The sequence below is a fragment of the Phalacrocorax aristotelis genome, chromosome 3, assembly GCF_949628215.1.
Source record: "Phalacrocorax aristotelis chromosome 3, bGulAri2.1, whole genome shotgun sequence".
Taxonomy (NCBI): domain Eukaryota; kingdom Metazoa; phylum Chordata; class Aves; order Suliformes; family Phalacrocoracidae; genus Phalacrocorax; species Phalacrocorax aristotelis.
The window spans coordinates 57,362,328-57,487,353 of NC_134278.1; the positions used below are offsets into that span (position 1 = coordinate 57,362,328).

General features: G+C 41.6%; 2 protein-coding genes and 1 pseudogene across 3 annotated transcripts; 1 reads left to right on the top strand and 2 right to left on the bottom strand.

Moving 5' to 3' along the window:
• Positions 1 to 13,335: 13,335 nt before the first annotated feature.
• Positions 13,336 to 36,105, bottom strand: LOC142055609 (large ribosomal subunit protein uL29-like; annotated as a pseudogene).
• Positions 36,106 to 36,180: 75 nt separating this feature from the next.
• HSF2 (heat shock transcription factor 2) lies at positions 36,181 to 81,737 on the top strand. 2 transcript variants are annotated; one of them, XM_075087539.1, is made up of 14 exons: positions 36,181 to 36,279; positions 39,385 to 39,509; positions 69,228 to 69,336; positions 69,554 to 69,681; positions 70,529 to 70,653; positions 72,950 to 73,025; positions 74,199 to 74,260; positions 74,373 to 74,457; positions 75,334 to 75,503; positions 76,176 to 76,445; positions 77,010 to 77,115; positions 79,673 to 79,726; positions 80,317 to 80,401; positions 80,782 to 81,737. In XM_075087539.1, the coding sequence occupies exons 3-14, from the start codon at positions 69,306 to 69,308 to the stop codon at positions 81,069 to 81,071; spliced, it is 1,482 nt and encodes a 493-aa protein (XP_074943640.1). In that variant the 5' UTR covers positions 36,181 to 36,279; positions 39,385 to 39,509; positions 69,228 to 69,305; the 3' UTR covers positions 81,072 to 81,737. The 2 variants fall into 2 exon arrangements, with proteins under 2 accessions (XP_074943640.1, XP_074943639.1); XM_075087538.1 differs by lacking the exons at positions 36,181 to 36,279; positions 39,385 to 39,509 and adding an exon at positions 65,379 to 65,607.
• A 909-nt stretch (positions 81,738 to 82,646) lies between these two features.
• On the bottom strand, positions 82,647 to 101,002 carry SERINC1 (serine incorporator 1). Its single transcript, XM_075087540.1, has 10 exons — positions 100,821 to 101,002; positions 94,850 to 95,011; positions 93,292 to 93,485; positions 89,112 to 89,191; positions 88,784 to 88,921; positions 87,657 to 87,826; positions 87,439 to 87,529; positions 86,173 to 86,314; positions 85,829 to 86,059; positions 82,647 to 84,296 (listed from the first exon to the last, which is right to left on the bottom strand). The coding sequence occupies exons 1-10, from the start codon at positions 100,857 to 100,859 to the stop codon at positions 84,158 to 84,160; spliced, it is 1,386 nt and encodes a 461-aa protein (XP_074943641.1). The 5' UTR covers positions 100,860 to 101,002; the 3' UTR covers positions 82,647 to 84,157.
• Positions 101,003 to 125,026: the final 24,024 nt, after the last annotated feature.

Below are 125,026 nucleotides of genomic sequence, written 5' to 3' on the forward strand. Positions count from 1 at the left end.
CATAATTACACTTAGCAAAATGACTGAATGCAAACTTAGGAGGGATCATTGTTCTGCTTCAGACAGCATATAATAGCTTTCCATTCAGGAATCTCAACATACAAAATCTGATTTAAAATAGTTCCTAGAACATCTTCCATTTCTACTGAGATGTAATCACATTATTCTTGTGTAGCAGAACCTAGGAAGCAAACTCCATCATTTATACCTTCTACTCACTAGCTGGGACAGTAGTGTATATTTTACTTCTAAATATAATTAAGACTGTTAATTAATCCGTTTGTGGGGAAATTTCCAGTGCTACACTGAAGAATATATCCTGCTCATATATACATGCAGAGGCTATTTTTAAACTAGCTAGCTGTAATATTCCTGGTAGTGTAACTGTAGCAGAGCAGGCTCAGTACAGACTCTCCTCCATGGAACTAGGGTCATTTTGGGCAGCTGATCTATGCCAAGACCCAGCTTACTGCCACCTATGCTGCTAACAGTACCTGCTGCTAGCTAGTTGGCAGCTGGCTCGGATGAGGCTGCATAAGCTGCAGTCCCACTAGGAGTTTCATATTCGCAGTGAATGCAGTGCTGATTCTAAATGCAATGATTTGGTTTGCTGCAGACAGGACACCACTCCTCCCAGTCTGCCTGAAGTCCACCAGGCCTACTAATTCTACCCAGACAGTAACTCCTCACCTTCTCCATGCCTTGTCACACTGCCCATCCTCTTTTCTTCCATCTTGAGACTGTGTCTAAGGCTAGATTTATCTCTCACAGGCATGTGCTAGCTAAGCTAGTTGTCTTTTCTACCTATATCTTCTACCATATCAAAAGAGAAAGATCCCTCCCCAGAGAAGGAATGTTACATCCACCTCAGACCCTATCTCAGGGGAGGGAGACCTGCCCATTGAAGAATAGCTTCCACAACACAGAAAGGCTTTGAAGCAAGATTAAAGAGACTTACTTTTGTATCATTTTCATTATTGTTTTCTAAAGTAAGGACAGAATTCCCCTGTCTGTAGACAGCCCACAGATTAGTTGCTTGGACTAGTTCTCTGGAGTTGAATTCAGTTTCCTAAACATTGGCATCTAGTGAGATTTGAGTTGCCGCAGGGTATCTAACACATCCTATGACTTTGGCAGACAGGGCCACAAAAACGATCCGAGGGCTGGAGCACCTCTCCTGTGAAGACAGGCTGAGAGAGTTGGGGTTGTTCAGCCTGGAGAAGAGAAGGCTGTGGGGAGACCTTATTGCAGCCTTTCAGTACTTAAAGAGGGACTATAGGAAAGCTGGGGGCAATCGCTTTGGCAAGGCCTGTTGTGACAGGACAAGGGGCAATGGTTTTAAACTAAAGGAGGTTAGATTTAGACTGGATATAAGAAAAAAAATTTTTTACTATGAGGGGGGTGAAACACTGTCACAGGTTGCCCAGAGAGGTTGTGGATGCCCCATCCCTGGAAACATTCAAGATGAGGTTGGACGGGGCTCTGAGCAACCTGATCTAGTTGAAGATGTCCCTGCTCACTGCAGGGGGTTGGACTAGATGACCTCTAAAGGTCCCTTCCAACCTAAACCATTCTATGAGTCTATGATTATATGACTCTATATATCACAGGTCATATGAGAAGCCTACTCTGTTCTGGTGTGGTAGCCAGCTGCCACACTGTATACCATCACAAACTGCATAGAAGCTTACACTTAAGCAACTGAAGTTAGTCTCTGCTGCTTAAGCATCTACAGTTAGTTATGACTACCCTCATGCTTATTTTTTAGGAACACATCTTCACTATTGAAAGTGTGTGATTTCCATTTTCTGGGTAACTAAAGCCTGTGAATTATCTATCCTACAGCAAAACCACAGTCAGAAGTGGGCACTCCCATTTTAGTGTGGGTAAGCCTGCCAATCACAATTATGTGTCAGGGACCTCACAGTGACCCTAGAATTATTGGGTTTCACTTGTTGTAACCTCTGGATAGGTAACATGCCTTATTTACCCTGAGTAAAAAACATAGAAATGAGCTCTAAATATTAACTGGACAACTTATGAGCCTCTTGTATGTTAGTTCAAGGTCTATTACAGAATGTAATTAATGTGGACATAAAGCCTAAATACTGGAAGCCCTGATAGTATGTAGACCTCTTTAGGAGCTGTTAAACCCTTATTAGAAGTCATTTCTTTAAGTAATTTCATAATTTAAAATACTTCAAGAGCAACCTATTTCCTAAGTTCCTTAAAATTTCCTCGTAAATGTTCTGGGCGCCATCTCAAGCAATTTGCAGTTTTTTAAGTAAGGGAAGTTTAAGCAGTCCATTACTATATTCCATAATACTATCAGCCATGCAGTATCTAGGGGCCTTTTCCATGATGAGGAATTTTCCCATCAGTCTCCTACTTTAATTCACTCTTCCTCTTGAAAGCACTTTGAAATATCTCAGCGTCACCCCTGTCTTTATCCTGAGGTAAAAAACACAAGATCCGTCCTGCCTGAGGAATTATGCACAGGGTAGATGATTGTTCAAATTTGTCTTGTACAGCTGGCTCCTTTTCTCGGACACCTAGTTTTCTCTCAGGAAGAAGTCTCCCATCTTCCACATCTTCCCTGAGTCAAAAACCTTGGTCTAACCTCAAGCACAGCTAGTCACCAGTACCCCTGTATAGGATGAAGGGATCTCCCCAGCACCTGGACATCCTGGTGGCCCATTCCAGCTCCAGGTGTCCAGCAAGTCTGGTGGAATACAATAGCAAACGTGTCCTCCTGCCTGAGGCCACCTCTGACCCTAGGACAACACGGCTTTTCCAGCATGTCAGGCAAGAGAGCTGTGGCTTTTTTAGCTCTTTGTAATTCAAATTCCTTTCTCTCAACAACTCCTTAAGTTGATCTTTCCTGTGCTGTTTATAATTCATTTTTTTCCATTCTGTCTTTTCCTTCTGACTTCTGGAAAAGGATGTAAGAAAACAAGCATTTTTCTTTTACTTCTTCTTTGAGCAATACTGGTTTTTATTAGTATGGGGTTTTTTTTCCATTAGTCAGCCAGTACCCATTAAAATGGCCTAAACTCACTGCTTTCACTTCCTAGTGAAAAAGTGTTGCATGTGGAGTCCAGAGCTAACCTGCCCTGTGGAAAAGCTGTGAAGGGTCTGTCTAGGGCCTGAGGGCAGCCCAGCCCTGTCTGTCCCTGCCTAGGTCCCTGGGGGTCCCCCCAACCCTGCCTATGGTCCAGGACCCCATTTCAGCTCTTCTCTCCCTGCCCCAACAACACCAGAGTAAGGCCAGTCTCCAGCTCCCCACCACCCTGCTCGGCGGTGAGCCCACTGGTCCTTCTTCCTCAGGATGAAGGTGAGAGGTGAGCGTCCTGGAGGAAAAGGTCTGCACAGGACCCCCCTGCAGGTGAGGATACCAGGAAACACCTTCCAGGCGAGAAATGCAAATAAGACTATTTCTTCTCCTTGGGTACTATGTCCCTCTGGTTTTATTCTGTACTTTCCAGCTTCTGACTGACTGATCAGGAAATGAGTAAAATTTCCTTCTCTCTAGTTAACTGCTAGCATTACTGTGTTCTGGACAATTGGACTCTATCATGTAGACTGTTATTTAAGGGGATGTTTGACATGCAGTCAACAGTACCTCAAATAAATGCGGCTATATTGGTCTACCTAGACACAGCCTAGCTCAGTGTAGCTCCATGTCCCTCTAACTGATCAGTGCTGATATCTAGGAAAGGGCTATAAGGAAAAAATATTCAGAGATACTTAAACGTGCAGCTTGTGAAAACATGTACCTTAGGACATCATAAACCAGAAGTTGTACCCACATCTTTGCATTTAAAATCTCTAGGGGGATTTTTTTTACATTAATTCATCCAGATGGTTTCTAAAACCATTCTATTTTTGGCCTCCACATTATTCTGAGTTCCAAGATATGACCATACATTGCAAGAAGTACTTTTGCCTGCCTTTAAGCTAGGTCTAGTGATTCACTGTTGTCCCTGAGTTCATGTAAAGGTAGTAGTTATTGGACAGCACAGCTGGAAACTCATAGCTAGGATGCAAACTACCTCCAGTTCTTTTCAGCTTGTTCTACATCAAGGACTGATGCCATTTATGCCGTGCTTGTGAGATTCAGCAGCTGATATAATATTCCACTTCAGAGGAACTCCGTTCTTTCTAAAGCAAAAAATAATTAATTTTCAGATTAAAACACTAATTTTGCATTATACTGTCTGCCTGTCAGAGGGGTTACTTCAGATCAACTGCCATGGGTGCATGTAGAAACTGGGACAGGATAAGCAAGAGACATGACTTCTATCCTCAAACGTTCATTTCTCCAGCAACATCTCATGTAATCACACACTATATGTACCTTGGAGAAGGGAGTAAAAGTGCCCTAAAATAACATACATGTTGAAAATCTCTTATTCAAATACATAAGCAGATGCAGACCAAAATAAATTCGTAAATACAGACCGAAAACCTGCAGACACAGAAGGCTACAAAGGTGGGTAATATGAAAAAGACTTTTTATGAAAATATTACTAAAACTGATATTTCTACTCTAAATAAATGAATTTAAGTCCTTATTATCCCAAGACATAAGTAACATGTTAATCCAATGATTTAAAAAAAAAAAAACAAACCAAAACCAAGTAATGCTAGGATTGCAGATTAACAACAGTTGCTTCTGGTTTATCTTTGATTTTGGACGTGAACTGATATGAAAATGTGCAATGATGTGGTACTCTAAAGCACCTGTTCATAGTTCACAAATATCATTGCTTCTCTCTGACAGTGCTCACTTGGTAAGGATATTGTGCTCTTATTACCACTAGTTCAGCCCTGTTATCGTTTGGGCTCATTTTCATAATCTTATAACAAGAAGAAATCTGTGTAAGTATCAATACCATGTCAAGTCAAGCTAAAAGTTTTTGCAGAGCATACCAATGTCCCTTGCACAAAGCCAAGAAATCTGCACTTCACTATCAGCTGAAGCAAAACGTATGGTTTCTGCACACTTCTCTCCCTGCCTAAAGTAAAGCAAAGTAAAAAATATGAACCCATGAGTCTTGAGTTTCTCAGTTCAGCATTTCTGCTAATATCTTGAGCAGCCTCAACAAAAAGTGTGCATGAGGGTTCTAGCAAGCTTATTTCATATGTAAAGTGAGGTTCAGAACAATCCATGTACAAAAAAACCCCTTTGCTCCAAGGCCAGTGAGTGATGCAGTTCAGTTCCTGTCATTAGATGTAAAACATTTTCAAGAATACTAACAAATATTCTTGGTCTGTGAGCTATATAAAGAACTCTTCATCTGCCTGACATCCGCAAGACGTATACCACACCCTTTGAAATGGTGAGAAGGAGAAACTCCTGGAATAGTTCACAAATGGGACAGGGTAACGGTTCCAGAGGGTACCACTGTGAGATTAGGTTGGGAGGCTGGGAATGCCATTGCACCCTCCCAGTGCCCATGGAGTGTTTGCTGGATAGCACCTGTTGACTCATTTCCTCCCTTAGTAAAAACAGAGGTGCCTTGGAGGTGCACCTGAACTATGTATGCAACATGCTGCAGTTTGCAAAAAATGCAAGTGGACAATGTCTATTTTAAAGCAAGGGAAGGACTGGGGTTCACGGTCAACTTTTTCAGTGCTTAGAAAATTCTTTTAGAAGTTTAACTATAAATAACTGTCTTTTTTTAGAAAACAACTTTAAAATCCAAAGAATCCCAATTCCCCTTTAATAAAATTATTTTTCTGCAGAATTCTTCTGGAAAAAATATTTTCAGGGACATATACTAGGAGACAAAAGCATGCATTCTAGTCACTTTACAGTCAGATTTTACACAAGGCAATTTTCATGTCTTTACAAGCACAGACTTTTGAAACAGATGCATTGTGATGACTCTGTGAGTGGAATATATTTGTATCAGTTATACACAGTACCCTGCGAAAGGTGCTTTAACCAGAAGATTAGAAGCTCCTGTTACCCATACCAAGTGATCTTATTTTGCCTGCACTTATAAGCAAGATGAATAAGAATGATTTACAAACAGAACTTTTTCTTTTTTCTAGTCCCGTGTGCTCGTATGCTCATGCTTGTGTCACATCCAGCTTGACAAGCCAAACATCATCCTACTCCAAAGTTAGCATCTCAGAGTTTCATAGCAAAAAACTGAACCTCATCATCTGAAACTGAGTTGCTTGGAATAGTGCCTACAGCCTTGGCAGGTGAGAGGTGAGACAGGTTTGTCAGGGAACTCTAGGAAACTGGGCTTGTGATCCTGCTGTTCCTGGCTGAAGAATAACAAATGTTCTGCCAAGCGGCTGCCTTCCCTCACATTCTGACACTGCTGTCTGGCACCAGCAAATCTGATTTTCCCTGTCTCTAACACAGATAAGCTTAGTTATGGAGCCCAGCCATTTTGTCAGGAGCCTGCTGTTAGAGGTGATTGACTGCTTTGCCTCTATCCAGAGCTGCCCCTTGCTCACATAGGAGGTAGCCAAAGAGCTACCACTCCCTGAATGCCAAGCTGTGCCCTCTAAACCTGACCCATTCTTACAGTAAAAGCAAAATGAAACAAAAGCGTTCCCTATCTCTTTACAGGAAGGTTTTTACAGTAAGCAATAATAACAAACCATCAGTTTGTAGATACTGTTTGTTAGCATATACTCTGCCACATTTTACTGCCATACTGTACTTTGGTGCCATATACCAAACCTATTTATTGGCTACTCCTTTTTGGGGGGATCAAAGCACTTTCAGTGTAAGAAAAAAAACCCCAGGCCATTAGTTTGAACATTTATTTATTCTTAAATGTATTTCAGAACCACTCACTCCAAGCTGGCTGTTCTGTCATAACACAGATATTAGAAATGGCATATTCCGTATCAGACAAGGGAGAAGTATCTTCACTCAACTTCTTTATGGAAGACAGGGAAATCAACTGTTCTGATGGTTTAAATCATAGCAGAAAGAAGATACAGTTGAGGGACCTGGAGCAGAGGTGGGTCTCTCTGTGATTTCAGCTTGAGTGAGTTGGTATGAAGTGCACAAGATCTGCCCGGGTGACTTTGAATGAAACACCTAGATAAACTGCCAAAACTTGGAAATATAATTTTCCACTTTGCCTGTAAAAATATTCCAAAAGCCAAGAGATAAGTTGTCAACACCACCACCTTTCTCTGGGCCACTGCTTATGAAGTTCTTGTCAGTGAAAAACACAAAGCAGTTTTTATGCACAGTAGCTACACTGCGAGCATATTCCAGCCTCCTGTCAATAACAGCACCTCCACAGCTACCATGAGCAGAGGTGACATCGAGAATTTGAGTAGATTATAGATTTATAATTAAATGCAATGTGACTAAAACAGTCCTTTGGCTGCATGGCCAGCTGTATCTATTCATGTACCCAAGCATACTGAAATCACAACTCCTGGGAGTTTTCCCAAGTCACAAACATGTTGCTTTGGAAGGAGAAGATTGTAACTGGGTTCTGCCACATATATACTGAAACAAGCAAATGACAGAAGTAACCAAACTGCTAAGTAAAAATGTAACTAATTAAAGTTCTTCAACACTATCTATCACAGAATCACAGAATCACAGGTTGGAAGGGACCTCAGGGATCATCTAGTCCAACCTTTCTAGGAAGAGCAGAGAGATGGCCCAGCACCCTGTCTAGATGACTCTTGAAGGTGTCCAACGTGGCCGAGTCAACCACTTCCCTGGGGAGATTATTCTAATGGGTGACTGTCCTCACTGTGGAAAATTTCCCTCTGGTGTCCAACTGGAATCTCCCAAAAAGCAACTTGTGTCCATTCCCCCCTGTCCTCTCCATGTGACTCCTTGCAAAAAGGGAGTCTCCATCTTCTTTGTAACTTCCCCTTAAGTACTGGTAGACGGTGATAAACTCTTTAACTATGTTATGAACTAAAGAACATAATCTAGGAAACATCTTAAATTTTTCCTTGCAGTTTGCTTTCTGAGAACATAAGCTTTACAAAATTACTCATGGAATTTCAGAGACAAGAACGAATACTAACGTTGTCAGGAACAGTTTTGGGGTTTTTTTCCTGTATAGTCAGATAGTAAGCACAAGTGATTGTATTAATTATAGGCTGATATTATGCTGTTATCTCAGCTGAACAGATCAGAGTTCGGCCCATGAGCATCTATCTACCAACCCAGTAGATATAGTTACTGAAAGTATATTCTAGATCAATGACACTGATCAACGATCCAAAAACTGAGTAATTAAATCATTATCTACCTGAAGCTGCAGTCATACAGCAGCCTGAGAGAGCAATCTCATCACTGTGAGAGGCATCAGCAAGGAAACAGCTACAGATTATAACTCTGGATCCCCTTCTACACCTGGATCAAAACACTCCACTCAGAGACACTGCTTCCACTTGAATTTATCTCACACACTCAGAGCTGGAGTTATACATGCAGCAATTAGAATTAGAGTCCTTCACAGGATGCATGCAGTTCATGATTGCTTTAACAGTCATTTTTTTAGAACAATTAAATGTCTGACTCTCTAAGTGGATTCTCAGTTTTCTTTCCATTTCTTACAACAAATGAATCAAATCACTGACAAGTTAACAGCTCTTTTTACTCCTCATTGTGCTTTGTTTGACTTACTGTGTTTTAATTGCTCTAAGTAAGCAAAAGGACCTTTTGATTTTGTTTCAACCCAGCAAAACTAAAAATTAACCTCCATTGGTTTCTTTTGGTTACACCAGCTTTAACACTGTCGTCAATATGTGCTTTAAAAAGTGAAGTAGGTGGGCCAGATGCCTTCTTCCAAACATTTTTCAGGAGTGCCACACACTCTTTTGTAGGAATGCTGGATGAATGTTCTTTGAAAGCTTTTGCTCTGAATCTGTAACAAGGCACAGCAATGGCTCCTTTCCAGCAACTCCCTAACGTATTCTGTTCTGACAGCCATTTTCCAGCTATATCTACAGCTAGGATCTATAACTTGAACAAGAGGGAAAGAACAAAAAAGATGCTAGAAGATTAATGATCTTTGGAACTGTATCACCACAATCCCAGCTTCAGTCACCATAAACAGAAACACATGAACAAATCTATATATCATGTTGGCCCAGTCACTGAATATGCTTTCTATAAACTTCAGAAGAATAGCATTAGGCTAACTTGGGTCTCTAAGCACCACCCTGAAAATCAACTACAGCATATCCAAGAACCTTCTCAGAAATGCCCCTAATGATGCAGAACTTCCACCGCAATTATCTGTTCCCACAAAGAGTAGTAAATGATCTTCACTTGAGCAAAGAATCTTTGCAAACTCGGTTGTGCTAGTATGACTGCATCAGCCGATATGTCTGAGGGATGCACGCTTGCCCCATTTTCCATACTGTCTGTCCTCACAGAGAAGCTGTAGGTGTGCAGTACCTGATAACGCTGGATACTTGGAGCACCTCTGAGTAGCACACAAACAACTTCCCAGATGTCTACACTGATCTCAGTGCCTGGGCTTTTGAGATGTCAAGTAAGCACCCAACCTAGAATGCAATGTGGGCCAGGAAAGCATGACACAGGGTAACCAGAGCTGCCCTTTCTGCTAAAATTTTAATCTTTTGCATTCTTGGCATTTGACGCTGTAGGTGAGATATCTGTCCCACCTGGCACTTCATCTCTCTCCTCTTCTAGAACCAGGGATTCCAGCAGGAAGGATTCAGCCAGTGTTGCCAAGATTTTTGTTCTGTCCAGACCCAGGCATGTGAGAAGCATGTGTCAGCCTGGGCTGAGGATCTGAGAAGGACCTCAGTTTTCATCCAGATTAGTCAGGAATGAACATGCTCCCCACAGATCTTGGTTTCATAGGTAGCAATGAGCCTATCTAAGGAGACCGCAACCTTGTTCCTCTTCTGGCCTGTCTTCCTCCTCTCCTCCTCTGCTCCTAGCCATGAAGACCCAGTGTCTCCTGCACAGGCTGTGGCATCCGCTGGACCCTGCCATGATCTGATCTAACTCATGAAGGCAGATGGCCATTTTTATCTGCCATATTAGTAAGGGAATTTGTCTCACATGAGACCCAGAGCTAGAACAAGGTAGGCAATGTGAGACTAAAAGAGAAAGCTACAAAGAAGAGAAGTAGGAGGGGAAGGAGACCCTTCCTATTTCAGTGCCAATGAGCTAGTAAATGGGTACACTCTGTACAACTGTAGCCACTGAGTCCGAGTCTGGGTACACACCTGGTGACTCTGAACTTGTAGTTAAAGCAAAGGCTTTTCTCTACATTTCTAGTCTGTTGGGGTAAGAGATATGAATGGTGATGGAATTGAAACCCATTTATTAACATCTAAAACTAAAAGATTTTGCTGGTAAGCCTTCCCTGCACTTGATAACTACCTGTATCTGTGCATCACAGATAAAAGTAAGTTTCATCATGGAACTCTAAAAGAAAAAGCCAGTGGAGAGAGTATAGTGTTTATGTTTCAGAGGCAGTTTAAAATACAGAAATGTATTTCTTGTGGAATACCCAAAGACCACCCCCATCTGGGGGAAAGAAAGTGGGAAATGAGAGGAAGATCTGTCATCCTCCCTGGTATGCACTATCTTTGAAATAGTAATGGCTACATAGTAAATACAGTACCATGCTGTGTAGCGTCTCAAACCCAGGCTAAAGATCCTCTGTTAATAAAAGCGATAAAATTGCACTCCTCAGATTAACTTACTAGGAAATTCCAAAGCATGTTTCAGCAATCAGAGTTGTTTTTTTTTCTCACATCAAAGATCTCAGTCCATAAAAGGCTTCTGGGATACAAGAAAAAGAAAACTTAATTAAATTGTATGGGAAGTCAGAACAATAGGTGCCCTAATTATTCCCAATTAACCCTGCCCAGGAACTCAGACACAAGGTGAACACACACTAACAAATCACTGTTGAGGATAGCTTCTTCTACTCAAAACAGAGGCAAATAACACAATAGAATTAGGTGGCATTCTCATCATGCTATGACTAAAAAATGTGCATGCTGAACATCCTCCAAACTTACTCCTTCTTGTGATTCACCTTCTCTAATAACTTAAACACTGAAACTTAAGACTTCTCCCAAAGCTTGGTGGTTCCTACACCTGTCCTGTTAGGACTTGCTCCATCACTGTGCTCAGTCCTCTTTGCCCTTGGACTGGAGTTAGTTACACAAAACTCCAAAACTGGAGTTACGCAAACACAGCAGTCTGATTTCATTCAGACAAACAAAATTATGGGCCTTTTATATCAGCACATTCTGGGCAGCTGTAACCTTATCAGATGCTAACTCTGCATTGTTCAAGATTAACCAAATTGCAAAGTATTTTTAAATAAAGTTCCTAAGGAGATAGTCCAATCAAGATAAGCAAAATCAATAAGACCACACATTCAGCCTTGCAACAGGCCAGCTTCTGAGCCGCCTCCTCTCTTTCCACATCTCACTGAAAATGGATTAGCGTACACCAGGGATGGGAAGCAGGACTGGATGGTGCTCTACACTGCTTAGTCAGAAGTTCCTTATCTGTCTAGGAAACAGGCATTTCTACCAAGTAAACCTCATGATGACAGAGAAAAGAATCCGCCTAAACGTATACTGACATCCTGCCTAATACATCTCCCCAAAAGATTATAAATTACTCTTGTAATGGCACCTAATCTAATTAAAACATAACTTTTTTATTTCTGAGTAAGATGACAATATCTCACAGAAAAGTGTGACTAGTACAATGAAAGGGTACCAAGCAGGTACACTGACTTGGTCTTTTCAGACTGAAAAAGAGGTGATGGAGGTAGAGATATGACAAGCATCTGAATAGTCCTGAAGCACGGCAGGAAGACAGCGACCCGGGAACAATTTTTCAGTGTTCCTCATACAGCAGGAACTAGCAAACATCAAGCAGCAAGTACAAACAAGTAAAGGGAGAATCTTTCTCTCAAACAGTATAAAACTGTGGAGTTCATTGTCACAAGATATTGAGGGTGGGAAATAAAATCCATCAAGGGCTATGAAAGACTAAGCTATCACCTCCAGCACAGGAAATCTCTGAACCACAGATCACTAGAACCTGAAAACTGGGAAGGAGGGAGACAGTATAATATGACTGTATAGCTGATTTTTCTTCCCTGAGCATCTGCTACAGTCACTGTCAAAAAGCAGATGCTCTTTGATAGGATAGAGAGGTCCTTAATCTGAATGAGTGTAAACCCCTTTATGCCACTGTATACAGTGTAAATGAAAAAAAAAATATTCATTATATCATCATGTATTTCCCCTTTCTGCATACGTATATGCACATATATATATGCACGTGTATATATGTACATATGTATATACATATACACATTCCTGCAAAAGCGATTGATAGCCATGATATTCTTTGGTTCCAGGTACCCTTTTAGCAGCAAGTAACAATATAAACTGCTACCTTGGGAAAGCCTTAGCTTACAGGGACACTGTAAGCTCATATGAACTGTGCCACGGAGACTCCTGTTACAGAGATTCGCATTACAGATTCTGAGCTAGCAGAAACTGCAACTTCAGTAATGTTTTTTGACAGTTTATTTTTGCGTAATGCCCCAGATTAAAAGAAAAGAAAAACAACACACCACAAAAAAAACTGAAAAGAAACCAGCCCAAATTCCAGTGTGCAGCTCTGTAATCAGACCCACATGTGCCTTTTACAGGGCTGGAACCTACAGACATAGCTCTTCCCTTCAGACATCCGCCACTAACCAGCTCCTTCAGGCATAATCTGGAGCATCCTTGCCGTTACTGCTTTGCTTTCCTCAGGTTTCCCGATCCCCATCTCTTCATTCTGGGAGTCTCAGTCTCTCTGGCTCTAAGCCTTGCTCTGTCACCTTGTTCCAAGAAGCGTGCCTTTTCCCAATCCCTCTCCTTTGCTAAATGTCTTCTGGTATGGATGTCACCTTACAGGCTTCAGACTTCCATTTACAGACATCTTTCTCCAAGCTCCCAAACCCAGCCTCTTCTTCCAAAATATGCCTCACCTGAGATCTTACTTACCCTTTCTTCACTGACTTCCAGCCTGTCAGAGTCAGTTTTCTCTCCTCTTCTTGTAATTCAGGCTTTTGTCTAATCCTGTAAATTTTAAGCTTTACCTCTTCCTTCTCTCTTCCCTACACAAGGCTTTCTTCCCATTCTGCATTTAAATCAGGTAATGCTCTTCTGTAGATTTCCTCACGGGCTCTACGAAGCCACAGTTTCCCTCTCCTTGCTGCACAAACCAGATGGGAAAGTCCTTTTCTCCCCAAAGCAAACTTTAGGTTTAATGAGGAAATACTTACCCAACATAATTAATAACATTAGTACACAGCAGTTTTATGCCCCAACAGTGAACTGCTGGGTAGGGTATAGCCTTTCATTCCTTTTCTCGATGGTTTTTGGTCTCAGACTGTCTTTGTGCTTGTTTTGCATGTGTTGCCAACCACATGTCATCTTAGGCCACTGCTCAAGTTTTTGCTTTCTGCCTTTGTAAAGTTTCCTCAAGTTCTCCTTCTGGTACCAACTGATAACAGCCACAGCTCTGGCAATGGATTTGGAGACCACATGTATCTTGGAGAGTTTGAAATCGCTTTCTCCCTGGACCCTTGCCATGTGGTGTTGAGCATGTCCCAGCTTCTGGTCATCCAATTGCATCAGCTGCTCCTCTTCATCCTTCCCTTGTCGATGTCAGGCCTTAACCTTTGCCGTGATGGTGGCAGCAGCATGGCTCCAAGCACAAAAGCGATAAGAGGACCCATTGCAAACCTGGGTTCACCCTCTCAAGCCCAGGCTGTTAGCCTGGGAGACCTGCTCACTGCCCAGCAGGGGAATAGATGCAGTACATTCAGTGACCACATAAACGTAGGGATTTTAGAGTGCTGCGTATCTGAAGAGAAAGTAAGCAAAGACTTTTCACTTCATTAAATGAATTTTCCCCAACCATAATCTCAATAGTAGCTAAAATATTTTGACAGGATTTCTACACATGCACACACAGCACCAGTCTGTCACTGACAGCCAGTCTAGCAAAATTTCCCAAGTGACAGAGTTTTATCCGATGGGCAATTAAGGACTTTACCGGTTGCATCTATAGTAAAATTAGCTGCCAATTTTTTTTTTTGCTTAACTTTTGCAAAAGATGTGCAATCTGTCACACACAACCCACAGTTACACTGAAACAGACACTAATAGACAGCTAAGAGCTCTGCATGCCTAAATAAATATTGAAATATCATCAGCTTAGTCAAAGGTAAAGTGATGATAGCGAAGGCAAAGGTTTTCTGCATTTTTCTGCACTGTTCTGCAGGCAGTACATGCATTAGACCTTCCCTATCATGAGATATTGAGGTTTAATGTTGTAAATATTTGTATTTTCTCACCAGCTGCACACCTAAAAGAGATCATGCTTCCCTGCTTTCTCTGCAGGTCTCCCCATGCATGGAAAGGGATGAAGAAGGCCAAGAGGAGGAAGCAGTGACATGCAAGGAGGTCTAGGACCGCAGCTGGGACCGGGTGAATGCACGTCATCCCTTTTCCTGTTCTGTGGAGCTTCCCAGAACAGAAAGATGCTCTGTGACTCAAGAATGGACTTTTCAGCTAAAAAAGCATCTAAAGTTGGCTCTGCTGAGAGGAGTGACACATACCACAGACTGCCAAAACTCCCACAGAGGACTCTCCCTCCACCGTAGAGACAGTTTGCTGTCCAAACATTTTTCAGCTAAGAAAAAAAGAGGGGCTTTTTTTTTCCCCTTCTTTGGGGGAAGGGGGAAAGGCAGGGTGTTTAATGACTTTTCTTGGTGACCAAATTTGCAGTACTAATCTCTCTCACCACGTTTTTAATCTAATGAAAACTATATCAAGTATTAATCTTTACATTATCTTACAGTTCAGATTTGCTAAAGGTCATGAACTGTTCAAAGCTAAAAAGCTTTGCTGCAAGGGAAACTATCATCACAGATATTTCACAATAAGCTGCAGGATTTTCTTATTCCTTTTTTTGGTTCCTCTTACTCCAGGTTATTAAAAAGTACAAAACTGTTAAAAGGAACGTAGTAACAGCAGCCAGGACATTCTGTTCATTTGCCCTTTAATCTTCCTGCTGTATTGCTAGTGTAATAATTGATACCAATTATTTTCAGAATTCTGTCTGCAATTCTGTATGTATTAAGCAGATTAATCTAGTCCGCAGGAAAAAAAAAAAGTGCTGTATTTTATAAGCTCCACGGTAGAGAGTCTTCTTTATCATCAGCGTTTGTGCAGATTTCTGTCCTTGGCTTGGCAGGCCAAGTTAAAAACACTGTGAAAAAGTAAAGTCCTATCCAGAGAACATAAATTATACATAACAAAACTGAGCAAGTAGAATATATTTATTGAAACAATACAGAAACACTGAATTATCATTTCCAACCTGGAAATATGTAGTTCCAGAGTGGTATGGAGATATATAATTGCAGTATTACAAGAATGCTCTCAGATTCAGTTCCACATCACCTTTTTCAAAGTAAGCCTTTGCTTGCAAAGAAGACCTGTGAAAATTGTTTCCACAACATTTTATCGGTCAACAACCTGCCTAAATAAATTGTCTTTAAAATATTTAACTGATTCCAGTAACTACAGAATATTAAGAGGGCACAACAAAGAATACAAAATACATAAAATCAATGCTGAATGTATGTCTTTAATCTTTTTTACTTGGGCATTGCATTCCTATCTTTAATTGCAAGAGCACACAACAATATATGTGTTGCACTCCCTTGCAATTAGCCACACATGGATAATCTATTTTAGCATGCATATTGCTTTGTATATGACATGCTAGACCACAAAAGCTATTTATATGATATGTAAGTATAAATTGCATTTACACAATATGCTATAAATTAAGGATTACAATGAGAAAAGTAGTAAATATCTGCTAGCATATTAGCCCAACAAAATACTCAGCCAAGAGCTGTCTAGATGGAAAGTTATATGCTTTTATTTAAGGTTTGCCGTTAATTTAGTTAAACGGATACAAAAAGCTGTGCGAAAGCTCATTTCAGTTTACACAGACCTTATCTCTGGTGTATATCATTTAGAAATAAGCTTAAGCCTGAAGAGAGTTTGATCTTAAGCTAGAGAGTTTAGCTCTTACCTTGTTCTCTCCTTCATTTTAGAAAACAAGCTCTTTGTAATGAGCTTTGTAGCCAACCTCCTCATTCTACAAAATAACTTTGTCTTTGCTACATAGAGTGCTATATACATGTACGAGGACAGAAGAAAACGCATGCATTTTATAATTAGTGTCCAGTAAATACAGAGCGAGGAATACAAAAAGGTGCACAAGAAGCACAGATCCTAAAGAATTAATCCGATTTTAAAAATGCAGCACAATTTACAATCCAAATCAGTTTTTGTAACATGGGTACAAGCTAAAAACAATTTCTTTGATTTTTCCTTCCAAAACATGTAGACCTCTAAGAGCACCAGATGATTAAATACTATACACTGTACAATCCACTGCATCATTTTCAGCTACCTTGGATTTTAAAGTTAAGTGTACTGAAACAATAAATTTTGAAATAAAAACTTTTAAAATGTACCCAGCTAACAAGAAAATAGGTAAAAGGGATTAAGCTCATCTAAAATATGAACAGTTCATCACAATTTCCAATATTAACGGCTACTTACATTTTAAAATTAATAAATACATACACACCATATACACATAAAGCATGACAGAAGAATTCAAAAGGATGCTGCATGATCTTCCATCTACATACAAAAAGGGGGACAAATTCTGCGCAAAGTTAAAATCTCCAACTAGTTACCATTTTTTAAATGGAGACTTAAACTTAGTTAATCCTCAGCTTTATAATTTCTTTTGCTCATTAAATAAAATACTGGCATCACATAATTTTATTTGTTAACCTTTCAAAAAGCCCAGCTTCCAGGTGAGAAGAGACTTCGAGAGTGAAAGTAGAAAAAGTATAACAGGATGAGGCTGATTTAGAAACTCTTGTAAATATTCTGATTTATTCCTCTGTTAAGTATGCAAATATGCTGCCTAAAGCCTTCCCCTTCCTGCCCTGGTCCCCCCAGGAAAACGTGTAAAGTCAAATATGTGCAGGCTAGCACAATCAGAAGATGTATTTCCTTAGGGCTATTCTCATCTGCCAAGTACTGTGAAGCATTTTCTTAGAGATAAGCCTCTCTGGAGCAAGTAAAAAGGAAAAAAAAGTATATGTTCCCAGAAGAAATCTATTTGCCTATTAGCACTCCCTATAGCTCAAGATATTCTCTCAGGTGTTATTCCAAGCTTTCTGCCCACCCAACTGGAGAGCTTTGCAGTTCTGGGTTTGTGCCACCTGCCTCAGTAAGAATCAAAGTGAATCTGGTGGCACACAGTTGGAAGTCAAAGCTTTGCTCAAAGTCCACGACAGCAAGACCACTGCCAGTGACCCCTCAGCCTCACCCGAGCTCATAAGGCACACTCCTGTGAGAGTAAAGGAAGTGGTCTAATATTTAACAGGTCTTTCCAGCTTCAGCTCTGTGTTGCCAGACTTGGCCAAGGTCACCGAACTCTCATTCAGATTCAGATCTGAACACAGAAATCCCACAAGTTCGGCATTAATAGCACTGAATGCTCAAGTTTTCCCACTGCTTATTTCTGAGGTACAAAGCGGATATCTAAATAAGGATCTAGATACAAATCTCAGGCTGTATCTACAAAACAGCCAAATAAATGTATTTTAATCGTAATGCAGGTGCAATGAGCTCAATTTTAAAACATGAGAAAATTATACACAAAGAAGTTATACAAACCTGTAGTGGTATTAGCTTAGATTTCTCTCCTGTCAGATCTCAAACCTGAAATGGGATCATCAAAGGAAACATTAGTGAAAACATCAGCAACACTCTTTCCTCACATATTAAATAGAGAAACCAGGAACATGCTTTTCAAGCTAGGGCCTGGTGCTGCCTAGTGGATGAGGTATAGGACTGAACCAATTTTTGTTACTGGTCATAAAAATATCCCACTGCAAAGATGTCAAGTCTAGTGCTCTGGCAAGATTCCAGTTTGGATAATTATGGTATTCTGCTTTCCTAAAACTTTGTTTCCTTCACAGTAGTACTGTGGTTTGCCTACCCTACAATGCTATACAGTGTTGCTCTGTGTCCTTTAACAATTTTTTAGCAGTACCTTCACTTTAATGATGTACAGACTACTGCCAGAAATGGTTATAGATCTTAATGCTATACCATCATGGGTTTTTTTATGAACTCCTGTATCCAGAGTCACCTTCCCACAGCACCAAAGCCTATGACAAAAAATTGCAAAGTTGGATGCTTCCTCTCCTGGGAAGGGCCTGGGGCTGCAGTCGTTCATCTCCTGCGAATCCCTCCCTCAAGCCCTGGCAAATATGCTCCTGAAAATACAACACAAAGTCGATACTGGAATTTTCCAAGTACCTCATGATCCTGCTTGATGATAAGCACTATATACAGGATAATCTGCTCTATGAGATGTGGGGTTTGGGAAGACCAGAAGTTACAGTCTCCATTTCCTTCATTTTTGCCTTTGACATCAATGGCAGGAGTGCAAACACTTTCTGTTGCAGTGTGAACAAACCCTTACAGGTGTTCTTTTAAAATACACTGTCTTTAAAATATTCATGGCACGGGCATCCAGCCTGTGCTGCTGATTTCAGTGTTGTTGCCACCCACAGAGATGCTCTGGCTGTGGCGTTACTCGGAGAGCAGGAATGACTAAGAAGGTTGCACAGCCAAGCTTCTTCTGCCAGACCTAAAGCCAACCACAGACTTTGATAAGCATTCAGTCAGGATTTTAGTGTTTATACTGTGTTTTCCTTCTGCTGCACTGTTGAGGGATAATTGCGTTTGTATTTGTCCTAATGATGTGATTATGCTTTGCATTCACCCTTTTCATGTGATGTCAAAGGAGCTAATGGCATCCCCTCAGGATTAAACAAAGCAGTAAGCAAATCTCAAAGGCAGGTAGCTACTTCTCTGGGAATAAATATATCCAAAAGAGATGGGTAGAAAAATACAGAAGGCCAGGCATCCTATTCCTTCTAGTGGAACTAAATGAATTTTATGCATGTAGGGTCTGGGTGAAGGGGGCTTTTGAGGATGGAGGGATTCCAATTTTACATACATATTTAAAAACTAGCTATATGTTTATTTAGATAATAAAATAATAATGTTTTGAAATACTGGAAGGCTGTAATTTCTAAAATGTAAAACTACTATCACTAGCTATATTGGCAAATTCTGAAAGTTTATTATGGATTTTCACCTGAAAAAGCACTAAACATCAACAGTCTTCCTCAGCTTCGGATTCTTAAAATCAAATCTAAATCTGCATAAAGCTGACTAAATACCATTGACCGGACTCTCCTTTTTCTTTCCCATATCAAGTGAATCGGACTTTGTATTTTTATAATAAAGGGTAACAGGAGTGCCTATTAAAAGGATTTTCATTGCCTTGCCTTCACATTAAGGCAGCACAGCGTAACTGCACAGCTTCACAACTGAGGGTTTGGGGTTTTTTTAAATTAATGGCTATTCCATTTTTTTACTTTTTCAAGTGAACGGAAATTGACCTTCATTGTCTCTTTAGTCAGTCCAGCTCAGAATCAAAGAGCAAGTTAATTATAACCATTTAAAACTTAACAGTTGAAGCCTTTTGATGTAATATCGCATTCATTTCTAATTAACTGTACATATGTCTTGCCGAGTTATCGAATAACTCTTGAGATCTGTCAGCATAAAACCTTAATAAAAGCACGAACACTTCAGGATGAAGATTAGACAATCCTTATATAAGAACGAACAGAAGGTGACGGGGAACAAGACTGAGTATAGGAAGAAATCTCCGCCTAACTGCTTTCCCTAGTGTTCTTTAAAACATGGTTGCTCCAGCTGCTGCTGCACAGCAGCTTGGTGTCCTGAGAGTCTGGGCTGTCAATTTTAGTTTTATAAGTAAAACAAAAATACAAGTAGCTGTATATTTCAGCCTTTTCAATGATCCATCGTGTAAAGTTTTAATCTGATCAAGCACAAACATTTTCCTTTTGTGGCTATTTATGGCCCCTGTCCTAGAACCTGATCATCAAAATCAGTGAAAGCCACCCCAGCAGCCCAGTGGAGCAAGTTGAAGTCAAGATGCTGTCCCTCTTCCGGTGAAGCTCTTCTCTCCAGTGACCAGATTCCCTGGCCATGGAGTTGGCGTTGGGTTGTGAGCTTTGCAACAAGGATCCAACAATGTGTTAGGAGAGTTTGGGATCTTGATTTTGTTTCTCTGTAAACAAAGCTACACTGTTTCTTAGTTCATCAAGTTTATTGTTATCATCATTATTTTTAACACCTTTGCTCCCAAAAATAACTAGTCTTGAAAAAAGACTTCACAACATGGTCCTAAATATGATTTTCATTCCATATGGCTTTAAAATGGCAATTACCTGAATACTAGGGCTCAAAAAAAGAGTCGAAGTCACAGTGTGCCTGCTTTCTTCAGAGCTGCTTCTATCACTCAAGTGGTGTATTTGTTTGGGGTTTTTTCACTTGGTGTGGGAAGGATAGGAGCAGGTTGATTCTCCATCCTGCTTCTTCAGCTTTGAACCCTGTATTGGGTAAGGCGGGCAGAATAAAACTGAACCAAGCACTGTCCTCAGAGCTCTGTTCACCCCACCAGGCACACCTACCCAGGGTTGAAGAGTATAAAATGGAGTGTAATCTCTCTGCTCACAGCATTGAAACTCAGGGGGAAAAAAAAAACTTCTTCATCAACAGTGGTAACCATAAATCAGGGTAAAAGTCATCGTCATGTGGAAGAGCACAGAAACCAGAACCAAATGGCTGGAAACCCTTTGGAAAGAGTGGATGATCTGGGGAAGGATGCTGGAAAGACCGAAACATCAAGATCAGGGGGAGAAGAAGCTGTGTTTATTTTTCTTAGTTATAATTTAAATGTTATTTGGTGGTTACTCTGGGCGAAAAGTTTACAACAGCCCTGAGGAAGGTCCAGGACAACTGAAAAAAAAATTGTGAATCCCCATTATTCTGAGGGATGAAATTTATTACGGGTTATTGTTGCCTCGGGAAGGATGAAGATGAATCTGTACTGGATAATTAGAAGAGTCAGAAAAAGAAGCAAGACTTGGGTGACAGTAGGCACCATTGGAGGAAATCCGTATATTACAACATTATGAAAGTGTGACACACCACAGGCCACACTACTGCACATTCTCCTCTGCTGAACTCCACTAAAATCAGTGAAGGGACAGGAGCAAAGAAATGTCAGTCACACTCAAAGCATGTTTTCCATATTTTTCCCCAGAAAGGGGCTTGCTTCATTTTATTTAGTGATAATCCATTGTACCCAGTAGATGGGCGCAGCATTTTGTCTCCACTTCAGTGGATTTCTTGCCCCACTGAAAATTTGTAACAAGTAAGTCTATTCCTGCCAAGGTCTGGGAAGTATCAGACAGAAGGACTTCTGTTGCATAATTTTGTATCCAGTTAGACCTAAAATAAAAGCATATATGTGACCACAAAAATTAGTTTTGTCCTCATAAAATCTTTCCAAAAAATACTGAAAGGAAATTATGTCACTGAGAATATTTTGTATTCAAATGTTTTTGTTTAGCTTCTCATCACAGCCAGCTAGCTGTCATGAAAGAGCTTTTATATTTACAATGTTTCTCAGCATGAAATATCCCAAAATGTTTTCAGGTTTTTTGTTTTGTTTTGTTTTTGTTTTTTTTTTTAATGGGAAAATATTCACCACTGAAACGCAGCCCCTTTGGCTTAGAAGAAGGCAGGCAGCTAAACAAATGGGATATGAAGAGTCCATGCAACTATAAAATGAATTATGGCCAGTGCTTACAAGCAAAGCTATACACCATAGCAGTGTGACCAGAATTATTTTAATATCCATACACTGTTTCTATTTTGAGGGTCGCCACTGAGTGAGGTCTGCACACTGAAACAAAACTTAATAGAGATTCACCTGGGAAACTGGAAGCTGTTGGTCTAAGGTTCTGGGATATATCAAACCTAATTTATCAGCCATTAAGCTCTCATTGCTCTTGCCCTAACCAGATGTAAGTCGAACTTGGGATAAATTCAAATGTAATTCTCCAACTTGTACAACCTGTAGTGCCAGAAATTATTATAATTTAGCAGGCGCACTGGCCATTTTCTCAGTGTAGCTATACTAGGTATCTGGCAAATGGATAGCATAACTTAACTCTCCTGGGTCTGAGACACTAATGGCTGGATCTGCAGAACTTTTAGGTTCTTCCCACTGTTTCAGCTCTGACAACAGCAACCAAAATGTTAACTCCTCATGTATGACCTACAGCCCTTCAAAGACATATCTAGGTTCACTTTCTTCTTACTTCTAATAGATTTAACTCTCCACTGGAAATTGTCCTCTCACTATGAGTAAAAAGGCAGTCCTATTATTTACAATGTCCAGGTTTAGCCCAGTCTGCCTTAAAGGACTGGCTATAGATACATCAATCGCTTGTGACATGTGATGGCCAGTTTACCAAGCAACTAAAAGTTCCTTCTAGTAAGCACTACCCAAAGTCCCATTCAGGGATTGACTACTGAAACCAAACATGATCAGGTCAGCAGCTGTGCTGTCAGAAACCTTCTGCACAGAAATAAGTTCTATGCAAGAATGCAACAGCTGTTCATTAAGAAAACCTGAAAGATCATGACGACAGGACCATAAATCAAAACAAAAGAAACTTGCATTGGAAAGGAGTTACCTAGACAGTCATTTATATTTAATGAATGTGAAAACATTTTGTGCAAGAAGAGCTGTGGGATGCTCCTTTAACTCCTAGTTTTATAAACCAATAAAAGACAAAGCTGGGAAAGGAAGCCTGGGGTCCAAACATCTGCTCTCACACCCTGCCATATTATTCTTTTCAGAAATGCAATCTGAAGTCATGTGGGTTTTGCTCTGTGTTACTTGTCCTAGCAGGTTATTCCAGAGCATCACGTTCTGACGGTGGGAGGTCGCCTTCTCCATTCCAGGATGAGTCTATCTGTACTCCTCCACAGACTTTGGCACTCATCCTACACATTTTTTCTCCTTCTTAATATTTACTGCCCTGTTGTCTTTATAGGCAACACAAACATCCCCTCTCACCCTTTTTCTCCCTGAGGAAAGTGCTCCTAACTTTTTGTCTATGTAGTTACTTCTGCTCCCAGTTCCACCAGTGCAGGTCACAGGTGTCATCCCTGAAGAGAGGAGAACCACAACACTTCAAAACTGAGAAGAAACCCAACTCTCTGGTCTTCCAAAGACTCCATGTAGGATTTTTCAGAACAACACAAAGAGGTACAATGGCATGAAATGGATGCTGTGATCTCCAAGGAGTCTGTTAACCAGAAAACAGCTTCCATGACAGGACACTGCCCCATTCAGGACAGCATTTATCTCACCGAGCTGTACACACTTGCATCAGGCCCCTCAGTATCTAATACAATGTGTACAATGGCGTACACATGGTGTACACAGCAAGGTGTTGGTAGTGGGGGGCTGCAGGGCAGCCCCTGTGAGGAGTGGCCGGGGCTGCCCCGAGCCGGACACAGCCAGTTCCAGCCGGCTCCAACCCACCCACCGCGGGCACGGCTGAGCCCCGCATCCACGATGGAGGCGCCTCAGCTAAAGCCTGTGTAAGGAAGGGCAGACAGTGCCACAAAGAGAGAGAGGAGGAGGGAACACGAGGGAACCTGCAGATGAGGAGGGGCTCGGGGGAAACAGCAGACAAAGCACTAAGGTCAGGGGAGGAGGAGGTGCTCCATGGCACAGCAGATGCTCCGAAAGGGGCTGCAGCCTGTGGGAGACCCACACCTGAGACTAGCAGAAGAGTGAGGAGGAAGGAGCAGCAGAAAGAACTCTCCATGTCATGACAACTACCTCCTGCACTGCTCGCTGCCTCACTGAAGGGACTGGGTGAGACCTGTAGCGATAACAGGAGTATGGACTGAAGGAGTGAAGCTGAGCCTGGGAACAAGGGAGGACAGGTGTTTTAAATGTCTGTCTTTTTTATGTGTGTCTCCCAATATCCAAAAATCAGTACTCAAATATTTAGACTAATGGGTAAATTATTTCCCTGCCTTTATTTCAACACACAATTTCTCACTCTCTTGTTCTTCCTATTTTCTCCCCCCGTCCTGCTGCTGGGGCAGTGAGTGAGCGGCTTTGTGAGTACTCGCCCATGTGCTGAGGCCAGCCCTACACATATAAAAAAGATGCACTTCTGAGGTAAAAAATATTCTCTGACCATCTTTCAGAAATTCCAGTTGAAGATCTAAACATTTAATCTTTACATTCTTATTCGCATCTGCCTGTAATGAACCTGGAGGACAAGAGTTTCTGCCCTCTACAAAAGTAAATGGAGAGGACCCCAAGCGATCAGGATTCATTAAAGACTCCGTTCTGGGCACTGAACGTTACATACCTAGCAAGGGTGTCTCCTTACCCAGGTAATGGAAAGAAAGGAGAGGTCAGAAAACAGAAAAACCTAAAGGCAGTATTACTTATTCAAAATTCTAAGCAGAAAATGTTAAGGTTAGCAAGACTGCTCCAGAATGACTCCCAATGAAGTGTCCATCAGATCAAAGACACCATAGATCAAAAAGATCTGGTAGGTAAGTCGAGAAAAGGCAAAGCTTACAATCCCCAGAATAAGAAAGAGGAAGAAAAAGGCAGGGGAAATAGCCTTGAAATGGTGTTCATAGAAGTTACATGTTTTGAAATCTGCTTGGCCTTACAGAGTTGCTTCTAAGATGCCAGCAGAGCAGGCTGCAGCAGCATGTCAGCAGTTATTCCTGAGAACTCCTGGAAGAAGGGGTAGGTATAACGTAATAACTGACTATAGCAAAGCCTCTCTTTTCTCCTTGTTCCTACCAAACACATTCTGGATTAAATGTCTGTAGGATAGAAGAGCACTGATAGATAACCATAGCTACAGAGTATTTTCTAGTGTGGCACTAAGAGACTGGAAAGATGTAGTGACTAAAGTTCTTAAGGGATGCAACACATTCAGTATTTAAAATAACCACCTGAACGATACAATACAAAGAACACTTAAAAGCAGCAACACAAAGATGGAAGGGACTGCAACCATGTTAGAGGACAAAATAACAATTAAAAAATTGTCTTGTTCAGGAAAAGTAAAATGTTATTCAGGTATGAAGAACATAAAAAATAATTTATTGGAAACAGAGAATAGGAAGCCGCTGGCTAAATCACAGTTCTGCTGAAACTGACTGAAAGGTTATAAAGAATTACAAGCTAAACATGAGTTACCAACATCGTGCTGTTGCAATAATAAATAAATAAAAAAAAAAAAAAAAGGCAAACAACTAGGATTACAGATTGCAAGATTTATAAAGGGATCCTTTCGTTCTGTCCAACATCAACAGAGCTTTGGTATAAAGTACAGCTCTCGAACATAATTCAAGGAAGATGCAGAACAACCAGACAAGTGTAGAGCAGAGCAACAAGAACAATGAGAGCTAGAAAACACCCTTGGCTAGGGAAGATGGACAAAATTAGAAGAGAGACTGAGGGTAGACATATTAAACCTTTCAAAAGCAGAACAAACTGAAATAAACAGGAAAGGATTAGTTTATTCTCTAATGTCATTTTAGATGCCCTAATGTATCCCACTTGGCCCTAGCTGCCTGTCCAGGAAAGCGTAATGTGGGAATTGTTCCAAACAGGCCAAGCCTCCAGAGATGCCATAGGGCATCTAAAATGTCACTAGGCACCTTTGACAACTACCTCTTCTATGTGAGAGATGACTGGCATATAGATTATACTGCGGGCAACAAACCTCAAGGTTAAGTTAATACCAAGCAGTGTGCCTTCTCCCTACACTCCGTTCACTTTGGGAGTGACTCATTTCATCAAAAAGTCTTATGTCTGAAATAAATTAGAATAAATTACTTGCCTCCATTCTCCACATGGGGAGAGTGACTAAGGCAGGTGTAGATGAGTGTACTGTAAATATCTACAGTTATATGAGATTAATTTCCCCCAATTGTACAAATATTAACTCCCCGATCACCCAGCATTTTCACTCTGTCACAAGTAATGATCTTGATGCAAGAAACACAGACTGAAGTTCTACAACCTACACTATGAAGAAGGTCAGATCGTAAATCCCATTTATTCTTATAACCTATTCTCAATGAGCAACCCCTACCCTTCTATACGGTGTTCCACTAAACTTCCTTAACTCTGGTAAGAATCACCATTACACAATGTCATCAATAATGAAAATAGCATGCCTGCTCTGAAGGTAATATAATCTCTCAAAACAAAAGAAAGGGAAAATTTAGCTGTTATTCATTCAACAGAGAAGTCAACAACTGCACTGTAATATGGTTATGCTTGGTATTTTATCTCTATATTGCTTTTTAAGCCTCATTGTCAAATGCTTTCAAGAAGATCAAATGAAGACCATATTTCAGCCTCAGTAAAAGGCAAAATGTTTCTATCTCTGAAAATGGACAAGTTCATCCACAGTAATTGGCTGTCCACCTAACAAGAAATAATCCAAAGTATTCCCAATTGGTATCTTTTAGTTTCATCTTTGTCTTGCAGGAGGGAAGAGAACACAGAGAAGAAAATGAACCATTGTTTTTCTGCAGAAATTTGTTTTCAGCCTTCCCACCTCAGATGTTTATTCTGTGTCAGAAAATGTATAAATGAAAGAATGTTGAAGCCATCACTGTGACTTTTTTCTCATCTTCTGGCAATTCAGGAAAATAAAACCTGGTACACCTGCCAAACACAAACTGCTACTGGCAACAACTTCTTCAAAGTTCTCAAAGTAGTGTATATAAAAAACGAACTTTCTGTGACCCTGATTTGATTAAGCAGGAATTCAGTAATAAAATAATCACCTTTATTTTCCAGAAACTTCCACTGTCCTTTAGCAGCACAATGCAAAGCATCCCTAGAACAGACTGCACTATAGACTTTCCCCGGGTATATGTCTGTAAGCTATCAGCCGGCTTGGCTATTTGATTCCTTGAGGAGTCTTTGGTAGACTTATTTATGAAGGAAATTCATTATTGTTGAGCTTCCATCTTCAGTTTCTGACAAGTTAAATGGTCAAGTTTACAGTATTTTTTATGATCCTTGCAGCATAAATACAAGCAAAGGATACAAGCAAAGAAATTAAGTGAAGCTGAATGGATTATGCATGCAAACCTCTACCAAACATGCAGTAAGAAGACTCAGGATCTTCTAAACCTTCAGAGTCTAACTTGAATTTTGCACTTCCACTCTCTTCACGTTCCTATAGGCAGTGTGACATTCTGAAAGCAGTGGAAAACAGGAAATGGCCTCAAGTTGCACCAGGGAAGGTTTAGGTTGGATATCAGGAAAAATTCCTTCACCGAAAGGGTCCTCACACACTGGAACAGGCTGCCCAGGGAAGTGATTGAGTCACCATCCCTGGAGATATTTAAAAGACATGTAGTTGTGGTGCTTAGGGACATGGTTTAGTGGTGGACTTGTCAGTGTTAGATTTATGGTTGGACTTGACGATCTTAGAGTTCTTTTCCAACCTAAACAATTTTATGATTCTAAGAGTCTATGAAACATTCACACTAGTGTTTACAAAGGTCACGTAATATGATGGAAAAATCATGTACAAATAACTGTCCTTCATTTATATCTCTTGATGATATCTATGGATTTGAGCACAGCCACAAACTGGGTGGGTTTTTTGCAATATTCTGGTTGCACAAAGCTCAGTGTGAAAGTGTATAATGATCAATGGTAATTGAAACAAAACTGATTTCACTCATATGGATTCTCTCACACCCACACGCTCACATGTGCCCAAGTAGTCTGGCCTGGGTCACTTCAGTGACAAGGAAGACAAGGGACACTGGCTATTCATCACATCATCTGTCTTAGACTGGCTACCATGTGATGGTTTTCTGATGTGCCTTTTGTACCCATTAGGGCTCGACAGGAATGGTGATATTTTGCTTTTTCCACCCTGTAACGCCTCTGAAAGTCATTAGGTAACACTGCTGATTTCCTCATTATTCTTTGGACTCCATTTCCATTTGTAGCTTGTCCTTTATCTTAGCCTGTCCTTCATTTTCCTTGTCCGGATGTCTTGAGGAGGTGGAAGTAAATGTGCTCTGTTCTTTACCTGCTGCTAATCTGGGTGCCATCAACACATTCTTTATCCCTCCTTCTTGTTTTTTTAATTAATTTTTCTGGTACTTTCATATCTCGACACTCTCAGTCATGTCAGTCTCAACATTTCTATCACGAATCACTACATTCTTAATGCTGAAAACCAGTAGGGAAAGGTAAAGATAAGTAATATTATTAGCCCTTTCCCTGTTTATCCATGAAACAGCAGGCCAAAATCCTTTCTTCACCTGAATGCATAATTCAGAGAGCATGCTAAAGCATAAAACCAAATAAACAAAAAAGCTGAATGACAGGATCAAAATGAGAATTAAAATTCAGTTCTGTTCCATATAAGGAAATTCTTTTGACACTAAGAAGAAAGCACAGAGGTGATAATTCTGAATTTTTCATGACTTGAACATCAATTCAAATTCTAGGATAAAAGAAAGCAATTTAAACAATAACGTATCAATGACATTGATCAGCATGTTTTTATAAAAGGCATTCCACTCAATCAGCATGGCTGTAACAAAACTACATTTAATATGATCCCCACTGCTTGCCTGATATACCAAAACAGCATAAGGCAGGCACACACATCCAACAAATTCAGGATACTTTGGCTAATTTTAGTACTTTTGGCACTGCCACAGAAAATGTAATGAGCACAGAGTCTTGAAAGATGTCTTTTCTCCTTGTGTCTGGTAATTCATTGCATCTAATGATTGCCCAAGTGCATTATGACATGAGTGTCCCTACTCCTGTGCATCAGAACAATAGCCGTTTTCAAAGGCAACAGATGAATGATGGACAAATGGTCTAGTATGAACTAGCGAATCTTAAGAGGCTTTGCCCTGTCCTCCATTCACCATTTTTCAAAGGAGCATTTGTGTTGCCTCTGTGGCTTAGTTACCGTGCACCTACGGTTCAGTGTCTAGAAATCTTCAAAGATATTCACAATCTGAAATTTAAGGGAAAGAGCAGTGTTTTTCAAAGTACAGCTATTTTCTAAGCAGTGACATATTTGAGATAATTATGCAATAAACAAGCCTAAAGGTGGGCGTTTCAAAACAGCCCATATTGAAGTTTAGTAGTTTCCAGTCCCCTCAGATTCTCTGGAGAATCCCAGCCTAAATAAATTTTTCTTTCTTTATGTATCAATTTATTTCATGAAAAAGGATAAGGATATCAGAGATTAATTTTTATGGCTTTACTGCTAAGCATGTCCCATTTAATACAACATCTCAAGAGAAACCATTTCATGAAGTAACTTCGTGAGGAGAGGAGAGGATAGGATAGGATTATACTCAACTGCAGCAGTCATCTAGAGAAATGACTTCACGAACAGGATGTCCGTGAGTACAACCATGAGCTTATGGATGTTTGCAGTGTACATAACAAGCAGCAACAGGTTTACATAACAAAGAAGATTTAGATAAGGCATTAAGGAGAAGGAAAAAAATAATGTAATGAAACACTGAAATATGCTGCCAGAGACTGTGAATTTGCTATCACTAAAAGTCCAGCGGGTATGGCATAGCTGTATGCCATGTGTCTTCAGGAAGAATAGTCCTGATGATTAGAGATGGTCCGTATTCTCTCATTCCTTTTCCCGGCTGTCAGTGCTCTTTTTCCTTTCTACTAAAATGGTAGAACAGGCCCCGAGAACATTCTACATATTGTAGCAGTGGAGGGAGAAAAGGTGGTAATTCTGGGAAAGTAAGGGAAAAGGCCTGCTGTGTTAGGCTGCCCTTTATCATAAAAAAGCTATTGGGGAGCCTTGTTGCAAGTGTTTATATCCCAGCAGAGAGGAGAAGGGGGATTGTTAAGGTGGAGATAAATCTACCTCCTCTCCAGGTGAACGAGAAGAATGGCAGTCCCAGCAAGCCCCAGTATGACTGTAAGCTGCTGTGTCCACCAGAATCTGAAGTCCTAAGAAAACAAGCCTCAAAGACCCCAGCACCCAGGAACATGGTGCAGCTTGCAATACTTGGTGCAACTAGATACTTTTCTTGATCATTACTGCAGAAGATTCAGGTATTGTCCATTATTTTTTACACCCATATGTACCAAGAGTGCACTGACACAAGGCACAGAGGTTTCCCCTTGTAGAATATTATGAGGGAAAAAAATGACTGGAGAAAAAACACGCATTAAGAAACTGTCTTATTTTTTAAGAAGAAATGTTGAGGCATAAGACTATAGAATCTTATCTAAAACAGATCTTATCTAAAGCTTAGCTGAATACTAAAACTCAAATCAGGAGCAGGTACATGGTCTTCAAAGGCACGCTCTTTGTACTCCTTTATTCCTCACATTGATGGGTATCTCTGGTTACTTAAAATGACAGCTGGCATTCACGTGGAAGGAAGAAGTTTCTTTTTTCACCATTACCTCATTGTATATACAAAATGTTGTTCTGAGATATGATGTGATTTGACATGAAGTGAGGCAATGGTAAAAAGAATTTTTAAAGGTTTCTTTCAGCTTGGGTGATTCCTGTCAACTTACAAAACCACCACAGAGCAAAATGTTTTGTGAATAATTAGCAGGTTAATTACCCATAAGTAGGGAGTAATTTGTATTACCTATGTGGTTAGCTCACCACACCAAGACCCACGCTGATTGCACATGCCTGTGCTGCCTTACAAATTAAAGGAACAACCCTGCAAGGAACTGTCTGTCCTCAAGTCCTATTGTTGTTCGAATAGTGCACAACACCTAATCCAAAAGGGATTCCTAAGGGATGACAAATGTGTGGTGGATTTCAGATCGGATGCCCTAGAACAAGGTACTTTAGAAAATAAAACAGTCAAGAAAAGCAAAGAAAAAGACACATTTAAGTAACTGAGCCCCACCAGAGCAAAATTAAATATTTGTTGTTCTGATTATAATAATTTTCCTTTATTGTCTGTTCAGTATCCATAAAATGACAGGAGTCATCTGTTGTTGGAGGAGGGAGTACAAACATTACTGCAGCAGTGGCCACTGCTGCTGACCATACCTGCGCCTACATGCCTCCTCTGCACCCACCCCACCTGGGGACTCTTAGACAAATTTCTCTTTTTGCCCAGAGAAACGTTCCCAGAGCTCCCCTCAGCTCTCGTTAGTACGTGACTGTGGTTTTCCATCATACAAAGACTTCCATGTGCAATTTGCAGGTCAGCAGAGTTGGCTGTGCCTTATTAAGTAGACTTTTCTGATTAAATTTGGAGAAATTTGTGGAGTTTTACTAAATTGACCACTGTGAAACCAAGATTTCCCCTGATATCACTGTACTCCCAAGTCCCAGGAGAACGCATGAGGTCATTTGGTGCTCACCCTGGCCAAAACAGATGTAGCACAGCACCAGACCAAGACGCATACCAGGAGAGGAGCAGGTTCACTGCCCGTCCCTGCCTCACTCAACCAGGCAGAGTACAGAGGACGAAGTGCCCCCTGGGGTGCTAGAACATGACGAGTTTCAGGCCCACCCTCACATCTCAGACACCTCCTCTCTCACCAGGCTGTGCAGCCCACCTAACATTTCACAAACAAGCCACTGCTTCAGACAGATTTCCTTTTAACTTAATAAAGAATTGAGGTGAACTACAGGACAACCTGTCTCTAGACGTTGCCTCAACTGGAAATTGCAATGCTGAAAAAGAAAACTATCAGTCAGCAACAATGACTCAGAAGTCAGTTCCCACTTTTTGGTATCCAAAAGCTATAAGCAAGCATCAGAATGCCAAGCAGCCTAGGCTGCCAAGGGAAGTATGTGTGAATGAGGCAGGAGGAAGACAAAGTATCCTGAACTATGTAGAAAGTCTACACTACAGTCCAATGGAAACATGGCTGGATGAATAATCATCTTTTATTTAATATCAAAGACAGATAGTGTTTCACAGTAGGCATGAAATTACACCAGCTCCTTCCATTTTCTGCAAACTGTGCACAAATCTCTTCCAGAACAAAGTTTTGCTCTGGTTTCTCACCAAAATACTTAAAGGGTTGCAAAGGCGTGCTTTCCCAAAGGCCTTGGGAATTGTTGGTAGTCAGAGCTGTGACTGTAGTGCTACAGATCCTATAACATGAGAATTACTATATGCTACACATAGGTAAAATAAAGATTGCAAGCTATAATACGGTATAAACATAAGCTCAGTCATTAGATTAGTGCTTGTGTAAGACGGCGCTCCAAATAGCACACAAACCAATATCCAACGTGCCACAATTCTTTGATTCAACATTTGCTTAAAGGTGGGTTTTTAACTCTGTTTCTCAAATTATTAGCTTCTATGGGTTTGAACAAGACCTTTAAATGTTATTTGAACTTAGGTTTATGGGTGATTCTTTTACCAGAAATTAAGTGTGTGAATTCTTCTTAGTTGCAAATGATCAATATGTGGTCTGTTGAATAGATGTGCCTTCCTCTACTCAAAAGATGTGTGCAAAGTGTTTTCACTGGTATTTGAAATGTTTCTTAAAACTGCGATTTTGAGCACTGGAATAACGTTAGCACCACCTAGAGGCACACGTTAGAACCATGCTTACATTTTACCCAGAAAGATTTTAATTTGAAAACAACTGTATGTCATACCTCTTTAGGTTAAGATGGTTCCCTTTGGCCTGTGGTTTTGAAGGCTATTTCTGATACTGAATTGTATTCCAACGTCTTCATCCAAGATGAGATTTTTAATTGAAAAAAGTATATTTTCTTTGCTTCTGCCTTGAAAGAAAGAAACCTGGAAAGAAAATCAATTTAGATTTATTTTCATGTAATTCAGATGGACAAAATCTCGTCAGCAATTAAAGAACAGACAAAAAGCACAAATGGTTCTGTTTTATTGCCTTTAAACAAATTAAGAAACTCTACTAAAACTGCAATCTTAGTACACCAGATTTTTAACACAGCTGATCAGATCTGTCTTTTAAGCGAGCTCATTCCCTTGAGAACATTCTCACCTATAACCACCTTCAGCATCTCCTTAAGGCTCAGAAACACTTTGCCTGCTTGCCATTGTCTTTTTCTTGGCCCATATCATGTCAGTGACTCCCAGTCACCCTGTCTTTGTCCAGTACATCTAGTACGTCACTCCCTACAAATGAGTTCTAAGTTTATGGGGGAGTTTTGCAGTTGGTCCCTCAATACATAACTTTGCACTTCCTCGTGCCATGAAATGACAGGAATCATCTGTTGTTTGAGAAGCCGGGACAAACATTTCAGCTCATGACCATACCCATGCCTGCATGCCTCCTCTGCACCCACTCCATCCAGGGACTCTTGGAGAAATTTCTCCTTTTGCCCAGAGACATGTTCCCAGAGTTCCCTTCAGCTCACGTTACTATGTGACTTTGGTTTTCGATCATACAAAGACTTTCTATCACTCCGTTTTTTGAAACTACCTGATTTTTCTAGTACAATTTTTTCTAAGTACAATATTCCAGTTCTTCATACTCCTGGAAAAGTTTCTGAACTTTCTTTTTTGTCAGAAATGTCATTAACAGATGACTTACAGGTTTTTATTCTCATCTCTGAATAGTTTCCTTCATTTCTCAAAATGTGCCCTTTTAAAGACAAGGCCTTGAATACTTACTTACTGTATTTTATTTTAACTGAATAAATTCATAGTTTCAGTGTCCTAACTGCTTTTTAAAAGCTTGTTTAATAAAATACACCATTTATCTCAGATCAGAGACTCTGATGAAGTCGTCTGCTAACTTTCACTAGGAACTGTGCTCCACTGTTACTAATACATTTTTGCTCTCCAGCCTATACTGGGAAATGAAATTCAGCCATCATGACTAACTGCTTCATAGAATTTATCTTTCTAATAATATTATGTACCCCTAATGAAATGAGAGTCAAAGTTTTTAGCAGATACCCAACACAACACACAACAGAGCCTCTTTTTTTTTTTTCCTACAAGGAGAGCTTGAACCTACTCGGTTCTTTCCCTCTTCCTTTCAAGTCTGCCACCCCTTCAGTATACAGCAGTATCTCACCAGTATGCAGTATCTTTCTTCCTGACTTCCTTGAACGGCAAAAGATTTTTGTGTGTCATGGTGTTACTTTGCATCATGATTTAAGATTTTACTATTGCTATTCCACCATTTTATTTCTTTAAGATCCAGGTTTATGTCTTACTGCGATTACTTCTAGTCCTTTAATTTAGAATGAAAATACACTTGGTTTTTTTCCTGGTCTCATCCAACATCCCAACACTGCGTTACATATATATTCTTTCATTACATGTATTGTCTGACTGCAATCAGTCTAATTTTCTTTCTCCTTGCTACCCTACTCTTTCTAATAGATGCAAGCAGTTTGAGTCTACCATGTACCCTTTGTGACATGAGTGCTTCACACAGCCACACAAGACAGGTATTCAGCCGGAGCCTCTGTCTCTGCCTTCATGTGCTAGCATTTTCTTGAATTGACTTAAGCAGGAAAACACATATTAGATAGTTAAATATTTCTTCCAGGCCCCAGGAAATATGTATTTTATTTAAAATTATATATTATGTATACATTATGTAGCTCCACTACGTGGCAGGACGCTGAGGGGTGACGCCGCTGGGTCTGCCAGCCCACTGCTGGCTGCAACACAGGCTGGAAGAAGACCAGGTGATTCCCCAACCCCCAAACTCTCTGACACCAAAGCGGCTTGGCTTGCTGGCCCTTGCTGGTCCCCAGCAGGGGCTTGGCCCCAGGGGTGAAGGCAGAGGCTTTCCAGCAGGCTGAGGGCCCTCCTGACTCCCACAGACCACCCACAGCCACGTGTCCCCACTGGGGATAGAGCAGGGTTTGGCCATGGCCTGCCTTGAGCTTCCCTGTGTCAGTCATCCTCCAGGGTTTTCCTGCATTATTCTTTTCCCATCAAGTGATGGCTTATGGCTAGATGCTGAGGTGGTACGGAGCCACCCGAGCCGCACGGATGGGCAGACAGAAATGGGGTAAACTGACCACCAGGCTGGGAGCCACTCGCCACAGGGGGCACATGGGAAGATGACAGTAACAATTAAAATAAATGGCTAGTTGGGACGGTTAAGAGTAGGGGCTTCCTAGAATCATAGAATCATTAAGGTTGGAAAAAACCTCTAGTATCATCAAGTCCAACTGTCAACCCAACACTTCCATGTCTCCTAAACCATGTCCCAAAGTGCTGTGGCTACACATTTTTTTAACACCTCCGGGGATGGTGACTCCCACCACTTCCCTGGGCAGCCTGTTCCAATGCTTGACAACCCTTTCAGTAAAGAAATTTTTCCCAATATCCAATCTAAACCTCCCCTGACGCAGCTTGAGGCCACTTCATTTTGTTCTATCACTAATAACCTGAGAACACCGACCTCGCTACAACCTCCTTTCAGGTAGTTGTAGAGAGCAATAAGGTCTCCCCTCAGCCTCGTCTTCTCCAGACTAAACAACCCCAGTTCCCTCAGCCACTCCTCGTAAGATCTGCTCTCCAGACCCTTCATCAGCTTCATTGTCCTTCTCTGGACATGCTCTAGCACCTCAACGTCCTTCTTGTAGTGAGGGGCCCAAAACCGAACACAAGATTCGAGGTGTGGCCTCACCAGTGCCGAGTACAGGGGGAGGATCATTGCCTGGCTTCCGCTGGCCACACTATTCCTGATACAAGCCAGGATGCCGTTGGCTTTCTTGGCCACCTGGGCACACTGCTGGCTCATGTTCAGGTGGCTGTTAACCAGCACCCCTAGGTCCTTTTCTGCCAGGCAGCTCTCCAGCCACTCCTCCCCAAGCATATAGCGTTGCATGGGGTTGTTGTGACCAAACTGCAGGACTTAGTACTTGGCCTCTTTAAATGGGAAACGAAGGAAACGGCAGCACACAGCGACGAGCAGGCGGCCATGAGGAAACAACGACGGTGTACCCCACTCTCTACCCACTGGCGCTCCTCCGCCATCTTAGTTAAGGGCAGCCCTCCCCCTCGGGAATGAACCCAGAGCCCCGTGTCACGAGACGTCCGCCCCGGCCCAATATGTCTGCCGCCGCCTTCCGCTTCTGTTGTTTCGTGGGGCGGGAAGGAGCGTCGTCGAGCTGTCGGCGCTCTACTCTGCTGCTGGGCCTGGCGTCGATGGTGCGGGAGGCCGCCGGGGCGCGGTCAGGCGGGGCGGCCTGAGGCGGGGCCGGAGGCGGCGGTGGTGGTGGGGCGGCTGTTCCCCGCTCGTCGGCGGGCTGTGGGCACGGGGGGGCCGGGGGCGCTCACCGAGCCAGCGGCTACAGCGCCAGGGGGTGGATCGCGGCGGGGGCGCCGTCCTCGGCCCGGGGTCTCCTCTCCTCACCCCCCCGCCGCCTCTTCCCGCCCCGTGAGGCGAGGCCTCGGTAACGGAGCCTTCCTCTGCCTTGTGCCTGTAGACGGCTCGTGGCTGAGGCGGGAGCGGCCCCAGGTGGCCCTGGCCGAGCTGGTGCAGCCGGCGGAGCTCCGCAGTGGTCTGGGTACATACGCCGCAGGGCCTGGCATTAATCCTTGCCAGCCCGCTGTGAGGGCTGGCTGTAGTTTACAACTGGGACGTGTCTTCCCAAATCAAGAAATCAACCATTTTTGAGTAGAAGGCTGTGCAAGAATAGTACAGTATTTAATAATGGCCGTCTTCAGGTAATGCTGTGTTCCTATATCTCAGGATAAACGTGTCTGTATGTTCCTGTGTGTCAGGATAAATGAATACTTTACAGCATCCCAGAGAGTAGTTAAAGTGACCCTGGCAATGACCCAGTGGTGCTGACAGAGGCTGACAAAAACAGCCTTGGGAAAGATGTACGTTGTCTTCTCTTGTCGATTTTATTCTCTTTCTGGAAGAGCATTAAATTAACGTAGGACTGAGACAGTCTGTTTTTGAGGCTGCTGCTTACCTTTAGGTGAAGTGTCAGTTTAAGTAATAATGCCACATTGATTCTTTAAAAAAAAAAAAACACAACATTTTCTAATGCCTTAAATACCAAAGGGCTCTACATGATCTTGTGTGATTTCTTTAGGTGGAAAGATGGAAGTGAGGTGATTTGGTTGGTTGCAGCTCTGTCTTGACAAATCAGCTATAATACAGACATCTGGGTTTAAGTACTGTGGATGAAATGCAGCAGTTGGTACTCTTTTTTTTTATATAGAACTTTGTCTTTCTCAATCTGGTATATATTTTTTCCCCCACAACTTTCTTAGAGTCAACAGTATTAAACACTTCTGTGGCCAATCAGTTCTGCTGGCTGGCGTATCTGTAAAGGTGCTGTGCCTTTACAATGTCTATACAATATGTCTGTGTGTCTTCACTCCTGTGACACCTGAAGAGGGATAGAGACCTCCAAATCTTATAAAATTTAGTACCCTCATGGAAGAGAAAGTCACTTTACTTACACCACATGATGAAGGAATTCAGCAGCTTAACTGTTGCAAGAGGCAGTAGTCTGTTGGGTGGTCACTTGGAGCAGCTGGTCAGACTTCCAGTGTCTCAGTGCCTTCAGGTCAGGTGCAGCACATCTTGCCTGTAACCCAGGTGGAGAGATAAGGGGGGGCTGGGAGAGGCATTTTGGCAAAGGGAGGTGGACAGTGGAAGACTAGGAAGCTGCAGGGGAGCTCCTTATAAGAAGCCTCATAAAGAAAACCATGGGTTCTGTTTGATCTGTTGAATGTGCGGGTGTGGGGTTGACTCACTTGAGGTACGATGAAGAGGCTTTGCGTGTTTGTGAGGTGCAGTTCTTTTGGCAGCACGTATGACTTGAACAGTGTCATACTGTTCAAGTATAGAAAGGAGAGCCTCAGCTGAGGGTCCTCTTGGGAAGGACTGTAGCCTTCATGAGAGGATGTGGGAGTTTTATTGACATCAAGCCAGGTTTGTGTTATGTTTACGTTGTTGAGTGATAAACTGACAGTCCTGGCTGAAAATAACTTCTTAATCAATGCCTGGCAGGAATGTGACAACTGCACCAGTAAATAATCTCACTGAGGTTTATCACCGTTTTGTTAATTAAATACAGTACATTGGGTTTGTGCATTTATTATTTTAGGGTAGTATTGAATTTATGGCTCACTGAGCAAGACTTTGCACAGAGGACTTGCTGCTCGTGCTCCAAGAAACTCGATAACTGCTTGTGAGAGCTTTTTATGGTGCTTTAGGTGTCAAGGTTTGAGACTTTGATTCTTCTCTGTATATTAAAAAAATAATACCTGCCAAATATAAGAGTTTCCTATCCAGATGTCCTTGAGGCAGAATGAGTGAGGAGTGTATTTCTCTACATATGGCTAGATTGTGTGGGGTTTATTTGATGATGTAACTTTCAGAATTGGCCCTTTGAACTCCAAAGTCAGGCTGGCTAACTATTTCTGTTAGGAAATGTTAAAAAACAAGGGCCAGTCTTCTTTGTCTTTATAGACTCTTGTATGCTGGAGGGGAAGAGTCAAAAGTATGTAGACTTTTTTTATAATTATTATTTTTAAGAGGCTGTTTAGTTTTGAACTGCTGATGAAGGCTTCTCTGACCACGTATTTCATGGATGCTGCCATAGAGTTACTCTGATTCCAGAAACCATGCTGTGTGATGGCAGAAGTATTGTGTAGGTTTGAATAACAGTTTTCCATTAAAATAAGTGAAATCAGGAATTTCAATTCTGAAAGTGTTGCAAAAAATAATTTGTCATTCATTACGAAAATGCTAGGGTTGTGAAATCCTAAGTCAGTAAAAGCTGTTCAGCTTTTAAAATGTTAATTTTGTATCTTATTCTGTAAATGAAACTTACTTGGGCCCCTCAGTGTGTCTTTTAAATAATAAGTCTGTTACAAGTTAGTGGTGTTTACAAGCTCTTGTCTGATGTGGTGTTGTGGTAGTTTCAGTGCAGTATGTAATACACAGCTAATACATCAAGTATAGAACATTGTGATCTGTAACAGATCCATTGGATAAATGTGAATCCTTTCTTTAAAGTGAGATGGAGACATTGCCTAGAATATCCTTTTTGTATTGACATATCTGTGAACCTTTATTCCATCACTCCTTTCTCCTTCATGGGTGTATTTTTTCTTCATTTGTAGTTTTGGGGTTGTGGGGTGTGTGTGGTGGTGTTTTCTTGGTTTTTCGTTTTTTGGGGGGTCTTTGGTTGTGTTTTGGTTTTGTTTTGTTTCTTTTAACAGTGTCTCCCAAAAGAGCTTCAGGGACCGGAGTTAACTTTTTTATTATTTCCCGATTTGTGATGACAGAATCAGTTAAAGCTTCATCTCCTAACCTCTTAAGAATCTGCTTGGCTCTTCCTAGTGACAGAACCAACCCCTGAGAGTGCTCTGACCTGCAGCCAGTTGCTGTTAATGAGCTGAGAAGTGGCCAGGTGAGTGGCAAGTGAAGTGAATTGATACATGTTTTCTTGACCCTGCACTGCCTTCCAGGGTCTGCCAGCTGTGCAGGGAAGTGGGTTAGGGAGCTGATCCAGGTTAATTATCACTCTTCGGCTGGGCTGTCTTTTTTGAGTTAAATATTCTGCTGTGAGAATATGCTTAAAAAGACAAAACAATAAAATAGGTTAGTGATGGTAGTAAGTATGTCTGTGAAGGTTTAAAATGATTCAACTGAATTACAAAATCTGAAGTTCCTACAAAGGACTTAACCAATAGGCCTACTGACTTGATTTGTTCTTGAAGTGCATCCATCATACTATTGGTTGCATTACTGATTAAGCTTAAAAAACAGATCCTCAGTTTTACGCACTCCCTCCACTTTTTGTACATAACAGTTCCTAGAACAGTCTTAAGACTAACAGGATGCCCTAGTATTTATTGTCTGACTCCCTTGCATGGGAAGGAACATAGCCAAAGCACTCAGTGCTTCTACACCACTATTCTCAATTGGAGCACAGAATCAAAGTGGAAGTAATAACCTAGAACTGGAGTGTAATGTCAAGAAGACTGAAAGCGCAGCCGCGTAATTTAAAATCACATTGCAAAGGCAAGAATTAGTTTGCTTTTGTCTTTTGAGAAATTATGACCTGCCCCAAAAGAAATTTTTCATGAGAAAGGGTTGCCTGTAGTATCTTTGTAACTGTAAGCCAAGGGGTAGGACTGAAAAACTGAATGCAATTCCATGGAAAGACTGTTGGATTGAATGGTGATTGATACTTTTTTTTTTTAAAGAAACTAAAATGTACAAGCCTAAACCTGGTCTTGTGACTCAAAAGACTGAAAACAGAGTATGTTTATTAAAACAGATCTCAAATAAAAGCTCAAGTTGTTGGATTAGCGGTGTGCCATTCTGGGCATTTGTTCATACTGGATCAGCAGTTCCAGTGGCAGGAAGAGCAACATGTTGTTCGGAAAGCTGCGCTAAGCTTTCTGACAAGTGCAGAACAAGAATGAAAATACATAATTAGCTCAGTTCTGTAAATTACTTAGCATTATTTAAAATTATATATTACTTTGGTATTTCAAACAATTCCTGTTAATGAAAACTTACTAAAAATCTGTCCTCTCTACCCTGTCTTCCATATGGTAGCCTTCACCTAGCTACTTCCTCTGCTCTCCTCTGTTCCTTTGAGGAGTTGTTGTTTGTTTTTCTTTCCTGGGTAAAGATTAAGCTCATGCATGCTGAAATTTGGGATTTTGGAATTTGTGAAAGTCTGTCGCCATAGCCCTAAAAATACATTGGGTCGTCGTAGTTGCAGTTCTGTCAGATTTGCTGTAGTTGTATTAGATCTGCTTTCTTGTCTTGTCCAATGTAGTATCTCAGAGCACAGCAGCAGGGGTCAATTAGAGGCAAAGCCAGCATTAATCCTTTTAGCTTCAAAGCCTAGTCCTTAAAGCATACATACCCTTGGTTTGAACAGTACTTGCTTTGGTCTTAAGGCTTGAGTTGTGAAACTGTCAATCAATCAGGTGGTTGTTCCTCTTTCTGCAGAAAAACGTAGCATTTCCTAACTTACGGTACACAATATCTACTGTTCAATTTATTCATGCATTGTAAGTCACTTTGCAGCTGAGATCTGTCTTATCAGTTCTCTGAATTTATTTTTATCTTGTGTTTTTTTATCCTGGTGTTCCCCTTTCAAAAGCCTAACTCAATCATTTTATGATCATTCACTGGAGTTTCCTTCCACTTCAGTCTTCCTAGCTAGTTCCTTATTGTTGGTTAGAGTGAAATTTAGAAGCATCTCATAAATACGTAAGCAGCAAGACAACCCAGCAAAACTGTTTTACTAACTTTTTTTATAGATGGATTCCAAGAACCCACCGTCATTCCTTCTGTTTTCATTTTGCACAAATTGTCTGAATAATCAGTCTGTCACATCCTAGTGAAAGAAACCTGTTCCAAATATTGTGACAAGTTTCATAAATATTTTTAATTATCCTAAGACAGCAACAAATATTTAGTCTTTGGGTAGGGTTTTTTGTGCTCAACTACTACTGCTGTTAATTCTTACATTCACGTTAGCTTAACAGGAAAAAATTTTATCTGTTATGCTTGGTAATTCAGTGGCAGCCACCAGGAACAGCTATAAAAAGTTTAAGATAAACTGAAAATAAAATTTCATACTCACTGAAAAATAAGATTTTGGGGGAGGAAAAAGAATGTATGTGGATGTTTACATTACCTAATATAAGCTCTTCAGATTTTGGCAGAGTATAATTGTCATATATTCCTCTTTCAATTCCTATGTTAACTTTGTCTTACTGTTTTCTGCCACCAAATAATACTCTGAAAGTTTTCTCTGCCATGAACTGCTGTCCTTTTCAGTTCCTCGCTTGTAGGTTTGGGGTTTTTTGGCTGGGGAAAGGGTGTGCAGGGGAGTTGGTTTTTTCTAAGGATTGAATGATTTAGTCTTACGCTGAAGAACTTCCATGTATTAACAACATTGTGTTTATAGTAGTTTTTCAATTGGTATCAAGATGTGTAGTGCAGTTTACTTGAACTGAGCATCTGGGAAGTATCTGCTTACAGAAGCTGAGCATATAGCCCCGAGGCTTTATGGGGGCATGTTTTTGTGGGGTTGGGGGGAGCGGAAGCGTTTGCTTTTTTCATTCTGGGGTTTTGTCCAAACCTGGAAACATCAGTTATCATTTAAACTTCAGGCTATTTGTAAAGGGCCTTCTAATTCTGAATATCTCCTTCCCCTTCTCTCCCTACCTCCCAGTCCCATTTTGGGGAAAAATGTCAGTCTGTCTGTTTTTTTTCACAGAAGGGCATAAGAACTTTGGCCACATCCATGTCCAGTTTTGGCAGCTGAACATACTGTTGTCCTTGCCAATGCAAGTCTTAACTGTTTTGTTTTGCCTTTTTATTTGGACACAGAAAGATGCCACTTAACTCAAACTTTGTTTTTCATTTCAAATGGATTTCATAAAGTTATGCAATATGAGTTGGTGTTGTGGTTTAACCCCAGCTGGCAATGGAGCACTACCCAGCCACTAGTTCATTTCCCCCTGGTGGGATTGGGGAGAGAATCAGAAGGGTAAAACTGTGAAAATCCATGGGTTGAGATAAAAACAGTATAATAATTGAAATAAAATAGTAGTAATAATGATAAAAGAATATGCAAAGCAAGCGACACATGAAGTACCTGCTCACCACCCACCAACTGATGCCCAGCCAGTTCCCAGGCAGCAGCCCCCTGGCCAGCTTTCCCCTATTTTATATGCTGAGCATGACATCACACGGTGTGGGATATCCCTTTGGTAAGTTTGGGTCAGCTGTCCTGGCTGTGCCCCCTCCTGGCTTTTTGCGCACCCCCAGCCTTCTCAGTCGGTAGAGCATGAGAAGCTGAAAGGTCCTTGATGAGTGTAAGCACTACCTAGCAACAAATAAAACATCAGTGTGTTACCAACATTATTCTCATACTAAATCCAAAACACAGCACTATGCCAGCTACGAGGGGAAAAACTATCCCAGCCAAAACCAGGACAGCTGAGCTACACCAAGCAATAACAATATGGTTCTGGCAAGCACCAACATCCCTTTTTCAAAAAAGGATAGAAAAAGTTGCTCTCAAAGGTAAAAAGGAAAGTAACTAACTTCAGTTTATGTTTCCAGGTAATAATATCCTGACTTTGTTTGTTGGCTTTAAATATTATACTTCTACTTAGTTTTAGGATATCTCACAAATCACAGATATGGATGCATTCCAGTCTTGGACTGTTGGTTAGTCATACTCACCTTGTAAGGTATGAGAGGCCTTTATCAAATGCTGCTGGACAGCATCAGTTAGCGTGGCTACTATTAGGTCAGTCTGGTTGCAGACCAGAATACAGCTACGGCTTCTGTAGTCCTCAGTATTTGTACTGTGGTTCAAGAAAATTTTCCATAGTGAGTGACCTAATACGATATCTTCAGTTAAAATGTCAAAAGGCTTAAAGGCACAAACAGTTCAGTCTCAGAAGGCAGAACTGTGCATGATCCTGAAATGCTGGCAATTCTTGCAAATCTAACATCTGTGCCTTAAAGAGCTGTATAAACAGGACACTGATTCTGGAATGTTAATGTTCCATTTTGGTTAATGTGAATGTTAGAAGTGCGCCAGCTTGCTTGTTCTGGTTCTTCAACTTCATTTTCTTTCTCCTGTTCTGTCACCTGACACTAAGGTGACAGACAGGTTTGTTTAGGGATCCTTGGCAGAATGATGGCGGCACTACAATTAAAGCTTTATTTTCTTAACAGGATGTTGTGGTTAGTATAGCACAGAATTATGATTAGAATGGCACAGTATTTTTACAGGCAGAATCAATGTAGTACAATTTATAAGTAGCTACTTAAGGCTACTTAAAGCTTTATATATTTTATATAATAACATGATATTAATATAATATTATAATAATATTAATGTTATAGTCTAAATTATTTTATATTTTAATATAGAAGCACAACTTAACTTTATAATTTCTCATCACCTGGACCCTCTGCAGGTTGGGTGAAATCGTAATACGTGGCTTGCTGTATCAATAGAACAATCATAATCTAGACTCAAAAATCGTATAAGAGCATACGAGTCGCTCCCTCAGTCCTGGGAGGAAGCCAACGACAGTGGAGGCATCCCTGGTCACCGAGGGGTCACGGTCTCACTGTCCCGCAGCAGCCCAGGTCCAAGTTTCCCACTTAGGACTTGGAACTGCTGGATTTTACAGACTGTGCTCTGTGCGCTGTCACGCTTCCCTGTTCTGTGCCGGGGTCATCAATAGCACCTGGCTGGCCGGGTGCCTGGGACCTTCAAGGCCAGCAAGGAAGGGAGATATTGGCCTGGAGCCCCGGAGCCTTGAGGGTGGTAGGAAGGGAAAGAAGAAATCGGTTTGGTTTGTCCCCTTGGTTCACAGGACCTTCAGGGCCTGATAATGCAGGAAAGGGAATGAATACGTGAGCTGCTCTGTCACAGAGAACGGTGCCTGCCTCATGAAACAGTGTTAGTTACGCTAGCCACGTTACCAGGGGTCAGGAGCACAGGGTACTGGTTACATATACATGTGACATACTTCTTTCCTCTTCATAAACTTTTTGAGAATGTGAAGGGAATGCTAAATAAAGGAACCTAAGGAGTTGTCCTGTTTTTCTCACGGCTTTTTTTCAGCATTCTATTTTGGTTGTTTTAGGGACCTTTACCTTTAGGAAATTGGTAAGCATGATCCAGAGGAGGTCAACAAGGTGTTAGCAGCTGTTCATCAGGTTCAAGGAAAACAGCACGTAATGGATTCCACACCTCAGTCATTAAAACAGTGTGTGAAATCCTCCTAAAGCTGGAAGGTGTCAAGACTCTGAGCGTGTGGATTCTTTCTTGGTTTGTGGGTGGAAGGCTTTTTGTTTTCTTCTATGTACCACCTTCCTCCACAGTCAAAATCCTTCTTTCTTTGGGTAGTGTTGGGAAACAGGCATCCCAGTTTTACTCTTGACTGCAGAAAACTATTCCATTATTAAATTGTATATCTGTAAGTTGCTACAGGGGCCTGCTTAGTGGGATTGGACTGATCTGATACTGAAATGTGGCAGCCAACAGCCTGCTATGTACTGCATTTTGTAGGCTGGGCCACTGCATCTGTGTTAGTTGAACATAGTTCACATATGTTGAACCACATTCACAAATAATGGCTTTAGGATCCTAGTACTTGCCAAATTAATAATAATTTTCTTGTGTTCATATCACTAGTGTGTTAGTGTCTAGCTGGAAGAGTTCCGCAGATTATTTTCTGTAAAGGCAGCTAGGCAACTGTCCAGCAGGGTAGATAATTGAAGAAATAAGCTACCTGCTAAACTGAGGAACTCTAGTTTCAAAAATAGATCTCTTAAATTCACCTTCTTCTAGTATGGGGTACATTTCCTTTTGGATGTGCGTGGCTTCCTGAATCTGGAGTCATTAGCTGAGACATCATCTTTTTAGATGCCTGAAGGTGGCTGGAATGTAGTATGCCTGGAGTGCCTTATGCTTGTTGGAGAGTTACTCAGTTATGTCTGATGTGGAACTGCATTATGAGAACGCATTTCTTAAGCAGAGGTTTAAATCCTGTATTGTAAAAGAAAGTTGGGGAACTTAAATTGCCTAATATGTTCTTGTGCAACTTGAGGCTTTTCTGAGAAGAACTCTTGGCAGTGAAAGCCAAGGAGCCAGCTGAATACTGGTACCTCAGTGAGACCTTTTTAGGGCTTTTGAGTACCTCCTTGAAAAGTTGACCTTTAAAGCTAATTCAGGAGGTTGTCAAGATGACTAACGTGGACTTGCATAATCTCTGCTTCTCCAGGTACAGTACCATGTCTCTTCTTCTGTTCAGGATGGATTGTTAGCTAACTTTCTTCCCCATGTTGCTTCTTTTTTTCCAAGAGAAATGGCTTCTGTAATACAGGAACTTTTAATAAATACCACTGTGATAATTAAGTTCTTCCCTGTTCTCAGGGATTGAATTTCCTCCTGCTGTCTTTTTCCATAGTGTTGCGTTACAGACTTAAAATAAGTAGAGTGCTGCTCCCTCAACCTAGGGAGCTCCCCGAATGTCCTATCTTGCTGTATATGAGGGCTTTTTGCTTGTTTGGCATAGCTTTTTTTTTTTTCTTTTGTTGCTCATGACATTTTGACAAGGTGCTGTTTTGAGAGATTATATATAATGATGGTACATGACTCTTGTTAAACCAGTATCCTGTTTTTTCACCATCCTCTCTTTGCAGAGACTGCATGTGGTATAATAATATATATCAGATGAGGCTTGTGGAGGGAGGTAATTATCTTTTATTAGACTGGCTTATAATGGGAGAGGGTGCCAGACAAGCTTTTGGTCACACGGTGACCTCAAAGGGCTTGTGTGCCCAGACGCACATCAGGTCTTTTTTTTTCCAGCTATATTAGTTAGTCTAATAAAAGGCATTACCTCTTCAGAGAAACACTGCCTTACTGCAGGCTTGGTGATCTAAGGATGCAACAACATGGCAACCATTACTGAGGCTGACCAACATGCTCTTCTGTGTACTAGAACTGTGTACAGTTCCCTCCTCTCTTGTTTGCCATACGCACTTTTCTTTTTCAGGTCTAGGGTTTTTATAATCAAGATATGATGAAATCCTCTTTAATCAGTGTGATCTCTTCTTTAAGTAAGTTGTGAAACAAAATTAATTTATCTAAATTGAAATTGAAAAGTTCACTTTGCAATGAAATCAACATCACTTCAGTGCATGTGTTTAATAAATGAGACCCAGGTTTGTAATTCTGGGAACCTAAAGGTCATTCGTGTTTCATGTATAAGCATGTGTAATTTAACACTGTCATGTTTTTTGCTTTAAACTTATTTGTGTTATGAGCAACGCAATGCTTCATGGGATGACATTTTTGTTGCCTTTCAGTTACTAAATGAAGGATACTAGAAACTTTTTTACGGTGCCTACTTCACACAGGATGTATTTTCTGCTTGAGATGGTGACTAAACTCAAAAGCGATTTAACCAATAAGGTGTTAGGATGTGTCAGTAATTCACTTGTCCTGTGTTATCTCCATAGATCTCTGTTTTCATGTAAACAGGTTTTACTTCATGATGAAGAAAGCATTAATTGATTATTTTGAGGAGGTTAGCATTACTTAGAAAATCCTAGTTTCCCCTCCCATTCTGCCACTGTTGGACTTTTTTAAGATCTACTGCAAAATTTCTCTTGAATTTTTTTTTTGGGGGGGACGGGATGGAGGACGGATGGACGATGGGGACAGGAGATGGACGACGGACCCCTTTGAAAGGAAGTTATTGATGTTAAACAGAAGCAAATGAGGTATCGACAGTCTGAGGCAGTGAGTAACCATAGTGGCTGAGCGATGCTAAAACATAAAACTTCAGATAGTTTAAAATTGTGTGATTATGTCCAACTACTTATACACCTCTGACACTGAGGAGTATACTAGTGTCTACCTGTAGCTGTCAGCTGTATGGACTTCTAAGACCATATTCTGGTTTAAATAAATAAGAATATCTAGCAGTGGTTTATATTACTACTCTTTAGAATCCCTTACTTATACCTGGTTGCTCTGAGATATTTCAGGTGGAATATTTAATGCCTTTCCTCCTCCCATAAGAAAGTGTGTGTGTGTCTGTATCGGTAGTATCAATATGACATATCTGTCTGGACAGCTACCATGATCAAGGTGATGCAGCCAGCAAAGCTCCTTTGCTGGGCATTTGCTGTGGTGGTTCTTATACTGCTAACTATCGCTGTAGTACATCTGTTCTATCAGCAATAGAAAGTTTTGTGCTTGCAATGTAATGGCTAATGGTTTCCCAGTATGTAAGATGATTTTTTTTTTTTTAATTCCGATCTATTTAGTTACTTTTTTTAAGAGCGGAAAACGTAGCCATAGTGCCCCAACATGTATATATGTTCATAAACTTGTGCATTTACTTTTCTAGCAAAACATACAAACACTCCCCAGTCTTCTAATGATTAGCTGAAGAAGCCAGATTTCAACGTGCTTTCAATGTTACTGAAACCATGAAACTTTTAGTAATTAATAAAAGAATGGGGAAGTATTTGATATCCCTCTAGCTGTAGCCTTCACCAAATACAATAGGCTTTTATAGTGGTTCTTGAAGATGATACATTGAATGAATTTTGGTCAGTTACCAGTAGATCGATCATCCTTACCTTCACTGGATGTCAGTACTCTGACTCTTCCTTCACTTCACAATGTCTTCAGGGTATTTTTTGTTTTGGAAGTTAGAGCACCCTTAATCTTAGGAAAGAGGAATTTAATATAATTAATGCCACATCATGGTTCTGAGATTTTTGTCTGATTACAAACAATAATTCTGGTGTGTTGCTTGTCTTGATCATGAACGAACATCTAGAGTTAGGCTGATGTAGGAAGGATTATTTTTTTTCATAGAACTATTGAGTGGCAAGTAGCCTGTTTTCTAGTTCATGCTTCCCCCCTCCCTGAATGTTGCATTACAGCGTTACAGTCAAACTCTAGGCCTGTCACAAAAGCAGTCAGTGAAACAGATGGTAAAACTTAACTTTCTGAAAACAGCTGACCCAGGTGTTTTTCTGCATTGATCTGTGTCATTAAAGTGGTATCTCCTATAGGTTTATCTTATACTTTTTGCCTCTCTTTGTCAGATCCAGTCTGGGGAAACGTTTCATCTCCTGGTATCAAAGTAATCTAAATGTGAGAGTAGTGTTTTTTATTCCCTTTGCAAAATACAACATGAGAAGATAAGCAATTACTTAAAAGGCCTTTTCTTTGGTTACAAATCATGGAGTTGCTCCATAGCTATTTGAGTGATTCAGGTTTTATACTCCTGTACAAGTGCTTGTGAATGAGGGAAACCTTTTTCAGAACTTTAACATAGTAAACTTTGTAGGGTTTGTAGTCTATGTCTAAATCTGTTTTAAGCATCTTTCTGAATGGAACTCCTAGAAAACTTGTGATGGATAAGGACGTACACATAGCACTTGTAACACTAGCAGATTTAGGTTTGCTTTTACCAGCTATCTTTTGCAGGTCCCTTAAAAGTGCTTCATGATCCACACACATGAGACATTGGCTGAAAACAACTGGTCTCAAACTTCCATAAAATTTCTCATGTTTCTTTTTTTTTTTTTTTCCTGTGTTCTTAGCCAGTAACTGTTTTGCCACAAAACCCAAGAACTTACAGCTCTTTAGAGTAACTGGTGGTGTTCAGCGCACATTTGCTTTGTCATAGCTGGAGCTACACTTGAATTTACAGTTTATGCGTAGCTGTTACAATGAGCAAAGTAGTTAACTAGTGTAAGGTCAGTACTACTCAGCATTTCCTAAGGGTGTAGAGAAGGAGTTCCCTTACAGATTCTTCATCTTCCCCTAACGTCTAATTCTCGCTACTTTTTTAGCTTAGTAATTATCATCATCACTTTTTGTGGTCTTAAAAGAACACTGATGCAGATAATTGAGTTTTTACAATGTGTGTGTTTTTATTATTGCCAGTGTGATATGTAAATAATTTTAGATGAAAGCAGTAAGGAATGTGTATAGCCAAAAAGTATGGAGTAACTTTTGGGGCCTCACTGTAAGAGTGCTCTTGCCCTGTTCTGTGTAGTACCACTGTAGTTTTTGGGTAGTCTTAATTTTGTGTGGTTTTTTTAATTAAAAAAAAAAATTAACTGGATCAGTTCTAATGTGTTCTGATGTATATTTTTCAGGGTGAAATATCTGATTGAAAAAGCATATTTTTAATGACATTCTGAAATTACGCCTTACATGACAGTAATTCTTATTACCTACCTGTGGTCATTCTAAATTGCTGTTCTTGAGAATATGTTTATTTCTAAGCATTGAAGTTAATACCATGCAGCGTTGAAATGGCATTTGTTCAGTCTTGAGAAAAAGAACCTCAAAGTGGTAGAAAAATATTTTAGTAGTCACGCTGTGCTGTTAGCACAGTAACCTCAGTATGTGGAAATTGATGAGTTAGCTTTTTTTATTACTCATTTGGAAAATATTAATTTCGTGAAAGATAAACTACATTAAGTATTGCTATACTACTTAATGCTTTACCTGAAATATTGAGAAAGAATGTTGTGTAACTTGAGTTTAATCTTTTTACATGCTAGCTGAATGGAGATGACATTTAGCAAGAAAGGATAAATGTACTTAAATGAAAACACCTTTTTATATCTTTTTATTATTATTACTATTATTATTTTCATATTCTTGGGATTGTTACCTGGGATCATTCAGTTCCTTACTGAATTTTAAAGTGCCAGTGTTTTTTCTGGATTAGTTTGAAAACCTACATTTATTGAAAACTCATGGTGCAATTAAAGTATTAATTGAAACAGAGTTTGGAACCTTCAGAGATGAGAAGGTTTTGAGGGACTATGTAAAAATAGCGTGCCTTGCTGAAAGAGTGGAAGAATAATTTGGTGGCCTTGCAGCCATAATCTTCAGAAGACCACATTCCTTTCCATGACGGATATTAAGCTGTTGCTGCTCAGGTTATTTGGGTAATGAGGTTGATAGTCTGCTTACAAAGGTTACCCTAAAAACACTATACAACTAAGAGGACAAAAATAGTTAAATGTAGTGATTATGATCAAAGTGTCATGGAAAAATAACTTCTGTCTTGAAAAGGAATTTTGATAAATTCAATGTATCAGATTTCTGAATTTGAAAATACAGTATTAAGTACCCTATTCTTGATCCTTGATGGTGTTCAACAAATGTGTTATCAACGGCTGAAGTTGAAAGCCCTCATATACTGTGTAATACCTACACTTAAGTGAGCAAACTACTGGAGATCCATCTGCTCTGTTGTCCCTTTAGCAATGCTGAAGCAAGCGCATCTTAGAGGCTAATCAGTATTGTCATAAGGTATTCTCATTTCCCTGTTTGTGCCCGTAACAGTCTCATCGTCACATTCTCTGAATAACCTAAACCTAACTTGGATAACTCCTTGTGTCACAAATTAAATAGGACCATATAACTTGAATTTTATTTCTATACTGAGTATTTAATTCTTTCAAAGAAAATGGTAGCTTGATATAGGGCAAAGTTGGTTTTGCCTACAAGCAATCCCTGAGCTGTCTTGTTGGTTGTTTTTTTTTCTTTCTTTCACAGTTTAGAAAATCAGTGTAATGGGACAGGAAGCAAAAACAAAGTTCAAGGTGGAACTGGTGGCCTCAATCAATGAAGAACTGGAGCAGACACATCTTGGGTGTAGGAAGGGATGGCTGAAGAGTAAGAGCAGTGCATTTAATTTTAAGGGAAAGACACACCAGAATTCTTAGGTGATCCAAACAGGGGAAAAGACTGATCTTGGAGTTGAGCATTGCTGCTCTTAGTGTAACAACAAGGGGACAGCTTTGCTGTAAGCAAGTCGAACTAATATCCTTCTTCCTTGTCTCCTGTTTGCCTTAAGCAGTGGCTGAAATTGTTCTGGTTCATGGCAGTTGGTTCAGGATGTTCCAGCTTGTGGCCATAGCTGGTTTGTGTTAGCTGTTTGGAACTAAAAATAGGTAAAGTAATAGGAGAAAAGAAGACTATTATGTGGGGCAGGAGTGTATGTTCGGAAGGATTAGTGGGCATTCCATACATTTGAATGTGGGAAAAGAAGAATGAGATGGCTCGAAAGTTTGTCATCCCACTTCCCTGGCTGGCCTAGTCATGGGTTGAGAAGAAGAGATGGAGCTTCTAAAAGCTTTGTTCAGGTACAGGGGGGCTGGGAGCAGTCCCTTATGTTGACGGGAACAAGGGTGAGAAAAGGGATCCTTTTTCTGTCTCTGTGGAGACTTCTTCCTTATAAGCCTCCTAATTCTCAGGGTATTGTTCCCTTTCACTTGGAAGGTTATGAGTTGAAAAGTGAGTCTTGGGGCTTTTGTTTGGGTTTTCTGTTTGTTTTGGGAGTGGAGCTACAGCAGAAGCAGGCAGTGGTGAGGGGAAAGCCTTCAGGGGATGTAAGCTATTGTGGTCCAACAAGCAGCTCCAAATGAGCTGCAACATGCACCTCTCTTTTAGTTCTTGCTATTGAATGTGAATGGAGTTCTGCCATGTACAAAAGCAAAGGCTTCAGAATGACAGCGTGGGTTCAGTGTTAGCCTGAGGTGGGAATATTGGTTTTGTTTTGGCTCCCTTTCTGATGAGAGTGCAAATGCCAATTCTTAGGGCAACTCCTCTGTTGCATTAAGAACAAATGTTCTAGTTATATTTTAAAAGGGAATTTAAGTAGTATTCAGCATGTGGGTATACCAGAATAAACATGCATTGTGGACTCTGAAACTTCCATCTGAGATGCCAATGAAATATACCTTCTGGAACAAAACAAAGACATGTGAAGTCATTGTTTGCTGCTTTGAATCAACTGTAGTTCTTTCAGACAGTCCAGTAATACCTGAGACTATGCTGATGTCAGGTTACCTCACAGGCTCAATTTCAGAACAGTAATTTACTGAAGCTTTTTACTATGGATTAAGCCTATTGCATTTCCCTCCATGTTTTCTGATGGGATGGAGTCAGAGCTTTTGAGCAAAGGTGTCCTGTTCTGATTCCACGCTTCAACTACTTTGCTACAAAGCAAAAGACAAAATAAGTCAACAGGAAGACTTCTGTTGTGTTTTGACACCAAGAGAACAGAACAAAAACTTAAGAAAACATAGCGATTGCCATGTGTGTACTCCTGTAGTTGGAGCTGGTTACCCTAACAGTATGAGTGAGCACTTCAGCAAGATTGAGATTGAGAAGCTTGCCACTAGTCGTGAAGAATTTGTGTAGCTAACTGACCGCATCTCTGCTGCAGGGTATTTGAAGCTAACACAATTTTGTAAACAAAGTAAAAATGAAATTAAGATTTGCACAAGGATGTGGTGTCAGTAGTTTTTTTTCACCCAGTTCCATGCTACAGTCAGCAGACCTTCTCTATTGTGTGGCAGTTTGAAGTGTTTCTGTTGCTTAAAAGAGTTACTTCTCCTAAGCCTCCTTAGGCTTCTCCCCAGTTGCAAGATCATGAACTGACGCATTCTAAGGAATAAGTAGTCCTGTTGCTATCTTCAGTTTAAAGTTATGGAAAACAATTACTTGTTTGTTGACTATTCACCATGCACACACACAGAGGCACCCATGTTCTTGCACCCGAGTTGCCTGTGGCTTCCAAAAATGCTGAAAATTAACATTACTTGAGTTGAAATTACGTGGGTTTGTGATAACGAAGAATTTTACTTACAAGAAAATACTTTGCTTTAGTAAAGACCTCCCTTTTTTTACTTCTTCGCTCATACAGCTTGGGAGAGAATGTACATCTGCATACTAGTACTAATGCAGAGGTTAAAAGAGAACTCACTCTGTAGAAAGATACTACAACTGAGGTGCAAGACAGGTCAGTCATTTTAGAAAAAATAGTCACGGGCTGCGTACAAACTAAACTTTGCTACATTGGTTGTATTTGAACTCCTGTCTGTCATGATTAGTAACTTTGTTAAGGAAAACTCTTTAACTAGTAAGTTATCCTAAGGTTTGTGTAAAACAAAAGAAACTAAATTGTTAGGAAAAACTCATGTTTATTTTATGCAGTGAAGTATGTGGCTGACTTAAGTCACCTTTGGTTTTTTTTAGTAGGTCTGAACTTTTGCCATCATTAGCTTTTATTGGAACACTTCTAAATAACGCTATTTGCTGTTGCACAGCATATGGTGTGTTAATGCTTTCTTTTTATTTTTAGTATGCCAGAACTGTGTGTTCCTCCCTACAGCATGAGCTGGCTTTCCTTGCTCGCATTCCTCGCAGTCCATCTGCCTATAAATGTTTTTAGAGTGCATCAAATGATGACGCTAACATACTGATGTGTTAAGTCATTAACAACAAAAATCAAACATAACATTTTGTAGTATACTTGGCCCAAACACATTCCACCACCACCCCAAAATCAAGTAGCATCTACTTTTAACCAAAATCTTATTTGGAAGCTTTTCATCTAAAATCAGTGTTTGTCACATTTGTTGAGAGCATCTTTGGGAGTAAATCTGAAATTTTCTCTTGTAGAATGCTTAGTGTTTTGTGGAGAGGAAAGAGCAAAAGAGCAGGCAGTGTAAAACAAGTTCTGTCAGACTTGCGGAGAATCTGAGTGCTTTTTTCCAAGTCATTGTGAAATGAAGGAGCCTAAAAGAGGACACATGCCTGTTATAACTTCCTAGTTGAAGTGTTTCTATTTTCTTGGAGGTGGGCGATTTTCATTGGATAATCTTCATCAAAAACAAAACTATTATTTTGGGATGTTGTGGTATAAACCACTGTATATTTGCAAAGCAGCAGAGGTTGCTACCTCTTCTTGCTTTACCTCAGTGGTTATTGATCTAAAAATACTAAACTACAGTTGTGTTGAGTTGCTCGCAGTGGGCTCCTCAGGATCATTGAGTGTACTTCAGGAGTAATAGTTGCTCTGGCAGAGCCTTGAACTTCAACGGCTTTTAAGCAAGAGTTCCAGATCTTGTGATCCCACAGTTGGAAAAAGTGAAAACACTTGGTAGGACTAGATATAATGGTTCTTTCCATTTTTACCAGTGCTCTGACAGCTTTCCCTAGGAAGATTTCTATTCAAAAAAGAGATAAAATAGTGACCACAACTGGCCAGCCCCTGACTCCTGCCATCTGCAGTATAAATCCTTAGGTTTAAGAGTTCGTCCTTTGCTCATTTATGCAGCAACAATCAATTTTATTCTTTGTTTAAAAAAAAAAAAAAATCCTTTGTTGTCAGTATATGGCGTGCTTCATTCAGTAACACTGCAGTTAAATTAGTGTTGTCTGCCAACGCCTATGTATAACTTTAAAAAAACCTTGAGTACACAGTTGATTCATAGCAGTATCTCTACTCTTTACAAGTTCCAGATCAGTATCTAAACAGTAGAGCAGCATACACCCACAGTCTTGTATGGAGTAATACTGTTGTTTTTAATATCAGCACTTTCTAACACGGTTCATCTTTCCCCAGGGTAGAAGAGGTTTTGAGGTGAGAATTCTGTGCTGTGTTTGAGTCAGTATAGACGGCTTTCTACTAGTAAATGGGCATATTGTCCTCATCAGCAGCTGCTCAGTGATGAGCACAAACCTAGGTTCCATCAAGAAAGAATAAATAGGCAGAACTGATGCTGCTTCATCTGGATCAGCAAGGCAAATATTAAGTCAGAACCCTTCAATGCTCAAATGAGCATCGCACCTAGGTTTGGATCGCCTTTGGCAGAATGCTTGGGAAAGTAAGTCTTAAATACCTGTGCATAACATGATGCTTCTAGCATGGCAGTATCCAAAATTTGGTAGGTTAACCTAACTTTTTTGTAAAAGCATATCTGGTCTACACCCCTTTATATTAATTCCCTCTATAATGCAGCCTTTTCGTCAAACCCTTGTGCTAGTGAATAAGTATAGCAGCATCTAGCTTATGTGAGTTATCTCAAATCGGTATTTAAAGGGTTTGGCTCTGATTAAATTCCACTGATTCTATACTTTAGGTAGTAGGGTGACTCACAATGCCTTTGTTGCATGCCTTTAACCACCCCAGCTGTCCAGTCAGCAATGATGAGTCAGAAGCTGGAGTCCTACACCTAGCGCTCACTAAATCTGGAAGGCTCAACTGTTAGCATAACTGATTTGGCACCTTGGGGCAGGATGTGGACTGGTGCATTACTGGGGTGACAGCAGCCTTTCTGGAGTGCTGCTGCATCTTTCAGAGAAGAGAGGAAGGTCTCTCAATCCTTTGTTTTACTGTACATTGACAGTGCAAACAGTATTCTCCAGAAGAACTGAGTTGACTGTGGGCTGACAGTAGAAACAGTGTCCTTGGGAACTTCTCAGGCTGGTGGTATGTGCTGAACGCTGTACAGAAACAGTAAGTCTGGTATTTGGGGGAAGGTGATGAACTTGCAGCATGTCCATGATACAGAAGGTTCTGCAGTCCCCTGAGCCTGAGAGAAAGCAGGTGGCTGGCCCAGTCACAAAGGTCTCCATTAAGACTTAGGCATCCCTGCTGTTCAGGGGAGATACATATATACGGCGTACATGCACACTGAGTTCATGTGTTCAGTCCTGATGTATCCACACCTGTGTCACCTGACACTAAGGGGACAGACAGGTTCCTTTAGGCATCCTTGGCAGAATGACGACGACGCTAAGCTGGAGTTACAATTAAAGTTTTATTTTCCTAAAGTGATCTTGTGATTAGTATAGCACAGAATTTATTATTAGAATGGCACAGGATTTCTACAGGCAGAATCAATGTAGTACAATTTATAAGTAGCTTAATAAAGCATTTGTAACACAACTTAACTTTGTAATTTCTCATCACCTGGACCCTCTGCAGGTTGGGTGAAATCGTAATACGTGGCTTGCTGTATCAATAGAACAATCATAATCTAGACTCAAAAATCATATAAGAGCATACGAGTCGCTCCCTCAGTCCTGGGAGGAAGCCAACGACAGTGGAGGCATCCCTGGTCACCGAGGGGTCACGGTCTCACTGTCCCGCAGCAGCCCAGGTCCAAGTTCCCCACTTAGGACTTGGAACTGCTGGGTTTTACAGACTGTGCTCTGTGCGCTGTCACGCTTCCCTGTTCTGTGCCGGGGTCATCAACAGCACCTGGCTGGCCGGGTGCCTGGGACCTTCAAGGCCAGCAAGGAAGGGAGATATTGGCCTGGAGCCCCGGAGCCTTGAGGGTGGTAGGAAGGGAAAGAAGAAATCGGTTTGGTTTGTCCCCTTGGTTCACAGGACCTTCAGGGCCTGATAATGCAGGTAAGGGAATGAATACGTGAGCTGCTCTGTCACAGAGAACGGTGCCTGCCTCATGAAACAGTGTTAGTTACGCTAGCCACGTTACCAGGGGTCAGGAGCACAGGGTACTGGTCACAACCCTGATGCTGGTTTTGGTAGCGCTGTCCTATGCGTATTAAGTAGAAACACCCCTCCTCAAAATGAGGGTAAAAACAAAAAAAAAAATTCACAAAGTCATCCTGTGCTTACTGTGGTTAGAGCCTGTGTGTCAGAGTTGTGGCCTTCCCTGCCTTTGAACCTTTGAAAGGAGAGCTCTGCGCATCGTGGTCACCTGGCAACTGACGCACACAACATGAGAGTGATTTTTTTCAAGTTACATCATCTTGATTTAGCTATAGTTACAAACTGCTGTTGGGTTATAGATGGGTTTTTTCCCCTTTTTCCAGAGAAATTTCACAGTTTTAACAGGAATTTTTTGTGATTTTTAAATGAAATATCAATAGACTTGTAATTTTAGGTCTATAGTCATAGAGAAACATTGTTTTTCTGTATTTTGTTTATGGTTACCCTGGTTGCATGTTTGAGTACATTTGTGTTTTGATTTTGCTTTTAGAATAGTGTTAAAGCTATGACACAAACAATGCTTTCATATTACTTCCACACTGTCCTACAGGCTTCAGTAGGAATGCATACAGGAAACAGGATTTAGCGCTAGCTTTATAATACCATTATAATTGTCCTCTTAAAAATACAGCTTTTACAGCAATAACCATAAAATTTTCCACTGTTTTTGAAGATTTTTTTTTAAGCCAGCTGGATTTGGAGTACTCTGCTGAATAGTTGTAGAAGGAAACTAGTTTCTGTAATGAAGTTCCTAAGCCTGAGATCTGCTTTAGTCAGGGTCAGAATAAAACAAACTGCAATAAAAATGTTCATGAAAATGTTCTCTGCATCTTGAGGTGTTTTCTAAAATGAGAGGAAGAGTTGCTGGGTGTTTGGATTTACTTCCTATGTTTGTTTTTACTGTTGGAAAAACATTGAAGATAATTGGTCTAAAAGTATGGTTTTTTCCATGGCCAAAATTATGCAGTGTTATTGCACAGAGCTTACCACCCACGTTTACCTTTTCTTTCCAGAATACATCCATCCTATACAAATTGGGTACTCAGACACTGGACTAAAAGCTGCAAAAATCAAGAACATCTAGTAAGAAAAAATACTGTGCTCTTCTGCCTGCTGTTATTTACCTAAAGAGGTTCTTGTAACCCAAGGCTATGTTGTTTCTTATACTTTATTTTTCTTGTTGACACAGGTTTTGTTTTGGCACTTGTCTGTGTTCATCAGGAAAATACCAAGCACTGGGAATATATTTTAACCTATGCTTCATCCAATGATTTAAAGTATCTGAAAACAGAATTGTCTTGCTTTTATTGTAGTATACCTCTCTTCATAAATCCTTCACTGGGAAGAGAGAATCTCATAATATGCCTGAACTCAAGCATCCTAGCTTTTCACTCCTAGACCATTCTTTCACTTGGGATAAAGCAACTGCTTTTGTATCTGAATTACCTGAACTGGATTATAGAACTGATACAGGTTAAAAACTTACCCTCCCCCAGGTGTTTAAGGAATGCTTTTGTGTGTGTGTTGTTTGGTTGTTTTTTTTAAATCCAGTTTGCCTTGATGAAAGTTATTGCAGCATAGTGCAAGAGGTAGCACAGCAGGGATGGAGTGGGAAGGATTGAATAATGTGGCATTGTTGGGGGAGGTAGGGAGGGGAAAATGTTATCAAACCACAGCCTTTTATATCCTGAGGCTGTTCGCAGTGTCCTCTCTTTATGTTTTAGAAGGGGTAACACCTAGCTAAAGAGAACTAGAGGACAGCTGTTTCTGAACAGGAACATGGGGAAGAAAGCTTTATTTCTTCAGGAGAGTAAGATGGTTCTGTTTATGGGGCTTCTCTAGTAATATAACTAGTGAATCTGCAAGTTGAATGTCCTAACAGTCCTCTCTGTATGTGACTGACTTGGTAAAGGAAGCACTTAGCATAAAGCTTTAGGTACACATTCTGGTTCATAAAATTTGTTACTAATAGAGAGCACCATAGCCCAAGACTTGTTCCTCAGCAATGAGTGGAGGACCTTAATGATGAGTAAGGAAATGAAAGAAATCTTAAATTGTTATTTGTCATGCCCCTAAAGAAGGTGACTTTGGGAGATAATTGTACCTTTTATCTAGAAGAGGGGAGAGGAGGAAGTGATACATTGCTGAGGCTACATTAAATTTTCTGGATAAGGCATCAAACATGTGCAAACCACAGACAGAATCTGCCAGAACCGGGAAGTCCAGATGCTCCGTCTGTTATTTAGTTCTTACATCTGCAAAATACAGAAGACTACCAGTTGCGACTTTGTCTTTTTTTTTTTTTTTTATGTATGCTCTCAACTTAATGGCCAATTTGTGTGGGGAAGAATATGCAGCCTAGCAAGGAAAAAACATTGATGCAAATTCAAAAATAGCTTGATTACATTTTACTAACTAAACAAAGGTGATGACAGCTGCAACTGCAGTTGCAGCATAGATAGCATTTCAGTCAGCAGCTGTCCACTGAACTGTGGTGTGTGGCTGCTACAGCAGCAGTTTTAACCAAACCAGGAAGGAATTAGCAGAGTCCTGTGAAAACTAAAGCAAGTCATTACTTTCTCTAGTATCTCTTACAATACAGAAAACTAGTAATTTGGGTCACATTTTTGGACATCAAGTAATTTATTTTCTTTATAAAAACTTACAGGAATCTGGACAAGTGATGAATGTCAGTGGATTAGACACAGGCATGGAAGATTAGAGTTCCACCTGTTCAGATTCAGGTAAATTAGATAGAGATTAACCAGTTTGGTTTGTTCTATTTTCAGTCTGAGGGTTTTCCAGTTTAAACAGGCTGAAGATAGTTGTTAAATGGCCATTAGTGTGGAGGGAGACGTGACACGACAGACTCCACAATCACAGAGCAGGTGTGTTTCGTCCATTCAAATTATCTCTGAGTCACCTTAAGAAGCGGACTAATCTAACACAATTTATTCTTGAATATAAATTTTAAAATGTCATAAGAACACTGTTAATTTTACAAGTCAAATATATGGTTAAAGTAGCCCACTGGTACTTGGTGAAGAATTTCTGCTGTGCTGTGTGGTTTTGATAAGAATAAACCAATGAAGGGACATTCTTTGAAGAAAGCTTTCCCATGCTCTGGAGTTGAGTGGGCAGAGCGGTTATTTTTATGGAGGTCCTAATGCTTGGAATGTGAAATAGCATGAAATGGAGGCCTTTGAATAACTAAATCATTGATGTAGGATGTATTTGCTAAACTAACTTCAGGTTAGATAAAAGCTTCTTTTCATGCCTTACGGGGTTTGATTTATGAGCCCTTCATTGCCAGAATGTTCATAACTACATTATGAAATCCTACTTAAAGAAACAAAATACTGAGGAAATTGTATCTACGATTTGTTGTATCTACTTTTCATTTTGGAATAAAACTGTTAAGTTTGGATGACCAAATGAGCACATATGCTTAGGTTTGGTTCTTTTTTTTTTACCATAGAAATGGTTTTTCCACAATTACCAACACATGGCCACAGCAAATTGCTCTAAAAATTCTATAGTTTTCTGCCAGATGTGCTGCCCATGAAGCTTCCTTACCCTTTTTTCCCCACATCTACCATCCTTCCAAAATCAATGAAAAGATTACCTTTGCAGAGAGCCCTGAAGATCAGATAATCTGGCCTGAATTTGGAACTTGTTCTTAGCATGTTAAGAAATGGCCTTAGACTTGGATCTTTTGTCTCCTTTTTAAAAGTGGGGTTTTTTTAATGGCTTCAAGCATTTTAAGACTAGATTTTTTTAAAAGAAATTGACTGCATTTAGTTGAATGCTATCTTAGCTTGTTTAAAATATACCTTTTTCAAGTTTGCAACTCTTTTCCTCATAGTATGAGAAAATAGTCTTTTAATATATACTGAGCATTCTCATGGAGTATGGAAGATCTTGTCTGATTGGGAAAAGCCTAAACCAAGTATTCCTCATACATAAGCAGCTAAGAAACCGATACGATTTCTGGTGCTATTTCTACAGCAAGCTGCCTTGAAGGGTTAGTAATAAACATGAATGTAGGTCTGAATTTTCCTTTCAAGAAAAAAAGCCATTGATCATAAATGGAAGTGGGTTTCAGTTATCATAGCTTAATTTTTAAATATACTGTGGGGAACGGTTACCACAGCTTAATTTTAAAACTTACTGCTAGTCTTTATTGTGTCATTGTCTATTAGATATCTAGTGTGCTGGCTGTGCCATCTGCTTTTCCTACAGGACATGTGGAGAAGGGAAGGAAATTAATCACTTAGCCATCCAAAACACTTAGCAGTACTTGAATCAGATGCGCAAGGACAGCATAAAACTAACTGAAAGGATATTGGCTTTGGAAGAACAGTCTCTTTAGAAACTCTCTGAAATTCCATCTGCCTTGCCTACTCCAGCCAGTTTCGTCATGAGCACAGAAATCTCAAAGGCTGTCCCAGGTTCAAGGACAATTAACTTTAAAGCTAGGCTTCTTAGGGCAACTTCTAGTTTAAGGAGATCCTAATATGTGCAGAGTTGGGACTCCCAGGAACACTTCCAGTTCTGTAAGTGGCATACCACCTCTTTTTAAAGGTGGAAGGCTTGCATCAAATTTGGCTGTGAAGTGCTGTGCACAGCACTTGATACTAGAGACATTGCAGGACAGTTTACTTGTGGCCTTCTGTGCTCGTTCCAGGGGCAATGTACATGCAAGCTCGGTGACTGATGTGTCCCTTGCTTTCACAGAGATCAATATAGACAAATCAATAAAGGTAACTGGATTTGCAACACAATGATTTGTGTGCCTGAGAGCTACAGGACAACTGTGTTGTTCTTTACCACCTTATCATTGGCAGAACCTTCAGATGTCGTGTGCTTCAGTCAGGACAAATAGCGGTCACAAGAAGAGGAGAGTATCGCCTTGTAATCTGTCACCCTATGTTTGGCGCTCTTGGCATTTTCAGTCTCTTGGTTTGCATCATGCTGTTTGTCTTAAGGAAAATCTATAGACTGGTCTCCCTTGGGGAGTTGACTCGGGCTTTACTCAGGCTCTGATGTAACAGGAATTCACACAGAGTGTACTTCAAACTTACAAGAGCTATAGTAACAGCCCATAACGAAAGCTTGGCTGTTGACCCTTGCTGAATATTCCACTACAATGGAAGAAAATAGGGAGTGAGAGAGGGTAGGTGAAGTTCACATCAGAAAAGTGTTATATCAGGGCTGTTCTGTGACCTCTATTTGTAAGTATGCTGTAAAATAAAGAGTCCCCATCCTGAATGATTTTCCTTAAACTACATCAAAACTGGACTGTCAGTGGCCAGAGCTCATTCAAGAGAGGACGGGACTGCTGTGGGACTTGCCAGCTGCTTTAGAATGAGTGGAGACCAGTGGTGGCTGCGATTCTAAGCATACCTGATGTCAAAATAAATAGGTAGTGATATGAACAGAAATCTAGCTCTAGTCCCTTGGCTTCCTGCCCAGATTTGAGCTGCTGCTACCTATATAGCTTCTCTGTGAAAGCTGTAAGAAAACAAGAGCACCAGAAACAAGACATTCCCTGTTGGCAGCACTCTCTTAAGTCCCCAGACACTCCTGCATGTCGGAGGACTGCGGGTCTGAGGGAGGAGGAACAAGGTTGGGGAGGAACAGCATCTGCTGGGGCTTGAGGGGTTAGTTGAGGGATGTGGAAGGAGATCTCTTCCTTCTGAACTACCAACGTTTTACAATACCCAAAAAGTTTTACAGTGTTAATGTTTTTCTGATGAGGGGAGGGTGAGAATTGTATTGTGAAAGACTTAAATAGCTTGACCTGCCTCAGAACTGATAATTATCAGGTTTCTGCAAGCTGAATGGAGGAAAAGTTTTCTGCAGACTGGAAAAAGATGATTGGTAGCACTGCTCGTGAAGATACTGGGAAGTAAAATAGCCCTGGGTTAGACAGGTGAGTTCTACACTGGCTGACTTGTAAAATAATGTAACAGGAAGCTTTATGAACATAGGCAAGCAATTACCTTGTGCTCAAACCTTGTAAGATAATAAAAAACTAATTGAAGGGTTACTTGAGTTGTATGTAGCTAAGATTTTATGCTAAGCATTACATTAATAACTTCCAGTTCTTAAGCCTTAAGGCTTCAGAAGAACATTTTTTTTTTCCTAAACTAAGGTTTAGCAAGAAAGGTTAAAAGATTTCCCTCAGCTATAAGATATTGGAAATCAAGCTATACAACAGTCTTTCTCATCAAGAGGATGTTCAACCTGCTAGTGAGATGCAGAAAATTAAGTGCATGGTTCCACTTCTGTCTAAGCAAAAGATACCGATATAGCATTTTACCTTTTGAAATAATTCAGGGTTTACAAGCACAGTTTGAAATACTGTCCAACAATTCTGCAAATCAACTCCTATTTTCAAATGTATGTTGTAAATAAAAAATGTAAGATGGAGAGCAATACTGTGTCCATATTAAATCACAACCATGTTCTCTCTGCTTATCTAGCATTTGTAGCTAGATAAATGGAACCTGGTAGGAGCTTGCTGCATTCATGTCAAGATGAAAAATTACTTGGACAATTACTGTAAACTTGTGCTTAAATTTAAAAGGCATTCTTTTAAGTTTTTAATTCCAAATACTGACCCTGCCAAGTGAACCCATAAACTTAGTAACTGTGACTTCTCCTCTCAGGAATGATCTAGTGCATCTCAGTCAGTGAGTTTGTTAGCAGGCTGTTGCAGCCTGCTAAGATTATGAGAAAAGAGAAGCTGTGTGATATACAGCTTGAAATGGAAATACTTAAATTCATTTTCCTGCAGGCTACCATGCTAAAGGTTCTCAATTTTTTTCCTATGCCATTGTGCTTTATTCTCACTGCAAACTGAAGCAGATTGAGCCGACCTTGATTCTTAGAGACTTTTTTTGAGAACTCTCAACAAAATAAAATACAAATAACACTGTCAATTGATGAGGATTTGTTGTGGAAATGCTAGTTTTAGTTCTGTAGAACAATTTCTTAAAAATTATTTGCAATTAAGTTTGTTATTAAGTTTTCCAAAATACTTGGTAGAGTATGGAAAGAAATGCATTTCATTGCATTTTGCCATTCATTAGGCTATTTTCCTAGAGATATCCTTTTGATTTAAATCAGTTTGTTTTCAGAGTCTCTGTAGCCAGTAGGTCTGAAGTCTAAACACAGCTCGCCTTGGAGAGAGGTCTCCTTAGGGACTGCCTGATTAGAGTTAGCTTAGATGTTTCTGTTGTGCATACGCTCATATCATTGTGTTCTTAGATCATGTATATAATGATTTACCATGCTGTGTGTGCCTATGTTTTTCAGCTGACAAGCTATTTCTTAACCTTTCTACTACACCTTTCTGAAAACATCTTTAAAAACCTCTTCAGAAAGGCACGTTCTCTGCACCTCTAAGTTGCTGCTGAGACCTTGCCAACCTGTTCCGCTGCCCTCCCTGGATCCCAGTCACAGGTGAGAGCAGACTGCCGAGAGAGAACTGGCAGCAGAAGTGACTGTTTCAACTAGCTTTGAAAAACCTGCACAATTTTGTACTGATTTTCATTGAAAAAGTCATTGAACTGAGGAACATGAGAACTTGGAAGTAATTTTTTTTATAACTACAGCCACGAGAAGCTTGAGGGTAATAGATGAGGTGTCTCCAGCTATGCCTACATGGCATATAACTTGCCAAAACAGAAGTCAGAGTAGGTTGAAGGGGATGGTGCTGAGGCTTTCTGTTTCGTGTTGCTTCAGCTGCAGCCACAGTCTGAGTCTCTGCTATGTTTGATACTCTCTGAAGGGATCACATAATCTTTCACATCATCTTTCTTCAGGTGAGGGTCACACACACCCCCTGCCAAGGAAGCAATACTGTCCTTAACCTTTCATACAGCTGGTGTTAACGCCTGGTGTGTACTCTGTGTTATTCCTGTCATGGGTGTAGTGCTGGGCCGTGGTGGAGGATGAGGTTGATGGACACCTGATTGTGTGCCCTGAGCAAGGGCTTGGTAGTGAGGTGCCGAGTACCTGCAATTATAGTTGCCTGCCCTGCCCTGCGTGACCTCTGTGCACAGAGAGGGGAGCCCCTCCCCGCATCCCGGGGGCGCAGCGCTCCCTCACATCCCGCCATCTCCTTCAGCGCTTCCTCGGCCTCCCGCCACGCGCCCGCTGCCCGGCTGCACTCCGCCCACCGCCTGGCCCCGCCCCCATTGGCCCCGGTCCCTCCACATTTCACGGGCGGGACGCACGCGCCGCCGCATGCTGCCGGCCGGGCCCGCGCTGTTGTGACACGTGCGGAAGGCGCACGTGGGGCCGTTATGTAAAGCACAGAGGAGAAGGGGCGGGGAGGTGGTGGGCTGGTACGCAGGCGCACGTGCGGCGGGCCGCTGCGCATGCGGGGACCGCCCAGTGCGCAGGCGCGGGCAGGGGAAGGCCCGGCGGCTTCTCCTCCCCTCGCGCCCCTCCCCCGGCCAGACGGCGGAGGCTCCCGGGCGGGCGACAATGAAGCAGGAGCAGCCGCAGCCCCCCCAGCCGCAGCCCCAGCCGCCGCCCTCCGCCGGGGCGGGGGTCCCGGCCTTCCTCAGCAAGCTGTGGGCGCTGGTGGGCGAGGCCCCCAGCAACCAGCTCATCACCTGGAGCCAGGTGCGGCGCGCGCGCCAGACGCGCGGTTGGACGCTGCTTTTCCTTCCCCGGCTCCGCGTGCGCGGGGCAGCGGGAGGTGCCTCTTCCCCCCCCCCCTTCTCCGGTGGCGCCGGGCGGCACTTCCCGCACCCGGGGCCTGCCTTTAGGGGGTGGTGGGGCCCTCGGCCCGCGTGGGGAGGGCAGAAAACCGTGCACCCGCGCTTGGCGTGGCCGGGCTCCCCTCAGCCGGCCCGGGGCCGCGCCGCCCTGCTCCCGCCCCCCGCTGTCCCCGGCCGTGCCGCCTCCGGTGCAGCCGCTCCAGCCGGCCTTTCACCGCGCCGCGGGGCTGGGGGCCGCCGCAGCTCCCCTCAGCCCGGGCAGGGCAGTTGGGTAGAGGCTGGCTTGTCTCATCGCCGGCCGCGGGTACCTGCGGAGTACGGGCGCCGGTGCCCGCCAGGGAGCCCGCTTGCCGGCCCTGACCGAGCAGGCTGGGGGCTCCCCCGCGGGGCGGTCGGCGGGCGACCCTGAGCACGGAGGGGAAGGGCAGGGTCGGGAGAGCGGTGGGCGGTGCGGCCGCACGCGGCTTGCGTTAAGCCGTAGCGCGGGAAGCGCGGGGGAATTTCCCACTGCGGGGCTCTTAAATAATGGGGCTGGCCTGTGGCGGGCTGCGTGATAGCCGCCTGCACCGGGGGAGGGGGGTGGGGAAATGGGGGCGTTCGCCTGTGCTGTACGCAAAGCGAACAGGACCCCGTTCCCCCCTTGGGGCGCCCGCCCAGGCCGGCGGCGCCCGTGGCGGGGCTGGGGGGGGCCGGGGGCGCCGCGTCGCGGGGGGGGCTGCCGGCGGGGGAGGGGGGGGGAGCGGGGAGCGGTCGGCGCTGATTGGCCGGCAGGCGGGCACGTGGGGCCGACAACTGTGGCGCTGGGGGGCCGCCGATCGGCCTCCGCCTGCTACGGCGGGCACCCCATCCCCCGCACCCCCATCCCCTGCCCTCCCGCACCGCCCCCACCCCCAGGCGTGGGCGGGGGATGGGTCCCGGGCACCTCCCTGGAGACAGTCAGATCGGGTACCCATCGGTAGTGATGGGGGAGTTTAGGGGGGTCACAAGCGTTAATCTGACTCTGTTCATGTCAGTAACTGAAGTCCCTTTCCTGGCAACTGCAGGTTAGACGCGTGCAGTGGCCGTGTTGCTATGCATCTGCTCTGATGGTTTTTTTAAAAAAAATAAATTTAAAACCTAAGTTGGATGTCCCTTCATCTTGAATCCTTTATGTTCAAATGCAGGGTGTTGTAGGGAATCCTAAAGAAGCATTATCAGAGCACAGAGTTTATCAATATCTTAAAATATTGGAAGGCAGGAAGTAACCACCTTCTTACAATGTCACAAAGGGCTGGCAAGCTTGCTGCAGTAAGCATCATTGACTCTTGAGATAAATGCTAAGCGGTTTTTTTTTTTAATACTACATTTTTCTCTATATCTTACATGTTTTTAAAATTAGTATTAAAAACCTGTTCTCAAACTGTATCAACGTCTTCAGGTGGTGTTGAGATGGCAGTTCTCAGCTGAACTTATTTTAAATGCTTGAGCATGATGAAATGTTGTCTTAAACATTTTACTGATAATGAGTTACTAGTAACTTCAGCCAAAACTTCCCGAAGAAGGAAGCAGGTAGACTCAGTAGATTACAGCAGCTTTTCCTTCTAAACTTTTTTTTTTTCTTCTGAAAGAGAGGCACTAAGGGCTCTATGAAGATTCAGATGTTGTCTAGCTTAAGAAATGGCCTTTTTGCCACCTTACATTTTAATGAAGACTTGCCACATTCATTGCTTATGTTTATCTCAAGCATACCAAGGCTATTGTTAGGTATCATTGTATTTTTTAAATTAAAAATAAAAACTAATTGTTTGAGATTCTGTAAGGGGGAAGGAAGATCCAGTAATCATGGTTGATGTTATCAGCATCCAGCAGTTCTTGTTAATCATGGTTGATATTATCAGCATCCAGCAGTTCTTGTGTAGGGGAAGGTATTGGGGTCACTTGGTACACAAGTGATGACATCTTTTAAAAATGCGCTATATCGATATGGTGGGATACGGAAAGAGTACCAAGCATAATGGGAGAAAGAGTACAGTTAATATAATATTTCACTTTCTTCTTACACAAATCCATGTCCTTACACTGTAAGGATAAACACCATCTGAAACTGGACAGCCAAATTTTGTCTCCATGCATATGTGTCTCAGTGAAGCCACAGGTGTGTGTTGACCCCGGAGACACATACAGAGAGTACCAAATTAAGTCCTTGGAAGACTGCTGTGTGCTGCAGTCGGTAACACTAGGGCTTGAAAACTGTATTTAGCTTCAGTGAGTTCAAGTCAGGCCTTAACATCTGTATAGCTTTGCTGTGAACAACTGCCAGGACAACGAGACCTAGTAGATGTGTTCCCCAGATTTTTCTGTGCTAGGCCTGAGCAATGTCAAAGTGACAATAAAGCAAGGTGCCACATGAAAGCTGTCTGTTAGCGTCACAGGTTGCTGTAGCAACCTGAGTACCTTCAGCTGGTGAGTTTCATTAACCCATTGGCTGAAGTGGTCTGTTCCTGCCTTTGCTTTGCTTCCCTTTTTGCTTCCGCTGACTGATTCTCAGCAGGAGGTAGGTAGGCATTACTGGGAAGTTTTCACCTTCCTGCCCTGCTCTCAGTTTTAAGCTCCAAACTCCTCCAGTGGTGGGCCATTTGTAAATCCTGTTTCTGGCAGTCCTTGCTGGTTTGTCAGAAACAAGCTCTTGGGCAAGGGTCTTCACATGGTCGGTTTGTCAAGCTTCTTGGGGTCACAGGACTGCTGGCATTTGGGGATAAGAAGCACGTGACTCATTGAACTAAAGGGCTTCTAAGAAGATGCAGTATCAGTGTTGATATTTGTCGAAAATGATAGGCTTCTCTTTAAATACAGGTGAGGGTACTGTGGATGTGTGGACAAAGCCTAAGCCATTTTGAAGTAGGTAATCTGGATTCTACCAATTATTTGTCCTTCAGTTAACGGAGCACAGTCGCTGAAGAACAAAGAGCTGAGCCTTCTAATTTAGTCAAAGCCTGTGGATGACATAGGTCAGTCCTCTCACAACTGCCATCCCAGGGGAAGGGGATATGGCCTTGGGTGATTACCTTTTTGATAACTCCAAAACCCAGCAGGCACCCCCATCTCTTTGATAGCTCCGTCTGCTCTACAAGTCTTACCAAACCAATCATGCTTTTATACCAGAAAGCAGAAGGGACTCTCACTTGTTTGTTGGTTTTTATCCTTGCACAGTCTCCTTGTTATATTCCTTCCCAATACTTTGAAGCTACGTACAAAATTGATAGTATTGTCCTTAGTGAAACTGCGGTAATTGTCGGTACACAGTTAATTCATTTCTTGAGGAAGTAATAACAACACAGATATGGATAGCAGTGTGAATTGATAATACTCTGTTGCTTTGCAACTGCAGGGTTTGTACACTATTTGTTGTGGAAAATTTTAGGCAAGCAGATCAGTTACGTACTGCATGTACAAAGGAAACGTTCCTATCTGGTGATTAATTCTAAAAGCCCAGCATGTTTTCTACAACGGTATTTAAGTAGCTTAATGTGTCTCTCATTTTAGAATGGCCAGAGTTTCTTGGTGTTGGATGAACAGAGATTCGCAAAAGAGATTCTTCCCAAGTACTTCAAGCACAACAACATGGCAAGCTTTGTCAGACAGTTAAACATGTGTAAGTTGTTGGGTTTTTGCTTTCTAGCATAGTCATAGATCCTGTACATGTTTAGTTATAGACAGTTTCCTTTGAGCAGTGGCCCTGTGTTCACTGCAACTAAGATACTGTCTCATCCTCAAAACTGGTGTCAGGCTAGTTGGAACAGCATAGTTTGAATTTCTTCATGTGGGTTTTGAGAGGGTTTTTTTTTTTGTCTTCTGCTTCTTTTTTAAAGATGGCTTCCGTAAAGTTGTCCATGTTGATTCTGGGATTGTCAAACTGGAGCGAGACGGTCCAGTAGAGTTTCAGCACCCGTATTTTAAGCAGGGCCGGGAGGACTTGTTGGAACACATTAAAAGGAAGGTTAGTGAAAACTTAGTATGTGGAAAACTCTAAGTATGAAGGAATAGCCAAGTTCAAGTCAAGTTTAATTGCAGGATTGTGAATGCAAATAAGCTTGGAGTTTAAGGAAGCAAATTGGGCTGGTCTCATATAGATATAGATATAGATATAGATATAGATATAGATATATATGGACTTGTTTAAAGATATTTTGGGGGACTTGACTAGGCTTCTTTATCTGACCTGCCTTGCTGTCACTATAGTAAGTTTCACAGGTGGCAAAAGTGAGTGAGTTATGCAAATATGACATTTTGCAAATGGGTATTAGAAGAAGTGCAGGGCATGCCTTGACTTTACCATCAGTAATATAACAATCTGCTCATTTATGTAGCTTGTTTAAGAACAAAGCTACTGTAAGCATTAAGCTTTCCACCGAAGAGAACAGGGAGCAAACCTATAAACATGTTTGTTATGCTGCTAAATGTGATTCTGAAATGTGCTCTGCTCTTCTTGTGAGTCAGGTGAATATAGATATCACATAGAAGTATGGCAAGATAAACTGCAGTGAGAGGGATGTGCTTATTAACATTGGGTTATTGTGAAGCAGTTATGGTGAAGTAGAGCACTTAGGAGAATGTCTGAAGAATCTGAATGTACACATGTTTGTACCAACTAAAGCTAGCGTTGTGACAGCTGTAAGAGGACATTTCTATTTGTTTCTCTTCTTTTTTATTTGATGCTTTGGTTATTATTAACTTAAATGTATAGTTTATCAACAGTAGAAGAAAAAATACTTGATCACCAAAAGAAAATAATAGTTATCAATGAGTAAAGAGAAGTGCTGTTTCTGGATTCTAATCTTTTAAAGGTTTCTTCTTCGAGACCTGAAGAAAACAAGATACGTCAGGAAGATCTCTCCAAAATAATAAGTAGTGCTCAAAAGGTGCAAATTAAACAAGAGACTATTGAATCGCGATTGTCTGCTTTGAAGAGGTAAGTTGCTCCATCAGCAACTGATCCCTAAAATTGAGTAATTCTGATAATAGATGTGACAAAGACCTAATTTTAGGTGTCTCTTGAGTTCTTACTGCCTAACTTTAAATAGTGCTTTAGGAAAATAATTCTCAGTAAAAGAATTGCATTTAAAATTTAATATTCTGATACAGCTAAAAGTAATAGGCAATGTTGGTGTTTGAAGACTTGTCTAGTAGTGAGCAATTAAATAACGCTTTTAATAATATTCCCATAATGCTGCTGAGGCTGAATATTCATCTTGGCTCTTAGCATAAAGTATGCTTTTTTATGTCTTCAAGTTTCAAGTAGTTACTGTGTTTAGTTTGAGGCAGAGTTTGGTTTGTGCAAATTGCTTATAATACCTTCTTACTGCAGTTAATATCTTTGCTGATTGCTTTTTATTTTCCTGTTGTCTTCATTCCTCTGCTGCTAAAAATTGCAGAAGAGTTAATGCCTGTGAAAATCTGTTTAGAAATCTGATTTGGAAATTCATTAGTTACCTCAGTGACAGAGGTACAGAATCTAAAACCCAAATGTAAATAGAGTATTTCTAGAACTGCATTATTACCTATTTAGTAACTATGATTTATTCTCAATGAAGAGAGAAATGTGTCACAAATTACTTAATCCTTTACAGTATGTAGATACAGACAGGATATATGAGCATAAGCCTATGCACTGCAAGTCACAGCACCTCAGCAGTAACTCTGTCTCAGGACTCCTTAACTTACGTTAACTTGAGAACGTAGATGGCTGTGTACCTCTGTGGCAGAGATCACTGATTAGTTCAAGTTTTAATAAGTAAATGTTGTCATTTCTAGTCTTCGGTTCTAATTACTTGAGTGGTGGAGTATTCAGAGGCAAACTTATTTTGTCTAGGAAGAGTATTAGAATCTGGCCAGTCTAGATTAAAAATGTTGATATTCACCCTTTTCAAACCATGGATGAATTTGGGTTGGAAGGAACTTCAGAAGGCCATCAGGTCCAAACCCGTGCCCAGAGCAGGGCTGACTTTGGCTGAAATGACATCCAGTTGCTAATGGCCTTACAGGTTGTGGAGATGTGAATGTAGACTGGTTGGTCTTTGATATCCATATTGCTCTCCCATGAATTTAAAATGATTGAGGTAGGAACTGGAGCTCAATCAGAAGACCTAGTGCTACAAAATGTTAATAAAGCTGGTGAGAAATAGAGAAAGTTCAGAATCCCTGACCTGAGTTAAACCTGTGATGGAACTGTAGTCTTAAATTGTATATTGGATATAGGAGTGGTTTGAGGATTGAGTAGGAAGATTCATCATACTGCATATAAACAGCTGTTTCTGCAAACTGAGCTTCAGGTTTCCTAAAAACCCAAACACCAGCAGAGAGATTTTCCCCCTTTTCTTGGCATATGTCCATGTTGAAAACTAAACTGCAAAAGAGAGGAGGGTGGTATGTTTTCTTATTCATGGAAGCTTTTGGTATTCATTACCTACCTCTTAATGTGCTTTATGCTGTTGGAATCAATGAGGTTTGTGGATATGACAGCAAGGGCCACTCTACAGCAGTTTTTATACTGTCTCAGTAACTGGACTGCTGTGAGTACTGGAAAAGCCAAGGTTTGTAAAATGGCAGTCTTCCATGAAAACTCATCTCTGCTGTGCTGTTATTTTTTAGCACCTAACATGCCCCTTTACTGGAGCTAATAGAGGCAACTGTTAGGATGACCTACAGCTGCCCATGTGACTTGAGAGCTTGTTCTGTAAAGATGCTTTCAAGGTGGACGTACTGTTGCTGACAGGTGGCTTGCATCTAGCAAGAGGTGTGTGAGGGAGGACAAACAGGCTTGATATAGGTGAAGAACTGGTTTTTAGTGGTGAGAGAAAACTGCATTCTTATGCTGTTTGGCCCTTTGCTGCTGCCAGAAATCAGTTGTATGCTTGATTTTTTTTTTAAATTGGATTCCCTAGGATTTAATTACTAGAAGGAAAAGGAGAAGGTAACTTTGTTACAGGAAAGGAAACAAAATAGTTAATTTTTAAACGCCGAATGTGTATGTAATAAGTATTGCCAAATTCGGGATATTCTTTTTAAGGGGGCTGGAAATTCTCTGCAGGGTCTTTGTTGTCTTCATAATTATTTGCCAAGGCTGCTGACTGTGTGACTTCCCCCTCCAATCTAAAAACACATTTCAAAGAGCTTTAATGAAGCCAACTAATCTTTAACAAAAATGGTTCATGTAAATATTTTAAAACTTAGTTTTAGTTTTACTTTTAATCATCCTTTTCAAACAGAGAGAATGAAACCCTTTGGAGGGAAGTGGCAGAACTGAGAGCAAAACACTTGCAACAACAGCAAGTTATTCGGAAGGTAATGTTTCATTCAGGTGTTGTATGTGAATGAGTGAGTGACTGCTTCTGAAGTGGAAATACTGTGCCACATGTTACCTTACTTTGCCCTCACTGTTTTTTTTGTAGTGTGTGAAATGTCTTTTCAATAGAAAAAACAACAGGGTGGTGGTGTATGGTGAACAAATCTTTGTGAAACAAATATTCAATGTATTTCACCACGTAAGCAGAAGATAAAGGCCAAACTCTTGTAAACATTTGCAAAGAAAGAGGTTCAAGAACTTCATACATCATTAAGGTACCCTTAAAATGGTCCATCCATTTTTTATGACTTCAGGAATTGGATGACTAATATTCTGTGTTGGGTGATCTCAGGAAAAACTTGCTCCCTGCAAGAATTACAGAGTTCTGTACTGGAAATTCACTACTGTCCCGCTTAAGTGACCCACTGGCACTACATTTCTGAAGTTACCAGAAGAACATTGAGTGGAACCCACTGATAATATGTTAGTTTAGCTTAGTTTAACAGTTAGATTTATGATCTACCAAAACTGATGTAAATGCAAAGAGTTTACACATTTTTTTTACATATCAGAAATAGCAACACTGAAAGCAGCCATGTAGCAGACTCTTACTGATTTTTTTTGCAGTTTGTTCAAGCCAGATGCATACATTTAATCCTTAAATTTAGAACATACAGGAAGAAGTCTAACGTTTCAAAGGAAAGGCAGCTGATGAATAGTTAAGTGTACATGTCATTTTTTCCTGAATCTATCAAAAGTGCCTTTCACCAGAACAAGTATTTATACAGACAGAGGTGATGTATACAGTCAACATCCCTATATGCCTTCTGTCATTGCATATTAGAGTTCTTCTAATCATTTGAGTTACCAGATGTTTTTCTGTGTACTGTGTGATGTAGTGTAAAAGTCTGCTCTTAACACCTGCTATGTGAAAAGCCTTTCTCAGGCAACTGAATAACTCTTCTTTTTATATATTACCAGTAGTGTTCACTGTTGTACTGTGATTTTTAACTTTTCTGAACAGTTCTATATGAGAGTTACTACACAAAATAAGTGACCTGCTGTTTAGGTATAGATTTTATTGTTGAAGTCCTCTACTATAAAGTGTCTTGGTACTCTGAGAGAAGCAATTACAGAGTAAGCTACTAACAACAGTGTTATTTTCCTTATAGATTGTACAATTTATTGTTACCTTGGTGCAGAATAACCAACTAGTGAGCCTAAAACGCAAGAGGTAAATATGGTCTTGAAAACTTGCTGACAGTCAATATACTGACATGTTTTGTTGACTAAAACCAAAGAATTACCTTTGAGGTGGCTTTCTTCCTTTACTCTTTCTGATATAGGCCTCTACTTCTGAACACTAACGGACCTACAAAGTCGAATGTATTTCAACAACTTGTGAAAGAACCGGCAGACAGTAGCCACCATGTAAGTTTTCTTTTGTGTGTACTCTTTGTTATGATGGAAGGAGTGGAGGGGGGCAGACAGATCAAGTGGGTAGTCTTATGGGGAGTAAAACACAGCTGTGTACTGAAGGCGATCAACTTTTATAAGTGATACACTGTGTTATGTTTCCTTCAGAAACCAAGTGTGTTGATAATCACCATTCACTTTTCAATATAAGCGTGTATAAGCCAAGTACCTGTGTATTAAATACAGCTTGATGTGATCCTACTGAAAGCAGTTTGCTTTAACAATAGTGCTGTTGGAAATAGCACGCGTATGTTGTGTTGCTACCTCTGGGAGCCAGGTGCCCCTAGCCCCATACAGGGACAAGGATCCAGAGTATTGCTCTGCAAGGCAGCATCCAACCCAGCAAAAATAATATCAATTTCCTGTGCCATTTGAATGTGTCACGCCACTGAAAGTTATTTTCTGCTGTCCAAATAATGGTTGATGAGAAAATCATTTGAATGAGTGCCGTAGCATGGTACTAGAATTAATGGCTTTAATAACAAAGTACTATTTAAACGGCAGCCACTGTTTTAGTATTTTTAGTTCTTGTGCAGTCCTGTTGTCGCAGCTTTTTTGTTGCTTTTGCTGACAGTGCTAGTATATTTTTATTTCTATGCCTGTGGGATTTGCCAAACATTTTTTTCTGTAGCTGCTATTCTCCAGCTTGTTCCTTTATTTATATGTTTTTCTATTAAATGTAGATCTATGCAAACAGCTTGTAATCTTGTAAGCTTGTAGGAAAGCTTTTACACCTCTTAAGAATTGAAGCATTGTAAGATAAAATGATAATCAAGAATGCTGAAGCTTGTTGTCTTTCTGTCCCCTGGCTCCCTTTAAAATAATTCTCAGGTACCTCTCAACAGAAATGAGGGCTTAAAACAAAGGGAACAGATTTCAGATGACATCATAATTTATGATGTCACTGAGGATGTGGGTGATGAAGAAAATCCCATGGGTGATGAAGAAAATATTCCCATTACACCAGAAGCAAATGAAGATACCACTTCAGATTCTTCCAAGTAAGAAGTCTGTAGAAGTCTGTGGAGATAATTGGCTTTCAGCATTGTATGATATGCAATAATTCAGGTGGCTTAGATAATGTTTTTTTAATGAAGTGGTCAGAATTATTCAGTACTCCTGCACATGTAGAAGCTTTATCTCTGAATTCACACTAGGTTCTGATCAATTGACCTCTGGATTTGTTCCAAATAGCTAATTGGCTGTTGGAGTTTTAATACGCAGAGGATAGAAACTAGTGAGAAGCAATCTGTATTATTGCGCTCTTGTTAAATATGCTACTTGTCCAAAGACAGAGTAAGTGATGATGTCTTACTTTAGGTTATGAATACAGACAGGAATGGCTTCCTTTGTTTTTCCTGATTTTTATGGAGGATAATTTGCTCTGCTGTTTGTCAAGTGTTGTTGTGGTCTTTGAACTTTATTAAGCCTGTTAATTTCAAGGTTGTTTTCCAGTCCCAAGCATTTTGTGACTATGTTCCTTCCTGTCTGTACTTAGCCCTATAGAAGTAAATAGATATTAGAGTATCTTGCTGTTTTCTCTACTAAAAAGCAGTAGGAAAGTTTATTTCCTTATAGTTGCTTGACTAAAATGGGAAGTGGCTAAGCCTGTGGAATAGTACCGATTCAAATGAGTGTATGAAATGCTTTAATTCATTTGTCTTGTACTACAGTGGTAGTCATTCTCCCGATATCGTAATTGTGGAAGATGATAATGAAGAAGAATATGCCCCTGTAATTCAAGGGGATAAAAGCACAGAATCAGTTGCTGTCCCTGCTAATGATCCGCTCAGCCCTGTCAGTGACAGTACGAGCCCGCTCATGTCAAGTGCTGTACAGCTGAATAACCAGTCGACTTTAACTGCAGAAGATCCGGTCTCAATGATGGATTCCATACTCAATGAGAATGGAGTAATTTCACAGAATATAAATCTTCTTGGAAAGTGAGTAGCCTGGTCTCATGGTTTTTCAAGTATTAGAACTGATTTTTTGGCTGAAGTAAAAAGAACTGTATAGTAGTTTCTACTGAGAACTTCAAATTTATAGGTCACCTTTATTCTAGCCAGTTTCTAGAGATCCTTCTAAGTATTTTAAGATGGGACCTCTGATTTTCTTGGTGAAGCGAGTTGGTGTGCATGATCTGACAGTGTAATGCTGTGGATATCGTTGTTTATACTGTCAGGATTTATCTGCGCAGCTCTTACAGGCCGATGGGACTCTTTAGGGCTACCTGGGTGCAAGAATTGCATCTCTGCTGATGTTACATCATGATGTTGTGTTGATGTCATATCGGTTTCGGAGCACCTGTCTGCTTTACTTGGGTTGTCCTCTAAAGAGGCTAAAAGTTTTGGTTTTTTTTCCAGAGGCAGTTTCTAATGAAAGACTTTGTTCATGCTAGTTCTGGTGAAGATTTTTAGATGCATGTAGTACATCTGTGCAAAGCTTAATTGTGTATTTCTCTTCCTTTTGTTAAGGGTTACAGCAGTAAAATATAATTTTTCTTCTAGAGTTGAACTTCTGGATTATCTTGACAGTATCGACTGCAGTTTAGAGGACTTCCAAGCTATGTTATCAGGACGACAGTTCAGCATAGATCCGGATCTCCTGGTCGATGTAATTTCCACTGTTTATTTTAAGTATTTTGGTAATACACTGCAGAAAATACTTGTGTGGGTTGTTACTGTTTAAAATAGACTTAAAACACAACAGATTTTTTTTGTTTTGCCTTTCTTCCCTTTAAGAAAGGAAAGTTATAAGTATTTGTGAATATATGTTTCTGGGACACTGGCGTAATTCTCAGTGCTTCACCACTGCTCAAGTGAATGCTGAAGTTTTTGATTGAAGAATGGCTTTCTTAATGAAACAATGCACTTATTTGTTGCTATGTGAACTCAGACAAAAATTAGATTAATACTCTTGCTTTGAAATAGCCCAGCACATCATCCGCGGTCTTCTCAATGAACTGGGGTTAAAAGGCTCTTCACATTTATTTTACAAGTTTCTCTGCCATTTCTCAGGCATATGTATATGTTCTCAATTTCTCTTCAGATTTGTCTTGAGTGGAATGGTCTAGGTTGGGAGGGACCTGTGCATGCCATCTAGGCCAGCCCCCATGCTCAAAGCAGGGCCAGCTTTGAAGTTGGATCGTGTTACTCAGGACCGTGTTGACTTAAATTCTGAAATCTCCGCAGATCATGGAATCATAGAATCATTAAGGTTGGAAAAGACCCTTAAGATCATCGAGTCCAACCGCTAACCTATCACTGCCAAGTCCACCACTAAACCAGATCCTCAAGCACCACATCTACCCTTCTTTTAAATACCTCCAGGGATGGAGACTCAACCACCTCCCTGGGCAGCCTGTTCCAATGCCTGACAACCCTTTTGGTGAAGAAGTTTTTCCTAATATCCAACCTAAACTTCCCCTGGCGCAGCTTGAGGCGATTTCCTCTCGTCCTATCTCTTGTTACTAGGGAGAAGAGTCCAACCCCCGCCTCACTACAACCTCCTTTCAGGTAGTTGTAGAGAGCGATAAGGTCACCCCTCAGCCTCCTCTTCTCCAGACTAAACAACCCCAGTTCCCTCAGCTGCTCCTCTTAAGACTTGTTCTCTAGACCCTTCACCAACTTTGTTGCCCTTCTCTGGACACGTTCCAGTACCTCAATGTCCTTGTACTGAGGGGCCCAAAACTGCACACAGTACTCGAGGTGCGGCCTCACCAGTGTCGAGTACAGGGGCACGATCACCTTCCTTCTCCTGCTGGCCACACTATTCCTGATACAAGCCAGGATGTCATTGGCCTTCTTGGCCCCCTGAGCACACTGCTGGCTCATGTTCAGTTGGCTGTCAACCAACACCCCCAGTACCTTTTTCTGCCAGGCAGCTCTCCAGCCACTCCTCCCCAAGTCTGTAGCGTTGCATGGGGTTGTTGTGACCCAAGTGCAGGACCCGGCACTGAGCCTTGTTGAATCTCATACCGTTGGCTCCAGCCCAACAATCCAGCCTGTCCAGGTCCCTCTGTAGGGCCTTCCTGCCCTCCAGCAGATCGACACTTCCACCCAGCTTGGTGTCATCTGCAAACTTACTGAGGGTGCATTCAATCCCCTCATCCAGATCATCAATTAAGATATTGAACAGGACCAGCCCCCAACACTGAGCCCTGGGGAACACCACTCGCGACAAGATGGGAGATTCCACAGCCCCTCGGGTGCATGTTCTGGTGCTTGACTCTTCTTTGTATGTCAGTCACAATTTTCCCTGCTGCAGGGAGGTAGTAGCTCTTGCCTCTTGTCCCTTGTTCATCTTGGTGGAGTTTGTCTTCTCTGTAACACCTCTTCAGAAGCAGGTCTGCCTCTCCGGACATGATTAGCCAAGCTCCCTCAGCCTCTTGTATGTCCTAAGCTCCCAAACATCTGTGGCCTTCCAGATGCCCTCTAGTTTGAAAACTCTTGTGTGGGGGAAGCCTAGAACTGCACACTCTTCCACAAGTGGCCTCAGGTGCTGTGCAGGGAGAAATAATCACTTCCAGTGGCCTCCTGGTTGCACTCTGCCTGCAGCAAAGCATGCCTCCCTGCAGCAAGGCCACGCTGCTGACTCGTGGTAGGGTGTTGTCTACCAGAACTCCCAGGCACCCCCTCTGAGGAGCTGCTTCCTTTCATTCGTTCCCTAACCTGGGCCAGCACATGAGGTTATTTTGCCTAAAAGGCATTTGGCTGTTGAACCCGATGGAGCGGCTGTTGGCCCCTCTCCTGCTTTGCTGAGATCCCTCGTAACAGCAGCTCTGCTCTCCCATGTGTTGATGACTCCTTCCAGCTTGGTGTTGCTTGCAAACTTGATCGGGGTGCGTTCTTCCTTACCGTACACAATTCTCCATGCATCAATGTAAGAAGAGATGACAGGTATTTTAAGACAGCGGCAAACCATGTTAACTATGTTACATGTAACTTAGACTGTTTCCTTTGTGACCGAGGTTCATGGAATTCCAAACCAGTACACTCCAAAGCCAGGTTTTCCTTGCAAAAGTGGTAACTACCTGCAAATAACCTCTAATCCTGATAGAGGGTGACAACATTAAGGACAGGGATGATTCTCACACGTGCAGATGTGATGTTCTTGTATTCTTAATAGCGACATCGAGATACCTAAACTTGATGTGTTTTGTCTTACTCAGCTTTTTACAAGCTCCGTGCAGATGAATCCCACAGATCATATCACTAATACCAAAGTAAGTCTCAAGTCCGTTGCTCAATGTACACAGTAGTGAGAGATGTGAACTTTATTCATCCTTTATTGTTTTCTTTACTGGTATAACAGCTCTTTTTTTGGTGCTCTGGCTTTCAAGACTTCCATAAGAATAGGAAGGCTGCAGCTGAATTCATCATGTTTGTTAGGTATTAAAAAGGGGAAAGCACAGTAATTAATAATGTCCTTTAAAACTCGTATTACCTTGAGGCCAATACCTGTACATTGTACCAGTCTCTATCTGCTAAGATGCAAACATGGTACACACTTTGTCAGAATGGGTTCGTCTGTGTTGCCTGCTGGGAAAAGAAACACAAGAATAAGCAGCAAAGCAAAGATCCAGCTCTTTGAATTTGTCCTACTCATTTATGAGCATTAGTTGTGGCTCTTGCTTGAATAAGCCTGTGTTTTCATTTCACATTTCCTCAGCCAAGGCCTGCTAGTGTGGGTAACTGATAGCGCTGCATCCTGTCACAAATAAAAAGTGAATTTTTTTAGTAGTTGGTCAGCTGTGTCGTAGCGGCATTAGAGAAGGCTTTAAGTGTGTGTTTAAGGTTTTGCTTTTGTTTCCAGATGGAGACAAAGGGAATAGAAACCACCAAGAATAACGCTGGTCCAGCAGCTTCACAGGAAACACAAGTTTCTAAGCCCAAATCAGGTTAGTTGTAGTGTTTTGTTGAAACAGTTTTAAACAGTTGAACAAGCATTGTTCTAAAAACCATCTCAGGTATTTGCTCTTTGTCTGGCTTGTGTCATGCTGATAAGCAAATAACGGAAAGAAAAAACTTACTATATTTGCTCTTTAGGTTTTTGGCACTGCACCAGGTGCAGAGGAACTGTTGTGTTTGCAGGAGAATCTGAAGAAATAATGTAATGCGTGAATGTAGCAATTCTTCAATTGCTTATTTAAAATGAACACCTATAATGGTTTTTTTCATTAATTATTCTTTAAATAAGCTCTGTGGGTTGGATTTTGGTTTTTCCTTCTGCATGTAGAAAGGCACGTGAACAATGTTTTGTGCATTTTCTTCCCCTTAGATAAGCAGCTCATACAGTACACTGCGTTTCCACTCCTTGCATTCCTCGATGGGAACCCAGGCTCGGCCATTGAGAGCGGGAGCTCCACAGCTGAACCGCCCTCCTCTGTTGACAAACCCCTGGAAGTGGACGAGCTCCTGGAGAGCAGCCTGGACCCCGAGCCCACCCAGAGCAAACTGGTGCGGCTGGAGCCGCTGACGGAGGCGGAAGCAAGCGAGGCCACGCTCTTCTATCTATGTGAACTTGCCCCGGCACCCATGGACACAGACATGCCCTTCTTGGATAACTGATGTCATGGGGACTCTGTACATAGTCATGGAGACGAACTATTTATTTAGAATATTGTTTGGTATATGAGTTTTTTTGTAAATCACTGTTTTATGTAACCAGGTAACGTGGAATCTAAAATACCTTTCCTATGTTACTTCCTACAAGCAGTTGTTTAACCGCAGGGTTGGATGAGCTGTCAGACACGGTTGGCACTGCCAAGGCAGGCTGTTAGCGTATGGCTGTCACGTACTTGGTATTACGCGTATCGCTGAATACCCCAGGTAACTGAACACTTGTTAATAGTAAGCTTTGATTTATGATTTCTTATACTTCTGGTCTTACATATGATGACGTAAACTAGTAGCGTATGGGTAGGGAGCACTGACTTTCTGTATCTATCTTGGGTTTTTTGTATTTTTTACAGCATTTTGTTTAACAGCGGTGAGGCTTTTTTTGGGGTGGGGGGGACCAGGACCTGATGTAGGCTTTCTTTTTCCCTGCTTGACCTGGGAACAAAGTGCCTGTACCTTGCTCAATCTTGGTTCTGCCTTACGTTCACTTCAGCGGAAGTGCTCACACATAGCACAAACCGGGGAAAAGTTCTCTACAGCCGCCAGGCCCCTTGACTGCATGAGTACTTTTAACTTGGACCATCTACTCTGGTAAAATAAATGTTACGTGTGTTACTTGTTGTCTCTTACTCCACGTGCCAAGCAGATGGGGGTTTAACAGCCTGTGTTTTCCATGCTGCAGTAGCTGTGCAGTGAGGTCTGCTTCTAGGCACATTTATTGGAAAGTAGTCTCATTTTCCAATAAACTCCAAACTTCAAGGCTTATAAGCCTCCAGAACAAGTGGCTAATGCGAACTGTGTTTTGCTTTAGTACTATGCAAAAGAATGTTTTCGCCTTTGTTTTCTTGCTGAAAGCTAGCAAAGCCCTGTAGCATCCCCCTGGAAGGAAAAAGTCCTGCCCCTGCTGAGCAGGTGTTTCCATTGTTGTGTTTGCCAGTCTTCCAGGTTTAGTCAAGTGAGCTTACTGTAGTTGTAGTACACAGCTGACTCACTGCCAGAGGTACTGCAACACTTGGTGAAGGGGCAGCTGACACTTAGCTGATCCAACATGAAGAGTGAGTTAAACTGTAACTGCCTTCCCTCTCTGCCCTCAAAGGTGCAGATTGGGCGGTTTAAGAAGCTCCCATGTGTCAGTGAAGGGAGAAACTGGACTGGAGTAGCTTCATACGTGCAACAGGAGAAACACCTTCACTAATTCTGGCACTCCATTTCCTTTTTTTAAAGGAGTGGCCACTTGTGAGAGGAGCCAAATCCCCAGCCACAGCTGTCCCTTCATCTTCCCAAGTCAGTGCCCTGTTACCCTTAGGTGGATGGGCAGGACACGGACAGATCTGTCAGAAAACTTCACACAGGGGTTATGTGTGATCTCCTGAAGAGCCAGGCCCTAACTGCCTTACAGGTGTACTTTGTGGCCCATCTCACGACCAGTGCTACGAAGCAGCCCAGGAGCAGAAGGGGAGAATGCAATACAAAACCCTACACTACTCACATCTGGCAGCGGTATGAGACAACAGAAGTCACTGGACATCTTCATCCAAATTTATTTATTTATTAATAAGGTAACAACATTTTCAAACTATTGTAAGCCGCTACTAATCCTTTTACCACCTCAAGTTCAGCTGACATGTCAGACTTCTGCAGTAAATGTCAGTGTTTAGGTGCAGAATTGAAATAAAAGCTTGGAGAATAATCAGCAACCAGAAGTAGCAGTATAGCCACCACAGTAATGGAGCAGCGTGACCTCTGCTGAAGGCTCCAGGGTCGCTCCCAGGCAGGCTGCTCTAGTCTCAAGCAGTAGCAAGTAAGAGAGAGAAATAAAGCAGCTTGCTTACTTCAGCTACAAAGCAGCAAGCACAAAAGCATTTAAGATTCCATAACTGCATAGGAACTATACAGTATTTTAATCGAACAGATTAATGTCTTGCCTCATGCCTAAATTTAGACTTCCTAGGCTCAAGTCCATCTCTGGCAATGGACAACAAGCAAAAATATCTAATACTTCAAAAGATTTCAAAATCTAGAGCCCCAAATATATTAAGAAACACTTTTGATGAAGCCTCAGCTAATGCAAGCCTCCTTTGGTTAGTGTAACTCCAGCGCTCCTTTTTCTCCACTTCTTTAACCACAATACTCAAAAAAAAAAAAAAAAATTCCTGTAAAAGGCTCACACAGTTTTCACCACTCGGCTCCTTGCAAACTGCAGTTGTAGCTTAGCCAGGAAAGAAAGTGGCACACAAAACAGCAATAAGTTACAGCACAGCTATCTCATTTAAACTACTTTAAAAAACCAATAGTGATACATAGGTGCACATTGTAAACAGGTGCCTTTAAAACATGCTTCTGAGCATCTGATACCAGGATGTTTTTCCCCAGGGTGTCTGTCCTCCTGCCAGGAACGGGACATGCTGGACCCCAGAGCACTGAGGAGGACATCAGCTCCTCTGCAGCTTCAGGTGCAAGTTTCCCCATCAACCACCTGTGCTAAGGGCACTGCTGCCCCGCTGTGGGAAAAGGCTAGGCCGTTGGTGCCGAAACGTTCCAAGATGTCCGGTAAACTCCAACAGGCACAATTTTGAGTCAAAGAGTGCTTACTCAAGACTGACTTTGGAATTGAGGCAACAGGGATCAAAGGCAGCCCCCTCTTTTGCTTGCAAAGCCTGATCTAATACTGTGGTGTTACCCTAGTTAACGCTTGCACCTTTTTTCCTAAAACTATTTAATGCAATTGAGGGGAAAAAAAACCTACTTCCAGAAGGGCTTAATCTTAGATCTAATGCTCCCGAAGCACTCGATCGAAGAGTAATCCTATGAAAACCATCATTACAGCAATTGTCACTGAGCTCAGCTAGAAAAAGTCATTTAGTGAAATGACAAGAGACATGATTCAAGGTAATCATGCAGAATAAAGCAGGGTATACTACACAGATAGCACGCATCCACGCGCTCACGTATTTACAACTGCACTATTATCAGGAATACTGTTTGTTTCAAAGACGCGGTGAAGCGAGCACAATCTCCCTAGAGAGCAGCAGGGCTTAGTCGAAGTCACGGTTTGTAAGAACCAGCGGAGCAACCAGAGTCCACACGTAGAGCACGATGCCAATCCAGCTGGAAGAGATCTTCACCCAGACAGACGGCCATTTGCTGGTCATAGTCTCATAAGAAGAATCAGGACTGTGAAAGAAGGAAAAGAGAAAAGGAGAATTTGCAATTTTTTGTTTCCATGTGACATACTTGTGCAGTAAGCCACTCTTCAACACGGTTTTCACAACAGATCATTTTCGCTTCAGCTCCCCTCCTCAAAGGACATCCCTACCATTCTTCCTCCAGGCAGCTCACACCAATCTACAAGAACACCATTTGTAAGCTGGTGTCACAGGAAGGTGGAAAGCAACAGCATCCCAAAATATATTAACGGAAGCTGTCAAGAAGCAGAAATAATTACGAGGAATTTCTAAGCAAATCTGTGGAAAGGCAGGATACAGGCAACACTTAGATACAAATAATGCATTTTACCTTGCCAAAAGGCAACATCTAGAAGAATTAATAATCTTGATGTCATATTGACCCAAGCAGGGACACAAATCAAATCCACAGCAGGACTAATACAAACACCTTTCTAGCACTGCTGTTTTGACACAAATTGTCCTTTAACAAAACATTAGAGACCATAATTTACATTTTTAAGTTCTGAAGAACATCTGTTCAAGCTGCTAACATAATAACAGTTCACACATAGGGGAACTATATTATTGCAAGGATTTTTTTGAGGGAGCAGACAATGGATTTCACTTCCACCAGAACCCGTCACAGAATGGGTGAGGTTTGAAGGGCTGAGGCTCTGGAGGCCACCAGGCCCAAACCCCTGCCCAAGCAGGACCCCTACCACCACCTAGCCAGGACGGTGCCCAGGCAGCTTTAGAACATCTCCAGAGGTAGAGACTCTACAGCCTCTCTGGGCAACCTGTGCCAGAGTTCAGTCACCCTCACCATGAAATGGGTTTCCTGATGTTTAGAGGGAAGATCCTGTTTTTCAGTTTGTGCCAGTTGCCTCTGGTCCTGTCTCTGGGCACTACTGAAAAGAGCCTGACTCTGTCCTCTTTGCACCCTCCCTTCAGGTATTTATATACATTGGTAAGATCCCCCTGAGCCTTCTCTTCCTTAGACCCAGCTCTCTCAGCCTCTCCTTGTATGAGAGGGGCTCCAGTCCCTTAATCCTATTTTTGGCCCTTTGCTGGACTCTCTCCAGTATGTCCATGTCTCACACTGGGGAGCCCAGGATTGGACGCAACAAGCCAGGAATAGTGTCACTAGTGCTGAGTATATGGGAAGGATCACCTCTCCTTTGACCTGCTGATAAACCATGTCCCATCTCTCCTTTGTCCAGCCCTCTGAACCAGGCATGGGCCCAGTGTTTACTACTTTTTAGTTGTTACAGAATTCAAGCCTCTGTCCTGTTCACTTCAGGAGGACATATTTCAGCAGTCCAATGAATCATGAGAATTGTCCTAGAAAACATGACAGGCACTTGTGAACAAGGTTGGCTGCTCCAATTTCAAATATAGTTCATTTAATATAGATCAAACAGTATACTTCCTTTGAGATGTCCCAATCAAGACCTACTCCTCCCAGCACACAACTTATCCAGCAAAAGATAGCATCGTGTATGATAATACCCCGTGCTAATAATGAGCAAATGTAAATACCTGTACCAGTTGGTAAGCGTCATCATGATATACAGCGATGCCAGGAAAAGCATGAAATGAAAGAAGGAGTAACTGTAAGTAACTCCATCCCTCTCGTTATCTATGGCTCGGTGAACATCATCTCCATCATCAAGGGCACCGTCACTCCTGGGCATTCCATCCTCTATCAGTGTTGATTCATCACTGGTCAGCATGAGCTTGTTAACTTGGCTGTTGTTGGATGTTCGGATGCTGGATTTGACAGGAGACAACACGGTACAGTTACCCAAATAAATACAATTTAGTATCTGACAATGAGAAGTAACACAAGTTAATAGGATTTCTTTTTTTTAAAGGAATCTTACCTTGAATAGAGAACACACAGCAAAAACAAAACCAGTCCTACAATTCCTTGCGCATCCCACCACTGAACTACCTGACCTTGGGTTGGAATGGTGGTGCTGTTGTAACCAATGATGCTCAGCAAACTTGGGTTACAGCGCCTATCTGGGAGGGGAAATTACGTGTGTTAGAACTTACGTAAAACAAGAACAGAACAAATACTTAATAGTACATTTCCACACTGAATGCACGGTAACAGAAAGGAACTTTGTGACTGTGACAGTCTTGAGGTAAAAAAAGCTTTTAATCTAATTTTAGCCTACTGAGTCTCTCTAAAGCAGGCAAATGACAATACATGGCATAAAAATCTATCTCTGGGAGCAGATAAAAGGATTTTACACTTATATAAGATACTCATCAACTGCTTTACTGGTCCATCTCCTGTAATTAAATGCAACAAAATAAAAATGCCCTGCATATTAAGCTTTAGAAATTCTACAGCTAGAAAACAAGTTTGACAAACATATCCTCTATAGCTGGGGTACCAGAGTCACCTCAGAGTTGGAGAAGAATGCTACAGAGTCAGTTTCGTATTATCAACAGTTCCCAACCCACAGAATCCACAGATGAAACAGCTGAAAGTAGCAGACAATCTTATTTCCCCATAATTACTGCAGGAATCAGATACGACTCATATGTATCCTGTTACACAGAAGCACAGAAGATTGTCCGCAATGAAGATAAAAGGGCCAGAGACCCAATTAAAAACACCAAGATCAATATTTGGCAGTTTATTTTAATCACCAGTATGTCTGCATTTATTTGTTTATTTTTAGAGATGCTCAGCTGTTTTCAGACACAAGAAGCATTGAAAACATTTATTAATACGTTTTTTTTAAATCCTCAGCTCAGAAAAATATAATCAGTAGCATCTCAGTCACCAGGTAAGAAGCCTGAAACTTGGCAGGGAAATGAACCTTCCAGACACCTCGGAAGAGTTGTACTCACCTGCAAGGTCTAAGCTTTAGAATGCTGCAGCCCTGCCAATAACAGGTAGAAATTCTTCCATACGATAAACATAAAATCAAGTGAAGAAACACAGTATCTTAGGAAGAACTATTTCTTCGGTATTATTACAGAAAGTTGGTGCAAGGGGAAGGAACACAAACTAATGAGTCCTGCGCCTCTAACTCGCATGCATTACAGAACCCCATTCTAATAATGCCTTGCAAAAAGGTGAAGATGCAATTTACTGCTCCCCAAAAGCCATCTCTGGCTACAACTCTTACCTGGTTCATTGGTCATAGCTGACCAAGTCAAATACATTGTATAGACTGTGATCACAGAAGACTGCAGCAAGCCGGATCTTGGCTGAGATTCCTACACAAGGTAGTCATGAAACAGCAAAGTTAGGCAACCGAAAGCCTCGGGCACAATTCTATTCTAGGTTTCTGGGACTGATAACACAGGCAAAAAACCCTAAAAGGTAACAGAATTAAAGCTATACCTGAATCTTCGGCAGAATTGACATTACAGAAGCACCAATACACAGCAGCATATTAACGCTGATGAATGTCTTGTTTTCAGAACAACCTTCTGGATGAGTGTAATAAACGTAAAACAAAACAATCGCTACTAGAGACAGCAGATAATTGACAGCGGTAGCTGACAGCAGAGCTGTGGAAAGAGACAAGAACAGAGTTAAACTGGTTAATAATGGAGAGTATTAAAATTGAAATAATATTGCATGATTATCAGGTTTTGAATATGGCATACAATGACAATCAGAGGGCAGCTCTGGGCACTGAAACGTAAAGGAAAAAGTTCTTCTCAATACTCCGAGGTGTGAAAAAGATGACAATAAATGGGAAGCCTGAAGCCATACTTGATTCTCCAGTGCTCTAACAGCAACCCAGCAGAGCAAATACGAAGGAATACAGTTACGCTACATACACTTTGGCTAAAAGTTTAAAAAAGAAACTGAAGAACTACTTCTCCAACAGAAGGAAAACCAAAACCTTATTTCCAAATTCCATCTTATTAAAAACAATAGAGCGCAAAGCAGCCATTGCATGAAGACGGGCTGTGCTGTCTTTTGAAACACCTAAATTATCGCATCTGAAACCCTTTATTACAATCAACATATCGTTTCTCCAGCGAGATCACTTGTACTCTCCTTCACTATCTTGGCCTTTCACTCAGCACATACCTTCAAAGAATGACCAACTGGCAGATAGAAGAACAATTATTTGAAATGCTTATGCTCAACATGAAGCAGGAACAGGCTAGTTCATTTTTAATCAGCGCTAAGGTGCAACAGAACCTGTGGCTGAAAAAAAAAATCCCAAACCTATAATTGCCACTTTCCTGCTGTCATAAACTGACACCCTGCTCCCAGGGGCTGGAGCCGATCACTCAGAGGCTGCTGCCCCTCTCCCTGTCCCCCCACCCCCTTATTTAACGTGACACCAAAAGGACAGCAAGACAATGGAGCTGAACTATGTCATCCGAGAAAATGATACTTACGCACAAAGCAGCCCTTCTGCACTCTGGTAAAACACACTACTCGGTGAATAACTTATTTAACATAATGCACAATGGATTTTAAAACTTGATTATAGCACAGTCCTTTACCTGCATACCAGCATCTTGAGTTTCCTTCCTCCATTTTTTCAACCCAAGATTCATTCCAGGAGTGGGCAAAGTCAATAAGCAAGACCAGCTGGATAAGAATAAAGCAGAAAGCTCCAGCCATACCTACATAAAACCACACTAAAAGAGAAATAAAACAAAACCAGTTCAGAACCATAATTTACTACCCTGTCTTAATGTCCCTGAACACAGAGAAGTGCTACAGTTACGCAGCTACAATTAAAACTACAAGACATCAGCATGCACTTAGCTTTGTTTTAAAACCAGTTATGATTGCACCACGATACCGTGGAAGATAATATTCCCTTACCAGTTGTAAATGGTCCCTCCGGTATGAAGAAAGCTCCAACACTAATTGCAAGTGCTGTTGCAAATTTAAAGAACCAGAATCTAAAGGGAAATTTAAAAAAAAAAAAAAGTCAGGCAACTGCTGAAGTCTGATCTAATTCACAAAAACTTGAAAGTACACAAAACACACATCCTTAAGAGCTGTCTCTTTAAATCACTCATTCTTAACCCACTTCTTTTGAAGTAGGATGAATATTTTATCTGCCCAAGATTTCTGTTCTCTGGAAAATTATGCTTAAACTGTGCTTGATACATTTCCCACAGATCTCATTCATGTGGCCAAATGAAGCCAGGGTGGAATATAATTGTGAGGTGTTTGGATTCTCTTTTTTTGAAGAAGGTTTTTAACTAGAGCAGTGAGATTATTGAACTGCCTGCCTATCAGAAAAATGAGCTACAAATATCCCTACCTGTTTTTAATATCAAAACCAAAAAGGTAGGAGATCTGGTTGGTGCCTACAGTGACAGAAAACGTGATGCTGGAGTTCCCTGCCAGTCTCTGTTCATTTCCTACAAGAGACATGTACAAAATGATGGATTTTTCCCACCTAACTTCAGACTCTTTAGCTCTACATCTGATGAAGATTTATCCCAACAACTAAAGCAAAGGATTTATCCTTCACAGAAAGGACACAATCAAATTCTAAGTCCCCATTCCAGTGCAGCAGCATCGGATATTCCCCCCCCCAGTAAAAGATAAGTGCTTATGGACAAACAAAACAGGTCAGATGTTTCCTAGAAAGGAGACGAGGAAGTATCTTCCACCAAAGATTTGCCAAGCTCACCCCAACTACAGCCTGTGTACAAATATACCCTGCACAGGGATCTTCAAATCAGAAATTATGCCAACAAAACTGTAAGAAGGTGAAGACTACTTTTTCTGATCACAGTGATGGGCAGCTCCAAATATAGGCATGGAACCATCTACACATACTTCAAAACTGAATATAGGACATGTACCACACCCCCGCAGTGTCAAACACTTGCATAGTTTTCAAGTTTTCTATCCCTTCCCATTTTTCCCCCTCCTTTGAACAAGTTTAATCTCTCCTTCTGGCTGTTACAGTCAGGCGACAGTGACCAGAGGAATAAATTCCAATTGTGTGGAAAAACTACGTGAGGTGACAGAAGTGTAGAATATGGGAAGAATGGACTAATTCACTTGGATGTAGAGAAGTGACTAAACCCAGTCTAAAAGCTGAATTAACTTACAACATTTACAGTGTCATACACTCCCTACTAAAACTACTTTTTGAAACCACATGTGGAATTTTTTTTTTTAATCAATATCATTCACCATTATAGAAGAACAGGTTCAAGTTTGTAGGAATTTCACCTCTCATTCCAGACTTTCAGGGACCTTAATGCTCTACCTGTACAACGTGCCTGACAGACTGAAAAAATTCTTATCTGAAATAACACCTACAGTTGGTATGCATTCTGTGCAAGCCAGCACAACCCTGTGAAGACATAATAACTGATTTCTTCTACTATTATTATTAACCTGAGGGAAGAAACCATTCCGAGTGCTGTTACAAAAGCAAAGAAGTTGAACATTGGCACTAAACCACATTACTGGGCTTAACTTGTAAACAAGTATGAAAAGTTAGTACATATACATGGGAAAACCTAACATCTGAGTATTTCTGGTTCACGTCATTGCAAGGCCACTCTCCATAATCTTCAAGAAGTCGTGGAGAACTGGGGATGTCCCAGAGGGCTGGAGGAAGGCAAATGTAACCCCTATCTATAAGAAAGGCTCGAGGGAGGAGCCGGGTAACTATAGGCCCATCAGCCTTACTTCAATCCCTGGGAAAGTTATGGAACGAATCCTCCTGGGGGCCATCACAAGTCAGTTGAAGCACGTGATTGGGAAAAGCCAACATGGCTTCAGTAAGGGCAGATCATGCTTGACAAACCTGGTGGCCTTCCATGACAAAGTGACTTGCCTGGTTTACGTGGGGCAGGCAGTGGACATTGTCTACCTGGACTTCTCCAAGGCCTTTGATGCAGTCCCCCACAACCTCCTCCTGGAGAAATTAATGTGTTATGGCCTAGACAAGTGGCCTGTGCAGTGGGTGGGGAATTGGCTGACAGGCCACACCCAAAGGGTGGTAGTAAATAGCTCTTTCTCAAACTAGCAACCTGTCACTAGTGGAGTCCCCCAGGGATCAATATTGGTCCCAATGTTATTCAACATCTTCATAAGTGATCTGGATAATGGCATCAAGTGTAGCCTGATGAAGTTTGCAGATGACACCAAATTGAGCGGGGAAGTAGACACTCCAGAAGGGAGAGCTGCTGTGCAGGAAGATCTGGATAGGCTGGAAGAGTGGGCCAGCAAGAACCTTATGAAGTTCAACAAGGACAAATGTAAGGTCTTGCACCTGGGAAAACAATCCGGGAGTGCAGCACAGACTGGGATCCACCTGGCTGGAGAGCAGCTCTGTGGAAAGGGACCTGGGGTTCTTGGTGGACAGGAAGCTCAACATGAGTGAACAGTGTGCTGCTGCAGCCAAGAAGGCCAACATGATGCTGGGTTGCATCAACAGAGATAAAGAAGTCATTATCCTACTCTACTCAGCACTTGTCAGGCCACACCTGGAGCACTGTGTACAGTTCTGGTCCCCGCTATACAAAAAGGCTGTGGACAGGCTGGAAGGGGTCCAGAGAAGGGCCAGCAAGATGATCAGAGGACTGGGAAGCTACCCTTTATCCTAGTGCTGACACTAGATCGGCTCAGAAGAGAAACTTCTGTAAGTTGCATAAATAGTACCAAAATTTCTACGGGAGAGCAGAACACCAGATAAGGGTATTGAGAAGATCACAAACACTTAAGAAGTGGATTTAGGTAAAAAGATTCCACATCATGTAAAAGATGTCTTTTATTTTAACAACAAAGAACAAAAAACCAAACAACAACAACAAATAAAACAAACCACCCCAAACCAAACCAAAGCCACACCAAAGCCACAAAGCGTTGATATGGGATGTACCTGCACCATTGTCTTCTTGCTTGTAACAACTATGCTCTCCTGAACAAAGCCAGGCAGAGGGAAAGTCTGAACTGAGTTACTGCTGCTAACAGAAGTTAGTACTGTACCTGGCCTCTTCTTTAGACCAGAACAAGACAGAAGTAAGCAAAGCAATATTCTGCTCAGTCTTAATGATCTTCTTTTCCCCTACAGGAATCATTTTAAGTTTTTTGCTCATTTTATGCTAGAAATGTTTACTCTTATTATACTGAATATAAAATAAAATTACTACTTTTTTATGGCTTAGCTGTTCACAGCTTCCATTAAATATAACCATCTTAAAAAAGTAGTAGTCTAAGCAATCACTGTGACCGCCAAGACTAGGCACCATAAATGGTTTTATGCTTTTTAATGCCGTGCCATACTACAAATATTTGCTTCTCCTTGGTTCAAGAAGCTACATTACACATAGGCTGAGCCTGGATGAAAACTACCACTTGTGTCAACCGCAAGCTGAAATTCCACTATAAATAAACTTCCATCTGATAATCCTAACCATAAAGAAATACAAAAGAAAAATTTACTGGGAAGCTCAGAAACTAAATACATAACTTGCTCCTCTTTGTGCAGTGAGGAGACTGAAGAGAAGATAGCACAGAGAGAAGAGGTATGTTATATATCTATAGAGATATAATTGTTATAGTCTTTAAAATAAAACTGTTTACAAAAGAACAAGCCCTTACAAACATCAAAGTTAAGAGGAAAGTAATTCCTAGAAGACAGATGAGGCTTTTAAATCTTCCTATTTGTTGAAGAAGATCTCAGTCGAATGAAACTTGGTACCATTATTTATCTCTGAATTTTGTCATCTTTGGACAAAATAGAATCTCTAATCTTGGGCAACCTCTGGACAGATTATTCATCGTCATAGACCAGGCTCTAAGAAGTGACAGCCATGTGTATCTTTTCCTCTTACAAAAATTAATCTGCCAAGAACTAATAACTTTGAATGCCCTCTACTACAACAACACTCCTCCAGCTACTATGAAACTCTTTGTGGAGCGGTAAGTTTGCCCAGCATGCTCAGCCACAGGCTCTATTTTCACAGTAGCTGTATCTCACACACACCCCCATAGCACCCATCTCAGCTCTCATTTCTGTTCTTACCCATTGTGCACTGCTGCTCTTGGGTCGTTGCTGCTCTTCACTTTGATCATCAATAAGGAGAAGAGAAGGAAGAACATGGCCATACCAAAGCACACACGGTACACAGCTTTGTAACCAACGAGTACATCACAATTCACATGGCCATGCACACCAGGAATAGTTGTTCCCATCCCTCCATCACAAAATCCAGGAATCTGTGATAAATACATGATACTTCAGTGACCTTAAAAGGTCTCCTGTGAATAAATACCTATTAGCAATTTATTAATACAGGATTCATTAATACTGTAGCATCATGCAACTATTAGTGTTGCTAGAAAATACGATACTGAAGGGCTATATTGTTAGTTACAATCCAACCAGAATAGTAAACACATTCAAGGAAAAAAATTCCACAGAGGCAAATTCTAAACAAAAAGAAATCTTATTAACAGTGGGGTTTTTTTTTTATTAGCTAGTTCAGAACTTCTCAAAGAAATGCAGTTTTCGCTTGTTGATCTGAATCAGGAGATAAATAAAAGACCTGGGATTTGGTAAATTTGACCTGACAGTTACTACCAGGTTCATGACATAGCCGGGAGGAAGCAGCATGCTTACACCTCTTTAAAACAGAAACAGCCTCCCCCTAAAAAGTAACATCGCCACCGATTAGAAGTATCTGTAACTTCCATATGAAACAGCTGAGACTATCCCTTCCAGTCACTACCAGGACATGAGCAACACCTTTTTGAAGTTAAATTACCCTCCAGAAGGCTGTCATTTTCTTTCCTAGGTGACTAACATGGCTCTTCCTGAAGCTCTAATGTGATTACTATACCACACTGAAATAAACATTTACAGATCAATCATTCAGGCAGAAAGAAAATCAAAAGCATGCCTAACAGAAGTTACTATCTACTAGAAAAAAAAGAAAAAATTAAAGTCAGCAAAACAAAGACTAGCAGAGCCAAAGCACATACAACCCTAGTTCAGTGAATTTATAAGCTCTCCCATATCTCAAATTATCACTCTGTAGTTTTACATGCACTGTCGTATCTTCATGTAACTAATAAACTATAAAATCCTATAAGCACTTCCTAATTTTCTTAGTGAAAAATATGCTATTAGTGAAAAATACTTTTGTTATGCATTTACAGACTTCAAAATAGAATTTTAACTAGTACAGCACAATGAAACTAGAAGACATCTTGACTGTGATTTTTTATTAACAGCAATCAAAATCAATCAAGTTCCACAAATACAAGCATCTCAATAATATATAATTTAAAACTCCACATATATAAATTACATGTTCTTGTTTGTTATAAGATTCTATTTTTTCTGCTCTGAGCTATTAAAGAAGAGGTACAACTTCAGGTCTAAATAGTGTTTTTCATCTATGCAGTGATGGCTCCACAAGTTCTTTGTTTATTTGATCTACAATTAAATTAATGGCGACTGAAGCACAGGTGGCAGCACAGTTATGTATTTCCAAATGAAACGCACACTTTCAAGATGTCATTTACAATTATCTGTGACATTTGTTCTACCAAACATGTTAGCAAAGAAGTAACCTGACCTTCTTCAGCTGCTCTTCCATGCCTGGTATTAACATCACACAGGCAACACTGACGCCAAGAAGTAAAAAGAATGCGTAAATCAGCCGAGTTATGGTGGAGTTGTTTCCACTGGGGCAGCATCGGCAGAGCAGGCACGGGGCACTTCCACATAAGCACGGTACCTGACAGAGAGGCAGAACATAAAACAAATTCTTTAAGAAGTTTTGCATGGCTAGATTTCTAAATATTTAATCAGGCTGTGGAGATCATCAGAAGTATGGATGGAAAATTACTCACTCTGCATCTCATCACTAGTGCAGACTAAGCCGCCGCAACACGTTAAGCAGCCCCCTCACAATCTTGGCAACGCTGCCTAATGCACCACTGTTCAGTGAAACTAGTGCTATGTCGAAAGTAATCATTTATCCATTCAGAAGAAATAAAGACTGGATTCAGGCTCATTTGTCCTCTTGAAATTTATTTCAGTTCAGCTAAATGAGATGCAAGGATTGCTTTTAGTTAACAACTACATCCCCCCTTCCACAGCTGCAGAGATGAAACACATACACACAGCTGCCACCTAGGTGCACTTTCAGCATCTGGCAGAGATGGGCCACAATCCTCACTGGGGCCATAAACGTTACTGGAGCACAAACAGTAGGTAAAATGGCCTAAAGCTTCGGTTGCGAATTATTGCGTATTTAGCAGCTACTCACATATCGCATAATTCTGTTAGCTGGCAAAACTAACTTATGCAATGTAGAAGTTAGAAACCGCAAGAACAAAGCAAACAGAGTACACGTATTACCATTGCTACCAAATACCAACAGCAAAAGCACATAGGAACGATGTACAGTTGTAATACTATGAGGGGAAAAAACAGGACAAAATTTACCTGTATTTAATTCTTAAAGAGAAAATTGTGGGAAGAAGGAAAGGCAGCAGATAGCACATTTTCACCGGGGGGTGGGGGAGGAAATGGGAAACCTACTTCATCCTTTTGCAATTTTCTGCCACTTGCTGAGTGACAATTCAGGAAGAGAAAGAAGGGCAAGGTTCCGCAAGTAAACATAAGCCAAAAGAGGAAAGGTACAATCAAAATGTTTTCGTTTGGTTTGGGGTGCGTTTGGTTTGGTTGGTTGAGGGTTTTTTGTTTTAATGTACAAACAAATTATTTTGCCTAGAAGACATGGGAAATCCCAGTGAGCAGTTAACAGCTAAGTTTTGGACACCACATACTTTTCGGCTAAGGTAAAGTTACCAAGCGAGCGCTGCCCTATCCGAGCTGCAACAGACCATGCAACCTCTGGCAAAGATGCTGGACTGGATGTAAAACCGAGCTTCTGCCCCGGCACACCCGCAGGGACACCTCCGCCATGTGACAAAAGCCACAGGTGCTAATCACCGCATGGAAGACACCTGGTCAGTCAGTCACATAAGAACATGACTAGTTACACCGCCACGTGACCAGTGCATGTCAATCACCCAGTATGACTGGCATGCATCAGAGAGAGTTAAAAGTTTAGTCATATGACAAACAAAAACACCAGCAATCTGCGGCTACTGGGAAGGCCCCAGGGCTTGCAGGGAAGAGCAGACAGGCTGCCACAACACTCTCGGCAGGCTTGCGAGAAGCCCTCAGGAAAAGGCTCAGATTATCCGTTCTTACAGGTTCAACTAGACCCATACACTGGACCCACAGACTGGGTCTTTTAAATAATCTCCTTGCATGCTTTTTGTACTGTGTTCCTTTCCGAGGATGGAGGAGCCAAGAATTTTCACCCAACTATGCTAGAGAATAATTTTTAAATTAGCAAACTTCACTATTAAATTTGTCTTGCTAAAGAAGTGAAACTAGGTAGAGTAGCATAAATATTTCGGTATGTAAAACATATATTGCCCCTTTTTTACCTCCTCTTCCGCTCAATATCGTTACAGCACAAAGGGTAAGGAGGTGTTGATTCCAGGAAAGGTTTCACCTCAATACAAGAAAGAAATTTTTTAAGGCGAGAACCATCAGTCAGGGCAACAACCTCCCCAAGGACACGGCAGAGTCCGCATCTCTGGAGGTTTTCAAGACGCGACCGGACGGGGTGCTGGATCCTCTCATCCAGGCTCCCTTTCCCACGAAACGTTGGACCAGATGCTCCTTCAAGGCTGTTCTGTGTCAGCAAGCAACTACATGAGGGGCATCTACGCTTAACAAGGAGGAAAATCATGGCAAATATTGGCTGAGGACACATCAGAATTTTATAGCGCTAATATATTACACTATTCCCTCCACACATAGAAATAACCTTTCTAGTGAGGAATATTTCTACTCTCTCCTCCAAAAATTACTTTCTTGAACTAATTCTGTCTGCATTAATATTTTTAAATACTGTTGAACAAAAGGTTGAATTTGGCACAGTAGAATATAAGCCTGAGCTCATCTGCTGCAGCAAGTTTGGTGCAAGGACCTTCTGGCATAAAAGTCACTTCTCTGGAGAATCCCAGTGTTAAACTGTTTGTTAAATACATAAGTAATTCAAGTAGCTTTCTCCTGGGTGCATCAAGGGGAACACAGATGAATGTATGTTTCTAGAGACAGGGGAGGTTTGCAGTGGCCAACATAAGATGACCGCCCTCCCCTCACAGAGAAACAACATGCTTCCAACAAGGCAATATACCTCATTTAAGTGTCTGAGCTCCAACACCAGCTTTAAAAACGCTTTGTCCCCCAAACAGCCCATCCTTACAAGCTGCATCATGCACATTTTTGAACAACAGACCTATCGATAATTGATATAACTTGGCCACTTCTACAAGGAATCACATTACAGTCCAAGTCTCTCTTTCTTTCAGCAAGACAGAACAAAATATACACCATTCCAATGAAATAATATTATTGTGCTATTGGCAAAAACACTTCCAACAAATAACAGATTTCAAAAAAGAACAGAAAGCATTTGGCCCATGGAATTGAGTTTATCAGCAGGAGAAAAGGACAGTTTGTGTCACTTTCTTTCTAAATTCACATAACACCTCCTACAAAACAAAAAAAAAACCTACAGTACAAACAGTAAGATACCACTACACAGACCAAAGCTTAATATTAAAGTCCCCAGCTTAGTCAGAGATGCAGACAAGGAGTTATTCTGCCATTAGTTTTGAGCATCCTTGCTTAAGGATGCTGGGTCAACACTTACTAAGTCATGACTGCATAGACCTATTGCCATCCATTCACTCTTGGACCTACCAAGCAACTCACACCCCTGCACATTTGAGAAAAATAAGCAGCTCAGTGCTGTTCACTGAGGCAAAATAAGAAAAGATGGCCCACACACCTATTCTGGGAGCAGCCAGCTGGGCAGGGAAGTTAATTCATGCCTGCTAAGCCAGTCACTTCATTCTCTCAGGCAGTGGAAATTGCAGGAGGAACACATAACAAGATGAATACTGCAGGAGAGGGGAGGAGAGAGAAGACTCCACAAAAGCACTGAAGGTCAAGTGTTACTTCCCCGATGCACACAGAACAAGTTTTTAGTATCAAATGTAATCTTCTTACTGGGGTAGTGACCAAACGATTATGTACTGAATTAAGTATTCACAAACACACTAAGCCACCCCACCGGGCCTATTCAGGTGTTAGCCACATCATCCCTACTCATATGCTTAAAGGAAGTGGTTCAGTCAAGATCTTTGCCTTGATAGAGAGTATTAAAGTGAGCAAAAGAGCAGCTGAACTATTTCAGAGAACGATGCAATAGAGGCAAGACCCAGAAATGTGAAAACAGCACTGCCTGACCTAGTGCCCATCTAGGCTGCCAGGTGAGATGACAGTGCTCTTAAGGCCTTCCCCCCATCCCAACCCCTATCTCTGACAGGCTCATCTTTGCTCTTAAAAACACTGACCCGATACATGGCCTGACCAGCGCGCGGTAGGGCAGAGCTACACCCAGCAGTAACACCACACAAAAACCCCAGAAGAAGTAAGAGTACGGGGCCAGGTGCCGAGGTCAGTTAGCCAGAGCAGCTCTGCGCGGCACAGCGACACGGCCTTGCAGAGAAGCTGCACAGCTGAAGCAAAGCCGGCACCAGTGTCCTCCCAGATGAAAGAGGAGGAAGTTTCCCTGGCCATGGCACAGCCCTTGCTAGCACAAACTCCGCTACACCTGGCTCCCCTGCTACCTCACCCTCACAGTTTGCTTCTCTTTCAGAGTCACAAACGGTGTTTATACTGACATATCCTTAGAGACCTAAACAGACAGGTTTCTCCTGTAAGAGCTACCCCATAGGCTTTAAGTGCCGATTAGCTGTGGTTTTAAATGCAGAAAGGAAAAGCAACACTTTAAAGCCACTGGGGCAGGCAGGGAAACCCAAAACAAAAGAAAACCAAGCTGATTCATTTAGGTACTTTAAAGGAAGGGATGGGGGTTAGTTACCCACAGTAAATCTGACTTAATCAAGATTACATGCTCATGTAAATGATTTTATCTAAAAGACCATTAGCTGAATATCTCTGTACAGAAACAAACATTCAAAGGCAAGAGCAAGTGTACAGGGATTCTTCATGCCCTACAAACACCAGCCAGTTACCAGAAAGGCTGTTTATGCACTTGAAAATGCAGCATACATTAACTCAAATATTTTAACTAAAACCTACAGTTACGCTGTCACTTATTATTTGACAATAATTAAAAACGTTAAAGGTAACTATATTCAGCTAGTAATTACAGCCTAACTGGCTAATCTATTAAGTAGTGTTTAAAATGTTAATTAAAGCAAAATGAACACTGACAGTACTTCGTTAGCAGGATATGATCAGTGGTCTCGGCACTTTACAGGCATATCAGCCTGGAAGCTTAGTTTATACAGATTAACCACTTCTATGATAATTTCATAGAATTAGTAGAGGAGATTAAGGAGTTAAGTATCACCTCTCTACTTAAATATCACTCTGTACTAGTGGAACCAAAGTTCCTATACACTGATAGCACAAAAGACAGGAGTTTGAACTAGTATGAGATTTTATGATTCGATCTATTTTATGACTCGATTTACGATATTAAACCATTAAATTGCGTGTGTGAACTCCCGTTTAAATATACATAATTTCATTTAATCCAAGTATGGCACCGCGTCTTTGGTATGGAAAATTCAGGTTTTCCTAACCCAACTGACATTTTCGACCCAAACGTCTGAAGAGTCTCAATCCACCTGACCGTGTCTATTTGCACAGGGACCAGATTTGGAAAGACACATCACTTGAGGATAAAACAGCAACGCCTCAAGTGAGAGGAGGCCTGCCATGCCGGATCTCTGCGTTTCTACGCACAGCGCTAACAGTTTTAAGCTCATCTCAACTACCGTTTCCCATCAAGAACAACGGCCTGACGACGCTCGGCGCGGCGGCGGCACCCCCCGCACCCCCCCCCGGGGCGGCGGCAGCAGCGAGGAAACGATGCCTCGGCGAGACAAAGATGCTACAAAGGGCGGAGCTGCTCAAGACAAAGCCGTACCAAAGAGGAATTAAATGCGATCGTTAGGATCAGGGGAAGAGGCGAGTTTTACTCTTCCCGAAAGAAACGTCGAACTTCATCAGTATTTAATCAGACATTGACTCCTGCCACAGCCCTGGGGAGGGGGATTCCATCGGAGGCGGCGCCGCCCGCCCCGCAGCAGCGGCGCGGCCCCCCGCGTCCGTATGAAGCGCCCCGCCGAGGGGCTGCGGCGGGCCACGGGGAGGCCCGGGGGGGGGCGGGGAACGACACCGGGGCCCGCCCCCGCCAGCCCCGCCGCCGAGGGGTCCCGGGCTCGGGGGGACGGGGAGAGGCGGGGGGGCCGGGGGGGCGCCTGGGGAGACGGGAAGGCAGTGCCAGGAGCGCCCCCGCCCCCCCCCGGGAGACAAAGGCCGGGGAGGGCCCGGCGCCGGCGGGGGGGCAGCCCCGGTCCGGAACCGCGGCGGAGCGGGAAGGTCAGGGAGCCGCCGCGCCGCCCGCCACACCTTACCCAGCTCGCCAGGGAGCAGAGGCCCAGGACGCCGCCCATGGTCCGCGGCGGGGGCCGGGGCCGAGGCCGGTCCGGCTCGGCTCGGGCTCCTCAAAGATGGAAGCACCGCGGCCTCTCGAGGGGGTTGTTTACTGCTCCCAACAGCGCTTCCGGCTGCTGTGACGGCAGCCGCCAGCGTCACTTCCGCAGGGAGGCAGGGGGTGGGGCGGCTGCGGACGGGGACCGGGCCTGGGGCCAGGTCCGGGTCTAGGTTTAGGCTTAGGTCCAGGTTTAGGCTCGGGCTCGTCATCCCCGAGTTTGTGGCTGGGCAAGGTGCTGGCCTGCCCCGAGCAGCGCGGCTGCGGCTGCCTGCGTCGCCGCCGCCGGGTGTAGGTCACTTCCCCTGATGGGTTAAAAGGATCTGAAGTGGTTAAGAGTTGGCTTGTGCTGCGTCCTGGCCTTCCCACCCGTGCCTAAACCCGGGAGTGCCAGAGCATGAGAAGATGCCGCCGGGAGCAATAGGGTGGCGTCCCTGCAACAACCCCAGTGCTCGCAGTGCCGCTTCCCAACACCTCCAGAAATCTGGGCTGGAGCTGGGTGTCCGTAGTCTCCCAACTTCCCTGGGCAGCACTAAAGGGAGGCTTCATCCCATAAAAACTGTATAAAACCATGCAAAATTTTCACCACATCAAATCTCATTAGGGACCTTGTTTCTTACAACAACTAATAAGAGCATTGAGCCTGCAGGACCCTCTGGCTGTTGTCATGGTACTAAGAAGAAGATGAATGTAGTCCAAAAAAGTCCAAAAAAGAAAACAGCCCAAAGAGAAAAAGTGTTCCTCAAAAATTTTATAAAATAATTGGACAATTGGTGAACAGAAAATGTACATTTTATTAATACAGACATCATAATACTGAGGATACTGTCTCAGCTGAAAAAATACAACCGTTTCATCTGTCAAATGTGTTTTAATAGCCAAAAGTAGATGCTTAAGAAGGATAAATAATTAAATTTATATATAAAATACTTAGCAGTATGGGGCAGAACATTTCATATGGAGTAAACAATATGTAACTTAGTTTTACAAATGAAGAAACATATTTTACTCTCACAAGTTTGTTTTCTTACTAACCTATGAAGTGATTATAGTACCACATACTGAGCTACGGCTCAGGCTGGACTTACCGATGAATGTTGCCCAATCTATAATTGATTTTAAAGGCAATTCTATTTTCAAAACCAAGATCAAATGTGAAAAGAAAAAGCTAGAGGGAAACTTTTGCAGCCTGAAGGTTTAATGCTGTCATTGTTCTCCAGTGATAAAAAAGGGAATGGGAATAATTAAGGAAATGGTTATAGCTATTGGTTTGAAAGGTGAGTACACAGAATGAGTGGACATTGAAAGCCAAACTGAAATAAAATGCAGCATGCTTGTCCTTACCAAAAAGTTAAGAAAGCTTTTGAAAGTCTCCATAAAAGTAAAAATGTTGGTAGGGTGGAGGTACTTGAGGGTGAGAGATGGGATCGACAGTTAGCAAGGGTGCATCTGCTCCGTAGCTAGTCTACTTGCCAGCAGCCACCAGGCTCTCCTTGGTCTGTTGCTGATAAGCACCTCTTAGTCTGGCACTGAGACAGTAGCTGAGGTGCGGACGAGCTCTGGTCTGAGCCTGAGGTCTGAGCCTGAGCCATCTTCCCCCACAAGGCTCGCTGTAGTGCAATGGGACCTTCCCCCATCTTAGGCAGGGTAATGGATGTGGATTTGCAGCTGCAGCGACAAGGAGAAAAGACATGGGGGAAGGCAGGCAGCAAGGGCTGGTCTCTTCTGCTCCCTGTCACAGAAGTGCGAGGCTTGGGCTGTCAGTGAATGAGGATTTGGTCCTCCTGCATCCTGTGTCTCCTCAGAAAGGCAAAGGGAGAGCAGGGGGTGGGGAAAAATGTTGGAGTCCCTTTAGTTCAGCCAGTAGATCCACAATAGTAATACTTAGTGATCACTTTTGTTTGTGCAATAATTTGAGCCAGTAAAGTGTGCTGCGTTCGTCTTCTACATAGCACCACCACAACAGCCAGAAGGTCCTGCAGGCTCAATGTCAGCTCACAGCTAGCACGGTGGCTTGCTTTGTGTGACGAATTCATAATCTCTCAGAACAGGAGTCCATTCCCTCTCCTTTGAGTAGCCCTTACTCTTTTCCAAATATGAGTTGTCATTAGTTACAGATTTTTTCTGCCTCAGTATTCCCACAATCTTCACAGTGTGCTTTTTTTCCTTACAAAAACCTCTGGTAGCCAAGGCAGACTATTTCTGAGAGACCAGCCTGATCTCTTTTCTTTCAGAATATTAAATCACATCGTTGTTCTCTGATTCTTTCATTCTCTCTGCTGTCTTATTTGGAGCATCTACTGTGGAAAGATACCGAAGCTTTACATACACTTCACTGTATCAAATCATCATCCTCCTCTTTCAGCACACAACTTTTCTAAGAAACGGTAGCAGAGAACCTATCTGCTACAGGAATTTCTCTTCTGGAGTTTTATTTCATTTTCAAGTCATACAGCTTGCTTGACAGCTTAAAATCAAATCGTGAAGTCTTGGTTCTGTAGAAACTAGCAGTTGTTCCTCTAGAATCTGGAGGTCTATTTTGGCTGTTCGTATGCTACTATGGAAATGCTTAGGACTTTGCTTATCTTCAGCCATGATGGTAAATACTTTCCTTCACACTGGAGTTTCTTTTAACTAGTTGCTGTCAGTCTTCTTGCCACTGGAAAAGCCTCTTGCAGCATTGCTAGGTTTGAGTCCTTTCTTTATTTTCACTGCGGCGCTTCAGTTTTATTCAGTTTGAAGGGAGTTGGAATCCTTTATACCCAGGTATTTGTCTCAGATGGCTTCCCCAGTGTGATCTCCTGCTTCCCTGTGAGCCTCTTGAGTTTATATGGACATGAGAATCATAGTTGTCTGTTATTTGAGTAGCTCTCTGAATTTTGTTTTAGAAAATAACAGGACCCAAATAGCTGACTTTTTTGGTTTTTGTTTGTTTGTTTGTTTGTTTTTGTTAGGGAGCTTCTTACTAAAAACTGTATATTTGTCAGATGGTTATTGGAAAATTAGGATTTTTCCAGACTAGGGACCACATGTCAGTTCCACGGTCTGTACAAGCAACTTCCATCAGCTCCTTCAGTGAACACCGGCTCTGCAGAGATCCCAGAGCTGCACTGTGGGGGATCCCAAACACGGCTACACGCACTTTAACCTGCAGCAGAAAAGCCCTAGTGACCATTTTGTCTCTTGAGTTCGTGTCCTCAGACCACTGAGAGGAAGGGCAAGCTAGACAGAAGAAGATGCACTGAAACAGGCTTATGCTTTAGACAAGGCTTTTCCAAATCCATGGTTTTCTGTTAGTGGCTCACCGCACTGGTAAACAGCATGAGAGGGAGAATCCTGAAAATTGCCCCAGGCAGGTGGTGGACAAGTTGCCTGCCTGCCTCATGCTGAGGGAGGCTGCACTTCTTTCCATGAATTCCTGCCCTCAGTAGTTGAGTTACCATTCATTGCATTTGTCATTTGAAGGAAAAGCAAGTAGGAGGCTGGGAACACAGTGCAAAGAATATACTGCCTGGCATACACAGAATAGACCCTAAGGCTTGCAGGAAACACAAGGCATATGTATGTGTGACCATGCGTGCAGCATGTGCACCATAAGCCCAGCAGGTCTTCGTATAGCTAGGCACTGCATGTGTATGTGTTATGAATGTGCACTGCATAAGCAGAAGTTAAAACATTTTGTGAAAAGTGTTGAGCCTGAAGTGTTTTTCTGTGTACACCCAGTTGTACAGAAGCCGTGAGCATGTTTCAGTGTGACCTAAGGCATTGCTTCGTGAAGCATCCATCAGTACAGTACAGCAGCATCACACCTTTCATCATGAACAGACTACCTTACACCCACAAATCTCAGAGACACATAAAAGCACCTTTAGGCCTTCCCCGATCATATTTCCAAGGACACACACAAAAAAGAGAACATGTGTAAGGCAATAAAAGAGCAAATAAAAGGTGGCTGTAATGGGACCTTTCTCATCTTCGTGCCACGATGCCAAAATCATAGCAAGCGTCGGCATTAAATCTGGAGGAAGCAAAATATTCAGCCTTCAAAACGGAAGGAGAAAACTGAGGAAGGCTTTTGTTCTCTCGACATGGATAAGGAGATATAGCTGAAGATCATCTCCCCCAGAGGGCAGTGCAACTTAAAGAATGGAAATGTCTCCCTGGTGGCATTTAAATGGAAATCAGCAATTTGAAGATGTGGGTTTTATCTCAACGGTGTTAAGAAAAATGGTCTGCAGGGATGTATCTTCTGGAATAAATCTGTGTACACAGTACAACTCTACATTTCACTCACTTTAAGCCATATTTAAGTGAAATCTACAAAAGTCATTTTTTCCCCCCTTGATTCTCCATATAAAAAGTATTTTTGAAATAATGTCTCTATTATGAGAGAGAAGTGGAGCACAAAAGAATAAAATTCTTGTTTCTGATTGACTGTGCAAAGACTCCTAATAGAGATATCTGAAATTAAATGTCATTCAGAGGCCGTATTTTTAAGGCCTGACCTAGATGTAAATCTAATACTGATTCAAGTAAATAGATAACACTATAGAATAAACATTTCTCTTTATCTCTTACTTGCAACTTTTTTTGTTCTAGCAATGGATTTAAATGGTAAAGCATTATTATGCATGTTTATGAAACTATGTTTTGTCATCTAGAAAAATATATTACTGAGTAGAAATTCATTAACAACGTACATATTTTTGGTAAATATCTATGGATTTAATCCTCCTTTCAAAAAGAGTGAATAATCCGAAACTGTTTTATATGGCTGCTGTCATGAAGCAAAGAACAAAAAAATCATCAGTTTGTGCTAACTGCTGTCACTCCATTCATGACAAGAGAAGATTAAATGCAGACTGGGTCAAGACTGTTATTAACATTCCTATTAAGCCCTATCACAGCCATTGCAAGTGAGAGAGGAAACCTAATTTCTACCTCTGTTACTGTTATTGTTTGCCTGGTCAAAAATGCTCTCCAAGGGTAAATTAACAAGACAGTTCCACATCACGACATAATGCTCTATGCTTTTAACAGGATAAGATGATAGAAATATTTGTAATAAAATCAACCCCCTTCAATTTGTGTAGCACAGTGTGGTTCAGTGTGTCTAAATAATTAGCATTTTGTAGACTGCTGCTAGCACTGTACCAGTGTGTGATGGATGCCTTTACAACTCCGTACTGACAACTTTCAGTCTATTCCCATCTTGCCTAGTGGTCCAGCCACGAGAAGCTTTGTGTTTGTATTATTCGTCCTGGGGATAAGTCTAAAGAAGTCTGTGGAATTCATCAAGGAATTCTTTTTCCCCCTTATTTTTTGTCAGCCAGTGAGATTTTAGAAGACCTGGGTCCATTTATGTTCTTCAAAATCATCCGATCTTGTTTATCAGAGAGCTGTTGTGCGTCTGAGAGGACCAGAGGACACACAGCTGACATTGCATTAGGCTGCCTCCAGTGTCAAGCCTAAGTGACCAGAGCCCTGGTCACGGTGGCTTTGCCGAAGGCAGCTTTCAGCGCAGGCTCGGAGGGAGGCTCGCACTCAGGGTTCGCGGGGTGCACGCTGGCCGGCTGTGACTGCTCTGATGCCCTGTTCCCTTGCCCATGAATAAACACTGATCAGCAACCTAACAAGGACAGAGAGGGAAAGTTCTTCGAAAGCTGCCCCTTCACTCATGTCCAGTGTTAAATGGTAACCCGCCTCTCTTTGCTGGATTATTTTTTCTTCTTTTGCAGGCAGGCAGGGTTTCCTTAGCTTTTACTCTGAGCAGATTTGCCAAAAACTAGTTCAGAACTGAAAGCCATGCTATCACCATCTGTTATAAGTAACCCTCATAGGTACAGGCACACACAGATTATTTGTTATTTCTCATTTTTCATGTAGATGTGGGTATATAGATAAGTGTGTGTGTGTGTCATTACACATCTGCATGTTGCACACTGATACACATATACATGTACACGAATATGTACACGTGTGGTCCTGTGTGCATTAATATGTTACTTGAAATGAACTGCCATGGGTCTTTATGCTGTACCAGCACTTCCAATGAATTCGTTGGCACTTCACTCTTCATTTCAACCCTGTAGATACACAGCCGTTTGTTTTTTCCTTATATCTTTTTATTAGTAATGGCTAATTCGGAGCCAAACCCTTTTCCTGCATTTTTATAAATGCCTCTTAAGGTCTACGTGAAATCTACCTCTGGGCCAGAACCTTAATTGGCACAGTGTCACCTGTCTCCACTGAATTTGGTGGAGATATATGTGCCCCAACATCAACTAAAAATACTATGATTTTTATATATACAGTAGGCCGCACATATAATTATATGAGCTGTGACATTTTTGTTAATTGCATCTCTTTCGACAAATACATGTAACAACTGTCTCACCTAAAAATAGGCCAAGAAATGTAGATATTTTTAGCTATTAATCAATAGGCAAGTTTTAAATGAGGCAATTTAATTCTAAATGGCCTCAGAATTCTGTACCTCTTAGTTAAGGCCTAGATTAGAAGAAGATAGTGGTCTCAACAGTATCTGCTTTTCTGGATAGCCGTATCTGAAGCCATTTGATTATTGACATAAGTTTTTCAAAATAACTCTTAAAATACATACATGCATACATACGAAAAGCAAAACTGTTACAGAAAGCTGATCCTTTTTTAGAGAAGGGAGTTCAATTTTTGTAACGCTTTTTTATATCTGCAGAGATGTTATTGGAGCTGCGCCAGTATACATCAGTTATTACTGGACTGTATTATTAATGACCTTCCCTTCATTTTCAAAGGCGATGAGGATACCTTTCCCTCAATTACGTGTATTGGCTAAGCATAAAGTTCACCAGTCAGGAGTGGCAACGCAGAGGTTCTAATCTTAAAATGCAATCACAAGGAGGTAAAGCTGTACGATTGTAGTAGTTACTCCATAAAAACACTTACCTGTTGCAGCAACACAACAGCAACAGCCAGGGATCATTTGGCCTTTAGGACTGATATTTCAGGCACTATGGCTCATTTCAAAGGAATTAATAACATTGGTGGGATCAGATGCAGTTTTTAAGAAATGAAAACATGAAATTGCTGAGCCACTTAGCTGTTATTTAACTGGCTCTGGCAGTTGTCCCAGAAGACAGGGGGCAATGAATGTGATGCCAACTTTTCCAAAGGCTCCAGGGGCACCTGCACAGCTTAGCCTCCCGGGAACCCGGGCTTCACAACCTAATAGCATTCTTTCAAAAAGTTAGTGAGCATATGAATAAGGGTGATTTGGCTTCTGCAGTGTACCTGGATTTCTGAAAAGCCTTACACAAGGTTCTCACTAAGAGCTTTCAAAGCAACTAATCAGTCATGAAATTACAGAAGAGGCTTCCTTCTCGATTAATAGCTACTAGCAACATCCATCAAGGGCTATTAAACATAATTGTCCACTTGCAACCTCTATTCAGGAAATCCTTAAAATGGTAATTGCTGGAACCGGGATGGCAGAGCTATCACCACCTGCTTGTCCTTCGCTTACACTCTTTCCTGAAGCATTTGCTGTTGGCCTCTGTCAGGGACTTAATGTTGCACAAGAAGACTTTTACCCTAATGCTGCCTTTCCGATATTCTTAGCTTAGCATCAAACTATGCACTGAGTAATAACAAGTATCTATATTTTCCTCTTTTTAATGATAAAGGGACTCTTCCTTACATAACTTAATTTTATTTAAAAATAGAGCGACAATTTCCACATCAATAGCTTGTTTTATGAAGGATATCAAACTTACAAAATTTGAGCCCCGTTGCCCATTTTTTTAATTGCTGCAGCGCAATGTAGGGGGCAATGCAGAAATCTATCGTTCCTACTGTTTTTAGAAGATTTTGGAGAAAGGAGCGCAGTTCCTGCAGTTTGATGAGTTGTGGCGAGAGACGTCCTCTGCTGAGCCCTGGGAGACAGACAGGCAGGGACACAAGTCAGCCATAATCCTTCAGTCCAAGAGGGGGGAAGGCAACGGTGGAATTTGCATACGTGTGCTTTAATAACTCAGCACTGAAGTACTGAACACGAGGAAAGTTCGGACTCCAACATGAACTCTGCATCCATATAAACTCACGTAAGAGAGAGCAACACTATTCAGGTCAACTTCTGCAAACGTAAGCATTTTCCCTCACTACAGCTTCTTCTCCAGCATCAGTGGCAGATTCAGGTGTAGAAGCAAGCAGTCTTGTCCCGTAAACAAAGCTGTTAGCAGAAAAGATTTATGGCTGTGTAGTAAATGGACAAATTGCGCTCTCAGTCTGATAAGCTGTTGGTGTGATCTCTTGGCAGGCTGCAACAGTTGCTGCTGGCTTTTGGAGTGGAAGAAGTTGCTTGTGTGTAAGTATAACCTAATAGTAAAGACACCATGGATATACTGATCAGTGCATTCAAAGGAAGTAAATCAGTATTTATTTTCTGAATCCTTTGACTTCATATGGAAGTAGTTTTTAAACAGAAAAAAAATCAGCATTTTCAGAGATGAATGCCTAAATGAATATGTTAATAAGTCTCTGCAACCCTATTAACTTCAGCTGAACTTCATGATTCTCTGGACCTCCAGCTAGCAGACCATTCAGGCCACCCAGAAATCATGCCTAATTTTTGGTCCCTATTTTCAAAAAGACCTTGAAAGAATGCTTAAAGCCAGACTTATTTTTAAACAATTGTTTCTTTGTGATGATGGGCAACTTATTTTGCAGAAACCAAAGTTATACAGATTTAATACTATGAAAGAAAAAACCACACTGAACAACATAAGCCTCTTTTTGCCATTTTTCTTCTCTGGCTTGACAGGTTGGTTTGAAGAACAGTGGTTTTTTACTGCTAAGTCTGAGTTTCATCATTCACGATATTCTGCACTGGAGTTATGGTATTGGAGCAGTCACTTTATAATAATGATGGAAGCCACAGGCTAGAGGAAGCCTTCAGAAGCACTGGTATTTCTATGGCTGCTTTGGAATATGTTTAGCACTGATTTCCTCTTTATGCGTATGAAATTAACCAAGCACAGCAAGGTTTTGTTGCATGCATCTGGTTCGCTACTCTGCATGTGGAAGTTTGTTATCACAAAAACCACAGGAATCTCAGTAATTTTTCTTACTTATTTAATTGAGACTTTCTATCAGCAGGGTCACAACTTATTTCAAAGTGTTCAAGTGCTGTTGAGGGATCAGAGCAGAACCCTTTTTTGTTCACAGACAGTAAAAGCCCACCTGATGGGTGGGTGGAACTGGCGCATAACATGACCGCTGGGTGAAGCGATCAAGCACTGGGTGAAGCATGATCTCGATGGCATTGCCCTGCTCCCACTCATCAGACTGGCAGGCTCACAAGGATGATGGGGTCTCAGGTACTAAATCATGACCTGTAACCACCTTTGATGGTCTACCACTGACCCATGAGATGTTATCAAGAAAGACGTAAGTACTAGCAGGTATTAAAGGTAAATGTATTTGAGGTATTTACTTCAATACAAATAAACTCTATTTCTTGACTGAGGTCTACTTGATAATATCCTGGCCTATATACATGGCTTCGCAGCAATTACAACTTAGCAACAAGGAGGCTTTTGTCTGGGGGCACTAACACTTCTCTTTCCCACTTTTTTAACTATTTTAAGTTTTGTCTTTAGACTATCACTTTACCTGTTGTTTCTTTTTTTCTCTGACAAATGATTCTTCTTCTTCTTGAAGCCTTTATAACAAGGAGGGACACTGGTCAAATATCAAACAATGGTAATGGTGTCAGGAAATGTTTACTTAGTCTACTGTGAATTCAACATGTCCCCTACAGGATCCATTTCCTGTATATAAAAATTCTGATGTCTAAAAAGAAGAGAGGGGTTCATTTAACCATTCAGGAGTTTAGGAGGGGTCTATCTAGTCTACTGCCACAAATGTGGCAATGTATCTCATTCATTATTAGCAGCTTCTTGATTTCTTCCTGATCCCAGTTGCAGATTGGTTTATTGTAACCTAAGGCAGGAAAAAGAATCACTGTAATTTTTGTTTCTGTACTAAGACAAGATTTTGTATTTTTTCATACCAGTGCAACTGTATTATTACTGTTTCATCAGTCTTACATAAGTGAATTACAAGCATTGATTTTATAAGTTATTGATGATCTATTACATAAATACTGTCTGGTCTAGGTTTGCTTTCTTAGGTTTTCCAGGCTTTCCCAGAATATTATTGTGGCAACTTGCTTGATATGTTCTCTAGATTTTATATAAACGGTTTATTTTATATGGATATCCCTTCAGATTCAGATTGAAAAGTGTTTTTCTTATCTTGCCTCTTGAATTTCATGACAGCTTAACTTTTATCCTAGAAAACATCTCTCTCTGATGACAACATGAGCCAAAGGCAATGCGTGGCAAGAACAGAGAAAAAGCATTCATCTAAAGGAAATACCACCTGACCTCCCTCCTTCTCTGGGCTGTCAGGGCTCTAGCCTGCAGCAACTCCCAGGTCCTCTGGCTCTCCAGAACCTGCAGTAGTCAGCAGCATGGTCCAGACAGCTTCTGCCAGCTCTTCATTGCACTCTCATCTTACATCTTACCACCGCTTGTCCTAAGCAGCCGACTGTTTCACACCTACCCGGACACAAACCTTTCAATGCTGAACTAGACCAACTTCTAATTTGGCTAACACTAGGACAGTCAGGCCTGGGTTGCGCTGTCTCCCAGTGAGGATTAGCACTACGGTTTTCAGCAGCCTCCCATAATTTCTGGAATGCCCCCAGACCAGCTTTGTCTGTGGGCAAAGTAATTTAGCAAAAGCTGACCAAGTTGCAAATAGCATTTGCCTATTTCCGTGTAGCAAACCTATTTCAGGTGGGCCTGCAAGGTCTTGTAAAAAAGGCAATGAGATTTTGTGCCAGCTCTGAGCAGTGAATCAGAGCTTAGAGACAAAGATGTTGTTCTTGCCTACCCACCTGATATCCAGAAAAGAAGAGCCAGCTCCAGGCTACTGAACAACTGAGGCAAATTCCAATTTTGATGCTCCAAGAAAAAGACTAAAATGTAATTTGTCTTCTTTCTGAGGTGGCAAAATCTGTGACAGCAGTGTGTCAAGTGAGGCAGATGAGATAACAGGCCTGAAAGAGGTCAGTGGTGGTTTCAGAGCGATGTGGATCATGAAAGAGAAAGGTCCAAGTGGAGCTGGTCTAAGTGGTGCTGGGAGTGTATTAAAGGTCACTATCCAGTGTCCATCATCCTGGGTAGATTAGAGGCCCAGAAATGCCCTCATCTACCTTTTGCAATGTGCCAAATCGAAGGCCACTCTAAAGCTTTCTTAACAGTCTCTTAAATGATGTACCCCAGATAAACATCTTGTTCCCTGAGCTCCCCTACGTAGTCAGCGAGCAGACGATAGTTAACCCGCTGCTGTTTTCCTCATTGATTTAAGCGTGGAGTCTGGGGGGAGAGGGCTTTGGTCTGTGGCATCTTGGTGACAGGACCCCAAGGCTTGGGACTTGAGATGTGTTTCTGGAGGCGGATGAGCTGCTTCCTGCATGTATGTCCTAACCCAGATGGAGAATGAAAGTGGAGAGCAGCATGCAGAGTGCGAACAGGTGGGGTGAATCCAGACTTACACATCCAAGCAGTCACATTGTGGTATCCCAGAATGTGTGACGTGGTTTGGGCATATAAATATGCAGAATATCTTTATATATAAAACATAGACATTAGTGCAAAAGAAATATGTTAAGCCCATGATGAGTATTTTTATACCATGCTTGTAAGTTGAATTTACAGTGTTATGCTTTTATCCTTATTGGATTAGCTATTGACAGATGCCATTCTGGACCCCAGGTAACATCCCTAGCATTCCATTTAGTAGCAGGTATTTTCATATCTAAGCACTATAAATGCTGATTCTTGCTGAAACTCGTGTTTATACTAGTTTTTACACACATCTATCTAAAGAAAGAACCACAGATGGTCAAGCTTAGGAGCCTGGGAACCATTTTATAGACCATTCTGGCATTCTCATGTCAAGGCTTGATATGCCTTTAGCAAAAAAATAATTTTAAAGCTGACTGCAGGAAAGGAAAAAGGTCGGTCCCAGACACTTTCATGCCCTGGTAAATCTAAAGAAGGGAGCAAACTATAGATCCTCTGTACTCCTACACTGGCACACCACAGAACCACAGAATCCCAGGTTGGAAGGGACCTCAGGGATCATCTAGTTCAACCTTTCTAGGAAGAGCAGAGTCTAGGCAAGATGGCCCAGCACCCTGTCCAGCCGACTCTTGAAGGTGTCCAGCGTGGCCGAGTCAACCACTTCCCTGGGGAGATTATTCCAATGGGTGACTGTCCTCACTGTGGAAAATTTCCCTCTGGTGTCCAATCGGAATCTCCCCAAGAGCAACTTGTGTCCATCCCCCCTTGTCCTCTCCATGTGACTCCTTCCGAAAAGGGAGTCTCCATCTTCTTTGTAGCTGCCCCTTAAGTACTGGTACATGGTGATGAGATCCCCCCGAGCCTCCTTTTCTCAAGGCTGAACATCACTGACCATCTCATGGGGATTTTGTGGAAGGGAATCTTAGGGCACCAATGCCTCCTTAATTTGCACTGTGTGATCTAGGAGGGAAAGAAAACCTAGATGAAATAAGAATATAAAATGAATATGAAGGAGAACCACCTACAGCAAAAATGAGTATCGGAACAGCTCTGCCTGCCTTAGGGGACTGTGGCGCAGCTGCAGGGGCACAGCCCAGTCTAAGCTAGCTGCACCTAGTTTTTAGTGTTTATTTTTGGTACCATGTATTTTATTTTCAGCTTCTGATATTTGTAGCATTACCTGGTTATCCAGTTAATGCTTAAGAGCAAAATAATTAAAAGGTTCATGCACACTTAAACATCCTTAGAAGTTCCTTAAAATGGGTGAAAACCCTGTGGAAGTTATATCTTGCCATCAGCATTATTTTTTTTCTGAATGAGATATTGTCATAGTTTTGCTTTGAATTGGGCTGTATTTTAATGGGTGCTAACTAAAACGAAGTTTGGAAAACATTTTTTCTCTATGTTTTAGTGTTTCAAATAAAAGTATTTTTTTCCTTCACCCGGACTTTTTTGCCTTTAGGCTACTATTAAAACCCCAAAACCTATATCCCAAACCCTATATTTTTTGCATAATTTACAATTTTTCTACTAAATTATAAAATTTTCAATGAAAGTAAGGGGATGGGCTAAGGATTTCATGTTGTTTACCTTATGAAAGCTGAAAAGACAAAAGCATAAGATGTGGTGGTCAAAATCTCTGCTTTTGCAGGCTTTGTTTATGTTTTTAATATTGCCAGCATTAATACTCCATGGGAATCACTGAATTTTCATTCATGGAGAATGAGAAGAGGATTCCTCAGGTAACTGGTTGTAATTGATGAGTTCTTTCTCCCAGAAAAGGTTGGACCAGATCATCTTTTCAGGTCCCTTTCAATCTGGGCTGTTCTGTGATTCTGTGAATGACACAATAGCATTAGTTTACACCCAAAGTTATATTTCAACATTATAGTACCAGGCTCATGGCTTTTGGTCTTGCCACTTTCTGGTTTCAAATATTATTCCCTCCTGATGAGGATGAACTGAGTTAAATAAACTAATAATAATTTTTTTAAAATCACATTTTCTGATTGACAAACATCTTTTTGCTATGTATTTCTGTATTTCACATCCGTAGTGTAGTAGAGGAAACTCGCATTCCGTTGTATTGCACAAAACCAAAACAGGAGCAATGTAAGTCACTATTTGGCATTTCCCATACAGCAAGGACCACTTTGTCTGTCTTCTAGGTGAAGACTTACTTAAAGGAGCAGCTCTATTAAATTAGAAGCACATTCAAGTGGGTAAACATTGCATAAACTCTAAATAACGTAGCAAACTTTCCAGTGACAATGCCCAAATCATTTGGTTATGAGTTTAGAAGACCAGCCATCTCTGCGTATTGTGAACTGTCCCTTGGTGTGTCTAGAACTCTGAGGAGGAAATAATGTTTTCTAGTGGACAGTTAGGGGAAACATATCTCTCAGGGTTTATGAAAGTGGAAAAAAACTCAGGCTGTGTGTGTTCTACATAGTTATGATCTGAAAATTTTACATTCTGCAATAACCAAGCTCTTTACTGTTGCTAAATTGTTGTGGCAGAAACTTCATAGTAAATTTGAATTACGGAGAGATCACATACACCATTTCTGCAGTCATCGAACTTTTGTGTGAATGATTACAGCTGTTCTCACAATCATGGAAAGTCTGCAGAGGCGCTGCTGTGGCATCCTAATAACATATGAATAAATTGGAGATACACCCATTCATTGGTTCTGGATGAAGATATGGTTTCTAATTGGTACCATCTGACCACATACAACTTTTATTTGAATATGATTTTTTTGTTGCGACTGTTTTGGTAGTTTTGGTTGGACATTCCACATTTTAATTACCATTGGAGGAGAAATATTTCAGTTCTGCTTCCTCAAAGCTCATCTCTCTTCCCAACCCTTCACTGACAGTCTTTCTGTCGGATAGATTTTTGCTCAAACTGCTTCCTTCGGAATTGATCAAATCTCAGATATGTCCATCCTTAATCTCTTCCCTTACGGTCTCATTACCTGGTATAATGTTTAGGACCTCCAAATCCACAGTGATCATTCTCTTAATGATTTTCTGAATTATTAATATCCCCATTTTACAGCAGCTCAGAGGTTATTTAAGAGGGTCAGCCTGTGTCTTCTAATCCATCATCTATGCCCTAGTTATCTTCTCCCCTGAGCTTTCTGAAGAACAAACCTTTTGCTTTCCTCCTCCTTTCAGATCTTTATAATTCTGACTGAGACTAATAAACACAAAGTTAAGAACTTTGATCTTCAAGGCTGCTTAAATTTGAGATTAATTTTGTGATTAGGTGAGGATTTTTTTTCAGGGGAAAAAGTCTTTTTAAGGCTGAGACCATTTAATGAGGGAACAAGAATAAGACTATAGGTGATCAGTCACAGTGCTTGACAGCTGAATTATAAAGATTAATCCTCCAGTAATGTTAGCGAGGCACTTCTGAGAAACTTCTCGAAAGAAATTAATTCACTGATTCACTGAAGGTTTCTGAATGGTGAATACACAGAAACAGTCTGTTTTGTAAAGCTAACTTGACGCACTCCAAAGAGCTGATTCATTCTGAGAGGCTCTTTCACGAAACATCTTCTCTTGGCTTTTTTTTAAAAGACAAAATGTCCTTTCACCCCTCTTCAGAACTGCATTTTGCTGCTTTTCAGTGTCCATGTGCTCTCTCCCTGGAGATTTCTCTGAGACAGCCATGAAATGAGTACCCCCCAGAAAGACACAGTGCAAGTTTATTGCCGCTTACATCATCCCTGACTTAATGATCTCTGTCTCTGAAGTGAGAACTCAGATTCAAGTCCGTTCTGTTCCCTGAAGTTATTACTTGCTTTGCTTTTTAAAAGAAAGAAAAGGAAAAAGGGAGAGAATAATGTTGTAAAGCAGCTACAGAAGTATCAAATGTATTATAAATTGCATGAGAAGTAAGACCTGACAGAGACATCACTGTAGCCTGCGTACTTGTAACATAAACAAATGACAACACAGTGTCTAGTCATTTGATGAGGAAATGAAGAAATGCGTTATTTGGGGATTCTATGATTCTATAGGAGAGAATCATGCGCTCTATCTCCTCTAGCCTTATTTCTTGCAACTGACTCACCGTATGATGCTATACAAGTGCTCCTTACCGCTGATTTGGTGGCAGGAGCACTGGCTGACTGTGATTGCTGTCAGACTGCGTATGCTGGATCTTGTGCTCTATCACATCTGTGCTTCCTGTGCAGGCAGAGAGGATGTCCTGATGCTCCTTGCCTTGCTGTGGTTTGAGCAACGCATGCTTGTGACAGGCATGTGCTTTGTGACCAGGTTTGAGGGACAGGTCAAACACCCTTGGAAGAGGGAAATTTGGAAGGGGACAAGAGGGATGCTGTGAACCTGTCCCTTTTGGAGTGAGAAAACTGGAGATTATTCTTTGTATTCAACTTTTTTTTTCCTCAGTTCTCTGCCTTTTTAGCACCTTTCCTCAGTAATTACAGCTTATTCTGGACATCTGACGAGATTGCTCCTGCTAGGACAATTTCCCAACATTTCCAGCTGGGATTGGTTGGTATCCTCACCCCATACAATCTAGTCTAACTGATAATGGTGTGCAGAGGACAGATAGCTCAGAAAAAGGGGAAACGTTCAGCCCCAGAATTCATGCAGGATGTCACATTAGTGCAGCAGCCACAGCTCTGGAAGGTTGAACTGACTTTGGTCATAAAGAAACACCTTGCAGACAGCCATACAAGTAAATATCATCCAACTTCCTTGTACCTTTCCAATAGAATGAGGAAAAAATAATTAAAAGACAAATTTAAAAGGAACTGGTGCATTGAAGGCGTATTTGAATCAAAGTCTGATACCCCAGAGATCAGGAACTGTGTAAATCTTCCAACTGAGTTAACTTGCTAAATAATTTCAATCAACAGAGGACCTGGAATCACTGAGTTGACAAGATGAAATCATGCACACCAAAGAGTATTAAGAAACTATTTCACAACACAAAAGCAATTTGCATTGTTTTTCTCATAGCTCTAAAGCAAGCAGGCAGCAATTTTCCAGTGCCTGCATTGTACCTTTCCTGTGCCTCGTGCTGCAAAACTCAACTATTAGGAGGCAGATAATAGCCTGGCAACTTTTCTGCAGTGCTTCTGTTGCACTAAGAGCTGTAAGATGAAATGAATCCGTGTCTTCTTTTTAAATGCTAATGTATAAACTGGACATTTCACCCCAGCAAAGGGCAATATCTGAGCACACTCCATCCGGTAATGCACAGCTCTGCATAGTCAACCCCAGTTCTGAAGGACCCACCCAACAGTTAAGTTGAGCATGTGTAGATGGTTGCAGTACAGCAGAGCTTGAGTGGAGACCATGCTTTCATGACACCACTCTGCCAATATTCGTTAGTGCCTGTGGCCCACCCTATGCCCCATTTGCTGCTCCAGTTTACAGCATGACCCCACAGCCAGATGTATAGGACAACTGTGGAGATGGTGCACCATTTCATGGAGCTAAAATTGACTGCATGTGAAGTAGGTGTGGGGGACAGAAGAACTCCTTAACTCAATGTTGTTGCCAGTGCATTCATATTGAAAACACAGCCTCAGCTGCCTGTATTTCAATTGTAATGTCTCAGTAATATGTGTTAGGCCTGGAAGATGTTTCACAAAGCTCTGGAAAGGCTCATGAACACTGCTTTGGGTCTTCTGAGCCTGTACGCAATGCTGCTTCTCTTCAGAAGCCCAGCAAGTCACAGTTGAGACTCTACCCTGCCGTCGTTGTCTTTTTGAGAGTGTACTCAGAGCTCTGTTGCTGTGGTTTATCACTCCTGAACAAAATGTTTGTCCATTTATTGATCTGAAAAGAAGATGCTTCCTCCCCAGCTGGGTGAAACATGGAAACATAGCCTGGGGAGTGACTGCAAACACATGGCAATTCTCTGTATTCTTTGGACGTCATATTTTTCCCCTTATTTAATATTTTCAGCCCAGTTTGCTTAAGTTATGCAGGTTAGGCTGTTTATTTCAGAGGTATTCCTTTCCTTAGTGTGATGCTTTTTGAAATTGTCAGATAAGCATTAATCATCATTCAGCCTGTCATTTTGGCTGTGTCTGACATATATTAAATTGTACCTCAGGATACACACATCTGGTGATGACAGTCATTTGTTAATTGAATGTGACTTTTAATGAACTTTTCCCCCAGCAGGCTGTTCCAGGCATTTATGAACAACTGTATTTGTTACAAGTGTTTCTGTAATTTTTGGTAGCAAGGATCAAACAACAATGCAGTGACTTTCTGCAGTAGCAGGGTTGCACGTATTTTGCCTGTTCATCCCTGCCGTACCAGATTCACCAAAGTTACGTCTGACTTAATAAATGCAAACTCCTAATGACAGGTGTTTTATGGCCATTCATTACATCCGCCATCACAGCAAGTAGCCTCCTCAGTGGTAGTATCACCAGCTTGACTTGCCTTCCTTCTTCTCCATTCCTCGGAGAGCAGACTGCTGTTGATGGCAGGGTGTATGTGCTGTTGGTGAGGCTACACATCTGCCTGTGTTCTCGATGGAGGTGACACAGGGAAACAGCTCTCTTTCCCTTAGAAAGCAGGAACAAGATTCAAAGGGTAGCACGTGCTTTTCATATGAAAGAAGCGAGGATGACCAAAATGATAGGACACAAGTCAACTGTATGTATATCTGGGCTGCAAAAACGCAACTTTACAGTGGGAATGGACCCTTTCCTGATTCTTTTGGTTCTGTTTCTAATATGGATTTGTTTGTTAAAGCTAGCTCAAGAGATGCCTCTTTATCTCAGTTGCCATCGCCATCGTTTACATTCCTTTGGAAGAACTGTAGATCAAACACAGAACAGGGTGAGGGAAGCTTTGGAAATTAGCTATGTATACAGAGACTTGGCAAGAGCATTAATAGATGCAAAGGAAAATTGCAAAAAGAAAGAAAATGATCTAAATGAAGGCCACTTGCAATATGAATATCAAAAGAGAACTAGTTTGGAAATAGAAATACAGCACACTTGGAATTAATGTAGACTCATTCTAGGCCTGGCATGATTCATACAGTCCCAACAGGCTGTACAATTTGCATCAGGATCTATATTTTGTACAATTTTGTAACCAGGCTATTTAAATGCTCCAATCCTTTTATGAATGTATGTGGGAGCCTGGAGATGACGAAGGGTAGGAGGCAAGAGCTGGATATCTGCAGGGCACATCTCGCGCGCAACTTGCCAGGGCCAACTCCGGGCTGAAAAAGCAGCGTCTCTGTTCAAACCCTGGCTTTGTCATTCTGATACGAAAACACATTTCAGCTGCATATCCTCTGGGTAGACATTTCTGAATCTAGGCAATGTAATGTCCTCCCTTCTCCTTAGAGTGCTTTAATTCAAGTGCATATATGGCTGGCAATTCTGCTCTAGGTCACAGCAAGACATGACGCCTGATGCTGTATCACAGATGACAGGATGCATGTATGTGGAAGTTTGCATGTATTTGGATGCATACATGTAATCTCATGCATCAGAAGCTTGATTTTTGCTTCATACTTGCTTTCAAATTCTGTGGAGTTAACTCTTGCTTCATCCTAATTTAGAGGCCAGTTGCTGGAGACCAATATGTTGGAAGCCCTCTCCTGGTTTTGATCAATGTGAGGGTATGATGGTAATAAGAAAAAGATATTATCAGTTAAAGTAATTGTTCCATGCAAACTAGGAAGGGCTCCATGCAGCGCTCACACTGTCAGTATGTTAATGAAAATACTGGTAAATAAGTAAATAAAAAAATCTACTATTCCTACTGAAACACCTTTTCCAACTAACTTTCTCCCCAAGAAGATTTCTGAATATCTCCAGAGCCTGACCTGTCCCCAAGCAAGCATGAAGACTGCAGGTGTTAAAGCTGCAGGGAGCTGGGACACAGATGAAGCACTTGCTTTTTTGTTTCTGTAGCCTATTATAAGCCTTGTTGCTTTCAGTCATTTATTAGAGGCTTCACACATATAAAGATCTGGAGATCCGAATTTCTGTGTTTAATTGCACCTGACGGATATTTCTTCCATAATTTGCACTTTTTTACCCATTTATGATTTGTGTTTCTACATCACTCTCTGATTATGTGGGCAAAGTGTCATTTAATAATGTGCCTGTGCTGTGTGGAGCAAATACTTCCTTTTGTTTCAAACCCACTGTCTGAGGATTTCATTCAGTGCCTCTTTTCTTGTGTTGTGAGGCAGAAGTTGCATCTGGACCATTTTCTTTAGTATCCCATGATGGGCCTTGAAGTAATTAATCCTTTCCATCTCAAGATAGTTGAGCTTCTGTGTAAAGGTCTTCATAGGTCTTTCCTAAAAGACTTCGACAGAAGCATTAATGCTATTTAAAAGTCCCATATAGGCTGGATCATTTACATCTAAAGGAGCTTGATGAAGCCTTCAGCAGATAGGGAGGAGGCATGGCTTCCTTCCACAAAAGGTAGGTTGATGCTTCCCCATTAGTTCAGAGTTAGTCATGTGCCAACTGATACTATTCTTTAGGATATCTTAAAGTGGATTGCCTTAAATACAAATACTCTTTGCAGGCCTTTTCAAGATTTGGTACCTTGGCTGACTTCAAAAACTATTTGAAAGGTAAATTTACACTCCAGATAGTGGAACAGCCATTCAACATCTGGCCTCTCTAGGAACTTCTGGGTGAATAGGACTTAGGCCAACTGATTTTATTACCAGTTTCACTTATCTGAGGTTTTTTTTTTTTCTTCAAACCATTCAATGTGAGGTAACTCTTCAGACCTGATTTTTGTAAGGAAAGAGTACGGATATGAATGTCTCCAAGCTCTTTGCTAGTAAACACTGCAACAAAGAGTTGTAACACCTCTTTGGTGGCCTTTTTTGTGATTCTTCTACTCCAAAATAATCTCTCGGCTCTGTAAAACTTTCTGTTCTTGTGGCCTAAGGTTTTATTAGTAACTTTTATACTTGCTTTAGCAAGTTGTTCTCGGAAATCTTTGTTTATGGTTTTAAGCCTAATTTGCCTGGATTTATGATCTGCGTAAGCTCCCTTGTTTGTACACAACTTCCACTTTTTGAAAAATGCCTGTTACCTTTAGATAAGGCCTCTTCTTCTGTTTAGCTCTGTCATCTTATTTATAGCCCTCAAAGACTCTTTCTTTTTTCTTACAAGGAATATTCATTTATTATGCATCTCTTAAGACGATGCTTTTAAGGAGGGCAAAATGTCAGCTTTCTAAAGCCAGCTCTCTAGAAGAAAGGAGAGAGTTCAGAAGCCTTTACTGAGGCAAGACTCTGCCTCCAGCTTAAAAGGCAGCCTGAGCCTTCAACACATCACTATGTCCAGTACTCTGGCTGCTTAGATCCCATGAAAACCCAGCTCAGCACAGCCCTAGCCCCAGCTCAGGGAAGGGCTGTTGGCAGGAGGTTTGCTATGTGGCCCATCCAGTGAGGTGGCCAATGGAGAAGGATGGTGGTCAAGCAGCTCCCTGCCGCTCCACAGGTGCAGTCCCCTTCGTCTCCTGGCTGGCACCTCTAGTGCCCACTGCAGAGGTGACACCGCACAGGGAGCAAAATAGATGTAAAAGTCTGCATTTTGCTTTTGTTTCAGTTTTGCTTTATTTGTGTCCTCTTTAACTGAAAAAGTTTAGATGCCAGGTGAAACATGAAACATGGTCACAGGACTAGCAAGGATCTGGGCCACTGAACTCGTTCCATGGCTTCTGGGCACCACAGTAAAACATAATCTTCTTCATAAATTTCTCAACTGGAATTCAAAAATAGTCACCTACAGTATATTCCTCACTGGGTTGTTTCCTGTGATAGCAATCAATTTCTTTAGAAGGCTCTTTGGGATTTAATCTTATATTATTTCCTCTCTGAAACATTCAACAATATTTACAATATAATATAAAGAAACAAAGGCTTGGCATGAATATTATTAAAGTACACTACAATTTTTTCCTAATCCTCCAGATGTCTAAAAATATAGAAACTGCACACAACCACAACACAAAGTTTCTCAGCAAGCCTTACACGTATAAAATCTGTTTATCAGGTGACATTGATTTTGCTACAAGGAGGGAAAAAATAAAATAAATCAAAGAAATAGCAGTTTGTGTTAAAGAGGGAAGAGAAACCCTATTGCGGCTCTAAGTGGGATGCTCCATGTTTCTGTCAACTCATGCCCACAGCAGAAAATAAGTTGATCCCAGCTGCTTTGGAAGTTTTCCACTACTGAGCATCTCTAAGGTAACTGACTTGCTCCTTTGCAGAAAGGATTTTTCTCTCAGTGCCGCAGTGGGAACATGCACATCCCTGAGGAACTTGTTTCCATATAGTAACCATCTCACTTACTGGCACCTGCGATCCTTCCAGATGTTTGTGCTGGGTCTAATTCACAACAGGTGTCTGAAGTTCTCCACACCAAACACGACACACGAAATCCTGGCTGCACACGGCAGACACGGGCTGCATGAGGAACGGAGAGCAGCACCTCATACTACCTCAGAAGTACTACCATCAGCCTGAAGGGATATGCAGGTTGGGTCTTCCCTCAGAAGACATCCGGATGGGCGGGAAAGGTGTCGAGGCTTTCACATAATATAACCAAGCTAAGTCCAGGACTGTATTTTGGCACTCATGTCTGTAACGGTGATATATATGGCGGTTGGGTGTTTTCTTCTTTCCTCATGTGCCCTCACACAAACGAAGCACCGTAGGTGATCAGCACACTGAATTCCAGTTTCTGCTGAAAAAACATGAGGTGCTGAATGTAAATGTATAGTATAACTACTAGCTTCATGGGAGAATAACTGCAGGTTCACTCTTCTGAATAAACCTTTCTTATAACCCAGGAAATGAAAGACATCTGCTAATTATTTTCGTCATTAAGCTAAAAATAGTAGTCAGAAGGGTTTTTTGAGAGATCAAACCATCTGCCCAAATAATAAAATAAATAGTAAAGAGACTAATCATTAAAGGAGATACAGTAAATTATATTCTAAGGAAAAAATTTTAGAGGGAGTATTGGCATGACTCCAAACTACAGCTGTTACACTTTAAGAGGACATTTGGAAAGATCTAATAAAAATTCGAGATAATCAACCAATTCTAAGCCATCACCTGAGTTATTAGGTGTTTAAAGTTCCCATTGTAAATTGGATTACTGTAATAACACGGCTTAAAGAGTCTTAAAAATAGATCCTAAGTCTTCTAGGTCATACCAGAAAAGTGTAAAAAGTAAAACCAAGGGATTTTAGGTTCAGGAATGCCAACCTCAGTTTCAAAATGAAATAAAATTCTAACCCTCCGACTCCCTTTATTTGTTGTCATAAATAAATATAATAAAAAGATTGACAGAATTTGTAGTGTACACACTTAAAAACCCAGGTATAATACCCATCTTTTAGCTGAATCTGTCCAGTTCTCGGAATATCAGGTATAAATGGCAAACCTTGGTACAGGTTCCCTTGTCATGCAGCTATGCTGGATGTAGGGAAATGGCTGGATAAAGCCTCAGAAAAATATGGATTGCCTGTAGCGAGATTTTCTAAACACTTTAAAGGGATTTCCAAGTAGATAGTCTAGAGTCCTTTTGGTACAACATAATAAAACTGTGTTAAAAATCAATGCTTAGAATTTCTAGATCTTTTAAAAAGCTTTCAAAGTCAGTTTGGTGTAACATGGTCTTATGCATCCCCCTGTAGGGAATGCGATTGTGCCTTGATATACTCTAAGGTGCCAGATGCTAATTTTTGTGTTCCCACTGCAACGCAATAATTAAGGCACAGAACGTGCTATATTATTCACAGGGCAACATTTTAAGAGAAGTGCAAAGACCCAGATTGAATTTTTTCAAGCTGCTGCGTAAAAGCATGTCCCAGAGGCCAGAAGTCTTATGACAGACTAGTGCAGTTGCACCACAGCCTCTCCCTGTGCGGCCTGATAAAGCTTGCAGCCAAAAAGGGTCACATATGGCTACATCGAGGTGCCAACTTTTTGCATTGTTTTCACAACAGAATTTGTCAGGCACTAGCTGCTTGCATAGAACAGGAGCGGGAGGATGTCCTGTGTTGTTTTGCTGGTGCAGTTTGAGGGATTGCAGCCAAAAAAAATGTACAACATGAAGAACTGAGACGAAAATGAGCAAGGCTCCACGCAGGAGCTGTATTTTTCCCTGCTATTTTTGGCTGATTGGGCACCAGTACCTGCTCTCCTTGCTGCCATAAGTTTGCAGAGGGACAGCTCTGTGTCCCCAGGAGGGCCACAGGGCCAGTGCTGTCATGGGGGACAGGGACCCTCAGAGGGCATGTATCTCCATGCTTGTTGGAGGTGAGGGGGGCTCCCTGGCCAGGTCACCTCTCCCAGTGGCAGAGGCTCGCTGGGGGCCACCAGGCTTGCACCAGTACAGGCTGGTGATTGACCTGCTGGAAACCGGCTCTGCTGAGAAGGACCTGGGAGCGCTGGTGGGGAGCAAGCTGACCCC

Coding starts and splice junctions, on each gene's coding strand:
- SERINC1 (XM_075087540.1), bottom strand. CDS start 100,859: ATGGGCGGCGTCCTGGGCCTCTGCTCCCTGGCGAGCTGG. Junction 87,530..87,656: donor CAATTCTGCCGAAGATTCAG/GTATAGCTTTAA, acceptor TACCTTGTGTAG/GAATCTCAGCCAAGATCCGG. Junction 86,315..87,438: donor AGCTATGACCAATGAACCAG/GTAAGAGTTGTA, acceptor TTCCCCTCCCAG/ATAGGCGCTGTAACCCAAGT.
- HSF2 (XM_075087538.1), top strand. CDS start 65,467: ATGAAGCAGGAGCAGCCGCAGCCCCCCCAGCCGCAGCCCCAGCCGCCG. Junction 69,682..70,528: donor TGGAACACATTAAAAGGAAG/GTTAGTGAAAAC, acceptor AATCTTTTAAAG/GTTTCTTCTTCGAGACCTGA. Junction 80,402..80,781: donor AGTTTCTAAGCCCAAATCAG/GTTAGTTGTAGT, acceptor TCTTCCCCTTAG/ATAAGCAGCTCATACAGTAC.